At 48.9% G+C, this 144,179-nt stretch overlaps 1 protein-coding gene across 6 annotated transcripts; it reads right to left on the bottom strand.

Annotated features, from left to right (window-relative positions):
- Positions 1 to 39,960: 39,960 nt before the first annotated feature.
- ARHGEF10L (Rho guanine nucleotide exchange factor 10 like) lies at positions 39,961 to 131,704 on the bottom strand. Of its 6 annotated transcripts, none has more exons than XM_069741084.1 (27): positions 131,568 to 131,704; positions 94,282 to 94,341; positions 92,307 to 92,492; positions 90,230 to 90,257; positions 83,552 to 83,643; positions 82,593 to 82,676; positions 82,114 to 82,286; positions 70,344 to 70,452; positions 66,965 to 67,071; positions 66,814 to 66,891; positions 66,272 to 66,451; positions 66,046 to 66,162; positions 65,863 to 65,955; positions 65,618 to 65,791; positions 65,357 to 65,502; positions 65,091 to 65,287; positions 64,906 to 65,021; positions 64,683 to 64,816; positions 63,665 to 63,765; positions 62,196 to 62,317; positions 58,221 to 58,307; positions 57,826 to 58,040; positions 49,775 to 49,929; positions 48,155 to 48,297; positions 44,188 to 44,356; positions 42,197 to 42,319; positions 39,961 to 41,601 (listed from the first exon to the last, which is right to left on the bottom strand). In XM_069741084.1, the coding sequence occupies exons 2-27, from the start codon at positions 94,322 to 94,324 to the stop codon at positions 41,075 to 41,077; spliced, it is 3,699 nt and encodes a 1,232-aa protein (XP_069597185.1). In that variant the 5' UTR covers positions 94,325 to 94,341; positions 131,568 to 131,704; the 3' UTR covers positions 39,961 to 41,074. The 6 variants fall into 6 exon arrangements, with proteins under 6 accessions (XP_069597185.1, XP_069597189.1, XP_069597186.1 ...); XM_069741088.1 differs by lacking the exon at positions 131,568 to 131,704 and adding an exon at positions 125,738 to 125,922 and having other exon boundaries at positions 65,091 to 65,269; XM_069741085.1 differs by lacking the exon at positions 131,568 to 131,704 and adding an exon at positions 125,738 to 125,885.
- Positions 131,705 to 144,179: the final 12,475 nt, after the last annotated feature.

The following is a 144,179-nucleotide window of genomic DNA, read 5'->3' as shown; positions in this document are numbered from 1 at the left end:
GGAGTTTGGAGTCAGACTGTTTGAGGGTGTGCACAGGTGTCTTTTTATACTGATAACAAGTTTAAACAGGTGCCATTACTACAGGTAATGAGTGGAGGAAAGAGGAGACTCTTAAAGAAGAAGTTACAGGTCTGTGAGAGCCAGAAATCTTGATTGTTTGTTTCTGACCAAATACTTATTTTCCACCATAATATGCAAAAAAAAATGATAAAAAAACAGACAATGTGATTTTCTGGATTTTTTTTTCTCAGTTTGTCTCCCATAGTTGAGGTCTACCTATGATGTAAATTACAGACGCCTCTCATCTTTTTAAGTGGTGGAACTTGCACTATTGCTGACTGACTAAATACTTTTTTGCCCCACTGTATATATACCGTACAGAGAGGAGATACAATGTATCTATACCGTACAGAGAGGAGATACAATGTATCTATACCGTACAGAGAGGAGATACAATGTATCTATACCGTACAGAGAGGAGATACAATGTATATATACCGTACAGAGAGGAGATACAATGCATCTATACCGTACAGAGAGGAGATACAATGCATCTATACCGTACAGAGATTAGATACAATGCATCTATACCGTACAGAGATTAGATACAATGCATCTATACCGTACAGAGAGGAGATACAATGCATCTATACCGTACAGAGAGGAGATACAATGTATCTATACAGTACAGAGAGGAGATACAATGTATCTATACCGTACAGAGAGGAGATACAATGTATCTATACCGTACAGAGAGGAGATACAATGTATCTATACCGTACAGAGAGGAGATACAATGTATCTATACCGTACAGAGAGGAGATGCAATGTATCTATACCGTACAGAGAGGAGATACAATGTATATATACCGTACAGAGAGGAGATACAATGTATCTATACCGTACAGAGAGCAGATACAATGTATATATACCGTACAGAGAGGAGATACAATGTATATATACCGTACAGAGAGGAGATACAATGTATATATACCGTACAGAGAGGAGATACAATGTATCTATACCGTACAGAGAGCAGATACAATGTATATATACCGTACAGAGAGGAGATACAATGCATCTATACCGTACAGAGAGGAGATACAATGCATCTATACCGTACAGAGATTAGATACAATGCATCTATACCGTACAGAGATTAGATACAATGCATCTATACCGTACAGAGATTAGATACAATGCATCTATACCGTACAGAGATTAGATACAATGCATCTATACCCTACAGAGAGCAGATACAATGTATATATACCGTACAGAGAGGAGATACAATGCATCTATACCCTACAGAGAGGAGATACAATGTATCTATACCGTACAGAGAGGAGATACAATGTATCTATACCGTACAGAGACAGGAGATACAATGTATCTATACCGTACAGAGAGGAGATACAATGTATATATAACGTACAGAGATTAGATACAATGCATCTATACCGTACAGAGATTAGATACAATGTATATATACCGTACAGAGATTAGATACAATGTATATATACCGTACAGAGAGAGGAGATACAATGTATCTATACCGTACAGAGAGAGGAGATACAATGTATCTATACCGTACAGAGAGGAGATACAATGCATCTATACCGTACAGAGAGGAGATACAATGTATCTATACAGTACAGAGAGGAGATACAATGTATCTATACCGTACAGAGATTAGATACAATGTATCTATACCGTACAGAGAGGAGATACAATGCATCTATACCGTACAGAGAGGAGATACAATGTATCTATACAGTACAGAGAGGAGATACAATGTATCTATACCGTACAGAGAGGAGATACAATGTATCTATACCGTACAGAGAGGAGATACAATGTATCTATACCGTACAGAGAGGAGATACAATGTATCTATACCGTACAGAGACAGGAGATACAATGTATCTATACCGTACAGAGAGGAGATACAATGTATATATAACGTACAGAGATTAGATACAATGCATCTATACCGTACAGAGATTAGATACAATGTATATATACCGTACAGAGATTAGATACAATGTATATATACCGTACAGAGAGAGGAGATACAATGTATCTATACCGTACAGAGAGAGGAGATACAATGTATCTATACCGTACAGAGAGGAGATACAATGTATCTATACCGTACAGAGAGGAGATACAATGTATCTATACCGTACAGAGAGGAGATACAATGTATCTATACAGTACAGAGAGCAGATACAATGCATCTATACCGTACAGAGAGGAGATACAATGTATCTATACCGTACAGAGAGGAGATACAATGTATATATACCGCACAGAGAGGAGATACAATGTATCTATACCGTACAGAGAGGAGATACAATGTATCTATACCGTACAGAGAGGAGATACAATGTATCTATACCGTACAGAGAGGAGATACAATGTATATATACAGTACAGAGAGGAGATACAATGCATCTATACAGTACAGAGAGGAGATACAATGTATCTATACCGTACAGAGAGGAGATACAATGTATATATACCGTACAGAGAGGAGATACAATGTATCTATACAGTACAGAGAGGAGATACAATGTATCTATACCGTACAGAGAGGAGATACAATGCATCTATACCGTACAGAGAGGAGATACAATGTATCTATACCGTACAGAGAGGAGATACAATGTATCTATACCGTACAGAGAGGGGATACAATGTATATATACCGTACAGAGAGGAGATACAATGTATCTATACCGTACAGAGAGGAGATACAATGTATCTATACAGTACAGAGAGGAGATACAATGTATATATACCGTACAGAGAGGAGATACAATGTATATATACCGTACAGAGAGGAGATACAATGTATCTATACCGTACAGAGAGGAGATACAATGTATCTATACAGTACAGAGAGCAGATACAATGTATATATACCGCACAGAGAGGAGATACAATGTATCTATACCGTACAGAGAGGAGATACAATGTATCTATACAGTACAGAGAGGAGATACAATGCATCTATACCGTACAGAGAGGAGATACAATGTATATATACCGTACAGAGAGGAGATACAATGTATATATACCGTACAGAGAGGAGATACAATGTATATACCGTACAGAGAGGAGATACAATGTATCTATACCGTACAGAGAGGAGATACAATGTATATATACCGTACAGAGAGGAGATACAATGTATCTATACAGTACAGAGAGCAGATACAATGTATATATACCGCACAGAGAGGAGATACAATGTATCTATACCGTACAGAGAGGAGATACAATGTATCTATACAGTACAGAGAGGAGATACAATGCATCTATACCGTACAGAGAGGAGATACAATGTATATATACCGTACAGAGAGGAGATACAATGTATATATACCGTACAGAGAGGAGATACAATGTATATACCGTACAGAGAGGAGATACAATGTATATATACCGTACAGAGAAGAGATACAATGTATCTATACCGTACAGAGAGGAGATACAATGTATATATAACGTACAGAGAGGAGATACAATGTATATATACCGTACAGAGAGGAGATACAATGTATATATACCGTACAGAGAGGAGATACAATGTATATATACCGTACAGAGAGGAGATACAATGTATATATACCGTACAGAGAGGAGAAACAATGTATCTATACCGTACAGAGAGGAGATACAATGCATCTATACAGTACAGAGAGGAGATACAATGTATCTATACCGTACAGAGAGGAGATACAATGCATCTATACCGTACAGAGAGGAGATACAATGTATCTATACCGTACAGAGAGGAGATACAATGCATCTATACCGTACAGAGAGGAGATACAATGCATCTATACCGTACAGAGAGGAGATACAATGTATATATACCGTACAGAGAGGAGATACAATGTATCTATACCGTACAGAGAGGAGATACAATGCATCTATACAGTACAGAGAGGAGATACAATGTATCTATACCGTACAGAGAGGAGATACAATGCATCTATACCGTACAGAGAGGAGATACAATGTATCTATACCGTACAGAGAGGAGATACAATGCATCTATACCGTACAGAGAGGAGATACAATGCATCTATACCGTACAGAGAGGAGATACAATGTATATATACCGTACAGAGAGGAGATACAATGTATCTATACCGTACAGAGAGGAGATACAATGCATCTATACCGTACAGAGAGAGGAGATACAATGTATCTATACCGTACAGAGAGGAGATACAATGCATCTATACCGTACAGAGAGGAGATACAATGCATCTATACCGTACAGAGAGGAGATACAATGTATATATACCGTACAGAGAGGAGATACAATGTATATATACCGTACAGAGAGGAGATACAATGCATCTATACCGTACAGAGAGGAGATACAATGTATATATAACGTACAGAGATTAGATACAATGCATCTATACCGTACAGAGATTAGATACAATGCATCTATACCGTACAGAGATTAGATACAATGCATCTATACCGTACAGAGAGAGGAGATACAATGTATCTATACCGTACAGAGAGGAGATACAATGTATCTATACCGTACAGAGAGGAGATACAATGTATATATACCGTACAGAGAGGAGATACAATGCATCTATACAGTACAGAGAGGAGATACAATGTATATATACCGTACAGAGAGGAGATACAATGTATCTATACCGTACAGCGAGATGATACAATGTATATATACCGTACAGAGAGGAGATACAATGTATCTATACAGTACAGAGAGGAGATACAATGTATATATACCGTACAGAGAGGAGATAGAATGTATATATACCGTACAGAGAGGAGATACAATGTATCTATACCGTACAGAGAGGAGATACAATGTATATATACCGTACAGAGAGGAGATACAATGCATCTATACCGTACAGAGAGGAGATACAATGTATCTATACCGTACAGAGAGGAGATACAATGTATATATACCGTACAGAGAGGAGATACAATGTATATATACCGTACAGAGAGGAGATACAATGCATCTATACCGTACAGAGATTAGATACAATGCATCTATACCGTACAGAGATTAGATACAATGCATCTATACCGTACAGAGAGGAGATACAATGTATATATACCGTACAGAGAGGAGATACAATGTATATATAACGTACAGAGAGGAGATACAATGTATATATACCGTACAGAGAGGAGATACAATGCATCTATACCGTACAGAGAGGAGATACAATGCATCTATACAGTACAGAGAGGAGATACAATGTATCTATACCGTACAGAGAGGAGATACAATGCATCTATACCGTACAGAGAGGAGATACAATGCATCTATACCGTACAGAGAGGAGATACAATGCATCTATACCGTACAGAGAGAGGAGATACAATGTATATATACCGTACAGAGAGGAGATACAATGCATCTATACCGTACAGAGAGGAGATACAATGTATATATAACGTACAGAGATTAGATACAATGCATCTATACCGTACAGAGATTAGATACAATGCATCTATACCGTACAGAGATTAGATACAATGCATCTATACCGTACAGAGAGAGGAGATACAATGTATCTATACCGTACAGAGAGGAGATACAATGTATCTATACCGTACAGAGAGGAGATACAATGTATCTATACCGTACAGAGAGGAGATACAATGTATATATACCGTACAGAGAGGAGATACAATGTATATATACCGTACAGAGAGGAGATACAATGCATCTATACCGTACAGAGATTAGATACAATGCATCTATACCGTACAGAGATTAGATACAATGCATCTATACCGTACAGAGAGGAGATACAATGTATATATACCGTACAGAGAGGAGATACAATGTATATATACCGTACAGAGAGGAGATACAATGCATCTATACCGTACAGAGATTAGATACAATGCATCTATACCGTACAGAGATTAGATACAATGCATCTATACCGTACAGAGAGAGGAGATACAATGTATCTATACCGTACAGAGAGGAGATACAATGTATCTATACCGTACAGAGAGGAGATACAATGTATCTATACCGTACAGAGAGAGGAGATACAATGTATATATACCGTACAGAGAGCAGATACAATGTATATATACCGTACAGAGAGGAGATACAATGTATCTATACCGTACAGAGAGGAGATACAATGTATCTATACCGTACAGAGAGAGGAGATACAATGTATATATACCGTACAGAGAGGAGATACAATGTATCTATACCGTACAGAGAGGAGATACAATGTATATATACCGTACAGAGAGGAGATACAATGCATCTATACCGTACAGAGAGGAGATACAATGTATCTATACCGTACAGAGAGGAGATACAATGTATATATACCGTACAGAGAGGAGATACAATGTATCTATACCGTACAGAGAGGAGATACAATGTATATATACCGTACAGAGAGGAGATACAATGTATCTATACCGTACAGAGAGGAGATACAATGTATATATACCGTACAGAGAGGAGATACAATGCATCTATACCGTACAGAGAGGAGATACAATGTATCTATACCGTACAGAGAGGAGATAGAATGTATATATACCGTACAGAGAGGAGATACAATGTATATATACCGTACAGAGAGGAGATACAATGTATATATACCGTACAGAGAGGAGATACAATGTATATATACCGTACAGAGAGGATATACAATGCATCTATACCGTACAGAGATTAGATACAATGCATCTATACCGTACAGAGATTAGATACAATGCATCTATACCGTACAGAGAGAGGAGATACAATGTATCTATACCGTACAGAGAGGAGATACAATGTATATATACCGTACAGAGAGGAGATACAATGTATATATACCGTACAGAGAGGAGATACAATGCATCTATACCGTACAGAGATTAGATACAATGCATCTATACCGTACAGAGAGAGGAGATACAATGTATATATACCGTACAGAGAGGAGATACAATGTATCTATACCGTACAGAGAGGAGATACAATGTATCTATACCGTACAGAGATTAGATACAATGTATATATATCGTACAGAGAGGAGATACAATGCATCTATACCGTACAGAGAGGAGATACAATGTATCTATACCGTACAGAGAGAGGAGATACAATGTATCTATACCGTACAGAGAGGAGATACAATGTATCTATACCGTACAGAGAGGAGATACAATGTATCTATACCGTACAGAGAGGAGATACAATGTATCTATACCGTACAGAGAGGAGATACAATGTATATATACCGTACAGAGAGGAGATACAATGTATCTATACCGTACAGAGAGCAGATACAATGTATATATACCGTACAGAGAGGAGATACAATGTATATATACCGTACAGAGAGGAGATACAATGTATATATACCGTACAGAGAGGAGATACAATGCATCTATACCGTACAGAGAGGAGATACAATGCATCTATACCGTACAGAGATTAGATACAATGCATCTATACCGTACAGAGATTAGATACAATGCATCTATACCGTACAGAGATTAGATACAATGCATCTATACCGTACAGAGATTAGATACAATGCATCTATACCGTACAGAGAGCAGATACAATGTATATATACCGTACAGAGAGGAGATACAATGCATCTATACCCTACAGAGAGGAGATACAATGTATCTATACCGTACAGAGAGGAGATACAATGTATCTATACCGTACAGAGAGCAGATACAATGTATATATACCGTACAGAGAGGAGATACAATGCATCTATACCGTACAGAGAGGAGATACAATGCATCTATACCGTACAGAGATTAGATACAATGCATCTATACCGTACAGAGATTAGATACAATGCATCTATACCGTACAGAGATTAGATACAATGCATCTATACCGTACAGAGATTAGATACAATGCATCTATACCGTACAGAGAGCAGATACAATGTATATATACCGTACAGAGAGGAGATACAATGCATCTATACCCTACAGAGAGGAGATACAATGTATCTATACCGTACAGAGAGGAGATACAATGTATCTATACCGTACAGAGACAGGAGATACAATGTATCTATACCGTACAGAGAGGAGATACAATGTATATATAACGTACAGAGATTAGATACAATGCATCTATACCGTACAGAGATTAGATACAATGTATATATACCGTACAGAGATTAGATACAATGTATATATACCGTACAGAGAGAGGAGATACAATGTATCTATACCGTACAGAGAGAGGAGATACAATGTATCTATACCGTACAGAGAGGAGATACAATGCATCTATACCGTACAGAGAGGAGATACAATGTATCTATACAGTACAGAGAGGAGATACAATGTATCTATACCGTACAGAGATTAGATACAATGTATCTATACCGTACAGAGAGGAGATACAATGCATCTATACCGTACAGAGAGGAGATACAATGTATCTATACCGTACAGAGAGGAGATACAATGTATCTATACCGTACAGAGAGGAGATACAATGTATCTATACCGTACAGAGAGGAGATACAATGTATCTATACCGTACAGAGAGGAGATACAATGTATCTATACCGTACAGAGACAGGAGATACAATGTATCTATACCGTACAGAGAGGAGATACAATGTATATATAACGTACAGAGATTAGATACAATGCATCTATACCGTACAGAGATTAGATACAATGTATATATACCGTACAGAGATTAGATACAATGTATATATACCGTACAGAGAGAGGAGATACAATGTATCTATACCGTACAGAGAGAGGAGATACAATGTATCTATACCGTACAGAGAGGAGATACAATGTATCTATACCGTACAGAGAGGAGATACAATGTATCTATACCGTACAGAGAGGAGATACAATGTATCTATACAGTACAGAGAGCAGATACAATGCATCTATACCGTACAGAGAGGAGATACAATGTATCTATACCGTACAGAGAGGAGATACAATGTATATATACCGCACAGAGAGGAGATACAATGTATCTATACCGTACAGAGAGGAGATACAATGTATCTATACCGTACAGAGAGGAGATACAATGTATCTATACCGTACAGAGAGGAGATACAATGTATATATACAGTACAGAGAGGAGATACAATGCATCTATACAGTACAGAGAGGAGATACAATGTATCTATACCGTACAGAGAGGAGATACAATGTATATATACCGTACAGAGAGGAGATACAATGTATCTATACAGTACAGAGAGGAGATACAATGTATCTATACCGTACAGAGAGGAGATACAATGCATCTATACCGTACAGAGAGGAGATACAATGTATCTATACCGTACAGAGAGGAGATACAATGTATCTATACCGTACAGAGAGGAGATACAATGTATATATACCGTACAGAGAGGAGATACAATGTATCTATACCGTACAGAGAGGAGATACAATGTATCTATACAGTACAGAGAGGAGATACAATGTATATATACCGTACAGAGAGGAGATACAATGTATATATACCGTACAGAGAGGAGATACAATGTATCTATACCGTACAGAGAGGAGATACAATGTATCTATACAGTACAGAGAGCAGATACAATGTATATATACCGCACAGAGAGGAGATACAATGTATCTATACCGTACAGAGAGGAGATACAATGTATCTATACAGTACAGAGAGGAGATACAATGCATCTATACCGTACAGAGAGGAGATACAATGTATATATACCGTACAGAGAGGAGATACAATGTATATACCGTACAGAGAGGAGATACAATGTATCTATACCGTACAGAGAGGAGATACAATGTATATATACCGTACAGAGAGGAGATACAATGTATCTATACAGTACAGAGAGCAGATACAATGTATATATACCGCACAGAGAGGAGATACAATGTATCTATACCGTACAGAGAGGAGATACAATGTATCTATACAGTACAGAGAGGAGATACAATGCATCTATACCGTACAGAGAGGAGATACAATGTATATATACCGTACAGAGAGGAGATACAATGTATATATACCGTACAGAGAGGAGATACAATGTATATACCGTACAGAGAGGAGATACAATGTATATATACCGTACAGAGAAGAGATACAATGTATCTATACCGTACAGAGAGGAGATACAATGTATATATAACGTACAGAGAGGAGATACAATGTATATATACCGTACAGAGAGGAGATACAATGTATATATACCGTACAGAGAGGAGATACAATGTATATATACCGTACAGAGAGGAGATACAATGTATATATACCGTACAGAGAGGAGATACAATGTATCTATACCGTACAGAGAGGAGATACAATGCATCTATACAGTACAGAGAGGAGATACAATGTATCTATACCGTACAGAGAGGAGATACAATGCATCTATACCGTACAGAGAGGAGATACAATGTATCTATACCGTACAGAGAGGAGATACAATGCATCTATACCGTACAGAGAGGAGATACAATGCATCTATACCGTACAGAGAGGAGATACAATGTATATATACCGTACAGAGAGGAGATACAATGTATCTATACCGTACAGAGAGGAGATACAATGCATCTATACCGTACAGAGAGAGGAGATACAATGCATCTATACCGTACAGAGAGGAGATACAATGCATCTATACCGTACAGAGAGGAGATACAATGTATCTATACCGTACAGAGAGGAGATACAATGCATCTATACCGTACAGAGAGGAGATACAATGCATCTATACCGTACAGAGAGGAGATACAATGTATATATACCGTACAGAGAGGAGATACAATGTATATATACCGTACAGAGAGGAGATACAATGCATCTATACCGTACAGAGAGGAGATACAATGTATATATAACGTACAGAGATTAGATACAATGCATCTATACCGTACAGAGATTAGATACAATGCATCTATACCGTACAGAGATTAGATACAATGCATCTATACCGTACAGAGAGAGGAGATACAATGTATCTATACCGTACAGAGAGGAGATACAATGTATCTATACCGTACAGAGAGGAGATACAATGTATATATACCGTACAGAGAGGAGATACAATGCATCTATACAGTACAGAGAGGAGATACAATGTATCTATACCGTACAGAGAGGAGATACAATGTATATATACCGTACAGAGAGGAGATACAATGTATCTATACCGTACAGAGAGGAGATACAATGTATATATACCGTACAGAGAGGAGATACAATGCATCTATACAGTACAGAGAGGAGATACAATGTATATATACCGTACAGAGAGGAGATAGAATGTATATATACCGTACAGAGAGGAGATACAATGTATCTATACCGTACAGAGAGGAGATACAATGTATATATACCGTACAGAGAGGAGATACAATGCATCTATACCGTACAGAGAGGAGATACAATGTATCTATACCGTACAGAGAGGAGATACAATGTATATATACCGTACAGAGAGGAGATACAATGTATATATACCGTACAGAGAGGAGATACAATGCATCTATACCGTACAGAGATTAGATACAATGCATCTATACCGTACAGAGATTAGATACAATGCATCTATACCGTACAGAGAGGAGATACAATGTATATATACCGTACAGAGAGGAGATACAATGTATATATAACGTACAGAGAGGAGATACAATGTATATATACCGTACAGAGAGGAGATACAATGTATCTATACCGTACAGAGAGGAGATACAATGCATCTATACAGTACAGAGAGGAGATACAATGTATCTATACCGTACAGAGGAGATACAATGCATCTATACCGTACAGAGAGGAGATACAATGCATCTATACCGTACAGAGAGGAGATACAATGCATCTATACCGTACAGAGAGAGGAGATACAATGTATATATACCGTACAGAGAGGAGATACAATGCATCTATACCGTACAGAGAGGAGATACAATGTATATATAACGTACAGAGATTAGATACAATGCATCTATACCGTACAGAGATTAGATACAATGCATCTATACCGTACAGAGATTAGATACAATGCATCTATACCGTACAGAGAGAGGAGATACAATGTATCTATACCGTACAGAGAGGAGATACAATGTATCTATACCGTACAGAGAGAGGAGATACAATGTATCTATACCGTACAGAGAGGAGATACAATGCATCTATACCGTACAGAGAGGAGATACAATGTATCTATACCGTACAGAGAGGAGATACAATGTATCTATACAGTACAGAGAGGAGATACAATGTATCTATACCGTACAGAGAGGAGATACAATGTATCTATACCGTACAGAGAGGAGATACAATGTATATATACCGTACAGAGAGGAGATACAATGTATATATACCGTACAGAGAGGAGATACAATGCATCTATACCGTACAGAGATTAGATACAATGCATCTATACCGTACAGAGATTAGATACAATGCATCTATACCGTACAGAGAGGAGATACAATGTATCTATACCGTACAGAGAGGAGATACAATGTATATATACCGTACAGAGAGGAGATACAATGTATATATACCGTACAGAGAGGAGATACAATGCATCTATACCGTACAGAGATTAGATACAATGCATCTATACCGTACAGAGATTAGATACAATGCATCTATACCGTACAGAGAGAGGAGATACAATGTATCTATACCGTACAGAGAGGAGATACAATGTATCTATACCGTACAGAGAGGAGATACAATGTATCTATACCGTACAGAGAGAGGAGATACAATGTATATATACCGTACAGAGAGCAGATACAATGTATATATACCGTACAGAGAGGAGATACAATGTATCTATACCGTACAGAGAGGAGATACAATGTATCTATACCGTACAGAGAGAGGAGATACAATGTATATATACCGTACAGAGAGGAGATACAATGTATCTATACCGTACAGAGAGGAGATACAATGTATATATACCGTACAGAGAGGAGATACAATGCATCTATACCGTACAGAGAGGAGATACAATGTATCTATACCGTACAGAGAGGAGATACAATGTATATATACCGTACAGAGAGGAGATACAATGTATCTATACCGTACAGAGAGGAGATACAATGTATATATACCGTACAGAGAGGAGATACAATGTATCTATACCGTACAGAGAGGAGATACAATGTATATATACCGTACAGAGAGGAGATACAATGCATCTATACCGTACAGAGAGGAGATACAATGTATCTATACCGTACAGAGAGGAGATAGAATGTATATATACCGTACAGAGAGGAGATACAATGTATATATACCGTACAGAGAGGAGATACAATGTATATATACCGTACAGAGAGGAGATACAATGTATATATACCGTACAGAGAGGAGATACAATGCATCTATACCGTACAGAGATTAGATACAATGCATCTATACCGTACAGAGATTAGATACAATGCATCTATACCGTACAGAGAGAGGAGATACAATTTATCTATACCGTACAGAGAGGAGATACAATGTATATATACCGTACAGAGAGGAGATACAATGTATATATACCGTACAGAGAGGAGATACAATGCATCTATACCGTACAGAGATTAGATACAATGCATCTATACCGTACAGAGAGAGGAGATACAATGTATATATACCGTACAGAGAGGAGATACAATGTATCTATACCGTACAGAGAGGAGATACAATGTATCTATACCGTACAGAGATTAGATACAATGTATCTATACCGTACAGAGAGAGGAGATACAATGTATCTATACCGTACAGAGAGGAGATACAATGTATCTATACCGTACAGAGAGGAGATACAATGTATCTATACCGTACAGAGAGGAGATACAATGTATATATACCGTACAGAGAGGAGATACAATGTACAGTGGGGCAAAAAAGTATTTAGTCAGTCAGCAATAGTGCAAGTTCCACCACTTAAAAAGATGAGAGGCGTCTGTAATTTACATCATAGGTAGACCTCAACTATGGGAGACAAACTGAGAAAAAAAAATCCAGAAAATCACATTGTCTGTTTTTTTAACATTTTATTTGCATATTATGGTGGAAAATAAGTATTTGGTCAGAAACAAAATTTCATCTCAATACTTTGTAGTATATCCTTTGTTGGCAATGACAGAGGTCAAACGTTTTCTGTAAGTCTTCACAAGGTTGCCACACACTGTTGTTGGTATGTTGGCCCATTCCTCCATGCAGATCTCCTCTAGAGCAGTGATGTTTTTGGCTTTTCGCTTGGCAACACGGACTTTCAACTCCCTCCAAAGGTTTTCTATAGGGTTGAGATCTGGAGACTGGCTAGGCCACTCCAGGACCTTGAAATGCTTCTTACGAAGCCACTCCTTCGTTGCCCTGGCGGTGTGCTTTGGATCATTGTCATGTTGAAAGACCCAGCCACGTTTCATCTTCAATGCCCTTGCTGATGGAAGGAGGTTTGCACTCAAAATCTCACGATACATGGCCCCATTCATTCTTTCATGTACCCGGATCAGTCGTCCTGGCCCCTTTGCAGAGAAACAGCCCCAAAGCATGATGTTTCCACCACCATGCTTTCCAGTAGGTATGGTGTTTGATGGATGCAACTCAGTATTCTTTTTCCTCCAAACATGACAAGTTGTGTTTCTACCAAACAGTTCCAGTTTGGTTTCATCAGACCATAGGACATTCTCCCAAAACTCCTCTGGATCATCCAAATGCTCTCTAGCAAACTTCAGACGGGCCCGGACATGTACTGGCTTAAGCAGTGGGACACGTCTGGCACTGCAGGATCTGAGTCCATGGTGGCGTAGTGTGTTACTTATGGTAGGCCTTGTTACATTAGTCCCAACTCTCTGCAGTTCATTCACTAGGTCCCCCCGCGAGGTTCTGGGATTTTTGCTCATTGTTCTTGTGATCATTCTGACCCCACGGGGTGGGATTTTGCGTGGAGCCCCTGATCGGGGGAGATTATCAGTGGTCTTGTATGTCTTCCATTTTCTAATTATTGCTCCCACTGTTGATTTCTTCACTCCAAGCTGGTTGGCTATTGCAGATTCAGTCTTCCCAGCCTGGTGCAGGGCTACAATTTTGTTTCTGGTGTCCTTTGACAGCTCTTTGGTCTTCACCATAGTGGAGTTTGGAGTCAGACTGTTTGAGGGTGTGCACAGGTGTCTTTTTATACTGATAACAAGTTTAAACAGGTGCCATTACTACAGGTAATGAGTGGAGGAAAGAGGAGACTCTTAAAGAAGAAGTTACAGGTCTGTGAGAGCCAGAAATCTTGATTGTTTGTTTCTGACCAAATACTTATTTTCCACCATAATATGCAAAAAAAAATGATAAAAAAACAGACAATGTGATTTTCTGGATTTTTTTTTCTCAGTTTGTCTCCCATAGTTGAGGTCTACCTATGATGTAAATTACAGACGCCTCTCATCTTTTTAAGTGGTGGAACTTGCACTATTGCTGACTGACTAAATACTTTTTTGCCCCACTGTATATATACCGTACAGAGAGGAGATACAATGTATCTATACCGTACAGAGAGGAGATACAATGTATCTATACCGTACAGAGAGGAGATACAATGTATCTATACCGTACAGAGAGGAGATACAATGTATCTATACCGTACAGAGAGGAGATACAATGTATCTATACCGTACAGAGAGGAGATACAATGTATCTATACCGTACAGAGAGGAGATACAATGTATATATACCGTACAGAGAGGAGATACAATGCATCTATACCGTACAGAGAGGAGATACAATGCATCTATACCGTACAGAGATTAGATACAATGCATCTATACCGTACAGAGATTAGATACAATGCATCTATACCGTACAGAGAGGAGATACAATGCATCTATACCGTACAGAGAGGAGATACAATGTATCTATACAGTACAGAGAGGAGATACAATGTATATATACCGTACAGAGAGGAGATACAATGTATCTATACCGTACAGAGAGGAGATACAATGTATATATACCGTACAGAGAGGAGATACAATGTATCTATACCGTACAGAGAGGAGATACAATGTATATATACCGTACAGAGAGGAGATACAATGTATCTATACCGTACAGAGAGGAGATACAATGTATATATACCGTACAGAGAGGAGATACAATGTATATATACCGTACAGAGAGGAGATACAATGCATCTATACCGTACAGAGAGGAGATACAATGCATCTATACCGTACAGAGATTAGATACAATGCATCTATACCGTACAGAGATTAGATACAATGCATCTATACCGTACAGAGAGGAGATACAATGCATCTATACCGTACAGAGAGGAGATACAATGTATCTATACCGTACAGAGAGGAGATACAATGTATATATACCGTACAGAGAGGAGATACAATGTATCTATACAGTACAGAGATTAGATACAATGCATCTATACCGTACAGAGAGGAGATACAATGCATCTATACCGTACAGAGAGGAGATACAATGCATCTATACCGTACAGAGATTAGATACAATGCATCTATACCGTACAGAGATTAGATACAATGCATCTATACCGTACAGAGAGGAGATACAATGCATCTATACCGTACAGAGAGGAGATACAATGTATCTATACCGTACAGAGAGGAGATACAATGTATATATACCGTACAGAGAGGAGATACAATGTATCTATACCGTACAGAGATTAGATACAATGCATCTATACCGTACAGAGAGGAGATACAATGCATCTATACCGTACAGAGAGGAGATACAATGCATCTATACCGTACAGAGAGGAGATACAATGTATCTATACCGTACAGAGAGCAGATACAATGTATATATACCGCACAGAGAGGAGATACAATGTATCTATACCGTACAGAGAGGAGATACAATGTATCTATACCGTACAGAGAGGAGATACAATGTATCTATACCGTACAGAGAGGAGATACAATGCATCTATACCGTACAGAGAGGAGATACAATGTATCTATACCGTACAGAGAGGAGATACAATGTATCTATACCGTACAGAGAGGAGATACAATGTATCTATACCGTACAGAGAGGAGATACAATGTATCTATACCGTACAGAGAGGAGATACAATGCATCTATACCGTACAGAGAGGAGATACAATGCATCTATACCGTACAGAGAGGAGATACAATGTATCTATACAGTACAGAGAGGAGATACAATGTATATATACCGTACAGAGAGGAGATACAATGTATATACCGTACAGAGAGGAGATACAATGTATATATACCGTACAGAGAAGAGATACAATGTATCTATACCGTACAGAGAGGAGATACAATGTATATACCGTACAGAGAGGAGATACAATGTATATATACCGTACAGAGAAGAGATACAATGCATCTATACCGTACAGAGAGGAGATACAATGTATCTATACCGTACAGAGAGGAGATACAATGTATCTATACCGTACAGAGAGGAGATACAATGTATATATACCGTACAGAGAGGAGATACAATGTATATATACCGTACAGAGAGGAGATACAATGTATCTATACCGTACAGAGAGGAGATACAATGTATATATACCGTACAGAGAGGAGATACAATGTATATATACCGTACAGAGAGGAGATACAATGCATCTATACCGTACAGAGAGGAGATACAATGTATCTATACCGTACAGAGAGGAGATACAATGTATCTATACCGTACAGAGAGGAGATACAATGTATATACCGTACAGAGAGGAGATACAATGTATATATACCGTACAGAGAAGAGATACAATGTATCTATACCGTACAGAGAGGAGATACAATGTATCTATACCGTACAGAGTCGATACAATGTATCTATACCGTACAGAGTTGATACAATGCATCTATACCGTACAGAGATTAGATACAATGCATCTATACCGTACAGAGAGGAGATACAATGTATATATACCGTACAGAGATTAGATACAATGCATCTATACCGTACAGAGATTAGATACAATGCATCTATACCGTACAGAGAGGAGATACAATGTATATATACCGTACAGAGATTAGATACAATGCATCTATACCGTACAGAGATTAGATACAATGCATCTATACCGTACAGAGATTAGATACAATGCATCTATACCGTACAGAGTTGATACAATGTATCTATACCGTACAGATAAGATATACAATGCATCCATACTGCAGAGTTGATACTATGTATCTATATTGCACAAGGAGAGAGATACAATGTATCCATATTGACACTGTGTTATGACCACTAAAGGTACCGTCACACTCAGCGACGCTGCAGCGATATAGACAACGAGCCGATCGTCGCTGTTTAGGTCGCTGTAGAGACGTCAAACACAGCAGCTCCAGGACGATGCAGGAGCGATCCAGTGACGTAACGGCGACTCACTTATCGTTCTCGCTGGTCGTTAGCTCCATGTAAAACATTGCTGGCATCGTTGCTTTTGCTGTCAAACATGACGAATCACGCCAACCTGACGACGAAATAAAGTTCTGGACTTTCAGCTCCGACCAGCGATGTCACAGCGGGATCCAGATCGCTGCTGTGTGTCAAACACAACGAGATCGCTAGCGAGGACGCTGCAACGTCCCGGATCGTTGTCGTTCTCGTTGTAAAGTTGCTGAGTGTGACGGTACCTTAAGAGTCACACAACTATCACATAACCCAATGAGACATAACGAAAAAGATTAAAAAAAAAATACAAGAAAAAGCAACCCGTGCATGTGTGTAAAGGGGCAAGTGCTTACCCCGAACGTAAAGTCCCTGTGTACGACTGCAACCTTTGTGCACGTTTCGCCTGGGCTTCCTCAGAGGGCCGTGTCTGACTGATACATTGTAGCAGACCATCAGGGCCGGACAGGTTTAGTGCGGAGCGAATAGAATATTGTCTTGATAAATCAATGAATCCTATAAAAAGTAGTGTAATTAGTGGTAGAGATTTTTTAACCCCTTCACGCTGCAACTAATTACAATTTTTGGGTTTTTCCAATTTTTCCTCCCCTTCTTCCCAGAGCCATAACTTTATTTTTCTTTCCGCAGTGACATCTCAGGACTTGTGGTTTGCGGAACGAGTTACACTTTAGAAGGACACCATTCATTTTACTGTGTACTCAAAGACGGGGAAAAAATTCCAAGTGCGGTAAAATTGTGAAAAAAACCCCAAACAATTATGACATTGTTTTTTGGGCATAGTTTTGATTGCGAACATTTTATGGTAAAAATGACCTCGCACTAGGATTCTCCTCATCAATACGAATACGGCAATACCAGGCATGCCCAGTTTGTTTTATTATTATTTTAGTGGAGAAAATACGATACGGAACACCACATTTTTGGAGGTTGTGTCACCATATTCCAAGACCTGGAACATTTTTATTTTACCCGATAGTGAAAAATTAATTTTTTGATTACAATCTCAGTTGTCATGTTGTCCACTAGAGGGCAGTATTCGGGGCTCATAGCTGGAGGACTGTGGATCCCAAACTCGTCACCTCTCCATTTATCACAAGAAAAACCAAACACAAACATTCAGAATTGGAGTCTTAGATAACAAGTCTGCACTAATGAAACAGCTCCATCGAAATCGCTAGAAAAACGAGGCTGCCGGAGAATGCTTCTTTCTCAATAGTCGCCTGAAAGATCTTCTTCATAATTAAGATGCTATTCACTGCGCAGACGGAGGGGGAGGGGAGCGGAGGAGACGAGCGTCACCGGGACAAGAACGCCGATCACATATATCTGCTATGCTACCAATCTGCTGTGTGAGCCTACAAGCCCCTGTGTAAAAAGGAAAATGACCCAATGCAAAAGTTTGGGCACCCTTTGAGATTTGTGTGCTAAGATAACTTTGACCAAGGTTTCAGACCTTAATTATCCTGTTAGGGTTATGGCTCGTTCACTATCATCGTTAGGAAAGGCCGAGTGATGCAAACTCCCCAGCTTTATAAAAACCCAGCCTCCTCTAACCTTGTGCCAAAAAACAGCAGCCATGGGATCTTCTAAGCCGCTGCCGAGCACTCGGAGAATGGTGGAGGCCACAAAGCAGGAGAAGCTATAAGAAGAGGAAGCATTTTCAGTCCCCTTTCCTCAGTTCAATTTGTAATTAAGAAATGGCCGTTACCAAGAACAGTGGAGGTCAAGATAAGGTCTGGAAGACCAAGCAAAATGTCAGTGAGAGCTGCTTGTAGGATTGATAGAGAAGAAAATCACAACCCCTGCTTGACTGATAAATCTTTCTGAAGGTCTTTTGCAGACTCAGGAGTTGTGGTACATTGTTCTACTGTTCAGAGACACCTGCACAAATACGGCCTTCAAGGAAGCGTCATCAGAAGAAAACCTCTCCTGCATCCTTACCATAAAATCCAGCATCAGAAGTATGCAAAAGAACTTCTAAACAAGTCTGATGCATTTCTGTAACAAGTCCTGTGGATCGACAAGAGTAAAAAAAGAGATCTGGTCATGAGGATCACATGTATGTGTGAAGAAAAAAAGGGCACATAATTTCAGGAAAAGAACATCCCGCCGACCGTTAAGCATGGGGGAGGATCAATCATGCTTTGAGGGAAGAATGGATTCAATGAAACTTAAGCAAATTTTTGATGGAAACATGACACCATCTGTCAAAAAGCTGAAAGTGAAAAGAGGAAGAGGATGGCTGCTACACATGGATAATGACCCTAAACACACGTCACAATCCACAATAGACAACATCAAAAGGGGCAAGATGAAGGTTTTACAATGGCCCTCACAGTCCCCTGATCTGATCATCATTGATAATTGGTGGCGAGACCTCACAAAATAGCAGAGGATGGAAGACGCCCCAGGAATCTCACAGGACTGGAGGAATTCTGCAAGGAAGAACGGAGGAAAATCCCTCAAAGAAGAACTGAAAGACTCTTGTCTGGATACAAAAAGCATCTACAAGCTGTGATACTTGAAAAAAGGGGGCGCTACTGGGTACTAACCATGCAGGGTGCACAGACTTTAGCATAGGCACATTTTCCCTTTTGAAATATTTTAAAATGTAAAATATGAAAATATCTTTATTTCCTAAAATACAAAGGAAATGTGTAATCTGTAACTTTAGGCCTTTTAGATAATTTCATCTTCAACTTGCTGAACTGTTAACAATAACAGGAATTTTGACCAGTGGTGCCCAAACTTTCCATGTCTCTGTATCACTATTATAATACTTCCTCCTATGTGAAAGAATATAACTACTATAATACTGCCCCTATGTACAAGAATATAACTACTATAATACTGCCCCTATGTACAAGAATATAACTACTATAATACTGCCCCTATGTACAAGAATATAACTACTGTAATACTGCCCCTATGTACAAGAATATAACTACTATAATACTGCTCCTATGTACAAGAATATAACTACTATAATACTGCTCCTATATACAAGAATATAACTACTATAATACTGCCCCTATGTACAAGAATATAACTACTATAATACTGCTCCTATGTACAAGAATATAACTACTATAATACTGCCCCTATGTACAAGAATATAACTACTATAATACTGCCCCTATGTACAAGAATATAACTACTATAATACTGCTCCTATGTACAAGAATATAACTACTATAATACTGCCCCTATGTACAAGAATATAACTACTATAATACTGCCCCTATGTACAAGAATATAACTACTATAATACTGCTCCTATGTACAAGAATATAACTACTATAATACTGCTCCTATATACAAGAATATAACTACTATAATACTGCTCCTATATACAAGAATATAACTACTATAATACTGCTCCTATGTACAAGAAAATAACTACTATAATACTGCTCCTATATACAAGAATACAACTACTATAATACTGCTCCTATTTACAAGAATATAACTACTATAATACTGCTCCTATGTACAAGTATATAACTACTATAATACTGCTCCTATATACAAGAATATAACTACTATAATACTGCTCCTATGTACAAGAATATAACTACTATAATACTGCTCCTATATACAAGAATATAACTACTATAATACTGCTCCTATGTACAAGAAAATAACTACTATAATACTGCTCCTATATACAAGAATATAACTACTATAATACTGCTCCTATATACAAGAATATAACTACTATAATACTGCTCCTATGTACAAGAAAATAACTACTATAATACTGCTCCTATATACAAGAATATAACTACTATAATACTGCTCCTATATACAAGAATATAACTACTATAATACTGCTCCTATGTACAAGTATATAACTACTATAATACTGCTCCTATATACAAGAATATAACTACTATAATACTGCTCCTATATACAAGAATATAACTACTATAATACTGCTCCTATGTACAAGAAAATAACTACTATAATACTGCTCCTATATACAAGAATATAACTACTATAATACTGCTCCTATATACAAGAATATAACTACTATAATACTGCTCCTATGTACAAGAAAATAACTACTATAATACTGCTCCTATATACAAGAATATAACTACTATAATACTGCTCCTATATACAAGAATATAACTACTATAATACTGCTCCTATGTACAAGTATATAACTACTATAATACTGCTCCTATATACAAGAATATAACTACTATAATACTGCTCCTATATACAAGAATATAACTACTATAATACTGCTCCTATATACAAGAATATAACTACTATAATACTGCTCCTATGTACAAGAAAATAACTACTATAATACTGCTCCTATGTACAAGTATATAACTACCATAATACTGCTCCTATGTACAAGAATATAACTACTATAATACTGCTCCTATATACAAGAATATAACTACTATAATACTTCTCTTATGTACAAGAATATAACTACTATAATACTGCCCCTATGTACAAGAATATAACTACTATAATACTGCTCCTATACAAGAATATAACTACTATAATACTGCCCCTATGTACAAGAATATAACTACTATAATACTGCTCCTATGTACAAGAATATAACTACTATAATACTCCTCCTATGTACAAGAATATAACTACTATAATACTGCTCCTATATACAAGAATATAACTACTATAATACTGCTCCTATGTACAAGAATATAACTACTATAATACTGCTCCTATGTACAAGAATATAACTACTATAATACTGCCCTCTATGTACAAGAATATAACTACTATAATACTGCTCCTATGTACAAGAATATAACTACTATAATACTGCCCTCTATGTACAAGAATATAACTACTATAATACTGCTCCTATGTACAAGAGTATAACTACTATAATACTGCTCCTATGTACAAGAATATAACTACTATAATACTGCTCCTATGTACAAGAATATAACTGCTATAATACTGCCCTCTATGTACAAGAATATAACTACTATAATACTGCTCCTATGTACAAGAATATAACTACTATAATACTGCTCCTATGTACAAGAATATAACTACTATAATACTGCTCCTATGTACAGGAATATAACTACTATAATACTGCTCCTATATACATGAATATAACTACTATAATACTGCTCCAATGTACAAGAATATAACTACTATAATACTGCTCCTATGTACAAGAATATAACTACTATAATACTGCTCCTATGTACAAGAATACAGTATAACTATTTTGTCAGTTATTAGTTCTGCACTGGATCTGATTTTTCAGAGAAGTGATAACAATCTTATCTTTCCTTGATGGGTTGTGTGTTAGATATGGATGATGATTGTTCTGTTTGTTGGTTTTCTTGGTGGTGATATGACTATTGGGGTTATTATGATCTCCAGTTGCAGATCGGACACTTTCATTCCCAGTGTTTCTGGTTTTTAAATTTTGTAACATTGTAGCTGTCTGTATTATTTTTCTAGATTGGAGATAAACCAGTGAGTCTGTGACAACAGCGTCACCTGCAGCATGGACGGGGAACAGCAGGAGCAGCCTGAGACAGAAAATAGGAAAGCAACAATGTAATGCAAATCACAGGAGAAATGTTTATGTGACGCTTTCAATAAGGAACTGCCAGCAGTGGTGTAATAATCTGCAGGATATATCACTATGTATCTGTCAGGAGGTGGAGGAGCGATGCTCTGCAGAGAGGTCAGTGGTGTAATAATCTGCAGGATATATCACTGTGTATCTGTCAGGAGGTGGAGGAGCGATGCTCTGCAGAGAGGTCAGTGGTGTAATAATCTGCAGGATATATCACTATGTATCTGTCAGGAGGTGGAGGAGCGATGCTCTGCAGAGAGGTCAGTGGTGTAATAATCTGCAGGATATATCACTGTGTATCTGTCAGGAGGTGGAGGAGCGATGCTCTGCAGAGAGGTCAGTGGTGTAATAATCTGCAGGATATATCACTGTATCTGTCAGGAGGTGGAGGAGCGATGCTCTGCAGAGAGGTCAGTGGTGTAATAATCTGCAGGATATATCACTATGTATCTGTCAGGAGGTGGAGGAGCGATGCTCTGCAGAGAGGTCAGTGGTGTAATAATCTGCAGGATATATCACTATGTATCTGTCAGGAGGTGGAGGAGCGATGCTCTGCAGAGAGGTCAGTGGTGTAATAATCTGCAGGATATATCACTATCTGTCAGGAGGTGGAGGAGCGATGCTCTGCAGAGAGGTCAGTGGTGTAATCTGCAGGATATATCACTATGTATCTGTCAGGAGGTGGAGGAGCGATGCTCTGCAGAGAGGTCAGTGGTGTAATAATCTGCAGGATATATCACTATCTGTCAGGAGGTGGAGGAGCGATGCTCTGCAGAGAGGTCGGTGGTGTAATAATCTGCAGGATATATCACTATGTATCTGTCAGGAGGTGGAGGAGCGATGCTCTGCAGAGGTCAGTGGTGTAATAATCTGCAGGATATATCACTATCTGTCAGGAGGTGGAGGAGCGATGCTCTGCAGAGAGGTCAGTGGTGTAATCTGCAGGATATATCACTATGTATCTGTTAGGAGGTAGAGGAGCGATGCTCTGCAGAGAGGTCAGTGGTGTAATAATCTGCAGGATATATCACTATCTGTCAGGAGGTGGAGGAGCGATGCTCTGCAGAGAGGTCAGTGGTGTAATAATCTGCAGGATATATCACTATGTATCTGTTAGGAGGTAGAGGAGCGATGCTCTGCAGAGAGGTCAGTGGTGTAATAATCTGCAGGATATATCACTATGTATCTGTCAGGAGGTAGAGGAGCGATGCTCTGCAGAGAGGTCAGTGGTGTAATAATCTGCAGGATATATCACTGTGTACCTGTCAGGAGGTGTAGGAGCGATGCTCTGCAGAGAGGTCAGTGGTGTAATAATCTGCAGGATATATCACTATCTGTTAGGAGGTGGAGGAGCGATGCTCTGCAGAGAGGTCAGTGGTGTAATAATCTGCAGGATATATCACTATGTATCTGTTAGGAGGTAGAGGAGCGATGCTCTGCAGAGAGGTCAGTGGTGTAATAATCTGCAGGATATATCACTATGTATCTGTCAGGAGGTGGAGGAGCGATGCTCTGCAGAGAGGTCAGTGGTGTAATAATCTGCAGGATAGATCACTATCTGTCAGGAGGTGGAGGAGCGATGCTCTGCAGAGAGGTCAGTGGTGTAATAATCTGCAGGATATATCACTATGTATCTGTCAGTAGGTGGAGGAGCGATGCTCTGCAGAGAGGTCAGTGGTGTAATAATCTGCAGGATATATCACTGTATCTGTCAGTAGGTGGAGGAGCGATGCTCTGCAGAGAGGTCAGTGGTGTAATAATCTGCAGGATATATCACTATGTATCTGTCAGGAGGTGGAGGAGCGATGCTCTGCAGAGAGGTCAGTGGTGTAATAATCTGCAGGATATATCACTGTGTATCTGTCAGGAGGTGGAGGAGCGATGCTCTGCAGAGAGGTCAGTGGTGTAGTAATCTGCAGGATATATCACTATGTATCTGTCAGGAGGTGGAGGAGCGATGCTCTGCAGAGAGGTCAGGGGTGTAATAATCTGCAGGATAGATCACTGTATCTGTCAGGAGGTGGAGGAGCGATGCTCTGCATAGAGGTCAGTGGTGTAATAATCTGCAGGATATGTCACTATGTATCTGTCAGTAGGTGGAGGAGCGATGCTCTGCAGAGAGGTCAGTGGTGTAATAATCTGCAGGATATATCACTATGTATCTGTCAGGAGGTGGAGGAGCAATGCTCTGCAGAGAGGTCAGTGGTGTAATAATCTGCAGGATATATCACTGTATCTGTCAGGAGGTGGAGGAGCGATGCTCTGCAGAGGTCAGTGGTGTAATAATCTGCAGGATATATCACTATGTATCTGTCAGGAGGTGGAGGAGCGATGCTCTGCAGAGAGGTCAGTGGTGTAATAATCTGCAGGATATATCACTATGTATCTGTCAGGAGGTGGAGGAGCGATGCTCTGCAGAGAGGTCAGTGGTGTAATAATCTGCAGGATGTATCACTGTATCTGTCAGGAGGTGGAGGAGTGATGCTCTGCAGGGGTCAGTGGTGTAATAATCTGCAGAATATATCACTATGTATCTGTCAGGAGGTGGAGGAGCGATGCTCTGCAGAGAGGTCAGTGGTGTAATAATCTGCAGGATATATCACTATGTATCTGTCAGGAGGTGGAGGAGCGATGCTCTGCAGAGAGGTCAGTGGTGTAATAATCTGCAGAATATATCACTATGTATCTGTCAGGAGGTGGAGGAGCGATGCTCTGCAGAGAGGTCAGTGGTGTAATAATCTGCAGGATGTATCACTGTATCTGTCAGGAGGTGGAGGAGTGATGCTCTGCAGGGGTCAGTGGTGTAATAATCTGCAGAATATATCACTATGTATCTGTCAGGAGGTGGAGGAGCGATGCTCTGCAGAGAGGTCAGTGGTGTAATAATCTGCAGGATGTATCACTGTATCTGTCAGGAGGTGGAGGAGCGATGCTCTGCAGGGGTCAGTGGTGTAATAATCTGCAGAATATATCACTATGTTTCTCTCAGGAGCTGGAGGAGCGATGCTCTGCAGGGGTCAGTGGTGTAATAATCTGCAGAATATATCACTATGTGTCTCTCAGGAGCTGGAGGAGCGATGCTCTGCAGGTAATTTGCCGCATGCACCATCAGGTCTCGCACGGTATAGATTGCCGCTGGTGCCCCCGGGGTCTTGTTTGCCCGATGCCCCCCGCCGGCACACGTGGCAGTAGCAGAGGCTTGTGTGTCTGATGCCCGCGGGCTCCGGCCTATTTCTGGCCCCTCGGCAGGTGAACCGTTGGGGCGTTTGGGGCCCCAGGTGCTGCGCTCGTTTCCATCTGGCGCTCGCCGTTTTGGGTCGCGTGTTGCGCTGATCGCGTGTGAATATTTCATAAGGATAAACTCTCTCATCTCCAGGTTCCCGGGAGGAGCTTTGTCTCGCAGCCGACGTTCGCTCCTCGCCAGTTTATCCTGTTTTCAGGAACGTTATAAATCCGGATGGAGAATTTACCGCCAAATTATTTAGTAATCCGATTTATTAATGTAGGAAAAGGCGAACGCCGTCCCCGGACCCCCGCCCCTGTGATTGCCCTCATGTGAGCGGATCCATTTTTTTCTCATAGACTTGTATGATTGTATGAGACTTGTAGACACGTTTCATCAGTCGTTCGCCAGATCCATCGAAAATTGCTGATCCGGCGGCCGGAGACAACGGACAAAGTAACGTTTTTTGTCTCTGTCAGCGACTGAGCATGCTCCGTTTTTTTTTTAGGATCCAATTAGTTGGATCAGCTAGTCGGATCCGTTGCATCAGTTTTTCCACAATCTGCGACGGATCCGTCGAGCCAACGGATTGCTACTGGTGGCAAAAAACTGATGTGTGAAAGCGGCCTAACATTTTTTGCGTACATTGAAAAAACGGACAGCGACAGATCCGTCGCTTGCTAGAATGGAAGCCTATGCCGCCGGATCCATGAAAGGACGGAATCCAGCGACGGATTCCGTTTTTTTTAAACTGAGCATGCTCCAATCCAATTAGCCACATCGGCTAGTCGTATCCGTCCAAAAAATGGATCTGTCGCATCAGTTTTTCACAATCTGCGACAGATCCGTCGATCCAATGGATTGTGACTGACGGCAAAAAACTGATGTGTGAAAGGGGCGTCAGAAAGATGCACAGGCGCATGGGAGCTGCAGTCACTATTCTGCTGTTACATCTTATCCTCCAGTCACCTCCAGAGCTGCCGTCACTATTCTGTCACATCTAATCCTCCAGTCACCTCCAGAGCTGCGGTCACTATTCTGCTGTTACATCTAATCTAGTCACCTCCAGAGCTGCGGTCACTATTCTGCTGTTACATCTTATCCTCCAGTCACCTCCAGAGCTGCGGTCACTATTCTGCTGTCACATCTAATCCTCCAGTCACCTCCAGAGCTGCGGTCACTATTCTGCTGTTACATCTTATCCTCCAGTCATCTCCAGAGCTGCGGTCACTATTCTGCTGTTACATCTTATCCTCCAGTCATCTCCAGAGCTGCGGTCACTATTCTGCTGTTACATCTTATCCTCCAGTCACCTCCAGAGCTGCAGTCACTATTCTGTGTTTACATTTTATTTTATCCTCCAGAGCTGCACTCACTATTCTGCTGTTACATTGTCTTACCCTCCAGATCTGCAGTCACTATTCTGCTGTTACATCATGTCTTGACCTCCAGAGCTGCACTCACTATTCTGTGGTTACATTTTATTTCATCCTCCAAAGCTGCACTCACTATTCTGCTGTTACATTGTGTCTTATCCTCCAGAACTGCGGTCACTATTCTGCTGTTACATCGTGTTTTGTCCTCCAGAGCTGCACTCACTATTCTGTGGTTACATTTTATTTCATCCTTCAGAGCTGCACTCACTATTCTGCTGTTACATTGTGTCTTATCCTCCAGAGCTGCGGTCACTATTCTGCTGTTACATCATGTCTTATCCTCCAGTCACCTCCAGAGCTGCACTCACTATTCTGTGGTTACATTTTATTTCATCCTTCAGAGCTGCACTCACTATTCTGCTGTTACATCGTGTCTTATCCTCCAGCGCTGCGGTCACTATTCTGTTGTTACATCATGTCTTATCCTCCAGAGCTGCACTCACTATTCAGTTGTTACATCATGTCTTATCCTCCAGAGCTGCACTCACTATTCTGTGGTTACATTTTATTTCATCCTTCAGAGCTGCACTCACTATTCTGCTGTTACATCGTGTCTTATCCTCCAGCGCTGCGGTCACTATTCTGTTGTTACATCATGTCTTATCCTCCAGAGCTGCACTCACTATTCTGCTGTTACACCATGTCTTATCCAAGAGCGCGGCGGTCACTATTCTGTTGTTACATCACGTCTTATCCTCCAGTCGCCTTCAGAGCTGCACTCATACTGCTGGTTTGTTGTTGCTGCCCCCTGCAGGTTGTGTCTGCACTGATTTATCTACCAGATACTGATTAGAGGTGGCCAGCAGGCCTGTGACTTCAGCTTTGGATGTGACTGGAGTATAACATGGCTGCCTGGGCTCTCGGTGGCTGTGATTGACAGCCTCTAGTGCTGCAGACCGTTTCTCACCGGACGCCGACGTCTCGCATAGGTCTTATCGGTTGTCGGCTCGCGTTCTCCAGGCAGTAAAGCAGGTGTAAGAACATGGAGGGGGAGGGGAGCTGACAACACGCGGATCACTCACCGTCCATCCACTCAGAATAATTACCAGCGAGGAAAGTCTCTCAATTCATTTATCATTTTAATTGAGATTTAATGGCGGCGCGCGGAGCCGGGGATCATCCATCACTCGCACGAGACGAGGCGCCGCTGCTGCCGGGATTTACAGGTAATCGCATTGTCAGGTGCAGGGACAAGTGCTGCAATGGTGGGGGAGGGGAGTCGGCGTCAACCACCGCCGTAGCGTCCCTCACCCCACGGCGACACCCACCCTGCAGCGTATTCCATCCCGCGTCGTCCCCCATACGCAGCGTCGCCTTCCCCGCGGCATCCCTCACTCCGCGTTGTCCCCCACCCCACGGTGTCCTCTTGGATTTGTGGTGTACAGTGGCGGGCGTTACCGCTCTCTTCATGTCGCAGAGCGCTCGCCCTTTGATGCCTCCGCCGTCGCTCTCACATCTGAACTTATTCCAAGAGCGCAACCTCCAAAGGCCGACAGAAAGGCGCGCGCTCTCCCCGTACTGCATCGCTCAGCCGGGAGTCGCTTTGTTGTTTTTTTTTTTTTTAATGCCGGGTTTTGAATCTGTCTCTTGATCTGCCAAGAAATCCTCAGCGACGAATAAAACATTCAAGAGCGACGTGCCAGCTGTCTGCACGGAGCCGTGCCAGCGAGAGCAGCATGTGCCGGGAGATACAGGCGCGGGTGACATGCATTGCCCAAACGGCAGCGGCCAAGAGCACAGGTGCCATAGGGGCCGAGGAGAGCAGGGGCCGCTCCGATTCTGCCCATCGCCCCGAGTGGGAAAAGCCAGGAGCTCCTCATCCTTCCCAGGGGTGTAGGGGTCACGACATTAACCACCACCAGCCGAGGGTCCCCAGCCCAACATGCTCCACAGCCCCAATTCCGACATCCCACGCACTTTTTTTTCCAGTTAGATGCAACTTTTTTCACTCTACAACGTAGAATATTTTTTGTCTACATGGAAACCATCAGCAAGCTGCTGTTGACAGTATCTGTTCTTCATCCCGAGACGCACTGCAGAGGTTTGAATGTATTTATCAGACAAATAGGTTGTTGGGCCGAGCTCCTTTGGGTACTCACAGATCCTTCAGCAGCATCTGCCCTGCTTGTTGATTATTTCCAGCGTCTAAGGACATTGAGATCATGTTATTTTTTTTTTGCTTCCTCACATTTAGCTGACTTGTGTGGATTTGTCTTTTTGCTGCCTCCTCTCCTCGTCCCTTCGGCAGATGTTCTCTTTGAAGAAGCAGCCAGGCGCCCATGTTTCATCATAAATGTTTCACTCCTGTTTTCTATGAGAAGGAGCCCAAGATTGGCCCGAAGCCAAGAAGGAAGAGGAGAGATCCACGTCCACGAAGGATCCGGCTTCCAACCAGTGTCAGATATGTGAGGATCTGGTGGAAGCACAAGGCTATGAAGGACCCTCTCCACAGTGTTCTGGGCCTTGGGATCTGACTCATCTTGTCCTAAATAATCCCAGGTAAACATGATCTCTAAGAAAACCCTGTGATTTCTGACCACCAAAAAAATTGTGGTTTATGCAGGGTCTCTGACCGCCAAGAACTTGTGATCTCCGCTGTGTATCTGACCTCCTAGAACTTGTGGGCTCTGCAAGGTCTCCAGCCTCCGAGAATTTGTTATCTCCTCAGGGTCTCCAGCCTCCAAGAACTTGTGGGCCCTGACCTCCTAGAACTTGTGATCTCCGCTGTGTCTGTGACCTCCTAGAACTTGGAATCTCCGCTGTGTCTGTGACCTCCTAGAACTTGGAATCTCCGCAGGGTCTTAGGCCTCCTAGAACTTGTGATCTCCGCAGGGTCTTCGGCCTCCTAGAACTTGTGATCTCCGCTGTGTCTGTGACCTCCTAGAACTTGGGATCTCCGCTGTGTCTGTGACCTCCTAGAACTTGTGATCTCTGTAGGGTCTTCAGCTTCTTAGAACTTGTGATCTCCGCAGGGTCTTCTGCCTCTTAGAACTTGTGATCTCCGCAGGGTCTTCTGCCTCCTAGAACTTGTGATCTCCGCAGGGTCTTCAGCCTCTTAGAACTTGTGATCTCCGCAGGGTCTTCTGCCTCTTAGAACTTGTGATCTCCGCAGGGTCTTCTGCCTCCTAGAACTTGTGTTCTCTGCAGGATCTTCAGCCTCTTAGAACTTGTGATCTCCGCAGGGTCTCCAGCCTCCTAGAACTTGTGATCTCTGCAGGATCTTCAGCCTCTTAGAACTTGTGATCTCCGCAGGGTCTTCTGCCTCCTAGAACTTGTGATCTCTGCAGGGTCTTCTGCCTCCTAGAACTTGTGATCTCTGCAGGGTCTTCTGCCTCCTAGAACTTGTGATCTCCGCAGGGTCTCCAGCCTCCTAGAACTTGTGATCTCTGCAGGATCTTCAGCCTCTTAGAACTTGTGATCTCTGCAGGGTCTTCTGCCTCCTAGAACTTGTGATCTCTGCAGGGTCTTCTGCCTCCTAGAACTTGTGATCTCCGCAGGGTCTTCAGCCTCCTAGAACTTGTGATCTCTGCAGGGTCTTCTGCCTCCTAGAACTTGTGATCTCTGCAGGGTCTTCTGCCTCCTAGAACTTGTGATCTCTGCAGGGTCTTCTGCCTCCTAGAACTTGTGATCTCTGCAGGATCTTCAGCCTCTTAGAACTTGTGATCTCCGCAGGGTCTTCTGCCTCCTAGAACCTGTGATCTCCGCAGGGTCTTCAGCCTCCTAGAACTTGAGTGGAGAAGGAATTTGCAGTTGGTCTAGGAATAATTATTAATGAGCAGCCACTGAGGGCTCAGCCGGCGCACGTTGCAGATAGATGTGGTGTCGGTGCTGCAGACGAACGCAGTGAAGACGATGGAGATGCATAATTAAACGTAGGTGTCTGCATGTGATCACAATTTACCATGTTCACAGTGCGAAAAGCTTCCATAAAACTCCAATTCTCCATCATCACTTTCCTGAGGCAGGATGGGGACGATGGGCCCCGCACAATATTCCTGCAGACCCCCCATCATACATGGATTCTGGAGTGACTGCTTTCTCGTGGCCAGGACCTCGTGGTTTTTTAGAGGAGGTTTCCCTTTTATAACCGTTAATAAACTCCAATTGTTGCAGAGCTTATTTCTCTTGCGAGCAGAAAATCAGAAGCTATAACCGGGGTCAGCGCCACATGCCGCGGCGGCAGCATTGTTACACCGCCGCCGCCTTAATCGTGGAATGGGAGTTTAATCATTGCAGCGATATCTTGTTTAGATCAAACGCACAGCAGAAAACGCTACCTGAGGATTTATTTGCTGCTGAGCATAATGTAATACAATGAAGAGAAGATGAAAGTGGAACATTATACATAAGAGAAGGCGCTGAATGGGGGAGCCGCCAGGAGCCCGGATCTGAGAGGTTATTTATTGGGAATATTGAGGCTCGGAATGAGTCCCTGAAGAGTCCTCGCTATATCCACCACTGATTAGTGAATGTATTGCCATTTACCAGGAGGGTTGTTCCACTGCCACCAAATGCACACGCTCTACTGCTCCTTATACATAAAGGCTATGGTCACACGGTCAGTATTTTACATCCATATTTATAAGCCAAAATCAGGAGTGGGACAATCAGAGGAAAAGTGTAATAGCAACCAGTCACCACTTCTGTATTATCACCCACTCCTGGTTTTGGCTTACAGATACTTATGTGAAATACTGACCAAATACTGAAAGTGCAGTTGGCCTTAATAAAGTCCCTGGACAAAAATGAAGTCAATCGGCTGTGTGGAAATAAAAATTGGAATTCTGTACATGTGGAAAGACTGTGGAGGATGTCACAGATCGTCCCCGGGAGAGCAAAGTGTGAACATTATGATCCAAAGAACATGAGAGAAGGGAACATGGATAAAGCTCAGGATGGACAGAAAGGTGTCCAGAGATTAGGAGGGATGGAACGTCTTCACGAGCTAGGGGAGACAGGAAGAAGCTCAGAGACCTGGAGAGATGGGAACCGTTCCAGTGACAGCGGATCACGGGGAAATCAAAATCTAAACAAAGTGACCGAGAGACCAGAAGAAATGGGAATATGCCAAAAGTCTGAGAGCAATGGAAGCATCTCCAGAAATCAACAGTAACAGAAAGGTCTCCATAGGCCAAGAGTTACCGCATGATCTCCAAGATCTAGGAGTGACAGAAAGGTCTGTATAGGCTAAGAGTGACCGCAGCATCTCCAAGAACTAGAAGTGACAGAAAGGTCTGTATAGGCCAAGAGTGACCGCAGGATCTCCAAGATCTAGGAGTGACAGAAAGGTCTCCATAGGCCAAGAGTGACCGCATGATCTCCAAGATCTAGGAGTGACAGAAAGGTCTCCATAGGCCAAGAGTTACCGCATGATCTCCAAGATCTAGGAGTGACAGAAAGGTCTCCATAGGCCAAGAGTTACCGCATGATCTCCAAGATCTAGGAGTGACAGAAAGGTCTGTAAAAGCCAAGAGTTACCACATGATCTCCAAGATCTAGGAGTAACAGAAAGGTCTGTATAGGCCAAGAGTGACCGCAGGATCTCCAAGATCTAGGAGTAACAGAAAGGTCTGTATAGGCTAAGAGTGACCGCAGGATCTCCAAGATCTAGGAGTGACAGAAAGGTCTGTATAGGCTAAGAGTGACTGCAGGATCTCCAAGATCTAGGAGTAACAGAAAGGTCTGTATAGGCTAAGAGTGACCGCAGCATCTCCAAGATCTAGGAGTGACAGAAAGGTCTGGATAGGCTAAGAGTGACTGCAGCATCTCCAAGATCTAGGAGTGACAGAAAGGTCTGTATAGGCTAAGAGTGACCGCAGCATCTCCAAGAACTAAGCGTGACAGAAAGGTGTCCATAGGCCAAGAGTGACCGCATGATCTCCAAGATCTAGGAGTGACAGAAAGGTCTCCATAGGCCAAGAGTTACCGCATGATCTCCAAGATCTAGGAGTGACAGAAAGGTCTGTATAGGCTAAGAGTGACCGCAGCATCTCCAAGAACTAAGCGTGACAGAAAGGTGTCCATAGGCCAAGAGTGACCGCATGATCTCCAAGATCTAGGAGTGACAGAAAGGTCTCCATAGGCCAAGAGTTACCGCATGATCTCCAAGATCTAGGAGTGACAGAAAGGTCTGTATAGGCCAAGAGTGACCGCAGGATCTCCAAGAACTAGGAGTGACAGAAAGATCTCCATAGGCCAAGAGTGACCGCAGGATCTCCAAGATCTAGGAATGACAGAAAAGTCTCCATAGGCCAAGAGTCACCACAGCATCTCCAAGAACTAGGCGTGGCAGAAAGGTGTCCATAGGCCAAGAGTGACCGCAGCATCTCCAAGATCTAGGAGTCACAAAGGTCTCCATAGGCCAAGAGTGACCGCAGCATCTCCAAGAACTAGGAGTGACAGAAAGGTCTCCATAGGCCAAGAGTGACCGCAGCATCTCCAAGAACTAGGAGAGACAGAAATGTCACCAGAAAACAAGAATTACCTAAACATCTCCAGAGTCTGGAAGTGGCAGCAACGTTTCCAGAGAGCGGGATAGACAGAAATGTGCCCAGCCACCAATCGTAATGGAAACATCTCCGTAGACCAGAAACGTTCCCAGCACTTCTGTATTTGGAAACATTTCTGTCATCCTTGGTCTACAGAGAGGTTTTCACTTCTGTTGGTGTCTGGAATTGTAGCCGTCACTTTTGGTATAGAAACATTTTTGTCGCTCTAGTTTTTCTGGAGACATCTTCAGAGACCAGGAAAGACTGGAAAATCTCAAGAAGTCAAGAGTGACAGGAACAACTCCATCCATCGGGAGTGATGGGAATGTCTCAAAAGAAATGCAATATTTCAAGAGATTGGTAGTGGCTGGATTGTCTCCAAGGACGGGAACATCTGAAGTGACCAAAAGTGCTGGAAATGCCAACGTGGCGTTACGAGAAGCTCCCTGGTGGCATAGCTCTTCGTCTGATGCACAGCGCTGCAGAACGTCTTTTCAGATGTATTTGCACTTTTGAGATTTTCCATATTTTGTGGGGGGTGAAGAACATTAAACGTAAATCTACTGCACTAAGAGGAGATGAGCGGAGACAGGAGAGAACGATCGTCCCCAGAGCAGAGCGCGGGGGTCCTGGCTGCAGAACTGCCATGCTCGGAGCCCCCTGCTCATGCAGGCTTGTAGGTATCGCCCTCTGCGAGGTGGCGGTGGATGAGTGGGTGTCGAGTCCCTGCAGGGCGGTGGAGATGTCTTCAGTTCTCCAATACCCTGTAATTACTCATATTCCACAAATGCTACACAATAGAGCGCAGTCTGACAACCAGGCACCTGGGCGGCTCTCCCCCACTCCTCAATGTATGAACAACTGGGGGGAAAGGGGTTAAAAATCCAACAGCAGAGTATGAAGAGGAAAATATTGCGGCGGCGCTGCTGACAATGTGTTATTAGGGATTATTTATAACAAGTCAATGAGATGCTGGGGCTGCCACTTCTCTGCTCGGAGCGTGCAGCATGGTGGGGGTTATCCATCAGCACAGCGGGTACTGCAAAGTTCTTACCTGCAATATGTATATGAACCAGGGGGATCTGGATGAGCAGTCTAAGGGCTTCAGTTACCAGTGGCTACAATCAAGGTGTATGTGAACGGGATACAGAAAGTAGCAGTCGCTCCTGGATACCCATCGATGCTGGAGACCCCGTCTCATAGAAGACAACAGAACTATTAATCGTGGGTGAAGTTTTGCAAAAGAGCTCAAAAATTAAAGTTTTGCCTCTGGTTGCAATCTTCGGGCAACGGTAGTGGGAAATATTGAGCTGTTAACCATTAGAGGAATTAAGATGCCGAAATCCTGGACTTGTAGACCTCTGATCGCACGTGATCGATATCAGACTTGTAATAGAAAGTCTCCAGCGCCACCTGCTGAAGGGCACAGGTTACTACACGGAGTGCTGCCGAGGAAGCGGTGAAACGCGTTAGTGGGGCAGTTATGTTGGGATCCACTGTTATTCACCGCCTGAGTATAACCCTACCTGCGGTCAGAGCTGCATCCTCTGGCCAAGGTTTTATGGCTCTACAGACATAGGGATGGGCCGTCACACCCTACGTATGATGCGGGATACGGCTCTGATGCAGGTGATAGCACTGACGTACCAAGCACATAATGCAGCACGATGGATGCTCACCTTGGCCTCCAGGACACGTCCTCTCTCCTCCTGTACCAGTCCTGACTTGTATTGTTTAAGATTATTGTACTTGTTTTTATTATGTGTACCCCTCCTCACATGTAAAGCGCCATGGAATAAATGGCGCTATAATAATAATATATATATACATACATACACACACTGGGGGTATATAGACGACGTTCTCGGCACCTGTGCAAGGTATTTTCAGGCTGACATTCCTTTTGAGTAATTAATAGTTCCCGTCGTCCTGCAATTAAAGGCTGGAAAAGGTCGATGATTTGTGAGCAGGTGCGTGTGGAGGAGCGGTAATTACACGAGAGCGCGCTGGCACTTTACAAAATCAGCTTTCGCAAGCGGAGGAGCAGAACTTACCCCACATGTCGCACATGGTGCCTATACGTCGGCTAGCTCGGTGATGGCACTGCTACCTGGCAGTGCTGGTGCTTTTTCTGTTCTAGGCCAGATCAGTCATGGCACCAGATACTGCGCTGTATCTCCCCTTACTCCTGGCACCACAGGCGGGCATATAGATTAGTCATGGCACCAGATATTGCTCTGTATCTCCCCTTACTCCTGGCACCACAGGTGGCCATATAGATTAGCCTTGGCACCAGATATTGCTCTGTATCTCCCCTTACTCCTGGCACCACAGGCGGGCATATAGATTAGCCTTGGCACCAGATATTGCTCTGTATCTCCCCTTACTCCTGGCACCACAGGCGGGCATATAGATTAGCCTTGGCACCAGATACTGCTATGTATCTCCCCTTACTCCTGGCACCACAGGCGGGCATATAGATTAGCCTTGGCACCAGATATTGCTCTGTATCTCCCCTTACTCCTGGCACCACAGGCGGGCATATAGATTAGCCTTGGCACCAGATATTGCTCTGTATCTCCCCTTACTCCTGGCACCACAGGCGGGCATATAGATTAGCCTTGGCACCAGATACTGCGCTGTATCTCCCCTTACTCCTGGCACCACAGGCGGGCATATAGATTAGTCATGGCACCAGATACTGCTCTGTATCTCCCCTCACTCCTGGCACCACAGGCGGGCATACATATTAGTCTTGGCACCAGATACTGCGCTGTATCTCCCCTTACTCATGGCACCACAGACGGGCATATAGATTAGCCTTGGCACCAGATACTGCTCTGTATCTCCCCTTACTCCTGGCACCACAGGCGGGAATATAGATTAGCCTTGGCACCAGATACTGCTCTGTATCTCCCCTTACTCCTGGCACCACAGGCGGGCATATAGATTAGCCTTGGCACCAGATACTGCTCCGTATCTCCCCTCACTCCTGGCACCACAGGCGGGCATATAGATTAGCCTTGGCACCAGATACTGCTCTGTATCTCCCCTTACTCCTGGCACCACAGGCGGGAATATAGATTAGCCTTGGCACCAGATACTGCTCCGTATCTCCTCACTCCTGGCACCACAGGCGGGCATATAGATTATCCTTGGCACCAGATACTGCTCTGTATCTCCCCTTACTCCTGGCACCACAGGCGGGCATATAGATTAGCCTTGGCACCAGATACTGCTCCGTATCTCCTCACTCCTGGCACCACAGGCGGGCATATAGATTATCCTTGGCACCAGATACTGCTCCGTATCTCCCCTTACTCCTGGCACCACAGGCGGCCATATAGATTATCCTTGGCACCAGATACTGCTCTGTATCTCCCCTTACTCCTGGCACCACAGGTGGGCATGTAGATAAATCTTAGTAACAATGATTGGTGCCGTTTTTCTCGGATTAGTCCTGGCGTCAGCTGCTTTGCTCGTGACTTCTGGACTACGGGTATCTAGCGCATGTACCGGAGCGGCTCTGCACCATTGTCCTTGGTGTCGGACGTTGCTCTGCAGCCCGTTCTTCTCTCCGCCATGTTCAGCGCATACGTTTGTGCAGTGGATGTTGATTCTTCTCCATCTTTGTGTTAGTTTTGGTACCGGATGTTGATTCGTCTTGGCGCCAGCTCCATCTCTGCTCATCACATTAGGTCTAGCACCAGATATTGGCACGGATTTGGCACCAGCTCCATCTCTGCACATCACATTAGGTCTAGCACCAGATATTGGCACGGATTTGGCACCAGCTCCATCTCTGCTCATCACATTAGGTCTAGCACCAGATATTGGCACGGATTTGGCACCAGCTCCATCTCTGCACATCACATTAGGTCTAGCACCAGATGTTGGCACGGATTTGGTGCTAGCTCCATCTCTGCCCATCTCATTAGTTTGGTGCCAGTTGTTGGTCTGGAGATTACTCTTGGCGCAGCTTAATCCACAGCTTTCGTTCACGCGGAGGCCGGACCGACCCCGGACATTGGTGCACGTTCTCTTCCTTTCTTCTTTCGATTCTTTATGTCTCCCGCTATAAAACAGAACAATTCTCCGAAGCCGAGAGGGACGAGTGCGGCCGCGCAGACCCGGCTTATGCTACATCAAAGCCACAGAAACATCGATGCAAAAAGTAATTTGGCCGCTTTCCAGGTAATTCGCTGAGCAATTTACAGAGAGATTACACAGAACAACAGGAGGACCTACCTGACGCACATAACAATGGCGTCTAGCAAACAATATCCGCCTCTGCAGCCCCCACTCCCTGCACAATACAAAGAGGGTCCCCGCGGCGAAGGATCTAACGTATGAAGTGCGCAATAGACAGTCAATGGCGATGTGGCAGTAACGCCGCCGGCTGCACGTCATCACCCGGGACATCAGGCCTACGGAGAGGGTCCTGGGCATGGGGAGCGGACAAATCAACGGCAATAAACCATCCCTCTAACATTGTTAAGAAGAGCGGCGCATGTCGCATTTCACAGTTTTATTTCTGCAAATCCTCCTGGTGGTAAAGGGAGAAGGATGCAGAGATCCAGCCGCTCGGCGAGGGGGCAGGAGGGAGATGGAGCTGAAGCGCAGACTCCCGTGTGACTCGTCCATTGTATCTAGAATCCAGATCGGCAGCAGGAAGCTGAAGCCACGAGAGCCCCAGCGCCGTCCTGGAGCACAATGGTTAATGACAGGGAAAGCTGGGTAACAATATGGCCCAATATCTGCCCACACAGACTGATCAGTTTCAGGTTTATTGCAGTGATATTACACACAGCCCCCCGGGACGAGCAGCGGACCCCGGGATTGCAGCCTTGTGGGCGATATATACATCTGTACACGTAGAAATCTGTATATTTACACTCACATATGTACAGGGCTGGGGCACAGCTGCTCGGTACAATCACATCTGCACACGTCTCCGTCTCTTCCCTCCCGCTGGGTCACATGGCGCCGCTGCCGAACACACGACTAACCCTTCCGCCACCAGCCGGCGTATCCATAGGAGTCAGCGGTCCACGTGCCAGTCCTTAGTGCACTTACTGGATCAAGTCTTCAGGAAGGTTCTAGAACTTTACAGGCAACAACAACAACGTAACAGACGAGTCCCGTATTGCTCCCTATCCGCTTTCACGTGTCGCTGTGATGCACACGCTCCCGCCAGCTCATAGGATCTGTATACTCGTACACCGCTGCGCAGCTCTGCAGATATTCTACCGTATCTAGTACTGACCTTATCCTCCAGAGCTGCACTCACCATTCTGCTGGCTGCCACACTATTGCTCTGCAGTGTACAGACCCGGGCGGTATCCTGAGAGCTAACAGGAAAGCAGCCACAGCAAACTCTGGATCCAAAACTGTATGAAGAAATTCTACACAACTCTCGTAGTGTGAACAACACGCAGATCTATGGGTGTAGCAGCACAGGGGGCGTCCTCACGGTGGCGGATGGACACCGCGGGCATCTGCAAGGCGCAGCCACTTTATCTGTGGCATTAGTATACAGGGTCCGGACGCATGCCCAGCGTATACTATGACCTGGGGTGATGGGGTCCGGGCCTCATTCCTGCCGCTGCTGACCCCCATGCACATGTGCACATTCCTGCAGGAGTGTATCCTAGAACTGGTGCAGGGAATATAACACTATACTGTATATATACTCAATAAATATCAGCTGATGGGCCGACGGGTCACCTCCGGGGATGACGGACCCATCCACCTGCCTCCCTGCTCCACTGTGCCGTCTCCTTCAGCTGTGGCGCTCATCCTCAGAGGGGGTCCTGCAGCTAGAGGAGTGTAAACATGACCCCTGGTACCAGCATAGAGGGGGGCACTAGTGACGTCCCCCAGGGCTATAGGATGAGCGGCAGCTGCCACATGAGCAGAGAGCTGTCTGTGTCGCCCCCACACTGGGCACCCGCAGGGTTGAAGTTCCGATATCCCGGACCCCCTGATATGATGACCACAGAGGTGATCTCCTTACGATGAGCGTCCCTGGCACAAGGTCGGCTTCTGAACCACACGTCCGGATCATCCGTCATCTCGTAGATGGAACCGTCCTCCTCCGTGGTCTCAAGAGAAGTGTTGTCGGATCTGGAGCCTTCCCTGGCGGAGAGGTGGTGGCCGGGGAGGTGAGAGGTGCCGCGCAGCCGGTACTGGAGAAGGATCCCTTTAAGGCGTGATGGGGGGAGGTTCTCAGCAGGGGGGGCCTGCGATGGACCATTGGACGTGTCTTTAGCTTCTGCTGCCCCCTCGCTTTCCCGGACGTCTTCTGATGACCCCTGCTCTGTCCTCAGGGCTTCAGGAAACATCGTACTGCAGGCCACCGTGAGGAACTGCACCGGCCCACAATGCCCATTCAAAGAGACCATGCCCTTCCCTGGTGGAAAAGAGAAAGTAAGAGCAGCCAGAGGGTCCGCACCGCCGAGCAAATGTCAGGAGTGCTACATGGGTGGGATGCAGGCATTGTGAGGTGGGCCATGCAGTGGTGCATTGTGGGAGGGGGGCCATGCAGCCGAGCAATGTGGGTGATGGGACATGCGGCAGAGCATTGTGGGTGGTGGGCCATGCAGCCGAGCATTGTGGGTGGTGGGCCATGCCGCAGAGCATTGTGGGTGGTGGGCCATGCCGCAGAGCATTGTGGGTGGTGGGCCATGCCGCAGAGCATTGTGGGTGGCGGGCCATGCCGCAGAGCATCGTGGGTGACGGGCCATGCCGCAGAGCATCGTGGGTGACGGGCCATGCCGCAGAGCATCGTGGGTGACGGGCCATGCCGCAGAGCATCGTGGGTGACGGGCCATGCCGCAGAGCATCGTGGGTGGTGGGCCATGCCGCAGAGCATTGTGGGTGGTGGGCCATGCCGCAGAGCATTGTGGGTGGTGGGCCATGCCGCAGAGCATTGTGGGTGGTGGGCCATGCCGCAGAGCATTGTGGGTGGTGGGCCATGCAGCGGAGCACCCACTAGTCATCCGTACCTGTGATTTTGGGGATGCCCTCCAGCTTCGGCACAGGTAGGGTGATGAGGATGCCCAGGTGCGTGCCCACCCACAGCAGCCCCTGGCAGATCAGCAGGCTGGTGACCCGCGGATTCTTCTGTCCTGTGGGGACAGTCACACGATGGTTCAAAATCGAGACTTCACAAACACCAGACGACACGAGACGCTCGGCCGCATCAGGGAGCGACATGTGGACGGCGTCCGCTCGGATTAGACTCACCGGCCACTGAGGCGGGAGCCGGAATATGAGCCATAGATCATTAGTGGAGCCCCCTGTCCATGCAGCCTGCGGCCCACCCATCACAGTACCGCTCATCCCAGCTCTGACATCTCTGCTAATTACCACTCCTCATACACAGACACAAAACATCTGCCTCCTGTGCGGAGGTTACATAATACGGGGGGGACACGGACCACCACAGGGGAGGCAGCATCATTAACCCGACTGATGACATCTCTGCACTGACCAGTGAGCCACTGCGGGCGTTAAAGGGAACCCCACCTGTACTGAGCCGAAGCCGCATCTCTTCACCTCCAGAGCTGCACTCACTATTCTGCACTCACCTCCAGAGCTGCACTCACTATTCTGCTGTTATACATCGTGTCTTATCCTCCTGCTGTTACATCGTGTCTTATCCTCCAGTCACCTCCAGAGCTGCACTCACTATTCTGCACTCACCTCCAGAGCTGCACTCACTATTCTGCACTCACCTCCAGAGCTGCACTCACTATTCTGCTGTTACATCGTGCATTATCCTCCTGCTGTTACATCGTGTCTTATCCTCCAGTCACCTCCAGAGCTGCAGTCACTATTCTGCTGTTACATCGTGTCCTATCCTCCAGTCACCTCCAGAGCTGCAGTAACTATTCTGCTGTTACATCGTGTCTTATCCTCCAGTCACCTCTAGAGCTGCAGTCACTATTCTGCTGTTACATCGCGTCCTATCCTCCAGTCACCACCAGAGCTGCAGTCACTATTCTGCTGTTACATCATGTCTTATCCTCCAGTCACCTCTAGAGCTGCAGTCACTATTCTGCTGTTACATCGCGTCCTATCCTCCAGTCACCTCCAGAGCTGCAGTCACTATTCTGCTGTTACATCATGTCTTATCCTCCAGTCACCTCCAGAGCTGAAGTCACTATTCTGCTGTTACATCGTGTCCTATCCTCCAGTCACCTCCAGAGCGGCACTTACTATTCTGCTGTGACATCATGCCTTATCCTCCAGTCACCTCCAGAGCTGCAGTCACTATTCTGCTGTTACATCATGTCTTATCCTCCAGTCACCTCCAGAGCGGCACTCACTATTCTGCGGTGACATCATGTCCTATCCTCCAGTCACCTGCAGAGCTGCAGTCACTATTCTGCTGTTACATCATGTCTTATCGTCCAGTCACCTCCAGAGCGGCACTCACTATTCTGCGGTGACATCATGTCCTATCCTCCAGTCACCTCTAGAGCTGCAGTCACTATTCTGCTGCTACATCGCGTCCTATCCTCCAGTCACCTCCAGAGCTGCAGTCACTATTCTGCTGTTACATTGTGTCTTATCCTCCAGTCACATCCAGAGCTGCAGTAACTATTCTGCTGTTACATCGTGTCTTATCGTCCAGTCACCTCCAGAGCGGCACTCACTATTCTGCGGTGACATCATGTCCTATCCTCCAGTCACCTCCAGAGCTGCAGTCACTATTCTGCTGTTACATCGTGTCCTATCCTCCAGTCACCTCCAGAGCTGCAGTAACTATTCTGCTGTTACATCGTGTCTTATCCTCCAGTCACCTCTAGAGCTGCAGTCACTATTCTGCTGCTACATCGCGTCCTATCCTCCAGTCACCTCCAGAGCTGCAGTCACTATTCTGCTGTTACATTGTGTCTTATCCTCCAGTCACATCCAGAGCTGTTTCTTTGCAGCTGTTGTAAGTATAGAGAAGAGCCATTGTTCTGCTCGGGGGTCCGCAGGCCGGTACCTGGCAGTAGCAGGGTGCGGGTGGAAATATTAATTTCTTGCAGCAGTTCCAGGGTCTCCGTGTGGAAGAGACGAATAGACGAGCCCTCGGAGAACGCCATCCACACGCCCCCGCCGGCCCGGATCATGTGGGTGACGCTCACACCCTCGTCCTGAATGGCCTCAAAACTCTGCGGGAACAGAACGGATGAAAAAGTCAGAACGAGCCGAGAGCTCAGAGATGGAGAAGAAAATCCAAGAGAAAGTTGGAGAAACTGGAAGATTGCGCTCATTTACATACATGTGGCCCCCGATATTGTACAGATGTGACATCCCCGGCCCAGAGACACAGGGGCTCTTACTCCTCCATGTGAGATCATGTAAGCGCCGGGTTCTTCGTGCAGCCGCCCCCGGGAACCAGGGAAGCGACTGCGGGCGACAATAATTAATCCCCCCATCGTGCAGCTAATCAATACTTATAATTAAATCCTGCTTACAATTGTTACTGCGGTAAAGTGTGATCGCGTCATTAGCAGCAGAGGCATCAGAGCTGCACCCGTCCTAGAGCGGGCACTGAGCGCGCCGCAACCAATCGCCAAAAGGACGTAAGGGAGGCGGCGGCTGGAAAATCCAGAGTAGCGGAGACGAGCACGGGAGACCGAGGGTTAAAGGGGAACGTTCATTAAATTCAGGTTTACAGAATATTTCCACTTGTAATTGAAGACCTAATGGTACCACATGCAAATGGGCGACCACCAGACCTCAGCAGAGGGGCGAACACCCTCCCAGACCGCAGCCGAGGGGCGACCATCCACCCAGACCTCCGCAGAGGGGCGACCATCCACCCAGACCTCAGCAGAGGGGCGACCATCCACCCAGACCTCCGCAGAGGGGCGACCATCCACCCAGACCTCCACAGAGGGGCGACCATCCACCCAGACCGCAGCCGAGGGGCGACCATCCACCCAGACCTCAGCCGAGGGGCGACCATCCACCCAGACCTCAGCAGAGGGGAAACCCCACCAGACCACAGCCGAGGAGCGCCCACCCACCCAGACCTCAGCAGAGGGGCGACCATCCACCCAGACCTCAGCCGAGGGGCGACCATCCACCCAGACCTCCGCAGAGGGGCGACCATCCACCCAGACCTCCACAGAGGGGCGACATCCACCCAGACCTCAGCCGAGGGGCGACCATCCACCCAGACCTCAGCAGAGGGGAAACCCCACCAGACCACAGCCGAGGAGCGCCCACCCACCCAGACCTCAGCAGAGGGGCGACCATCCACCCAGACCTCAGCCGAGGGGCGACCATCCACCCAGACCTCCGCAGAGGGGCGACCATCCACCCAGACCTCCACAGAGGGGCGACAATCCACCCAGACCGCAGCCGAGGGGCGACCATCCACCCAGACCTCAGCCGAGGGGCGACCATCCACCCAGACCTCAGCAGAGGGGAAACCCCACCAGACCACAGCCGAGGAGCGCCCACCCACCCAGACCTCAGCAGAGGGGCGACCATCCACCCAGACCTCAGCAGAGGGGCGACCATCCACCCAGACCTCAGCAGAGGGGCGACCATCCACCCAGACTGCAGCCGAGGGGCGACCATCCACCCAGATCTCAGCCGAGGGGCGACCACCCTCCCAGACCACAGCCGAGGGGCGACCACCCACCCAGACCTCAGCAGAGGGGCGCCCACCCTCCCAGACCTCAGCCGAGGGGCGACCACCCTCCCAGACCTCAGCAGAGGGGCGACCATCCACACAGACCTCAGCAGAGGAATGACCATCCACCCAGACCTCAGCAGAGGGGCGCCCATCCACCCAGACCTCAGCAGAGGGGCGCCCCACACACCCAGACCTCAGCAGAGGGGCGCCCATCCACCCAGACCTCAGCAGAGGGGCGACCATCCACCCAGACCTCAGCAGAGGAATGACCATCCACCCAGACCTCAGCAGAGGGGCGCCCATCCACCCAGACCTCAGCAGAGGGGCGCCCCACACACCCAGACCTCAGCAGAGGGGCGCCCATCCACCCAGACCTCAGCAGAGGGGCGACCATCCACCCAGACCTCAGCAGAGGGGCGACCATCCACCCAGACCTCCACAGAGGGGCGACATCCACCCAGACCGCAGCCGAGGGGCGACCATCCACCCAGACCTCAGCCGAGGGGCGACCATCCACCCAGACCTCAGCAGAGGGGCGCCCCACACACCCAGACCTCAGCAGAGGGGCGACCACCCTCCCAGACCTCAGCAGAGGGGCGACCATCCACACAGACCTCAGCAGAGGAATGACCATCCACCCAGACCTCAGCAGAGGGGCGCCCATCCACCCAGACCTCAGCAGAGGGGCGCCCCACACACCCAGACCTCAGCAGAGGGGCGCCCATCCACCCAGACCTCAGCAGAGGGGCGACCATCCACCCAGACCTCAGCAGAGGGGCGACCATCCACCCAGACCTCCACAGAGGGGCGACATCCACCCAGACCGCAGCCGAGGGGCGACCATCCACCCAGACCTCAGCCGAGGGGCGACCATCCACCCAGACCTCAGCAGAGGGGAAACCCCACCAGACCACAGCCGAGGAGCGCCCACCCACCCAGACCTCAGCAGAGGGGCGACCATCCACCCAGACCTCCGCAGAGGGGCGACCATCCACCTAGACCTCCACAGAGGGGCGACCATCCACCCAGACCGCAGCCGAGGGGCGACCATCCACCCAGACCGCAGCCGAGGGGCGACCATCCACCCAGACCTCAGCCGAGGGGCGACCATCCACCCAGACCTCAGCAGAGGGGAAACCCCACCAGACCACAGCCGAGGAGCGCCCACCCACCCAGACCTCAGCAGAGGGGCGACCATCCACCCAGACCTCAGCAGAGGGGCGACCATCCACCCAGACTGCAGCCGAGGGGCGACCATCCACCCAGACTGCAGCCGAGGGGCGACCATCCACCCAGATCTCAGCCGAGGGGCGACCACCCTCCCAGACCACAGCCGAGGGGCGACCACCCACCCAGACCTCAGCAGAGGGGCGCCCACCCTCCCAGACCTCAGCCGAGGGGCGACCACCCTCCCAGACCTCAGCAGAGGGGCGACCATCCACACAGACCTCAGCAGAGGAATGACCATCCACCCAGACCTCAGCAGAGGGGCGCCCATCCACCCAGACCTCAGCAGAGGGGCGCCCCACACACCCAGACCTCAGCAGAGGGGCGCCCATCCACCCAGACCTCAGCAGAGGGGCGACCATCCACCCAGACCTCAGCAGAGGGGCGACCATCCACCCAGACCTCAGCAGAGGGGCGACCATCCACCCAGACCTCAGCAGAGGGGCGACCATCCACCCAGACCTCAGCAGAGGGGCGCCCCACACACCCAGACCTCAGCAGAGGGGCACCCACCCACCCACACCTCAGCAGAGGGGCGACCACACACGTAGACCTCAGCAGAGGGGCAACCACCCACGCAGACCTCAGCAGAGGGGCGACCACCCACCTAGGCCTCAGCAGAGGGGTGACTCCCCACAGACCGTAGCCCCCATCACCTGCTTTGCTAATTGCGGAGCTGCGGCGCTCTCCGGCCTCGCCATCTGTGCAGCTATGAGCACGGTTTCTTGCAGACAGGCCGAGCAGGTGACCGCTGCCAAATCTGCTCTTACCCGCCATGCCGTGCGCTCGCTGCATATTTTACGCAGCGGGCAGAGCCAGTGTGCGGCTCCGATAACACCGCCCGATGTAATATTCATCATGAAGCGCCGCGCTGACTTATGAGCGTTAATAGATGCAAACTTCGTTTGGACGGTAAAATATGCAAATGAGGGACGGAGGTAAATAATGGAGTGAGCGGCAGCGGAGGAGCGCCCGGGGGAGGGGGCCGCCGCCAGCACAATGTTAACTCACTGCTGGCCGCCTCAGTAAAATGGTCTCACTGACAGCAATGACCATCAGATACAGTGATGTGTCGGGGAAAGGCTGCGGTTACCTGGACTTTGAGGGGATCAGTCTCCAGCACAGTCACCCGATTCCTGCAGCTCGCCCACAAACAGTCATCTAGGGCCAACAGCGACCGCACAGGACTGGTGCCAACACGAACTGTGGAGGGGTTCTCAGGGTCCCAAAGACCACCTGGTGAGAGAACAAGATTCTTGTCAGTGCTATTATTCCATTCCCCAAGTGTCAGCATCAGCATCCCGCCCCCGAGCGTCAGCATCACCATCCCGTCCCCCGAGCGTCAGCATCACCATCCCGTCCCCCAAGCGTCAGCATCACCATCCCATCCCCCGAGCGTCAGCATCTACACACCGTCTCCCGAGCATCAGCATCACCACCCCGTCCCCGAGCGTCAGCATCTACACACCGTCTCCCGAGCATCAGCATCACCAACCCGTCCCCGAGCGTCAGCATCTACACACCGTCTCCCGAGCATCAGCATCACCACCCCGTCCCCGAGCGTCAGCATCTACACACCGTCTCCCGAGCATCAGCATCACCATCCCGTCCCTGAGCGTCAGCATCACCATCTCATCCCCCAAGTATCAGCGTAATTATCCAGTACTCCGAGTGTCAGCAACACCATCCCGTCCCCCGAACATCAGCATCACCCCCCGTCCCCGAGCGTCAGCATCACCATCCCGTCCCCCGAGCGTCAGCATCTACACCCCGTCCGAGCGTCCACATGATCACCCCGTCCCTCAAGCGTCCACATGACCACCCCGTCCCCCGAGCGTCCGCATCACCATCCTGTCCCCCGAGCGTCAGCATCACCATCCTGTCCCCGAGCGTCAGCATCACCCCCCCGTCCCCGAGCGTCAGCATCACCCCCCGTCCCCGAGCGTCAGCATCACCATCCCGTCCCCCGAGCGTCAGCATCTACACCCCGTCCGAGCGTCCACATGATCACCCCGTCCCTCAAGCGTCCACATGACCACCCCGTCCCCCGAGCGTCCGCATCACCATCCTGTCCCCCGAGCGTCAGCATCACCATCCTGTCCCCCGAACGTCAGCATCACCCCCCCGTCCCCGAGCGTCAGCATCACCATCCCGTCCCCCGAGCGTCAGCATCACCATCCCGTCCCCCGAGCGTCAGCAACATTATCCCATACCCCAAGTGTCAGCATCATTATACTGTGCCCTGACTGTCAGCGTCATTATACTGTTCCTTGAGGGTCAGCGTCATGATCATGTCATCATCCCTTCCCACGAGTGTCAGCGCCATTACCCCACACACCGAGCGTCAGTATCACCATCCCATCCGTCCGAGCATCAGCCTCATTATCTTGTACCTCAAGCGTCGTCCTCATTATTATGTCCTCTGAACATCAGCGTCATCATCCCGTACCCCATGTGTTAGTGACCCTATAGAGTACCCCAAGAGTCAGTGTCATCATCCCGTACCCAGTGTGCTATAGAGTACCCCAAGAGTCAGTGTCATCATCCCATACCCAGTGTGTTAGTGACACTATAGAGTACCCCAAGCATCAATGTCATCATCCCGTAACCCAAGAGTCAGTGTCATCATCCAGTCACCCAAGCGTCTGCGTCACTATACCATACCCTGAGTGTCATCATCCCGTCTCCCGAGTATCGTTATCCTGTGACTTACCTTTGTTTTGGGGGTACAGAGCTAAGGTGCCGTCTTGCAGACCTGCACACAGGTGACTGGGGCTGAGCCGGAGGCACAGGACGGGCTGCAGGTCTGGACTCCTCAAGGCCATGAGACAGGTGGAGCCGGTGTCCACGCTGCTGTACACCAAGATACTGTGCAGAGAAAGCGGTGACCCGAGGTCTTAGAGGAGGTGATCATGAAAGCGTGAGAAGCCCAGTAATGGTGGCCGCGGGAACATCAGACACTTCAGAGCGGCCATAATCATACATAATACAATCACACACTGAGCGGCGGAGGATGATGGTAACAATCACACTGAGCGGCGGAGGATGATGGTAACAATCACACACTGAGCGGCGGAGGATGATGGTAACAATCACACACTGAGCTGCGGAGGATGATGGTAACAATCACACACTGAGCTATGGAGGATGATGGTAACAATCACACACTGAGCTGCGGAGGATGATGGTAACAATCACACACTGAGCTGCAGAGGATGATGGTAACAATCACACACTGAGCTGCGGAGGATGATGGTAACAATCACACACTGAGCTGCGGAGGATGATGGTAACAATCACACACTGAGCTGCGGGGAAGATGTAACAATCACACACTGAGCTGCGGAGGATGATGGTAACAATCACACACTGAGCGGCGGAGGATGATGGTAACAATCACACACTGAGCTGCGGAGGATGATGGTAACAATCACACACTGAGCTGCCGAGGATGATGGTAACAATCACACACTGAGCTGCCGAGGATGATGGTAACAATCACACACTGAGCTGCGGAGGATGATGGTAACAATCACACACTGAGCTGCGGAGGATGATGTAACAATCACACACTGAGCTGCGGAGGATGATGGTAACAATCACACACTGAGCTGCGGAGGATGATGGTAACAATCACACACTGAGCTGCGGAGGATGATGGTAACAATCACACATTGAGCTGCGGAGGATGATGGTAACAATCACACACAGCTGCGGAGGATGATGGTAACAATCACACACTGAGCTGCGGGGAAGATGTAAGAATCACACTGAGCTGCGGGGAAGATGTAAATCACACACTGAGCTGCGGAGGATGATGGTAACAAACACACACTGAGCTGCGTAAGATGATGGTAACAATCACACACTGAGCTGCGTATAATGATGGTAACAATCACACACTGAGCTGCGGAGGATGATGGTAACAATCACACACTGAGCTGCGGAGGATGATGGTAACAATCACACACTGAGCTGCGGAGGATGATGGTAACAATCACACACTGAGCTGCGGGGAAGATGTAACAATCACACACTGAGCTGCGGAGGATGATGTAACAATCACACACTGAGCTGCGGAGGATGATGGTAACAATCACACACTGAGCTGCGGGGAAGATGTAACAATCAAACACTGAGCTGCAGAAGATGATGTAACAATCATACACTGAGCTGCGGAGGATGATGGTAACAATCACACACTGAGCGGCGGAGGATGATGGTAACAATCACACACTGAGCTGCGGAGGATGATGGTAACAATCACACACTGAGCTGCGGGGAAGATGTAACAATCACACACTGAGCTGATGAGGATGATGGTAACAATCACACTGAGCTGCGGAGGATGATGGTAACAATCACACTGAGCTGCGGAGGATGATGGTAACAATCACACTGAGCTGCGGAGGATGATGGTAACAATCACACACTGAGCTGCGGAGGATGATGGTAACAATCACACACTGAGCTGCGGAGGATGATGGTAACAATCACACACTGAGCTGCGGGGAAGATGTAAATCACACACAGCTGCGGAGGATGATGGTAACAATAACACACTGAGCTGCGGAGAATGATGGTAATCACACACTGAGCTGCGGAGGATGATGGTAACAATCACACACTGAGCTGCGGAGGATGATGTAACAATCACACACTGAGCTGCGGAGGATGATGTAACAATCACACACTGAGCTGCGGAGGATGCTGGTAACAATCACACACTGAGCTGCGGAGGATGATGTTAACAATCACACACTGAGCTGCGGAGAATGATGGTAATCACACACTGAGCTGCGGAGGATGATGGTAACAATCACACACTGAGCTGCGGGGAAGATGTAACAATCACACACTGAGCTGCTGAGGATGATGGTAACAATCACACTGAGCTGCGGAGGATGATGGTAACAATCACACTGAGCTGCGGAGGATGATGGTAACAATCACACACTGAGCTGCGGAGAATGATGGTAATCACACACTGAGCTGCGGAGGATGATGGTAACAATCACACACTGAGCTGCGGGGAAGATGTAACAACCACACACTGAGCTGCGGAGGATGATGGTAACAATCACACTGAGCTGCGGAGGATGATGGTAACAATCACACTGAGCTGCGGAGGATGATGTAACAATCACACACTGAGCTGCGGAGGATGATGGTAACAATCACACACTGAGCTGCGGGGAAGATGTAAGAATCACACTGAGCTGCGGGGAAGATGTAAATCACACACTGAGCTGCGGAGGATGATGGTAACAATCACACACTGAGCTGCGTATGATGATGGTAACAATCACACACTGAGCTGCGGAGGATGATGGTAACAATCACACACTGAGCTGCGGAGGATGATGGTAACAATCACACACTGAGCTGCCGAGGATGATGGTAACAATCACACACTGAGCTGCGTATGATGATGGTAACAATCACACACTGAGCTGCGGAGGATGATGGTAACAATCACACTGAGCTGCGGAGGATGATGGTAATCACACTGAGCTGCGGAGGATGATGGTAACAATCACACACTGATCTGCGGAGGATGATGGAAACAATCACACATTGAGCTGCGGAGGATGATGGTAACAATCACACACAGCTGCGGAGGATGATGGTAACAATCACACACTGAGCTGCGGGGAAGATGTAAGAATCACACTGAGCTGCGGGGAAGATGTAAATCACACACTGAGCTGCGGAGGATGATGGTAACAAACACACACTGAGCTGCGTAAGATGATGGTAACAATCACACACTGAGCTGCGTATAATGATGGTAACAATCACACACTGAGCTGCGGAGGATGATGGTAACAATCACACACTGAGCTGCGGAGGATGATGGTAACAATCACACACTGAGCTGCGGAGGATGATGGTAACAATCACACACTGAGCTGCGGGGAAGATGTAACAATCACACACTGAGCTGCGGAGGATGATGTAACAATCACACACTGAGCTGCGGAGGATGATGGTAACAATCACACACTGAGCTGCGGGGAAGATGTAACAATCAAACACTGAGCTGCAGAAGATGATGTAACAATCATACACTGAGCTGCGGAGGATGATGGTAACAATCACACACTGAGCTGCGGAGAATGATGGTAACAATCACACTGAGCTGCGGGGAAGATGTAACAATCACACACTGAGCTGCGGAGGATGATGGTAACAATCACACACTGAGCGGCGGAGGATGATGGTAACAATCACACACTGAGCTGCGGAGGATGATGGTAACAATCACACACTGAGCTGCGGAGGATGATGGTAACAATCACACACTGAGCTGCCGAGGATGATGGTAACAATCACACACTGAGCTGCGGAGGATGATGGTAACAATCACACACTGAGCTGCGGAGGATGATGTAACAATCACACACTGAGCTGCGGAGGATGATGGTAACAATCACACACTGAGCTGCGGAGGATGATGGTAACAATCACACACTGAGCGGCGGAGGATGATGGTAACAATCACACACTGAGCTGCGGAGGATGATGGTAACAATCACACACTGAGCTGCGGGGAAGATGTAACAATCACACACTGAGCTGATGAGGATGATGGTAACAATCACACTGAGCTGATGAGGATGATGGTAACAATCACACTGAGCTGCGGAGGATGATGGTAACAATCACACTGAGCTGCGGAGGATGATGGTAACAATCACACACTGAGCTGCGGAGGATGATGGTAACAATCACACACTGAGCTGCGGAGGATGATGGTAACAATCACACACTGAGCTGCGGGGAAGATGTAAATCACACACAGCTGCGGAGGATGATGGTAACAATAACACACTGAGCTGCGGAGAATGATGGTAATCACACACTGAGCTGCGGAGGATGATGGTAACAATCACACACTGAGCTGCGGAGGATGATGTAACAATCACACACTGAGCTGCGGAGGATGATGTAACAATCACACACTGAGCTGCGGAGGATGCTGGTAACAATCACACACTGAGCTGCGGAGGATGATATTAACAATCACACACTGAGCTGCGGAGAATGATGGTAATCACACACTGAGCTGCGGAGGATGATGGTAACAATCACACACTGAGCTGCGGAGGATGATGGTAACAATCACACACTGAGCTGCGGGGAAGATGTAACAATCACACACTGAGCTGCTGAGGATGATGGTAACAATCACACTGAGCTGCGGAGGATGATGGTAACAATCACACTGAGCTGCGGAGGATGATGGTAACAATCACACACTGAGCTGCGGAGGATGATGGTAACAATCACACACTGAGCTGCGGAGAATGATGGTAATCACACACTGAGCTGCGGAGGATGATGGTAACAATCACACACTGAGCTGCGGGAAGATGTAACAACCACACACTGAGCTGCGGAGGATGATGGTAACAATCACACTGAGCTGCGGAGGATGATGGTAACAATCACACTGAGCTGCGGAGGATGATGTAACAATCACACACTGAGCTGCGGAGGATGATGGTAACAATCACACACTGAGCTGCGGGGAAGATGTAAGAATCACACTGAGCTGCGGGGAAGATGTAAATCACACACTGAGCTGCGGAGGATGATGGTAACAATCACACACTGAGCTGCGTATGATGATGGTAACAATCACACACTGAGCTGCGGAGGATGATGGTAACAATCACACACTGAGCTGCGTATGATGATGGTAACAATCACACACTGAGCTGCGGAGGATGATGTAACAATCACACACTGAGCTGCGGAGGATGATGGTAACAATCACACACTGAGCTGCGGAGGATGATGGTAACAATCACACACTGATCTGCGGAGGATGATGGTAACAATCACACATTGAGCTGCGGAGGATGATGGTAACAATCACACACAGCTGCGGAGGATGATGGTAACAATCACACACTGAGCTGCGGGGAAGATGTAAGAATCACACTGAGCTGCGGGGAAGATGTAAATCACACACTGAGCTGCGGAGGATGATGGTAACAAACACACACTGAGCTGCGTAAGATGATGGTAACAATCACACACTGAGCTGCGTATAATGATGGTAACAATCACACACTGAGCTGCGGAGGATGATGGTAACAATCACACACTGAGCTGCGGAGGATGATGGTAACAATCACACACTGAGCTGCGGAGGATGATGGTAACAATCACACACTGAGCTGCGGGGAAGATGTAACAATCACACACTGAGCTGCGGAGGATGATGTAACAATCACTGAGCTGCGGAGGATGATGGTAACAATCACACACTGAGCTGCGGGGAAGATGTAACAATCAAACACTGAGCTGCAGAAGATGATGTAACAATCATACACTGAGCTGCGGAGGATGATGGTAACAATCACACACTGAGCTGCGGAGAATGATGGTAACAATCACACACTGAGCTGCCTGCGGAGGATGATGGTAATCACACACTGAGCTGCGTAGGATGATGGTAACAATCACACACTGAGCTGCGGAGAATGATGGTAACAATCACACACTGAGCTGCGGAGGATGATGGTAACAATCACACACTGAGCTGCGGGGAAGATGTAACAATCACACACTGAGCTGATGAGGATGATGGTAACAATCACACTGAGCTGCGGAGGATGATGGTAACAATCACACTGAGCTGCGGAGGATGATGGTAACAATCACACACTGAGCTGCGTAGGATGATGGTAACAATCACACACTGAGCTGCGTATGATGATGGTAATCACACACTGAGCTGCGGAGGATGATGGTAACAATCACACACTGAGCTGCGGAGGATGATGGTAACAATCACACACTGAGCTGCGTATGATGATGGTAACTGTGAAGGATTACCCCTTCCTCCCACGTCACCAATCCGTGACGTCACTACACAGGCCCAGCTCTCCGGCGCCCCCTTTGTCTCTCAGGTCAGTAAAGGAACTGCACCTAGAGCAAATGGCCGCCGGGGAGACTGCCCTGTTACCCACCCTGGGTATTCTAAGATTCGCAATCAGAGTAAAAGGATCAGCCCAAAATTAATTTATGATTTAATTGCCTTAAGGGCGACCTAGATAATTACAAGAAATATACAATCACAATATATCAAGAGTTACAGTCAGAGTACAATATAACAACAATAATACAAGGCTTAAAGGTATAAAGCTGGAGGTCAATTTACCAGGTCGAAGGTCGCTTGTGGAAGCCGGGGGGCATAGCATTCCGCAGGTCCAAAAACTTAGTTGCCGGGCAGCCCCCAGAAAGCATGTGCTTGCTCCCCTCTGGCTGGCATACCCTGTTCCTTAAGATGTCATCATCATCATCTTCTTCTGTGGAGTGAGACCCTCCCAGTGACCTCAGCTTCTTCTTATACCTGGCTGAGCCCCCCTGCCTGCAGCTGGGTGGGCTTAGCAATCTCCACCCCCTCTGTCTCCCTGCAAGATTTATTCCAATATCTAATAAATGGGATAACTTCTCTCAGGATGATCGGATCAGCACACGGGCAGTACCAGCGCCTGTGGTTTGTTCTGCCGGTCGTACTGGGATCAAACCTGGACCCATTCGGTCCCTGTGGGAGGCTGATCCCTATATCTCGGGTTTCAGACCTTCCACCGTCACGGGAGTCACACTGTTGGATGTACAATTTCTTTAGGGTAATGAGAATATTTTTTATGAGCCTGTACCTCGGACGATGCGTCCATAATTCACAATTCCATGTTGGAGACGGTTTGGCTGGGCTGCCATAATAGATGTGTATCCAGTGGCCACTTGGCATGCGTGTTTTAATTAAGCCCCCAAGCATTTCCAAGCCCCCTGGTGGCGTGGTTTCCTCATGGGGCTTTGAACTACCGTCTACAGTTTACACTGAGCTCAGCCCGTTAGCATACTAATAGGAACTCTATTCATTAGCAAAGGTGGGGGCCAGGAGCACTCCTGTGTCCAGGAGACAAAATGGAGTCACGCCAATCTGATAGCATGCCTGTTCCAAGATGGCGGCTGTTCCCTCATCACAGTAACAATCACACACTGAGCTGCGGAGGATGATGGTAATCACACACTGAGCTGCGTATGATGATGGTAACAATCACACACTGAGCTGCGGAGGATGATGGTAACAATCACACACTGAGCTGCGTATGATGATGGTAACAATCACACAGAGATGCGGAGGATGCTGGTAATCACACACTGAGCTGCGGAGGATGCTGGTAATCACACACTGAGCTGCGGAGGATGCTGGTAACAATCACACACTGAGCTGCGGAGGATGATGGTAACAATAACACACACAGCTGTGTAGGATGATGGTAACAATCACACACACAGCTGTGTAGGATGATGGTAACAATCACACACTGAGCTGCGTATGATGACGGTAACAATCACACAGAGATGCGGAGGATGCTGGTAATCACACACACAGCTGTGTAGGATGATGGTAACAATCACACACTGAGCTGCGGAGGATGATGGCAACAATCACACACTGAGCGGCGGAGGATGATGGTAACAATAACACACACAGCTGTGTAGGATGATGGTAACAATCACACACTGAGCTGCGGAGGATGATGGCAACAATCACACACTGAGCGGTGGAGGATGATGGTAACAATCACACACAGCTGTGGAGGATGATGGTAACAGGACAGGGCGAGTACAGTACCACGGCACCTGGTAGAATCAGGACGTCATAGGACAATCCCTCTCATTCTCCGCAGGATTCTGAGTATTATCCACCCAAACCCTAATGGTGTCGGTGCCCCTCACCTGCCGTCATGGAGCCCCACGCACACGGCGGGCTGCACCGGGGCGGATGTGCAGTCCTCCTGGTTGTCGTCGTCCTCGGCACTCGCTTTACTGCACACGTTTTCCACACACAGCACACAGGACGGCAACGGGAACGCCTTCAGCATCCGAGGAGTCGTGTGGTTCAAAGAGAAGATCTGGATCTGACCTGCGCCGTCCTCCTGACCCCCGCCAACCTGAAGAGAGACAATGTCAACATGTGAGCGGAATCCTTATTACTCCAGTCACAACCAGAGCTGCATTCACAAGTCCAATGGCTGTCATGGAATTTTGCACATCTGGATGTGACTGGAGCAGAAGACATGAGAGATAATGAGACTAAAGATATTACAAACCACAGAAGGAAGGAGACCTACCCATAAGTATCCCTGAGGAAGCGAGGTGCTGACAGAAGAGAAGCCCAGGAGCGAGCTCTGCACTGGGGTGTGAACAGCGCCACCTAGCTGCAAAAACAGAGGAAAAACCGCCAGTGAAATCAGTCACATATGTAATGTCTGAAGGTTATATCAGTGCTGGAGCGTTATAAGAGGGGCTGATATCAGTCACATATGGTGTAATATCTGGGGGTTATATCAGTGCTGGAGCGTTATAAGAGGGGCTGATATCAGTCACATATGGTGTAATATCTGGGGGTTATATCAGTACTGGAGCGTTATAAGAGGGGCTGATATCAGTCACATATGGTGTAATGTCTGGGGGTTATATCAGTACTGGAGCGTTATAAGAGGGGCTGATATCAGTCACATATGGTGTAATGTCTGGGGGTTATATCAGTACTGGAGCGTTATAAGAGGCTGATATCAGTCACATATGATGTAATGTCTGGGGGTTATATCAGTACTGGAGCGTTATAAGAGGGCTGATATCAGTCACATATGGTGTAATGTCTGGAGGTTATATCACTACTGGAGCATTATAAGAGGGGCTGATATCAGTCACATATGGTGTAATGTCTGGAGGTTATATCAGTACTGGAGCGTTATAAGAGGGCTGATATCAGTCACATATGGTGTAATGTCTGGAGGTTATATCAGTACTGGAGCGTTATAAGAGGCTGATATCAGTCACATATGATGTAATGTCGGGGTTATATCAGTACTGGAGCGTTATAAGAGGGGCTGATATCAGTCACATATGGTGTAATGTCTGGGGGTTATATCAGTACTGGAGCGTTATAAGAGGCTGATATCAGTCACATATGGTGTAATGTCTGGAGGTTATATCAGTACTGGAGCGTTATAAGAGGCTGATATCAGTCACATATGGTGTAATGTCTGGGGGTTATATCAGTACAGGAGCGTTATAAGAGGGGCTGATATCAGTCACATATGGTGTAATGTCTGGAGGTTATATCAGTACTGGAGCGTTATAAGAGGGGCTGATATCAGTCACATATGGTGTAATGTCTGGGGGTTATATCAGTACAGGAGCGTTATAAGAGGGGCTGATATCAGTCACATATGGTGTAATGTCTGGAGGTTATATCACTACTGGAGCGTTATAAGAGGGGCTGATATCAGTCACATATGGTGCAATGTCTGGAGGTTATATCAGTACTGGAGCGTTATAAGAGGCTGATATCAGTCACATATGATGTAATGTCGGGGTTATATCAGTACTGGAGCGTTATAAGAGGGGCTGATATCAGTCACATATGGTGTAATGTCTGGGGGTTATATCAGTACTGGAGCGTTATAAGAGGCTGATATCAGTCACATATGGTGTAATGTCTGGGGGATATATCAGTACTGGAGCGTTATAAGAGGCTGATATTATTATACACTCGGGTTTCAACACTGGATCTTGGAGGGTAAGGAGGCTTCTCTCACCAGTCTGAAATGGCTGATAATAGGGAGTAAACGATTTGCTCTGCCGCTCAGGATCAGAGCCTCCCCGCAGACCTTTGCCCTCATCTGCGGACCTGCGCCAAATGACCCGTCACATCCCAGCTGTTACCAGACACGGCGGTCTGAGGAGCAATGCCTCCCCGCAGCATGGGGAGAAACCCTTCTGTGTGTGCACAGGATGCATCAGGTCCAGGTATAGCAGCCGGTGCAGAAGGTCTTGCTGGAAGTGCAAGGGTGTAGCAGGAGGCGCAGGGAGTGTACACGGAGGCGCGGGGGTGTACACGGAGGTGCGTGGGGTGTACACGGAGGCGCGGGGGGGGGGGTGTACATGGAGGCGCAGGGGGTGTACACAGAGGTGCGGGGGGTGTACACGGAGGTGCGGGGGTGTACACGGAGGTGCGTGGGGTGTACACGGAGGCGCGGGGGGGGGGTGTACATGGAGGCGCAGGGGGTGTACACAGAGGTGCGGGGGGTGTACACGGAGGTGCGGGGGTGTACACGGAGGTGCGGGGGTGTACACTACACGGAGGCGCGGGGGTGTACACGGAGGCGCGGGGGGGTGTACATGGAGGCGCAGGGGGTGTACACAGAGGTGCGTGGGGTGTACACGGAGGCGCGGGGGGTGTACACGGAGGCACGCGGGTGTACACGGAGGTGCGGGGGGTGTACACGGAGGCGCGGGGGTGTACACGGAGGCACGGGGTGTACACGGAGGCACGGGGGTGTACGCGGAGGCACGGGGGTGTACACAGAAGTGCGTGGGGTGTACATGGAGGCGTGGGGGGTGTACACGGAGGTGCGTGGGGTGTACACGGAGGCACGGGGGTGTACACGGAGGCTCGGGGGTGTACACGGAGGCACGGGGGTGTACACGGAGGTGCGGGGGGTGTACACGGAGGTGCAGGGGGTGTACGCGGAGGGGTGTGTACGGAGGCGCGGGGGGTGTACACAGAGGCGCGGGGGGTGTACACGGAGGCACGGGGGTGTACACAGAGGCACGGGGGTGTACACAGAGGCACGGGGGTGTACACAGAGGCACGGGGGTGTACACAGAGGCACGGGGGTGTACACAGAGGCACGGGGGTGTACACAGAGGCACGGGGGTGTACACAGAGGCACGGGGGTGTACACAGAGGCACGGGGGTGTACACAGAGGCACGGGGGTGTACACAGAGGCACGGGGGTGTACACGGAGGCGTAGCGGGATGAGCTGAATGTCCATTTGAGAATAATGGATAATACTGCTCCTCTCCTTCCTCCATCGCGGCCCCCCGGGGATTACACCGCTCTGGATCTGCGGCCGCACGTTTCCTCCTTCCATCTCATTTACTGCACATTACAGCAGATTGGCCGCTGTCAGGTAATTACAATTTGCATTCATTTTTCCCCTCTTAAGAAGATGAGACGGATTTAACCTTGTCAGGATGTGATCCTGGAAACCCTGGAACGTGATGGAGGCCCAGTCCTCAGCCAATGTCACCGCAGCACGACACGACCTGCAGGACCCCGAGAATTCAGAGAAGGAGCTCATGTGATGTACATCAGATAGACAAGTACTGAGAAGTCTGCAAATATGGAGGGAACCTGCCTGGAATGAGGGGGATCTGCCGGGCCAGGATGACCAGGCCATGCTAGGAGAGACCTCCCGAGATATAAAGGACCAAGCGAACAAAGACAGGAGGAACCTGCCTAGATAAGTGGACAGGACGAAGTATGGAGGATCTACCGAGATAAGGAACCATGCCAAAATATGGAGGGACCACCCATGAGAGGAGAACCGGCCACACTGGGGATATTGCAAGTTAGGGGGGTCCGGCCTAGAGAAGGAGGATCTGCAGAAAGATAAGATATGGGGGAGCTGCTGACATATGGGGAATCAGGGAATGGATGGATGCTCCTTGCTAAGTGGAACCTGCTGATACATGGTGACCCTTGCGGAGATAGGAGGGACCTTCTGGGGTAGAGGGGGACATACTGAGGTACGCGATGGTGTCACACAAGACCTGCTATTAAGTAGGAACACGCGGTTATAGCGACTAAAAAAAAAAATGACGAAAAAGAGCATGGCCCGCACCTCCAAAAATTCATGCGTTGATCTAATACCGCTAGGCAAAACATATATAACTGAGCATGAGGTTCTTAGCTTAACATTCTGATCAGACTGTATGAAGCGCACTGCCACGTCACGGCGAACCTCTCAGTGGGTCCTTATCGCCATAAAGGAGCGGCGGCGGTGTGCGCTAACCACCGCTGCAGTGACAATGTAGTGGTCAGCGCACGATGCCGCTCTTTTAAGAGGTTCGCCGTGAAGTGGCAGTGCGCTTCATACAGTCTGGTCAGAATGTTAAACCAAGAACCTCATGCTCAGTTCTATATTTTGCCTGGCGGCATTGGATCACTGTGTGGTTCTCGGAGGTGTGGGCCATGCTCTTTATCAGCACATTGCATGAGCGCTTATAGTTGTCTGCACCCTCTATTACTGACCTGTAAGTCGGAGGCCTTCGTGGAGAAAGCGGGGAGGCGACACACCAGGGTGGGAGACCAGAATGGGATTTTGGTTTTCCTCTCCTCCTCGGGGCACAGCCAGCCCGGCTGGTTCTCGTCTCCTGGGAACAGGGAAGAGTCCGACAATCAGCAGGGAATGGTGTGCGCGGTAAACCCTGCTCCTCCAGCCAATCGCAGCCCTTACTGGTGTCACATGACCGCGGTGCGCTTCCCGCCTGCACTTTTGACTGCAGTGCGAGAACTTCTGGGCCAATCAGATTATAAGCTACGGCCGGTGCGGCCCCGGTGCCGAGATCTCATTGATATTCCTCCTGCGTTTGTGCAGGGCCGGCTGTCTATGCGGCGGCTGCTAATGTCCGCTGCGGAGCCCTGACAGCGGCGGCATCGCGAGACTCCTCTCCTTCTGGGGGGACGTTCATTAACTAGCCGCTTTGTGAGTCATTTATTCTTAAAAAAAAATTATAATTGAAACCAAAACTTGATCTTTAGAAAACGTCCGGAGGTCAGTAACATAGTATGGACAGGTAGGAGAGGCGACGCAGACGGCGTTAACCCATGCAGGGCCGGGGCGGGGGGAAGGAGCGTCACAGCGGAGCCTCGAATGTGCGGAGTTACCAATCAAGCAGAAAAAAGCAATTTCTCCCCATTAGAGCTGAATGGGCTTTTTAACGAGTCGCTCTTCTCTTCCCTCTGGCTTTACAGATAAAAAAAAAAAAGAAAGAGGAGTTAAGACCACGGCGCGCAATCATCCGGCGCTGAGACATCGGGGCATTAAGAAGTGCGTCTTCGGGATGATTTCAAACAAATTTCCTGCCATTTAGCTTCTCAGCGGCGTCTGCGGGAGCCGAGAGGAAGATAACGACGAGCCGTACGGGGCCAGAATCTTCTAGAAAGCCCTGATGAGGCAGCGGAGCGCAGGAGGCGCCCATTCACAGCGCCGACGCCTCGCTCGTTATTGTGGAGGTGCGCGCTCGCTAGACGCTAAAACGCTTTCACAGTTGAAAACCTCTTTGTCCTTGCAATTTTCCGCAGAAGCCTCCGACTCCTCTCTGCTTTCTGAAGGGTCTTTTAAAGAGAGAACAAGCCGCCTACTTGAGATTACGCCAGCAAAAGAGAAAAAAAAATCATAATTACTTTCCCAGGAGCGAGTTATTTAAAGGGGAGATCACACTCCGGAGATGTCCTGACCCTCCCCCAGCGACAGAGTGTAGCTGCGAATATCCGCCAGCGTCACTGCCCTGAAGACCCCAGAACATGTAGGATGGATGGATTATTAAAGGCTAGAATCGTGGTGTGTGGTCTGCGGGGGCGAGGGGCCTGGAGACGAGAAGCATTGCAGCCCCCACAGGATGGGCCTGAGGGGAGGATGAGGGCACTTGTGTCACTTTTCTGCCCCCTTACGTGCAGTAACCCCCTATTTATAAGAGATTCATGGAGTCTCCACTTACTGAGAGCGATCTTGGCCAAGTGCATGCGGTTCACCCAGGAAATCTTACTCAAGGGATTTGGTGTGAGGAAAAGGACCATGAAACTCATCGGGCGTCCAGACCTGGGGGAAACAAAATACGAGTCAGGCGGCAGCGGCTAAACTGAGCGTTAATAATAGAGGCTACACTAGTGCACAAGCCTGGAGGACTGACGGCGTGGAGGACGGACGGCGTGGAGGATGCAACCAGAGGGGCACAGAATGAAAAAGAAGGGTGGACAGCGCCACCTAGAGGCAGGATCAAGAGAGGCTGCGACTGCTGCGCGCTGATAGCAGGACAGCCACCGACAGCCCCACACTGCGCTCCCCCATGTAACCCCGACACCAGCTGCCAGGGCCACATTGTCATATTGAAGGACCACATAAAAAAAAAAATAAAGATATCATCATCAGAGACAATAATAGCAAATTAATTGTGCATTCATATGTATCTGACAGCTGCAGGTTCCACTACCAGGACCCCCACATTGTGGGAAGAAGACTACACATGTGGCTCCCTCCATTTCACAACTCGCATACACTGCAATGGAGAGTGATGGGTGTATAGATGGCCGCCGCTAGGTTATATACTGCTTTCTGCAGGACCACGCATTCTCCCGCTACATGGGGGACCACAGAGGTCTACACAGTGCCCCATGAGAACTTACCTCCGTCCGCTCACGGGCAGATCCTCTTTTCACACACAGAAGTATTTCTGTGCCCAGACGGTCGTGGGCCGCACACACACACACACTGGCATTGCCAGCCACATGTGGTCCCCGGTGGGGAGTTCTGCACCCGTCTTATGGGTCTCCTCTAGATGACACTTTGCGGTGCGCCCTCACATACTGACCCCGGAGGTCCCTTCCATCTCTGCCATTATAGGATTCTATGATGTATGTTCTGTATGTGGACTTCACCTTGAATCTTACCAGACACTATCCTTACTAAACCCACCGGATCAGTGGCCACGTGGCCGCCATCACTTGCCCCAGACTCACTTGTCGGATTTCCTCGGCATCTGCAGCTGGAGACGGAGGTGACATTTATTTGCAGACTGGATTTCCTCTTCTTTCAGTCGGATGAGTCTCTGTAAACCCAAACACCAATCCTGAGCCACCGTCATGTTCAGATTCTAGGCGAGGGAAGGAGACGACACCGTGAGACGCAGAGTAAAGATTGTAGGGAAACTGTCAGCAGGGAGATCGGTAACATGATGATCACCTGATAGGTGCCGTGCAGGGTGCTGATGAGCTGAGTGATCTGCTCCACAACGTCTAGGTCTTTCTTTACATCCTGCAGCTCCTGGTAGAGGCGCGGGGACCCCAGAGACACTTTATCTAGGGGGCGGACAGGATTACAAAGACGCATCTTCATATATAGACCCCCCCATGATTGACAGCACTCACTTTGTCCTGCAGAGGGCGACTGTTTCTTGCTGGCGGACTGTGGCCCCCCGGCTGCTTCCTTCTCATACACATTTCCTTCCTGTCCAAACTCAGCCACTTGGAGCTGGGGTAAGGCAGCGTTCCACTTTAGCACATAGCGAGGCCCGAGAGGAACAAGGTTCCCAATATCCGGCTGCCCCCTGGTAAAAGGATAGTTCCTGAGACATTAGTGGTCACAATGTGCTTGTAGCCCCCTATTCTAGCGCAGACCCCGCAGAGACACTCACTTGAAGTTGATGTTGGCGCACACGAGCACGTCATTGAGCAGGAAGAGCTTGCGCTCCTTGGATTTCAGCAGCTGCCCCTTCTCCCCGTACACCATCTCTGTAAGGGTCTCACACATGAGGAGCTGGTGCAGACCGGAGCTCAGATTCTGCAAGAAGAAGGAGAACAATCACATCCTGACGTCACCCATCTTCAGTATCTCCTGGCCCCCGGACGGGGTGGTGGCACGAGCTCCCGTTTGTACACCTCTTTGCTGTACCCACCTTGTACAGCGTGCTGCGGTCATTGATGCTCTTGCACAGCTGCTGGATCTCGGCCATTTGGTCGGCGAGTCGCTTCTGCTCGTTCAGCTTCTCGGCCAGGGTCTCCAGTTCTGTGAGCGCCAGCTGGAGAGACAAGCGGTCCTGGTGTCCCCGAGGCGTGTTCTTCAACATGTCCTGGGGCACACAAGGGTCAGTGATGGGTGTAGGGATGGAGAAGATATCGGGGCAGGAGGGGCGACACTTACCTGTAATAGAAGAATGAACTGGGGAAAACGCTGGATCGGCTTCACCATCAGCCCGTAGAGCGTCACCCGGTCCGGACTGGCCGCCTGCTTCTTCTGCAAGACAGGGAGGATTCTCCAGAGGTTGGGAAACTACAACTCCCAGCATCCTCCAGTTATCAGGACACAATCAGTTGCAGCTCTCACCTTCAGGAACTCCAAGAAGGCCGGCTTGGTGAGACACGCTTTCTTGATTAGCGTCATGGCGTTGGTGAAGTTATTCACGTAGTCGCTGTAGACATCGAGCACCATGGACTTCGAGAACTGGAGGAGAAAGGCGGGGAATCAATGTGTATCCAATCCCATCCTGTGTGATACTGTCTGCTGAGCCGTGTAGCTAAGCCCCCAGCACAGGCTGCCCCCCATCACTCACTGAGGCCACAAACAGGTCTCCGATCTTCTCGGTGGAGTCCCACTCTGCGACGCGGGAGGACAGTGCGATCTGGAAGATGGAGTGGCAGTGCAGGATCTCCTTCACCCGGGAGAACACCAGCTGACACTTCCGAGCGCTCAGGAGTTTGGGCTCCATCTCCAGCAGGGGGTTGCGGTAATCCTAGAAGATGAGGAGGATGATGATGATGACGAGGATGACTAGATCAGTCCTTGCAGCGTCCGCCGTACAAGCAGGAATCAAAACTCAGAAATGTGCCGACGCCGACATTCTCACTTCTGTTTTTTCGTGTCTCATATTCTCCACCCGTCTCACTTCATTCTCTCCACCACCAATTGCTGCCATTAGATGGGGGCCCAGCCAGCGACCCCCGGGGCAGGACACAAAGTCCCATCCTCTCTGACCCTTCTCTCCCTCTGTCCTTACCCTGGATTTTAGAACCAGGAGGATCAGGCTGAGCAGCGCCCCCTATAGACAGGTTGGAGCTAGAGTCCAGGACATCACTAATAGTGAAGAGGACTCACCTGCAAAACCCGCTGTAAGGACTCCACGTAGCTGCACTCGCTCTGTACGATGGAGGACAGGATGTGACGCCGCAGGACCTGCGAGATACACAAAGCTGCAATATCTGACCCGGCTCACAGCGCACCACGTCCGCCATAACATAGCTCGTACCTGCTGGGCACTCAGCCCCTCTGGCATCGGCCCCAGCTCTGACGGTGGAGGGGTCATATCCAGATCACTCACTTCCAGGAAGCCCATCTCCTCTTCCTCCGAGTCTCCTAAAAGACGACAGATTGTGTGAAGCAGGAGGAGGCCGAGAGGGGCAACGAAACAGGAACAAGAGGGGGGGGGGGAAAGGCCGAGGGGGAGAAAGTGGAACAGAAGAGGCCGAAGGGGGCAGCGGAGCAGAAGAGGCCAAGGAGGGCAGTGGAACAGAAGAGGCCGAGGGGGAGAAAGTGGAACAGAAGAGGCCGAAGGGGGCAGCGGAGCAGAACAGGACCAGGGGGAAAGCGAAACAGAGGAGGCCGAGGGGAAGAAAGTGGAACAGGAGAGGCCGAGGGGGGCAGCGGAAGAGAAGAGGCCAAGAGGGGCAGCGGAACAGAAGAGGCCGAGGGGTGCAGCAGAACAGAAGAGGCCGAGGGGGAGAAAGTGGAACAGGAGAGGCCGAGGGGGGCAGCGGAAGAGAAGAGGCCAAGGGGGCAGCGGAACAGAAGAGGCCAAGGGGGCAGCGGAACAGAAGAGGCCAAGGGGGAGAAAGTGGAACAGGAGAGGCCGAGGGGGGCAGCGGAAGAGAAGAGGCCAAGAGGGCAGCGGAACAGAAGAGGCCAAGGGGGCAGCGAAACAGAAGAGGCCGAGGGGGAGAAAGTGGAACAGGAGAGGCCGAAGGGGGCAGTGGAACAGGAGAGGCCGAAGGGGGCAGCGGAACAGAAGAGGCCAAGGGGGAAAGCGAAACAGAAGAGGCCGAGGGGAAGAAAGTGGAACAGGAGAGGCCGAGGGGGGCAGCGGAACAGAAGAGGCCAAGGGGGGAAGCGGAACAGAAGAGGACCAGGGGTAGAGCAGAAAAGGACAAGGGGGGGAGCGACCAGGGGGAAAGCGGAACAGAAAAGGCGGAGGGGGGCACTGGAACAGAAGAGGCCAAGGGGGCAAACGGAACAGAAGAGGCCAAGGGGGAAAGCGAAACAGAACAGGACTGAGGGGAAAGCGGTCAAGACCAGGGGGAAAGCAAAACAGAAGAGGCCTAGGGGGGTAGTGGAACAGAAGAGGCCTAGGGGGGTAGTGGAACAAAAGAGGCCGAGGGGGGAAGTGGAACAGAAGAGGCTGAGCGGGGCAGCGGAACAGAAGAGGCCGAGGGGGCGGCAGAACAGAAGAGGCCGAGAAAGAAAATTTAACAGGATCAGGGGGCGAGCGGAAGAGACCGAGGGAACGAGCGGAAGAGGCCGAGTGGAAGAGGCCAAGGGGGCGAGCAGAAGATTCCGAGGGGGAAAGCGGAACAGGAACGGGGAGAACAGAAGAGGCCAGAGAAAGACGGAAAGGAAGGTTAATGGGGAAGCAGAGGAGGATGATGGAGGAGAGCAGACAAGCAGCGGGGGTAGGTCCTAGGGGGAAGATGGCGAGGGATGACAGTTACCCGAGGAGATGCTCTCGTCCGTACTGGTGTCGCTCTCTGACATGAGCTTTTTAGAGCGTGACCTCTGGAACCATGTTGTGGGTCTGACCATCCTGTGTCCCAGACTGAGCCTCAGGGCCATATTACTAGTGTGGGTCTTGGCGTCCATGGCCGGGTTTGACTACGGCACTGACTGAGGACACAGGGTTGGGTGTCAGTGTCTGGGGAGGGGAAGAGGAGGAGGAGGCGTCCTGGATGCTGACAGCCGAGGTTTACAACACTGTGACTCACACATCACTTCCCTGTCCATAGAGAGATGTGGCAGATAATACCCGGCGTGTGCCAGCTGATGCACTGATGCCCACAGCCACCTGGTATTAATCTAGAGTCCAAGGGTGTCTCCAGGATTAGAAAACCATTGATGCTTTATTCCATAAACAGCGCCACCCGTTGCTGCAGGTTGTGTCTGCTATTCCAGATCAGCTTCACTACAATGAGTGGAGCAAGCAGCAATACCCGACATAACCTGCAGGCAGGGGTGGTGCTGTTTTCAGAAGAAAGCTTCCATGCTAAAAGAAAAAAAAACTTTAAATCTTATACTCAAGCTACAAGCGGAGCTGCAGTAAGAGTTTGGTCGTGTGACACCGTGTACTTAAGTTCTTAGGGAAAATGTGGCTCTGGATGATGGTGACACAGGGGCCTAGAATTCACTGTGAGGCACAGGGGCCCAGATTTGGTGAAAGGGGACACAGGGACCCAATAGGGGAACATGGGGACCCTGTAGGGAGAGGAGGACCCTGGGACCCGGTAAAGAGAGAAAGACCTCTGGACCCGGTAGAGAGAGGAGGACCCCTGGACCTGGTAGAGAGACGAGGACCCCGGGACCCCATAGTGAGGAGAGGAGGACCTCGGGACCCAGTAGAGAGAGGAGGACCCCGGGACCCGGTAGAGAGAGGAGGACCCCGGTAGGGAGAGGAGGACCCTGGTACCCGGTAAAGAGAGAAGGACCTCTGGACCCGGTAGAGAGAGGAGGACCCCTGGACCTGGTAGAGAGACGAGGACCCCGGGACCCCATAGGGAGGAGAGGAGGACCTCGGGACCCGGTAGAGAGAGGAGGACACGGGACCCAGTAAAGAGAGGAGGAGCCCGGTAGGGAGAGGATGACCCCTGGACCTTGTAGAGAAGAGAGGACCCCGGGACCCCATAGGGAGGAGAGGAGGACCCGGTAGGGAGAGAAGGACCTCTGGACCCGCTAGAGAGAGGAGGATCCTTGGACCCGGTAGGGAGAGGAGGACCCCTAGAACTGGTAGAGAGAGGAGGACCCTGGTAGGGAGAGGAGAAACCCTGGAACTGGTAGAGAGAGGACCTCGGTAGGGAGAGGAGGACCCCAGGACTCGGTAGGGAGTGGAGGACCCCGGGACCCGGTAGGGAGAGGAGGACCCCGGGACCCGGTAGGGAGAGGAGGACCCCGGGACCCGGTAGGGAGAGGAGGACCCCGGGACCCGGTAGGGAGAGGAGGACCCCGGGACCCGGTAGGGAGAGGAGGACCCCGGGACCAGGTAGGGAGAGAAGGACCCCGGGACCCGGTAGGGAGAGAAGGACCCCGGGACTCGGTAGGGAGAGGAGGACCCCGGGACCCGGTAGGGAGAGGAGGACCCCGGGACCCGGTAGGGAGAGGAGGACCCCGGGACCAGGTAGGGAGAGGAGGACCCCGGGACCCGGTAGGGAGAGAAGGACCCCGGGACTCGGTAGGGAGAGGAGGACCCCGGGACCCGGTAGGGAGAGGAGGACCCCGGGACCCGGTAGGGAGAGGAGGACCCCGGGACCCGGTAGGGAGAGGAGGACCCCGGGACCCGGTAGGGAGAGGAGGACCCCGGGACTCGGTAGGGAGAGGAGGACCCCGGGACCCGGTAGGGAGAGCTTGGCCTGGAATCAGTCTTGTACCCGTGGTTTCTTTACGCTGCAGGAAGGTCACTTTCCGCATGACGGCGATCCGCGTCTTCTCGAGTCCGTCCTTTGTGCCGCTACGAGCCGCCTTCATCAGCTGCGTCATCTGAAAAACACAGAGAAAACTCCATATACAGATCAGTGTTGTGTAGGGGTGAGAACACGACAAGATGGTGAATAATGGGACACAATCCATGGGTATGAGACGGCACACGGGACATAATGTATGTGTACAGATGGAGGGGCAGCACACGCACCGCCGGGGGACACAGATCTCCCAGGTCCGCAATTAACGATCATGTAATTATTAAATTAGGTTTCACTTGTCAGACCCAACACCGAGGGAATGCGCCACCCGGCACCGGAGCGGACGCTGCACCCGGCACAGAGTGGTAACAAGACGAGCACTGGAGGGTGGCAGAACACAGCACTGCACCCGGCCCCCAATAACTGTGCACCCCCATAATCACCCACTGTAAAAGAACGATTCCACCTGAATATAAATCTTCCTGTCCTACATATATCATTATATACAGACGATGCCCAGGTTATACCAGCTGTACATATACCATCATACACTCCCTGACAGAAGTTATGTCGCTCATCCATGTTATGTAAATAAAAGCTTATAACCTGACGTTAAATTCATCCATTGTTGTATAAATTATTATAAAATCCTCCGAAATGTGGTTTAGGTTAAGAAAATAAATTGGCATCAATGCAGAAATATTGGTCAGTTAATGGACACAGAAAGGTCAGATTTTGGCAAGACAAAAGTTTTGTCGCCTGGTCATTAGTGTGTGTGTATAAAAAGAAACCCAGCACCCCAGACCTTCACTTCAACTGCAGCTTGAGCTCTGACAACATGCCAAAAATCCACCCTGCCAGCTGTACATATATAATTATATACAGGAGATGCCCAGGTTATACCAGCTGTACATGTATAATTATATACAGGAGATGCCCAGGTTATACCGGCTGTACATATATAATTATATACAGGAGATGCCCAGGTTATAGCAGCTGTACATATATAATTATATACAGGAGATGCCCAGGTTATACCGGCTGTACATATATAATTATATACAGGAGATGCCCAGGTTATACCAGCTGTACATATATCATTATATACAGGAGATGCCCAGGTTATACCAGCTGTACATATATAATTATATACAGGAGATGTCCAGGTTATACCGGCTGTACATATATAATTATATACAGGAGATGCCCAGGTTATACCAGCTGTACATATATAATTATATACAGGAGATGCCCAGGTTATACCGGCTGTACATATATAATCATATACAGGAGATGCCCAGGTTATACCGGCTGTACATATATAATTATATACAGGAGATGTCCAGGTTATACCGGCTGTACATATATCATTATATACAGGAGATGTCCAGGTTATACCGGCTGTACATATATAATTATATACAGGAGATGTCCAGGTTATACCGGCTGTACATATATCATTATATACAGGAGATGCCCAGGTTATACCGGCTGTACATATATCATTATATACAGGAGATGCCCAGGTTATACCGGCTGTACATATATCATTATATACAGGAGATGTCCAGGTTATACCGGCTGTACATATATAATTATATACAGGAGATGCCCAGGTTATACCGGCTGTACATATATAACCACCGTATATACAGGAGATGCCCAGGTTATACCGGCTGTACATATATCATTATATACAGGAGATATCCAGGTTATACCGGCTGTACATATATAATTATATACAGGAGATGCCCAGGTTATACCAGCTGTACATATATAATTATATACAGGAGATGCCCAGGTTATACCGGCTGTACATATATAATTATATACAGGAGATGCCCAGGTTATACCGGCTGTACATATATAACCACCGTATATACAGGAGATGCCCAGGTTATACTGGCTGTACATATATAATCATATACAGGAGATGCTCAGGTTATACTGGCTGTACATATATGATTATATACAGGAGATGCCCGGGTTGTACCAGCTGTACATATATAATTATATACAGGAGATGCCCAGGTTATACTGGCTGTACATATATCATTATATACAGGAGATGTCCAGGTTATACTAGCTGTACATATATCATTATATACAGGAGATGTCCAGGTTATACCGGCTGTACATATATAATTATATACAGGAGATGTCCAGGTTATACCGGCTGTACATATATAATTATATACAGGAGATGCCCAGGTTATACCGGCTGTACATATATAATTATATACAGGAGATGCCCAGGTTATAGCAGCTGTACATATATAATTATATACAGGAGATGCCCAGGTTATACCGGCTGTACATATATAATTATATACAGGAGATGCCCAGGTTATACCAGCTGTACATATATCATTATATACAGGAGATGCCCAGGTTATACCAGCTGTACATATATCATTATATACAGGAGATGCCCAGGTTATACCAGCTGTACATATATAATTATATACAGGAGATGCCCAGGTTATACCGGCTGTACATATATCATTATATACAGGAGATGCCCAGGTTATACCGGCTGTACATATATAATTATATACAGGAGATGTCCAGGTTATACCGGCTGTACATATATAATTATATACAGGAGATGCCCAGGTTATACCGGCTGTACATATATAATTATATACAGGAGATGCCCAGGTTATACCGGCTGTAAATATATCATTATATACAGGAGATGCCCAGGTTATAACGGTTGTACATATATCACTATATACAGGAGATGCCCAGGTTATACCAGCTGTACATATAAAATTATATACAGGAGATGCCCAGGTTATACCGGCTGTACATATATAATTATATACTGATGATGCCCAGGTTATAACAACGGTACATATATCATTATATACAGGAGATGCCCAGGTTATACCGGCTGTACATATAGAATTATATACAGGAGATGCCCAGGTTATACCAGCTGTACATATATCATTATATACAGGAGATGCCCAGGTTATACCAGCTGTACATATATAATTATATACAGGAGATGTCCAGGTTATACCGGCTGTACATATATAATTATATACAGGAGATGCCCAGGTTATACCAGCTGTACATATATAATTATATACAGGAGATGCCCAGGTTATACCGGCTGTACATATATAATCATATACAGGAGATGCCCAGGTTATACCGGCTGTACATATATAATTATATACAGGAGATGTCCAGGTTATACCGGCTGTACATATATCATTATATACAGGAGATGTCCAGGTTATACCGGCTGTACATATATAATTATATACAGGAGATGCCCAGGTTATACCGGCTGTACATATATCATTATATACAGGAGATGCCCAGGTTATACCGGCTGTACATATATCATTATATACAGGAGATGTCCAGGTTATACCGGCTGTACATATATAATTATATACAGGAGATGCCCAGGTTATACCGGCTGTAAATATATCATTATATACAGGAGATGCCCAGGTTATAACGGCTGTACATATATCACTATATACAGGAGATGCCCAGGTTATACCAGCTGTACATATAGAATTATATACAGGAGATGCCCAGGTTATACCGGCTGTACATATAAAATTATATACAGGAGATGCCCAGGTTATACCGGCTGTACATATATAATTATATACTGATGATGCCCAGGTTATAACAACGGTACATATATCATTATATACAGGAGATGCCCAGGTTATACCGGCTGTACATATATAATTATATACTGATGATGCCCAGGTTATATCAGCTGTACATACAGCATTATATACAGACAATGCCCAGGTTATACCAGCTATACATACAGCTTTATATTCAGGTGATGCCCAGGTTATACCAGCCTTGCATACAGCATTATATTCGGGGTGAGGAGTCGGTGTTTCAGACCTTCCCAGGTGTATCTCTTGGCTCATGTTGTTGCGGACATGGATTATGATTTATGGTCTTTTGGTTATTTAATTCCCTTTCACTGATGATCACTTTCTGGGGCAGTTTTTATGGAATAGTATCATTGGTGCCACCGCTACGCTATCGGAGCAATAAACGGAGACATGTATATACTGGGCATACAGTATATACGAGACTAGGACACTATAGTAATATACTGGATTTAGGGCACTTTTTTTTTCCTTTCTTTAAACTGACAATTTGATTATTTCTATTATTATTTGTGTTAAATTGCTTCTTACTGATATTCCTCTTTATTATGTGGTGTCTGTATTTCGTAGGTCCTACTTTTGATATATTTACATTTTGGGGATTTATTTCTGGTCTGGACCGTCCTCTATGTTCGGCATTCTGCTGCTTTTATATTCATTCAATTTGTTTTAAATTATTAATAAAAGTTAATTTTTATTGAAATGGATCTCTTTGTTTACCCATATATATATTTTCATCTATGGAACTAGCGGTGATTATACAGCATTATATGCAGACGATGCCCAGGTTATACCTGCTGTACATACAGCATTATATACAGGAAATGCTCAGGTTATACCAGCCATATACATATCTATACCATTATTTACCCAGGTTATACCAGCCATACATACAGCATTATATACAGGAGATTCCCAGGTGACACTGGCCATACATATACCATTATACACAGATGATGCCCAGGTTATACCAGCTGTACATACAGCATTTTATGCCCAGGTTATACCAGTTGTACATGCAGCACTTTATGCCCAGGTTATACCAGCTGTACATATATCATCATATACTGATGATGCCCAGGTTTTACCAGCTGTACATGCAGCATTTTATGCCCAGGTTATACCAGCCAAACATACAGTATTTTATGCCCAGGGTATACCAGCCGCACATGCAGTATTTATGCCCAGGTTATACCAGCTGTACATGCATTATTTTATGCCCAGGTTATACCAGCCGCACATGCAGTATTTTATGCCCAGGTTATACCAGCAGAACATGCAGTATTTTATGCCCAGGTTATACCAGCTGTACATGCCGCATTTTATGCCCAGGTTATACCAGCCGCACATGCAGTATTTTATGCCCAGGTTATACCAGCAGAACATGCATTATTTTATGCCCAGGTTATACCAGCAGAACATGCAGCATTTTATGCCCAGGTTATACCAGCAGAACATGCAGTATTTTATGCCCAGGTTATACCAGCTGTACATGCCGCATTTTATGCTCAGGTTATACCAGCCGCACATGCAGTATTTTATGCCCAGGTTATACCAGCAGAACATGCATTATTTTATGCCCAGGTTATACCAGCAGAACATGCATTATTTTATGCCCAGGTTATACCAGCCACACATGCAGCATTTTATGCCCAGGTTATACCAGCTGCACATGCAGTATTTTATGCCCAGGTTATACCAGCAGAACATGCATTATTTTATGCCCAGGTTATACCAGCAGAACATGCAGTATTTTATGCCCAGGTTATACCAGCCGCACATGCAGCATTTTATGCCCAGGTTATACCAGCCACACATGCAGCATTTTATGCCCAGGTTATACCAGCCGCACATGCAGCATTTTATGCCCAGGTTATACAAGCAGAACATGCATTATTTTATGCCCAGGTTATACCAGCCACACATGCAGCATTTTATGCCCAGGTTATACCAGCGTGCCCCATATCACTACAGGGTGTATTAGTTTTCGGGTGCCTCTGGCGGGTGATGGCTGCAGGATGGAGGATGGACACAGAGCGTTGTACCTTGCTGTCGTATCTGTGTTTCAGTTCGCGGACGTCTCTTTTCCTGACCCTCAGAGCCAGGAGGTCTCGCTTAGTTTGGCTGTACCTCTCCTTTAGTCTATTAAGATCTGGCGAAAGCTGCAGGTGGAAGCAAGACAAGCAGGGAGAGGGCAGCGTAAGCCGAGCACACAGCGACAGAGCGCCCCCATGGGTAGCAAAGAGTTAACCCAGCGACACCAAAACAACACGTAACATGCAGAGAACATAGACATGTAGGTGCCCCTGCACCAGTATCTGGGGACCAAACTGCACCGGCTGAGAGGGCCGACGGTGTCTGGGGCGCCGTCTCTTGCCATTTTCAGGTCATGTATGGATTATATTTAGAGCAGTGTTTCTCAACTCCAGTCCTCAAGACCCCACAACAAGTCATGTTTTCAGGATTTCCTTAGTTTTGCACAGGCGATGGAATGAACGCATTATCATCTGTGCACTACTAAGGAAACCCTGAAAACATGACCTGTTGTGGGGTCTTGAGGGCTGGAGTTGAGAAACACTGATTTAGAGGGAAACGGTCAGCTGCCCTGGTTCCCAAAACGTCCCCCGTGGCTCTACCCCCACTGTCCCGGCTTTGTAACGACTCCCTACTCATGGCTCTGATCTCTATATACCGTCAACATCAAGTTCTATTCTATGTTTACAAGTGAGTGGTCGGGCAGGGGGCCGACACCGCTGGATGAGGCTTATCTCACACTTCCATCACCAGTGTCCCGTCCTAATGCGTCGGGAAGACGTGCCGACGGATGTCGATAAAATAGTGATACAACGGAGGGAACACATCCAAGGTTATGGCGGATGCATCGGCTGAGCTCTCCCAGTGTAGATATGGGACTTAGTATGAGAGAGACGACGAGGGACAGCGCAGGATGCGTCGCTGACCGATTTACTTCTGAACGTTTTCTCCGCACGACGGACCGCTATTTTCCAACGGATCCAGTGCACGACGGATGAAACTGATGGCCATCCGTCACTATCTGTCGCTAATACAGGTCTTTGGAAAAATGCAGGATCCTGCATTGTCAAAAATCGACTGATTTTGACGTGAGACTAAAGACGGAAGTGTGAAAGAGGCCTTAGTCCTTCCTCCCATATTGGCGGTGATTTCCCCAGGACTAGTCCTTCCTTCCATAGCAGCGGTGATTTCCTAGGACTAGCCTGCCTCCCATATTGGCGGTGATTTCCCAGGACTAGTCCCGCCTCCCATATTGGTGGTGATTTCCCAGGACTAGTCCCGCCTCCCATATTGGCGGTGATTTCCCAGGACTAGTCCCGCCTCCCATATTGGTGGTGATTTCCCCAGGACTAGTCCGCCTCCCATATTGGTGGTGATTTCCCCAGGACTAGTCCTGCCTCCCATATTGGTGGTGATTTCCCTGGACTAGTCCTGCCTCCGATATTGGCACAAATTTCTCTGGACTAGTCCCGCCTCCCATATTGGCGGTGATTTCCCAGGACTAGTCCCGCCTCCCATATTGGTGGTGATTTCCCCAGGACTAGTCCGCCTCCCATATTGGTGGTGATTTCCCCAGGGCTAGTCCCGCCTCCCATATTGGTGGTGATTTCCCTGGACTAGTCCTGCCTCCGATATTGGCACAAATTTCTCTGGACTAGTCCCGACTCCCATATTGGCGGTGATATCCCCAGGACTAGTCCTGCCTCCCATATTGGCACGAATTTCTCTGGACTAGTCCCGCCTCCCATATTGGCAGTGATTTCCCTGGACTAGTCCCGCCTCCCATATTGGCAGTGATTTTTCTGGACTAGTCCTGCCTCCCATATTGGCACCGATTCCCCAGGACTAGTCCCGTCTCTCATATTGGCAGTGATTTTTCTGGACTAGTCCTGTCTCCCATATTGGTAGTGATTTCCCAGGGCTAGTCCCGTCTCCCATATTGGCAGTGATTTCCCTGGACTAGTCCCGCCTCCCATATTGGCACCGATTCCCCAGGACTAGTCCCGTCTCTCATATTGGCAGTGATTTTTCTGGACTAGTCCTGTCTCCCATATTGGTAGTAATTTCCCAGGGCTAGTCCCGTCTCCCATATTGGTAGTGATTTTTCTGGACTAGTCCCGCCTCCCATATTGGCAGTGATTTCCCAGGGCTAGTCCCGCCTCCCATATTGGCATAAATTTCTCTGGACTAGTCCTGTCTCCCATATTGGTAGAGATTTCCCAGGACTAGTCCCGCCTCCCATATTGGTAGAGATTTCCCAGGGCTAGTCCCGTCTCCCATATTGGCAGTGATTTTTCTGGACTAGTCCCGCCTCCCATATTGGCAGTGATTTCCCAGGGCTAGTCCCGCCTCCCGTATTGGCAGTGATTTTTCTGGACTAGTCCTGCCTCACATAATATGAAAACACCCGCCGCTCTATGTGCGACTTATATAATTTTCAATATTTACATCACTGTCGTCTCCCTGCAAATGGGACGCATGGGTGCAGTGTTCTGCCCCCTAGTATTGTGCAGCGGAGCCGGGTGTATGCAGATGGGGGTTGTTAGAAAGCAGAAAAAGCGTGGAGCACAGCCAGGGTGGCGGTTTAGGGAATGTATTATATGTATGTATTGCTGGAAAGGTGCATGTCAGGCAAATGTGCAGCACCACCAGTCACCACTAGGGGGCACACATGTTATACACTCATAAAGCCATAATCTCCATTCACCCAAATGTTCCTTCCATACAAACCACTGAGCTGAGTGGAGGAGTCTGCATTAATAATAACACCCAGGCCACCAACCTAAATCGTCACTCCACCAGCAGAGGTACAGATTTCAGCACTCTCCATCCAAATGAAAGTGACAGTCACAGAAAATTCTGCAAGAAATCTTCCGTGTGTGAACATATCCTTGGTTCCTGTCCACTAGTGATCTATGGGGATCATCTACGAGTACAGAGGAAGAAGGACATGGCGGCGGCACATTCACACTAACGTTAGAGGTCGCTGTGCCCGGGATCCACAGAGCGTCTGCCGTCCTCATAGGATATGACAGGAGATTGCTCAGCGACTGCCAATGTGTCCTGTGCGGAATTCCCACCTCTTCTGTGGGGTGGCAACCAATATGGCGGCCTCCAGGGTTGTCACCGAACAGGCCTGAACTCTCAATGGCCAACCTGCCCGACTGCGCAGAGATGAAGCAGCAGTGGATCGGACCAGGGCTGGAATCGCTCACAGCACTTTGCAGTTTTGTTTATGGCGGGGGGTTTTTTTGTGTGCATACACTACATGCGGTGCTTGCTGGTCTGTGGCGGTTTTTCTTGCACATGTCCCATAGGCATTAACAAACTTGAAAGAAAGTGGGGTGTTTGTAAATGCAGAAGAATAGCGTAAAGGAGGTCGCTGGGTGGTGTGCATGACGGACGGCGGGGAGCCAACGGCCGCACTGTAAAGCCGCACACATTATTGCCCACCGTCCTGGTTTCACAGCTTCTTCCACCATTTAACCTGTAGTTGTGCCAAAAAACGCAGCAACTCAGGGGAAAACAAGGACAAAATTCAGGGATTCAAAAAAAGAGCAAAAACTGAAAAACGACATACATCCTTTACACACATACGGTGCCTTGAAGTCTTCATACCCTGTGAACTTTTCCAATCTGATAATTGTGAGGTGCATTAGTATTCAGCCTCCCTGTAGTATAATGCCCCTAAATAAAATTCTGTGTGGCCCCCATAAGTCACATCATTAGTACATGGTATCCCCCTGGGTGTGATTTCTTCTCAGTATAACTACAGATGTTCTGTGAAGGCCTCAGAGGATTGTGTGAGAACATTAGGATCAAACAGCATCATGAAAACCAAGGAGCTCACCAGACAGGTCAGGGATAAAGTTGTGGAGAAAAAAGGAAAGCCGGGATTTGTTATAAAAAAATAGCCCAAGCTCTGAACATCTCATAGAGCTCTGATCAATGCATCATACAAAAATGGAAGGATTATGGCACAACTGCAAACCTACCGAGACATGGCCGTCCACCTAACCTGACCTCTCAAGACATGGCCGTCCACCTAACCTGACCTCTCAAGACATGGCCGTCCACCTAACCTGACCTCCCAAGACATGGCCGTCCACCTAACCTGACCTCTCAAAACATGGCCGTCCACCTAACCTGACCTCCCAAGACATGGCCGTCCACCTAACCTGACCTCTCAAGACATGGCCATCCACCTAACCTGACCTCCCAAGACATGGCCGTCCACCTAACCTGACATCCCAAGACATGGCCGTCCACCTAACCTGACCTCCCAAGACATGGCCGTCCACCTAACCTGACATCCCAAGACATGGCCGTCCACCTAACCTGACATCCCAAGACATGGCCGTCCACTTAACCTGACCTCTCAAGACATGGCCGTCCACCTAACCTGACCTCCCAAGACATGGCCGTCCACCTAACCTGACCTCCCAAGACATGGCCGTCCACTTAACCTGACCTCTCAAGACATGGCCGTCCACCTAACCTGACCTCTCAAGACATGGCCGTCCACCTAACCTGACCTCCCAAGACATGGCCGTCCTCCTAACTTGACTTTCCAAGCAAGGAGAGCACTAATTAGAGAAGCAGCCAAGAGGCACATGGTCACTGGAGGAGCCTCAGATCCACAGCTCAGGGGTCAAATCTGTCCACAGGACAACTATTAGTCGTGTACTCCACAAATCTGCCCTTTATGGAAAAGCAGAAAGAAAGTCATAAGAAGTCCCATGTAGGGGGGCAAAGCGAGGATATGGAAGAAGGGGCTCTGGTCAGATGAGAGCAAAGGAGAACTTTGCGGGCCAAATGCAAAATGCTATATGTGGCAGAAAACTAACCCTGCACATCACCTTGAAACACCATCCCCACTGTCACACATGGTGGTGGCAGCATCCTGCTGTGGGAAGGCTTTTCAGGGGATGGCAAACTGGTCAGAGTTGATGGGATGATGAATGGAGCTAAATACAGGGTAATCCTGGAAGATAATCTATCAGAGGCTGCAGAAGACTTGACCCTGGGGCCTAGATTCACTTTCCAGCAGGACAACGACCCTCAACATCCTGGCGAGCTACAATGGAGGGTGTAGATCAGAGCATATTCCTGTGTGTGAACAGCGCAGTCACCGTCCAGACCCAAATTCCAGAGAATCTGTGACAAGACGTGAAAATTACTGATCACAGAGGTCTCCATACAATGTCACGGAGTGAGAGGGCAAAAACGTCACCTCTAGATGTGCAAGAGACAGACCCCACAGACTGCAGCAGTAACTGCAGAGAAAGGTGGTCCTACAAAGTTCTGACTCATGGGAATGAACACTAATGCACCTTACAAATTAACAGATTTATATTTTTACAATAATTAGTACACCCCTGTATCATTTGCTTTCCACGTCACAAATACTTGTTACTTAGTGTTTGCAGCACAGAAAATTCCAATAAAATACATTTATGTTTGTGGGTGTAACGTGAAAAGGCTAATTAGGTATGAAGACGCTCTCAAGTCACGTACACTTTTGCAATCTTTTATAGCCGTTTTTATGTCCTGTAGAGAAGCCTCCAGAAAAAGACGCCGGACCCAGAAGAGGCCGCACGCTGGAAGAAAAACACCACTAACAAACACTGTAGAACAATCAGTCCCCATAGACTTTGGGGTACTACTGTCCCAGTCTCCAAAAATGCTGCAAAAAGCTGTGTGAATCCAGGCTAAAGGCTCAGACCGTGGGACACGTAGAGACTGCAGTAAGGGACCGATTACACCGGCCGATTATATACCAGGTGATCGGCGCCCAATTAATGATCACACAGGACGATGCACCCAGTAGGGGAGCAGGACGATCGCTAATACCAGGGGACTGTCACCTTCAGCGTCTTCTCGGCAGCACATCCTGATTACAGCGGGTGATGTGCTGCCGACAATAAGCGTTTAATAGCTGTATTTACAACTCATTCGCCAGCTGATCGGTGACAGGTTTACCCCGGCTGGCGATCACGGATGAGCTGCCCAATTATCACTGCCTGTAGCGGCCGATATTCAGGTACCTTGGGCTGGAAAGCCACAAATGGTTTTGCGGGTTTCGTTTTCCTCGCCGCCGTCTCGGCCTCGGAGTCTTCACTGTAGCTCTCAAACTCACTGGAGCTCCAGCCGGTGTCCTCGAAATCGCCAGCGCAGCCGTCACGCTCTATGTTCTCATAGATCAGGTGGTGTCCCAGCCCTGCAAAATAATGAGCCTGTATGAGCCCCAGGGGAGATAGAGGGGCTGCTAGAGATGCCCCCACAGCAGCATTATCTGAGCCGTGCCGTATGATGGTCAGATATACGGAAATTCCAATAATCCAGAAACCATGGGTTTAGTCCGGCACGGTCTCATCAGGGCTGCGCTCCCCCGGGGGGTTCCTCTGTGCGTCTTCCTGATAACCCTGCACCTCCTGCCCGGTCGCTGTACATCCCACACCCCCCAGATCTAGGCCCAGTGTCCGTCCGTCTGTTTGTGCTGACATTACCACATCCGGGCTCTCACCATCCTTGGCGGCGGCGTCGTGTTCGCAGGGAACGTCGTCGTAAATAACGCCGTCTTCAGCGCTGTGCGAACCGAAGGAGAAACCTGCAATAAAGGAAATATACAGGAAAATGGGGACCGGCCTGATACATACACTCATCCCGAGAGGGGGGCGTCCGCCTGCACTCCCGAGCGGGGGCGTCCGCCTGCACTCCCGAGCGGGGGCGTCCGCCTGCACTCCCGAGCGGGGGCGTCCGCCTGCACTCCCGAGCGGGGGCGTCCGCCTGCACTCCCGAGCGGGGGCGTCCGCCTGCACTCCCGAGCGGGGGCGTCCGCCTGCACTCCCGAGCGGGGGCGTCCGCCTGCACTCCCGAGCGGGGGCGTCCGCCTGCACTCCCGAGCGGGGGCGTCCGCCTGCACTCCCGAGCGGGGGCGTCCGCCTGCACTCCCGAGCGGGGGCGTCCGCCTGCACTCCCGAGCGGGGGCGTCCGCCTGCACTCCCGAGCGGGGGCGTCCGCCTGCACTCCCGAGCGGGGGCGTCCGCCTGCACTCCCGAGCGGGGGCGTCCGCCTGCACTCCCGAGCGGGGGCGTCCGCCTGCACTCCCGAGCGGGGGCGTCCGCCTGCACTCCCGAGCGGGGGCGTCCGCCTGCACTCCCGAGCGGGGGCGTCCGCCTGCACTCCCGAGCGGGGGCGTCCGCCTGCACTCCCGAGCGGGGGCGTCCGCCTGCACTCCCGAGCGGGGGCGTCCGCCTGCACTCCCGAGCGGGGGCGTCCGCCTGCACTCCCGAGCGGGGGCGTCCGCCTGCACTCCCGAGCGGGGGCGTCCGCCTGCACTCCCGAGCGGGGGCGTCCGCCTGCACTCCCGAGCGGGGGCGTCCGCCTGCACTCCCGAGCGGGGGCGTCCGCCTGCACTCCCGAGCGGGGGCGTCCGCCTGCACTCCCGGGAGGGGGGGGTCTGGGGAATCAGTCTGTACTCACGTTTGTGGCTCAGGCTTTTCTTGATGCTGTATTTATGGACCTCCAGCCCCCTCGGACCACCGCGCACTTCATTACCGGCACTGGACACGGACCTGGGATGATAGAGAGGACGAGTGACCATTACTGAAGCGTCTCCTTGAACAGCGACCAGCGGGGGCCCTGGGGCCCGTAATGTCCTGACACACCAGATTCAGAGACGGTCAGCTCCGTACAGTCATCCTGTCTGAATATACATATAAACCCCCCCCCCCCCCCCCCGTATACACGTGACCCTCATCTGCAGCCCCCAGGGAGACCTCCCCACTTCTCCGAATGACCCCAATACTTTGGGGGGATTCACAAATGCCACACAATGGGGGCTCTGTCTGCAGTCTGAGTACTCTGGGGTTTGGCGGTCTCTGCACAGCGGTGATCATCACTCTCATCATTCATTCCTGGGGGGGGTTACATGCAGACTGTAGTGATTCTGCAGGGTGACTCGTTACACTGTAGCAGCGCAGGAGGATGTACAGATGGTTACAATGTAACAATGTGGTAACAATCCCACCGCCCACAATTACCTGCGCTTAACCCCTGACAGACCACAGCCCAGCCAATCCCTCGGCTGCTGCCATAGATGTGTCCAGCAGGAAGTGCTCAGCCTCCAGCAGTGGTCCCGGCCTCGCTCTCACTGCCCCCTCCCTCCTCTCCGCGGCCCCCTCCCATGTCTGCCTCTCCCAGAACTGGGCTACAGGGTGACAACAATCTGCATGTGAATGGTCCGAGCTGGAGGCCCCCAAATATCCCAGAACCTGCACTCAGAGGCCGCAAGGAAACGTCCCATCGAGCGTCCCGGAGCGAAGCGGATCCGTGTGATGGACCCCAAATATCTCCCCAGAGCCCTCCTGTGGATCCACGTCAGGTGTGAACACGATCCACCCAAAAGCCAAACCCCGTCCTGACCGCACAGTGGAGGCTTGTAACATCCAGACTGGTCTCTAGCAGAGAGGACACTGACACACTGTAACAGACTGCCAGGACTGCAGCGGGATATTAGCGGTGGTCCAGGGGCCACATCTGCACGGACTGGATGCTGCGGACCCCCCGCATCTTCTGATTGGTAGGCGGGAGTGACGTCATGCTTGTGTCATACCACAAAGATGATGTCACGCTGGGCCTACCAATCAGAAGAGGCGCCGGGGGGTCCGCAGGGCTCTGGTTGGGTCGCCACAGATCCCTGACCACCTGCCCGCTTCTCCGGGATCCTGTGAATCTTTTTGCTCAATTCTACTGATGACTGGAAAGAAGTCTGATGGACTGGCTGAGCTGCAGAACATCGCACCTATCTGCAGATTATTACACCCCTGACCTCCCTGCAGAGCATCGCACCTATCTGCAGATTATTACACCACTGACCTCCCTGCAGAGCATCGCTCCTCCACCTCCTGACACATACACAGTGATATATCCTGCAGATTATTACACCACTGACCTCCCTGCAGAGCATCGCACCTATCTGCAGATTATTACACCCCTGACCTCCCTGCAGAGCATCACTCCTCCACCTCCTGACAGAGTGATACATCCTGCAGATTATTACACCACTGACCTCTCTGCAGAGCATCGCTCCTCCACCTCCTGACAGATACATAGTGATATATCCTGCAGATTATTACACCACTGACCTCCCTGCAGAGCATCGCTCCTCCACCTCCTGACAGATACACAGTGATATATCCTGCAGATTATTACACCACTGACCTCTCTGCAGAGCATCGCTCCTCCACCCCCTGACAGATACACAGTGATATATCCTGCAGATTATTACACCGACCTCTCTGCAGAGCATCGCTCCTCCTCCTCCTGACAGATACACAGTGATATATCCTGCAGATTATTACACCACTGACCTCTCTGCAGAGCATCGCTCCTCCTCCTCCTGACAGATACATAGTGATATATTCTGCAGATTATTACACCACTGACCTCTCTGCAGAGCATCGCTCCTCCACCTCCTGACAGATAGTGATATATCCTGCAGATTATTACACCACTGACCTCCCTGCAGAGCATCGCTCCTCCACCTCCTGACAGATACAGTGATATATCCTGCAGATTATTACACCACTGACCTCTCTGCAGAACATCGCTCCTCCACCTCCTGACAGATACATAGTGATAAATCCTGCAGATTATTACACCACTGACCTCTCTGCAGAGCATCGCTCCTCCACCTCCTGACAGATACACAGTGATATATCCTGCAGATTATTACACCACTGACCTCTCTGCAGAGCATCGCTCCTCCACCTCCTGACAGATACATAGTGATATATCCTGCAGATTATTACACCACTGACCTCTCTGCAGAGCATCGCTCCTCCTCCTCCTGACAGATAGTGATATATCCTGCAGATTATTACACCACTGACCTCCCTGCAGAGCATCGCTCCTCCACCTCCTGACAGATACAGTGATATATCCTGCAGATTATTACACCACTGACCTCTCTGCAGAACATCGCTCCTCCACCTCCTGACAGATACATAGTGATAAATCCTGCAGATTATTACACCACTGACCTCTCTGCAGAGCATCGCTCCTCCACCTCCTGACAGATACACAGTGATATATCCTGCAGATTATTACACCACTGACCTCTCTGCAGAGCATCGCTCCTCCACCTCCTGACAGATACATAGTGATATATCCTGCAGATTATTCCACCACTGACCTCTCTGCAGAGCATCGCTCCTCCACCTCCTGACAGATACATAGTGATATATCCTGCAGATTATTACACCACTGACCTCTGCAGAGCATCGCTCCTCCACCTCCTGAGAGATACACAGTGATATATCCTGCAGATTATTACACCACTGACCTCTCTGCAGAGCATCGCTCCTCCACCTCCTGAGAGATAAACAGTGATATATCCTGCAGATTATTACACTGCTGACCTCTCTGCAGAGCATCGCTCCTCCTCCTCCTGACAGATGCACAGTGATATATCCTGCAGATTATTACACCACTGACCCCTGCAGAGCATCGCTCCTCCTCCTCCTGACAGATGCAGTGATATATCCTGCAGATTATTACACCACTGACCTCTCTGCAGAGCATCGCTCCTCCACCTCCTGACAGATAGTGATATATCCTGCAGATTATTACACCACTGACCTCTCTGCAGAGCATCGCTCCTCCACCTCCTGACAGACACAGTGATATATCCTGCAGATTATTACACCACTGACCTCTGCAGAGCATCGCTCCTCCACCTCCTGACAGATAGTGATATATCCTGCAGATTATTACACCACTGACCTCTCTGCAGAGCATCGCTCCTCCACCTCCTGACAGATACATAGTGATATATCCTGCAGATTATTACACCACTGATCTCTCTGCAGAGCATCGCTCCTCCACCTCCTGACAGATACATAGTGATATATCCTGCAGATTATTACACCACTGATCTCTCTGCAGAGCATCGCTCCTCCACCTCCTGACAGATACATAGTGATATATCCTGCAGATTATTCCACCACTGACCTCTCTGCAGAGTATCGCTCCTCAACCCCCTGACAGATACATAGTGATATATCCTGCAGATTATTACACCACTGACATCTCTGCAGAGCATCGCTCCTCCACCTCCTGACAGATACCCAGTGATATATCCTGCAGATTATTACACCACTGACCTCTCTGCAGAGCATCGCTCCCCCACCTCCTGACAGATACATAGTGATATATTCTGCAGATTATTACATCACTGACCTCTCTGCAGAGCATCGCTCCTCCACCTCCTGACAGACACAGTGATATATCCTGCAGATTATTACACCACTGACCTCTCTGCAGAGCATCGCTCCTCCACCTCCTGACAGATAGTGATATATCCTGCAGATTATTACACCACTGACCTCTCTGCAGAGCATCGCTCCTCCACCTCCTGACAGATACACAGTGATATATCCTGCAGATTATTACACCACTGACCTCTCTGCAGAGCATCGCTCCTCCACCTCCTGACAGATACATAGTGATATATCCTGCAGATTATTACACCACTGACCTCTGCAGAGCATCGCTCCTCCACCTCCTGACAGATACAGTGATATATCCTGCAGATTATTACACCACTGACCTCTCTGCAGAGCATCGCTCCTCAACCCCCTGACAGATACACAGTGATATATCCTGCAGATTATTACACCACTGACCTCTCTGCAGAGCATCGCTCCTCCACCTCCTGACAGATACCCAGTGATATATCCTGCAGATTATTACACCACTGACCTCTCTGCAGAGCATCGCTCCCCCACCTCCTGACAGATACATAGTGATATATTCTGCAGATTATTACACCACTGACATCTCTGCAGAGCATCGCTCCTCCACCCCCTGACAGATACAGTGATATATCCTGCAGATTATTACACCACTGACCTCTCTGCAGAGCATCGCTCCTCCACCTCCTGACAGATACATAGTGATATATCCTGCAGATTATTACACCACTGACCTCTCTGCAGAGCATCGCTCCTCCACCTCCTGACAGATACATAGTGATATATCCTGCAGATTATTACACCACTGACCTCTCTGCAGAGCATCGCTCCTCCACCTCCTGACAGATACATAGCGATATATCCTGCAGATTATTACACCACTGACCTCTCTGCAGAGCATCAGTCCTCCACCTCCTGACAGATACATAGTGATATATCCTGCAGATTATTACACCACTGACCTCTCTGCAGAGCATCGCTCCTCCACCTCCTGACAGATACATAGTGATATATCCTGCAGATTATTACACCTCTGACCTCTCTGCAGAGCATCGCTCCTCCACCTCCTGACAGATACATAGTGATATATCCTGAAGATTATTACACCTCTGACCTCTCTGCAGAGCATCGCTCCTCCACCTCCTGACAGATACACAGTGAAATATCCTGCAGATTATTACACCACTGACCTCTCTGCAGAGCATCGCTCCTCCACCTCCTGACATATACATAGTGATATATCCTGCAGATTATTACACCACTGACCTCTCTGCAGAGCATCGCTCCTCCACCTCCTGACAGATACATAGTGATATATCCTGCAGATTATTGCACCACTGACCTCTCTGCAGAGCATCGCTCCTCCACCTCGTGACAGATACACAGTGATATATCCTGCAGATTATTACACCACTGACCTCTCTGCAGAGCATCACTCCTCCACCTCCTGACAGATACATAGTGATATATCCTGCAGATCATTGCACCACTGACCTCTCTGCAGAGCATCGCTCCTCCACCTCCTGACAGATACATAGTGATATATCCTGCAGATTATTGCACCACTGACCTCTCTGCAGAGCATCGCTCCTTCACCTCCTGATACACAGTGATATATCCTGCAGATTATTACACCACTGACCTCTCTGCAGAGCATCGCTCCTTCACCTCCTGACAGATACACAGTGATATATCCTGCAGATTATTACACCACTGACCTCTCTGCAGAGCATCGCTCCTCCACCTCCTGACAGATACATAGTGATATATCCTGCAGATTATTGCACCACTGACCTCTCTGCAGAGCATCGCTCCTCCACCTCCTGACAGATACATAGTGATATATCCTGCAGATTATTGCACCACTGACCTCTCTGCAGAGCATCGCTCCTCCACCTCCTGACAGATACATACTGATATATCCTGCAGATTACACCGCTGACCTCTCTGCAGAGCATCGCTCCTCCACCTCCTGACAGATACACAGTGATATATCCTGCAGATTATTACACCACCGACCTCTCTGCAGAGCATCGCTCCTCCACCTCCTGACAGATACATACTGATATATCCTGCAGATTATTACACCGCTGACCTCTTTGCGGAGCATCGCTCCTCCACCCCCTGACATATACACAGTGATATATCCTGCAGATTATTGCACCACTGACCTCTCTGCAGAGCATCGCTCCTCCACCTCCTGATACACAGTGATATATCCTGCAGATTATTACACCACTGACCTCTCTGCAGAGCATCGCTCCTCCACCTCCTGACAGATACAGTGATATATCCTGCAGATTATTACACCTCTGACCTCTACAGGTCTGCAGCTCATTGCGCTCTGTGCTACCTTCTGCAGAGCGTCTCAGTATTGGAATAACTGCGCCTTCACCTGTCTCCAGCAGACCCCATAGGCCCAGGTGACATTTAGCATTTGCCCCCCACTCTCCTCTGATATTGGAGCAGATATTTCTTTTCTCCGTCTTTCCGGATAATTCCTTATAAGACCACGCTGCGGCAGCGGGACCCTTGGGGATGATGACACAAATATCTGGAACATCTCTGTTATTTTAATCTGTGGCTCCCGGGATTGTCTCCTGCTCTCGGCCTCCAGAAGGTTCATGGATGGAGGAGCGAGCTGAGTATGAGGCAATAGGACAAGTGCGGGGTCCAGGAGCGAGCAGCCTGTGCCCCCCGACATCTGCCCACAGGTGAATAGTGGGGCGCTGCAGCGCCACGTCTGTCTGCAGGACGTCTGATATTCACCTGCAATACCAGACACCACCACAGGCCAGGGAGGCGCTGCTCAAGGAAAATAAATCCTATATATTTTATTTTACTGATTGCAGAGACCCCGTTTACCCCAGCATGCAGGAGATACCGATCTATGGTCTTCACTTACTTTGATGGCCGCGCGGGAGGAGTTGGTTCTGTGAAAAGAAGAAAGGCGGAATTAAAAAGAAAATCCTGCAATTTATTTACAGCAGGAAATTTCTGCAATCTGCGACCTATCAACACACAGTTCAGGGTACAGCGGGGTACACGAGGGTCCACAGAGAGTGGGGTCACAATGTCACACACAGCAGCAGGGGCTCCGCTCATCAATACCACCATTGTGTATGGGTCACTCCCCGGGGGTCATGTGACCATGAGATCATGGATTGATGGCTGAATAGTAATCTAGAGCAATATTTCCCGGCACAGTGTGGGGCTTGTCCTGTATCGGAGGCCTCGCTGCGTGACGAGCGGTCTGGCGGAGACCTGCAGAAATGCGCATCCGTCCCGTCTGGTAAGAAGAGAGACTGGCACAGACAGAATGAGCAGCGCCCCCAGTGCCAGTCCTCCAATCCAACGTCTCCACGTATTCCACATAACTTTCCTCCCCATGAGTCTCGCAGCTTTTCATCTCTAGCTCGTGGCTCTGGGGCGCCCTTACTTCCCATCCCGTGGCTCTGGGGCGCCCTTACTTCCCATCCCGTGGCTCTGGGGCGCCCTTACTTCCCATCCCGTGGCTCTGGGGCGCCCTTACTTCCCATCCCGTGGCTCTGGGGCGCCCTTACTTCCCATCCCGTGGCTCTAGGGCACCCTTACTCTGCTCCCCGTGGCTCTAGGGCACCCTTACTCTGCTCCCCGTGGCTCTAGGGCACCCTTACTCTGCTCCCCGTGGCTCTGGGGCACCCTTAGGGTAAGTTGGCAGGAAAGAAGCTGCGTCAAAAACGCAGTTTTAGGTGCGTTTTTTTGTTGCATTTTTTTTTCTTTTTGTCAATGCTAATGTCCTTGGATTTTCAGCAGCAAATAATGATACCTGCGTTTTTGCTGCGTTTTTTTCAACACCCATTCAAGTCAATGGGTGAAAAAACGTAGCAAAAACGCTGACAGAAGTGACATGCTCTATGTCCAAAAAACGCAGCAAAGCACAAAATACTGATCATACAACAACCAATGTGTGCATGCTATTTCTGAAATCTCATAGGCTTTGCTGGTACTGTAAAAAGCAGCTGAAAATTAGCACAAAAAATGCAGCAAAAAAAAAAAATACAGCAAAAACGTCCCTTACTCTGCTCCCCGCGGCTCTGGGGCGCCTTTACTCTGCTCCCCGCGGCTCTGGGGCGCCCTTACTCTGCTCCCCGCGGCTCTGGGGCGCCCTTACTCTGCTCCCCGCGGCTCTGGGGCGCCCTTACTCTGCTCCCCGCGGCTCTGGGGCGCCCTTACTCTGCTCCCCGCGGCTCTGGGGCGCCCTTACTCTGCTCCCCGCGGCTCTGGGGCGCCCTTACTCTGCTCCCCGCGGCTCTGGGGCGCCCTTACTCTGCTCCCCGCGGCTCTGGGGCGCCCTTACTTTGCTCCCCGTGGCTCTGGGGTGCCCTTATTCTGCTCCCCGTGGCTCTGGGGCGCCCTTATTCTGCTCCCAGTGGCTCTGGGGTGCCCTTATTCTGCTCCCCGTGGCTTTGGGGTGCCCTTATTCTGCTCCCCGCGGCTCTGGGGTGCCCTTATTCTGCTCCCCGTGGCTTTGGGGCGCCCTTATTCTGCTCCCCGCGGCTCTGGGGAACCCTTACTTTGCTCCCCGTGGCTCTGGGGTGCCCTTATTCTGCTCTCCGTGGCTCTGGGGCACCCATACTCTGCTCCCTGTGGCGCCCTTACTTTTCTCCCTGTGGCTCTGGGGCGCCCTTATTCTGCTCCCCGTGGCTTTGGGGTACCCTTATTCTGCTCTCCATAACTCTGAGGCACCCTTACTTTTCTCCCTGTGGCTCTCAGGCACCCTTACTTTTCTCCCTGTGGCTCTGAGGCACCCTTACTCTGCTCCCCGGGGCTCTGAGGCACCCTTACTTTTCTCCCTGTGGCTCTGAGGCACCCTTACTTTTCTCCCTGTGGCTCTGAGGCACCCTTACTCTGCTCCCCGGGGCTCTGGACCAGTGATACAGTGAAGCAATATCAGAACTATGTGCGGCACTGATGTGTGGGAGGATACGAGTAGCAGTTACCTATGTTGGGATTGCTGTGTTCCCGTATATCCGAGAGGCTGTTGGAAGACAACTGCAGGTCATTTAACCCTTTAGAGGTGCCAGGATCCTCGGTTTCCCCATCACTGTCAAAATCAAAGAATTCCCCCTCATCATCAGCGTCGTCCTGTTGGTGGCGGCCACCGCTGTTCTCCGAGGGGTCATTATCTGACAAAACAGCAGATCACATATATGTAACATTACTGATACACACACTCGGGGGGTCAGAGGCGTCACACACTGAGGGGGGGTCAGGAATATCACATCACACACTGAGGGGGGGTCAGAGATATTACATATCACACACTGAAGGGGGGGGTGTCAGAGATATTACAGTACATATACCACCATATCACACACTGAGGGGGGTTCAGAGATATCACATATCACATACAGAGGGGGGGGGGGACAGAGATATTACAGTACATATACCATCATATCACACACTGAGGGGGGTTCAGAGATATTACATATCACATACTGAAGGGGGGTCAGAGATATTACAGTACATATACCATCATATCACACACTGAGGGGGGTCAGATATATCACATATCACATACAGAGGAGGGGTGGTCAGAGATATTACAGTACATATACCATCATATCACACACTGAGGGGGGTCAGAGATATTACATATCACATACTGAGGGGGGTTCAGAGATATCACATCACATACAGAGGGGGGGGGGACAGAGGTATTACAGTACATATACCACCATATCACACACTGAGGGGGGTCAGAGATATTACATATCACATACTGAGGGGAGGGGTCAGAGATATTACATATCACATACTGAGGGGGGGGTCAGAGATATTACAGTACATATACCATCATATCACACACTGAGGGGGGTCAGAGATATTACATATCACATACTGAGGGGAGGGGTCAGAGATATTACATATCACATACTGAGGGGGGGGGTCAGAGATATTACAGTACATATACCATCATATCACACACTGAGGGGGGTCAGAGATATTACATATCACATACTGAGGGGAGGGGTCAGAGATATTACATATCACATACTGAGGGGGGGGTCAGAGATATTACAGTACATATACCATCATATCACACACTGAGGGGGGTCAGAGATATTACATATCACATACTGAGGGGAGGGGTCAGAGATATTACATATCACATACTGAGGGGAGGGGTCAGAGATATTACATATCACATACTGAGGGGGGGGTCAGAGATATTACAGTACATATACCATCATATCACACACTGAGGGGGGTCAGAGATATTACATATCACATACTGAGGGGGGGGTCAGAGATATTACAGTACATATACCATCATATCACACACTGAGGGGGGTCAGAGATATTACATATCACATACTGAGGGGGGGGGTCAGAGATATTACAGTACATATACCATCATATCACACACTGAGGGGGGTCAGATATATCACATATCACATACAGAGGGGGGGTGGTCAGAGATATTACAGTACATATACCACCATATCACACACTGACACACCGAGGGGGGTCAGATATTACATATCACATACAGGGGGGGGGGGGTCAGAGATATCACATATCACATACAGGGGGGGGTCAGAGATATTACAGTACATATACCACCATATCACACACTGACACACTGAGGGGGGTCAGATATTACATATCACATACAGGGGGGGGGGGGTCAGAGATATCACATATCACATACAGGGGGGGGGGTCAGAGATATTACAGTACATATACCACCATATCACACACTGAGGGGGGGTTAGAGATATCACATAACACATACAGGGGGGGGAACAGAGATATTACAGTACATATACCATCATATCACACACTGAGGGGGGTCTGAGATATTACATATCACACACTGTGGGGGGTGGGGGGGCAGGCTGTGTTTGATATTAGCGAGCAGCATCCAGGGCGTTAGTGAAGGGGCAGGGAGAGGTTGTGGAGGTACTATACCTAGTGAGTGGAAGTGAACCCGGGAACTCTCTGCAGAATCCATGTTTCCTGGGGTTGGACCTGAAATACATGGACAGACTAAGCACCTTCCCCCGACAGGTCAGAAGTCTCACCCCTGGGAAATGTCCTGGACCTGCTGTAAGCACAAAACTCACAAGTCCTGAGCCAAGAACAATTGTATAACAACATAACACCCAACACACCTCACCCTGCACCGCAACACAACCGGTCCTCCCAGAGCACCTACCACCGCTCAGCTCCACCCCGCCATACTGGGCGTTATTCCCTCTACACACCGCACAGTACCACTCCTCCTGTATATATACACCGCACAGTACCACTCCTCCTGTATATATACACTGCACAGTACCGCTCCTCCTGTATATATACACTGCACAGCACCGCTCCTCCTGTATATATACACTGCACAGTACCACTCCTCCTGTATATATACACTGCACAGTATCACTCCTCCTGTATATATACACTGCACAGTACCGCTCCTCCTGTATATATACACTGCACAGCACCGCTCCTCCTGTATATATACACTGCACAGTACCACTCCTCCTGTATATATACACTGCACAGTACCACTCCTCCTGTCCTGTATATATACACTGCACAGTACCGCTCCTCCTGTCCTGTATATATACACTGCACAGTACCACTCCTCCTGTCCTGTATATATACATTGCACAGTACCACTCCTCCTGTCCTGTATATATACACTGCACAGTACCACTCCTCCTGTATATATACACTGCACAGTACCGCTCCTCCTGTATATATACACTGCACAGTACCCCTCCTCCTGTATATATACACTGTACAGTACCACTCCTCCTGTATATATATACTGCACAGTACCACTCCTCCTGTATATATACACTGCACAGTACCCCTCCTCCTGTATATATACACTGTACAGTACCGCTCCTCCTGTATATATACACTGCACAGTACCGCTCCTCCTGTATATATACACTGCACAGCACCGCTCCTCCTGTATATATACACTGCACAGTACCACTCCTCCTGTATATATACACTGCACAGTACCACTCCTCCTGTCCTGTATATATACACTGCACAGTACCGCTCCTCCTGTCCTGTATATATACACTGCACAGTACCACTCCTCCTGTCCTGTATATATACATTGCACAGTACCACTCCTCCTGTCCTGTATATATACACTGCACAGTACCACTCCTCCTGTATATATACACTGCACAGTACCACCCCTCCTGTCCTGTATATATACACTGCACAGTACCACTCCTCCTGTATATATACCCTGCACAGTACCACTCCTCCTGTATATATACACTGCACAGTACCGCTCCTCCTGTATATATACACTGCACAGCACCGCTCCTCCTGTATATATACACTGCACAGTACCACTCCTCCTGTATATATACACTGCACAGTATCACTCCTCCTGTATATATACACTGCACAGTACCGCTCCTCCTGTATATATACACTGCACAGCACCGCTCCTCCTGTATATATACACTGCACAGTACCACTCCTCCTGTATATATACACTGCACAGTACCGCTCCTCCTGTATATATACACTGCACAGCACCGCTCCTCCTGTATATATACACTGCACAGTACCACTCCTCCTGTATATATACACTGCACAGTACCCCTCCTCCTGTATATATACACTGCACAGCACCGCTCCTCCTGTATATATACACTGCACAGTACCACTCCTCCTGTCCTGTATATATACACTGCACAGTACCGCTCCTCCTGTATATATACACTGCACAGTACCACTCCTCCTGTCCTGTATATATACACTGCACAGTACCCCTCCTCCTGTATATATACACTGTACAGTACCACTCCTCCTGTATATATACACTGCACAGTACCACTCCTCCTGTATATATACACTGTACAGTACCACTCCTCCTGTATATATACACTGCACAGTACCCCTCCTCCTGTATATATACACTGTACAGTACCCCTCCTCCTGTATATATACACTGTACAGTACCACTCCTCCTGTATATATACACTGCACAGTACCGCTCCTCCTGTATATATACACTGCACAGTACCGCTCCTCCTGTATATATACACTGCACAGTACCACTCCTCCTGTCCTGTATATATACACTGCACAGTACCACTCCTCCTGTCCTGTATATATACACCGCACAGTACCTCTCCTCCTGTCCTGTATATATACACTGCACAGTACCGCTCCTCCTGTCCTGTATATATACACTGTACAGTACCGCTCCTCCTGTATATACACTGCACAGTACCACTCCTCCTGTATATATACACTGCACAGTACCACTCCTCCTGTATATATACACTGCACAGTACCACTCCTCCTGTCCTGTATATATACACTGCACAGTACCACTCCTCCTGTATATATACACTGCACAGCACCGCTCCTCCTGTCCTGTATATATACACTGCACAGTACCACTCCTCCTGTATATATACACTGTACAGTACCTCTCCTCCTGTATATATACACTGCACAGTACCACTCCTCCTGTATATATACACTGCACAGCACCGCTCCTCCTGTATATATAGATTGCACAGTATCACTCCTCCTGTATATATACACTGCACAGTACCACTCCTCCTGTATATATACACTGCACAGTACCACTCCTCCTGTATATATACACTGCACAGTACCACTCCTCCTGTATATATACACTGCACAGTACCACTCCTCCTGTATATATACACTGCACAGTACCACTCCTCCTGTATATATACACTGCACAGCACCGCTCCTCCTGTATATATACACTGCACAGTACCACTCCTCCTGTATATATACACTGCACAGTACCACTCCTCCTGTATATATACACTGCACAGTACCGCTCCTGTATATATACACTGCACAGTACCACTCCTCCTGTATATATACACTGCACAGCACCGCTCCTCCTGTATATATACACTGCACAGTACCACTCCTCCTGTATATATACACTGCACAGTACCACTCTTCCTGTATATATACACTGCACAGTACCGCTCCTGTATGTATACACTGCACAGTACCACTCCTCCTGTATATATACACTGCACAGTACCGCTCCTGTATATATACACTGCACAGTACCACTCCTCCTGTATATATACACTGCACAGCACCGCTCCTCCTGTATATATACACTGCACAGTACCACTCCTCCTGTATATATACACTGCACAGTACCACTCTTCCTGTATATATACACTGCACAGTACCGCTCCTGTATATATACACTGCACAGTACCACTCCTCCTGTATATATACACTGCACAGCACCGCTCCTCCTGTATATATACACTGCACAGTACCACTCCTCCTGTATATATACACTGCACAGCACCACTCCTCCTGTATATATACACTGCACAGTACCGGTCCTCCTGTATATATACACTGCACAGTACCACTCTCCTATATATATATATATACACTGCACAGTACCACTCCTCCTGTATATATACACTGCACAGTACCTCTCCTCCTGTCCTGTATATATACCCCGCACAGTACCACTCCTCCTGTATATATACACTGCACAGTACCACTCCTCCTGTATATATACACTGCACAGTACCACTCCTCCTGTCCTGTATATATACCCCGCACAGTACCACTCCTCCTGTATATATACACTGCACAGTACCGGTCCTCCTGTATATATACACTGCACAGTACCACTCTCCTATATATATATATATACACTGCACAGTACCACTCCTCCTGTATATATACACTGCACAGTACCTCTCCTCCTGTCCTGTATATATACCCCGCACAGTACCACTCCTCCTGTATATATACACTGCACAGTACCACTCCTCCTGTATATATACACTGCACAGTACCACTCCTCCTGTATATATACACTGCACAGCACCACTCCTCCTGTATATATAAACTGCACAGTACCACTCCTCCTGTATATATACACTGCACAGTACCACTCCTCCTGTCCTGTATATATACACTGCACAGTACCCTCCTCCTGTCCTGTATATATACTCTGCACAGTACCTCTCCTCCTGTCCTGTATATATACACAGCACAGTACCACTCCTCCTGTATATATACACTGCAAAGTACCGCTCCTCCTGTCCTGTATATATACACTGCACAGTACCACTCCTCCTGTATATATACACTGCACAGTACCACTCCTCCTGTATATATACACTGCACAGTACCACTCCTCCTGTACTGTATATATACACTGCACAGTACCGCTCCTCCTGTATATATACACTGCACAGTACCACTCCTCCTGTATATATACACTGCACAGTACCGCTCCTCCTGTATATATACACTGCACAGTACCACTCCTCCTGTCCTGTATATATACACTGCACAGTACCACTCCTCCTGTATATATACACTGCACAGTACCACTCCTCCTGTCCTGTATATACTGCACAGTACCACTCCTCCTGTCCTGTATATATACACTGCACAGTACCACTCCTCCTGTATATATACACTGCACAGTACCACTCCTCCTGTATATATACACTGCACAGTACCGCTCCTCCTGTATATATACACTGCACAGTACCACTCCTCCTGTATATATACACTGCACAGTACCACTCCTCCTGTATATATACACTGCACAGTACCACTCCTCCTGTCCTGTATATATACACTGCACAGTACCACTCCTCCTGTCCTGTATATATATATATACACTGCACAGTACCACTCCTCCTGTATATATACACTGCACAGTACCGCTCCTCCTGTATATATACACTGCACAGTACCACTCCTCCTGTATATATACACTGCACAGTACCACTCCTCCTGTCCTGTATATATACACTGCACAGTACCACTCCTCCTGTATATATACACTGCACAGTACCACTCCTCCTGTATATATACACTGCACAGTACCACTCCTCCTGTATATATACACTGCACAGTACCACTCCTCCTGTATATATACACTGCACAGTACCACTCCTCCTGTCCTGTATATATACACTGCACAGTACCACTCCTCCTGTCCTGTATATATACACTGCACAGTACCACTCCTCCAGTATATATACACTGCACAGTACCACTCCTCCTGTATATATACACTGCACAGTACCACTCCTCCTGTCCTGTATATATACACTGCACAGTACCACTCCTCCTGTCCTGTATATATACACTGCACAGTACCACTCCTCCTGTCCTGTATATATACACTGCACAGTACCACTCCTCCTGTCCTGTATATATACACTGCACAGTACCACTCCTCCTGTATATATACACTGCACAGCACCACTCCTGTATATATACACTGCACAGTACCGCTCCTCCTGTCCTGTATATATACACTGCACAGTACCACTCCTCCTGTCCTGTATATATACACTGCACAGTACCACTCCTCCTGTCCTGTATATATACACTGCACAGTACCACTCCTCCTGTATATATACACTGCACAGTACCGCTCCTCCTGTATATATACACTGCACAGTACCACTCCTCCTGTACTGTATATATACACTGCACAGTACCACTCCTCCAGTCCTGTATATATACACTGCACAGTACCACTCCTCCTGTCCTGTATATATACACTGCACAGTACTGCTCCTCCAGTCCTGTATATATACACCGCACAGTACCACTCATCCTGTCCTGTATATATACACTGCACAGTACCACTCCTCCTTTCCTGTATATATACACTGCACAGTACCACTCCTCCAGTATATATACACTGCACAGTACCACTCCTCCTGTATATATACACTGCACAGTACCGCTCCTCCTGTCCTGTATATATACACTGCACAGTACCGCTCCTCCTGTATATATACACTGCACAGTACCACTCCTCCTGTATATATATATACACTGCACAGTACCACTCCTCCTGTCCTGTATATATACACTGCACAGCACCGCTCCTCCTGTCCTGTATATATACACTGCACAGTACCACTCCTCCAGTATATATACACTGCACAGTACCGCTCCTCCTGTCCTCTATATATACACTGCACAGTACCACTCCTCCTGTATATATACACTGCACAGTACCGCTCCTCCTGTCCTGTATATATACACTGCACAGTACCGCTCCTCCTGTATATATACAATGCACAGTACCACTCCTCCTGTATATATATACACTGCACAGTACCACTCCTCCTGTCCTGTATATATACACTGCACAGCACCGCTCCTCCTGTCCTGTATATATACACTGCACAGTACCACTCCTCCTGTATATATACACTGCACAGTACCACTCCTCCTGTATATATACACTGCACAGTACCGCTCCTCCTGTATATATATACACTGCACAGTACCACTCCTCCTGTATATATACACTGCACAGCACCGCTCCTCCTGTATATATACACTGCACAGTACCACTCCTCCTGTATATATACACTGCACAGTACCACTCCTCCTGTCCTGTATATATACACTGCACTGTATCGCTCCTCCTGTATATATACACTGCACAGTACCACTCCTCCTGTCCTGTATATATACACTGCACACTACCGCTCCTCCAATCCTGTATATATACACTGCACAGTACCACTCCTCCTGTATATATACACTGCACAGTACCACTCCTCCTGTATATATACACTGCACAGTACCGCTCCTCCTGTCCTGTATATATACACTGCACAGTACCACTCCTCCTGTATATATACACTGCACAGTACCACTCCTCCTGTCCTGTATATATACACTGCACAGTACCACTCCTCCTGTCCTGTATATATACACTGCACAGTACCGCTCCTCCTGTATATATACACTGCACAGTACCACTCCTCCTGTCCTGTATATATACACTGCACAGTACCACTCCTCCTGTCCTGTATATATACACTGCACAGTACCGCTCCTCCTGTCCTGTATATATACACTGCACACTACCGCTCCTCCTGTCCTGTATATATACACTGCACAGTACCACTCCTCCTGTATATATACACTGCACAGTACCACTCCTCCTGTATATATACACTGTACAGTACCACTCCTCCTGTCCTGTATATATACACTGCACAGTACCGCTCCTCCTGTCCTGTATATATACACTGCACAGTACCACTCCTCCTGTCCTGTATATATATATATATATATACACTGCACAGTACCACTCCTCCTGTCCTGTATATATACACTGCACAGTACCACTCCTCCTGTCCTGTATATATACACTGCACAGTACCACTCCTCCTGTATATATACACTGCACACTACCGCTCCTCCTGTCCTGTATATATACACTGCACAGTACCACTCCTCCTGTCCTGTATATATACACTGCACAGTACCACTCCTCCTGTCCTGTATATATACACTGCACAGTACCGCTCCTCCTGTCCTGTATATATACACTGCACAGTACCACTCCTCCTGTCCTGTATATATATATATATATACACTGCACAGTACCACTCCTCCTGTCCTGTATATATACACTGCACAGTACAACTCCTCCTGTCCTGTATATATACACTGCACTGTACCACTCCTCCTGTATATATACACTGCACAGTACCACTCCTCCTGTCCTGTATATATGCACTGCACAGTACCACTCCTCCTGTCCTGTATATATACACTGCACAGTACCGCTCCTCCTGTCCTCTATATATACACTGCACAGTACCACTCCTCCTGTATATATACACTGCACAGTACCGCTCCTCCTGTCCTGTATATATACACTGCACAGTACCGCTCCTCCTGTCCTGTATATATACACTGCACAGTACCACTCCTCCTGTATATATACACTGCACAGTACCACTCCTCCTGTATATATACACTGCACAATACCACTCCTCCTGTATATATACACTGCACAGTACCACTCCTCCTGTATATATACACTGCACAGTACCGCTCCTCCTGTCCTGTATATATACACTGCACAGTACCGCTCCTCCAGTATATATACACTGCACAGTACCACTCCTCCTGTATATATACACTGCACAGTACCCCTCCTCCTGTCCTGTATATATACACTGCACAGTACCGCTCCTCCTGTCCTATATATATATACACTGCACAGTACCACTCATCCTGTCCTGTATATATACACTGCACAGTACCACTCATCCTGTCCTGTATATATACACTGCACAGTACCACTCCTCCAGTATATATACACTGCACAGTACCACTCCTCCTGTCCTGTATATATACACTGCACAGTACCACTCATCCTGTCCTGTATATATACACTGCACAGTACCACTCATCCTGTCCTGTATATATACACTGCACAGTACCACTCCTCCAGTATATATACACTGCACAGTACCACTCCTCCTGTCCTGTATATATACACTGCACAGTACCACTCCTCCAGTCCTGTATATATACACTGCACAGTACCACTCATCCTGTCCTGTATATATACACTGCACAGTACCACTCCTCCAGGATATATACACTGCACAGTACCACTCCTCCTGTCCTGTATATATACACTGCACAGTACCGCTCCTCCAGTATATATACACTGCACAGTACCACTCCTCCTGTCCTGTATATATACACTGCACAGCACCGCTCCTCCTCTCCTGTATATATACACTGCACAGTACCGCTCCTCCTGTATATATACACTGCACAGTACCACTCCTCCTGTATATATACACTGCACAGTACCGCTCCTCCTGTCCTGTATATATACACTGCACAGTACCGCTCCTCCTGTCCTGTATATATACACTGCACAGTACCGCTCCTCCTGTATATATACACTGCACAGTACCACTCCTCCTGTATATATACACTGCACAGTACCACTCCTCCTGTCCTGTATATATACACTGCACTGTATCGCTCCTCCTGTACATATACACTGCACAGTACCACTCCTCCTGTCCTGTATATATACAGTGCACAGTACCTCTCCTCCTGTATATATACACTGCACAGTACCACTCCTCCTGTATATATACACTGCACAGTACCACTCCTCCTGTATATATACACTGCACACTACCGCTCCTCCAATCCTGTATATATACACTGCACAGTACCTCTCATCCTGTCCTGTATATATACACTGCACAGTACCACTCCTCCTGTATATATACACTGCACAGTACCACTCCTCCTGTCCAGTATATATATACACTGCACTGTATCGCTCCTCCTGTCCTGTATATATACACTACACAGTACCGCTCCTCCTGTCCTGTATATATACACTGCACAGTACCACTCCTCCTGTATATATACACTGCACAGTACCACTCCTCCTGTATATATACACTGCACACTACCGCTCCTCCTGTCCTGTATATATACACTGCACAGTACCACTCCTCCTGTCCTGTATATATACACTGCACAGTACCACTCCTCCTGTCCTGTATATATACACTGCACAGTACCCCTCCTCCTGTATATATACACTGCACAGTACCGCTCCTCCTGTCCTGTATATATACACTGCACAGTACCCCTCCTCCTGTCCTGTATATATACACTGCACAGTACCACTCCTCCTGTCCTGTATATATACACTGCACAGTACCACTCCTCCTGTCCTGTATATATACACTGCACAGTACCACTCCTCCTGTCCTGTATATATACACTGCACTGTATCGCTCCTCCTGTATATATACACTGCACAGTACCACTCCTCCTGTCCTGTATATATACACTGCACAGTACCTCTCATCCTGTCCTGTATATATACACTGCACTGTACCACTCCTCCTGTCCTGTATATATACACTGCACAGTACCACTCCTCCTGTATATATACACAGCACAGTACCGCTCCTCCTGTATATATATACTGCACAGTACCACTCCTCCTGTCCTGTATATATACACATATATAATATAATAGATAGATAGATAGATCTTCCTTACCTGACCTATCACTATTAATGACATCATGCTTTCCCCGTACCGGAAGTCCGCTGCCTCGGAGTAACCCTTGACTCTCCCCTGTCCTTCAATCCGCACATCCAAGCTCTTTCCACCTCCTGTCGCCTCCAGCTCAACAATATCTCCAGAATCCGTCCTTTCCTCAACAGTCAATCTACTAAAATGCTTGTGCACGCCCTCATCATCTCCCGCCTCGACTACTGCAACATCCTCCTCTGCGGCCTCCCTGCTAACACCCTTGCACCTCTCCAGTCCATCCTTAACTCTGCTGCCCGACTAATTCATCTCTCTTCTCGCTACTCCTCCGCTTCCCCCTTCTGCAAATCTCTTCACTGGCTCCCATTCCCTCAGCGTATCCAGTTCACACTACTAATACTGGCCTACAAAGCCATCCACAACCTGTCTCCTCCATATATCTCTGAACTAATCTCTCGATATCTTCCCTCACGTGATCTCCGGTCCTCCCAAGATCTCCTTCTCTCCTCCACACTTATCCGCTCCACACCCAACTGCCTCCAAGACTTCTCCCAAATATCCCCCATCATCTGGAATTCTCTGCCCCAACAAGTCCGACTATCAACCACATTCGGATCCTTCAGACGGAACCTGAAAACCCAACTCTTCAGGAAAGCCTACAGCCTGCACTGACCCCGCTGCCGCCTCATCACCAACGAAGCTACCGCCTCACCAACACCGGAGCTACCGCCTCACCAACACCGGAGCTACCGCCTCACCAACACCGGAGCTACCGCCTCACCAACACCGGAGCTACCGCCTCACCAACACCGGAGCTACCGCCTCACCAACACCGGAGCTACCGCCTCACCAACACCGGAGCTACCGCCTCACCAACACCGGAGCTACCGCCTCACCAACACCGGAGCTACCGCCTCATCACTACCGGAGCTACCGCCTCATCACTACCGGAGCTACCGCCTCACCAACACCGGAGCTACCGCCTCACCACTACTGGAGCTACCGCCTCATCACTACCGGAGCTACCGCCTCATCACTACCGGAGCTACCGCCTCACCAACACCGGAGCTACCGCCTCACCAACACCGGAGCTACCGCCTCACCAACACCGGAGCTACCGCCTCACCAACACCGGAGCTACCGCCTCACCAACACCGGAGCTCCTGCAACCTATTGGCTCCTTTCCCCACCATCCTGTAGAATGTAAGCCCGCCATGTAGAGAATTTCAGCAGTCAACTCTTTGTATCCACTGACAAGAAAATACAGCACAGAGGATTTTTGTGTATATTTTATTGCAGAGCAGCTCCATAGCGCACCCCATAAGAGGGCGAGAGGGTCAGGGCGAGACGGTCAGGGCGAGAGGGTCAGGGCGAGAGGGTCAGGGCGAGAGGGTCAGGGCGAGAGGGTCAGGGCGAGAGGGTCAGGGCGAGGCTCGGACATTCCACAAATGTTCACATCAGTTTAGTAAGTAAAAAGTCCTGAACAGACACTGCTCCATGAAATCCCAGTCACTGTCACACGTTCATCAATGGTCCCATCTTCCAGAATGGCATGACAAATTTTCCTAAGTTTTGCATTAGTTCGAATGGTCGATTGTATTATAAATAAAAATATTCTAAATATATTAACAAAATAGACGATAACTGAACAAAAGTCGAATGCGACCTTCCTCCCACATCAGCCGGTAGAGATCTGCCCCAAAACACTGCAGGAGCCGCTAAGTTCAGTGATTAGCGGCAGCGCTGTAGACGTGATATCAGATACTTAAAGCAGTGGAGACTTATGCTGGACCCGGGGAGGGTGAGTAAAATACACTTTTAGGTTTATTTTTAAACAAACTGCGCCTGGGACCGGGGTTTTCTGAAGGACTCCATAACGCTACTGGCCACACGCAGGCGCAGGGGGGAGCGCAGTCTTGAGTTGAGCAGCTAATAAATGACCAATACTGTAATGCCAAGGCCAGGACATGCCACAGACAGGATTTATCACATCCCAGAACAAATGTATCTCACCGGATACCGAGTGCAATTCTCCAGCCACATCCAGTGTCAGAGGTTGGGGGCCCATACCGTGAGGTTGGGGGCCCATACCGTGAGGTTGGGGGCCCATACCGTGAGGTTGGGGGCCCATACCGTGAGGTTGGGGGCCCATACCGTGAGGTTGGGGGCCCATACCGTGAGGTTGGGGGCCCATACCGTGAGGTTGGGGGCCCATACCGTGAGGATGGGGGCCCATACCGTGAGGATGGGGGCCCATACGGTGAGGATGGGGGCCCATACGGTGAGGATGGGGGCCCATACGGTGAGGATGGGGGCCCATACGGTGAGGATGGGGGCCCATACGGTGAGGATGGGGGCCCATACGGTGAGGATGGGGGCCCATACGGTGAGGATGGGGGCCCATACGGTGAGGATGGGGGCCCATACGGTGAGGATGGGGGCCCATACGGTGAGGATGGGGGCCCATACGGTGAGGATGGGGGCCCATACGGTGAGGATGGGGGCCCATACGGTGAGGATGGGGGCCCATACGGTGAGGATGGGGGCCCATACGGTGAGGATGGGGGCCCATACGGTGAGGATGGGGGCCCATACGGTGAGGATGGGGGCCCATACAGTGAGGATGGGGGCCCATACAGTGAGGTTGGGGGCCCATACAGTGAGGTTGGGGGCCCATACAGTGAGGTTGGGGGCCCATACAGTGAGGTTGGGGGCCCATACAGTGAGGTTGGGGGCCCATACAGAGAGGTTGGGGGCCCATACGGTGAGGATGGGGGCCCGTACGGTGAGGATGGGGGCCCGTACGGTGAGGATGGGGGCCCGTACGGTGAGGATGGGGGCCCGTACGGTGAGGATGGGGGCCCGTACGGTGAGGATGGGGGCCCGTACGGTGAGGTTGGGGGCCCGTACGGTGAGGTTGGGGGCCCGTACGGTGAGGTTGGGGGCCCGTACGGTGAGGTTGGGGGCCCGTACGGTGAGGTTGGGGGCCCGTACGGTGAGGTTGGGGGCCCCTACGGTGAGGATGGGGGCCCATACGGTGAGGTTGGGGGCCCATACGGTGAGGATGGGGGCCCATACAGTGAGGATGGGGGCCCATACAGTGAGGTTGGGGGCCCATACAGTGAGGTTGGGGGCCCATACAGTGAGGTTGGGGGCCCATACAGTGAGGTTGGGGGCCCATACAGTGAGGTTGGGGGCCCATACAGTGAGGTTGGGGGCCCATACAGTGAGGTTGGGGGCCCATACAGTGAGGTTGGGGGCCCATACAGTGAGGTTGGGGGCCCATACAGAGAGGTTGGGGGCCCATACGGTGAGGATGGGGGCCCATACGGTGAGGATGGGGGCCCGTACGGTGAGGATGGGGGCCCGTACGGTGAGGATGGGGGCCCGTACGGTGAGGATGGGGGCCCGTACGGTGAGGTTGGGGGCCCGTACGGTGAGGTTGGGGGCCCGTACGGTGAGGTTGGGGGCCCGTACGGTGAGGATGGGGGCCCATACAGTGAGGATGGGGGCCCATACAGTGAGGATGGGGGCCCATACAGTGAGGATGGGGGCCCATACAGTGAGGATGGGGGCCCATACAGTGAGGATGGGGGCCCATACAGTGAGGTTGGGGGCCCATACAGTGAGGATGGGGGCCCATACAGTGAGGTTGGGGGCCCATACAGTGAGGTTGGGGGCCCATACAGTGAGGATGGGGGCCCATACAGTGAGGATGGGGGCCCATACAGTGAGGATGGGGGCCCATACAGTGAGGATGGGGGCCCATACAGTGAGGATGGGGGCCCATGCAGTGAGGATGGGGGCCCATGCAGTGAGGATGGGGGCCCATACAGTGAGGATGGGGGCCCATACAGTGAGGATGGGGGCCCATACAGTGAGGTTGGGGGCCCATACAGTGAGGTTGGGGGCCCATACAGTGAGGTTGGGGGCCCATACAGTGAGGTTGGGGGCCCATACAGTGAGGTTGGGGGCCCATACAGTGAGGTTGGGGGCCCATACAGTGAGGTTGGGGGCCCATACAGTGAGGTTGGGGGCCCATACAGTGAGGTTGGGGGCCCATACAGTGAGGTTGGGGGCCCATACAGAGAGGTTGGGGGCCCATACAGTGAGGATGGGGGCCCATACAGTGAGGTTGGGGGCCCATACAGTGAGGATGGGGGCCCATACAGTGAGGATGGGGGCCCATACAGTGAGGATGGGGGCCCATACAGTGAGGTTGGGGGCCCATACAGTGAGGTTGGGGGCCCATACAGTGAGGATGGGGGCCCATACAGTGAGGATGGGGGCCCATACAGTGAGGATGGGGGCCCATACAGTGAGGATGGGGGCCCATACAGTGAGGATGGGGGCCCATACAGTGAGGATGGGGGCCCATACAGTGAGGATGGGGGCCCATACAGTGAGGATGGGGGCCCATACAGTGAGGATGGGGGCCCATACAGTGAGGTTGGGGGCCCATACAGTGAGGATGGGGGCCCATACAGTGAGGATGGGGGCCCATACAGTGAGGATGGGGGCCCATACAGTGAGGATGGGGGCCCATACAGTGAGGATGGGGGCCCATACAGTGAGGATGGGGGCCCATACAGTGAGGATGGGGGCCCATACAGTGAGGATGGGGGCCCATACAGTGAGGTTGGGGGCCCATACAGTGAGGTTGGGGGCCCATACAGTGAGGTTGGGGGCCCATACAGTGAGGTTGGGGGCCCATACGGTGAGGTTGGGGGCCCATACGGTGAGGTTGGGGGCCCATACGGTGAGGATGGGGGCCCATACGGTGAGGATGGGGGCCCGTACGGTGAGGATGGGGGCCCGTACGGTGAGGATGGGGGCCCGTACGGTGAGGATGGGGGCCCGTACGGTGAGGTTGGGGGCCCGTACGGTGAGGTTGGGGGCCCGTACGGTGAGGTTGGGGGCCCGTACGGTGAGGTTGGGGGCCCGTACGGTGAGGTTGGGGGCCCGTACGGTGAGGTTGGGGGCCCGTACGGTGAGGTTGGGGGCCCTTACGGTGAGGTTGGGGGCCCATTCGGTGAGGTTGGGGGCCCATTCGGTGAGGTTGGGGGCCCATACGGTGAGGTTGGGGGCCCATACAGTGAGGATGGGGGCCCATACAGTGAGGATGGGGGCCCATACAGTGAGGATGGGGGCCCATACAGTGAGGATGGGGGCCCATACAGTGAGGTTGGGGGCCCATACAGTGAGGATGGGGGCCCATACAGTGAGGTTGGGGGCCCATACAGTGAGGTTGGGGGCCCATACAGTGAGGATGGGGGCCCATACAGTGAGGATGGGGGCCCATACAGTGAGGATGGGGGCCCATACAGTGAGGATGGGGGCCCATACAGTGAGGATGGGGGCCCATGCAGTGAGGATGGGGGCCCATGCAGTGAGGATGGGGGCCCATGCAGTGAGGATGGGGGCCCATACAGTGAGGATGGGGGCCCATACAGTGAGGTTGGGGGCCCATACAGTGAGGTTGGGGGCCCATACAGTGAGGTTGGGGGCCCATACAGTGAGGTTGGGGGCCCATACAGTGAGGTTGGGGGCCCATACAGTGAGGTTGGGGGCCCATACAGTGAGGTTGGGGGCCCATACAGTGAGGTTGGGGGCCCATACAGTGAGGTTGGGGGCCCATACAGTGAGGTTGGGGGCCCATACAGTGAGGTTGGGGGCCCATACAGAGAGGTTGGGGGCCCATACAGTGAGGATGGGGGCCCATACAGTGAGGTTGGGGGCCCATACAGTGAGGATGGGGGCCCATACAGTGAGGATGGGGGCCCATACAGTGAGGATGGGGGCCCATACAGTGAGGTTGGGGGCCCATACAGTGAGGTTGGGGGCCCATACAGTGAGGATGGGGGCCCATACAGTGAGGATGGGGGCCCATACAGTGAGGATGGGGGCCCATACAGTGAGGATGGGGGCCCATACAGTGAGGATGGGGGCCCATACAGTGAGGATGGGGGCCCATACAGTGAGGATGGGGGCCCATACAGTGAGGATGGGGGCCCATACAGTGAGGATGGGGGCCCATACAGTGAGGTTGGGGGCCCATACAGTGAGGATGGGGGCCCATACAGTGAGGATGGGGGCCCATACAGTGAGGATGGGGGCCCATACAGTGAGGATGGGGGCCCATACAGTGAGGATGGGGGCCCATACAGTGAGGATGGGGGCCCATACAGTGAGGATGGGGGCCCATACAGTGAGGATGGGGGCCCATACAGTGAGGTTGGGGGCCCATACAGTGAGGTTGGGGGCCCATACAGTGAGGTTGGGGGCCCATACAGTGAGGTTGGGGGCCCATACAGTGAGGTTGGGGGCCCATACAGAGAGGTTGGGGGCCCATACGGTGAGGATGGGGGCCCATACGGTGAGGATGGGGGCCCGTACGGTGAGGATGGGGGCCCGTACGGTGAGGATGGGGGCCCGTACGGTGAGGATGGGGGCCCGTACGGTGAGGATGGGGGCCCGTACGGTGAGGATGGGGGCCCGTACGGTGAGGTTGGGGGCCCGTACGGTGAGGTTGGGGGCCCGTACGGTGAGGTTGGGGGCCCGTACGGTGAGGTTGGGGGCCCGTACGGTGAGGTTGGGGGCCCGTACGGTGAGGTTGGGGGCCCTTACGGTGAGGTTGGGGGCCCATTCGGTGAGGTTGGGGGCCCATTCGGTGAGGTTGGGGGCCCATACGGTGAGGTTGGGGGCCCATACGGTGAGGTCGGGGGCCCATACGGTGAGGTCGGGGGCCCATACGGTGAGGTCGGGGGCCCATACGGTGAGGTCGGGGGCCCTTACGGTGAGGTTGGGGGCCCATTCGGTGAGGTTGGGGGCCCATTCGGTGAGGTTGGGGGCCCATTCGGTGAGGTTGGGGGCCCATTCGGTGAGGTTGGGGGCCCATACGGTGAGGTTGGGGGCCCATACGGTGAGGTTGGGGGCCCATACGGTGAGGTTGGGGGCCCATACGGTGAGGTTGGGGGCCCATACGGTGAGGTTGGGGGCCCATACGGTGAGGTTGGGGGCCCATACCGTGAGGTTGGGGGCCCATTCGGTGAGGTTGGGGGCCCATTCGGTGAGGTTGGGGGCCCATTCGGTGAGGTTGGGGGCCCATACGGTGAGGTTGGGGGCCCATACGGTGAGGTTGGGGGCCCATACGGTGAGGTTGGGGGCCCATTCGGTGAGGTTGGGGGCCCATTCGGTGAGGTTGGGGGCCCATACGGTGAGGTTGGGGGCCCATACGGTGAGGTTGGGGGCCCATACGGTGAGGTTGGGGGCCCATACGGTGAGGTTGGGGGCCCATACGGTGAGGTTGGGGGCCCATACAGTGAGGATAGGGGCCCATACAGTGAGGTTGGGGGCCCATTCAGTGAGGTTGGGGGCCCATATGGTGAGGATAGGGGCCCATACTGTGAGGTTGGGGGCCCATCGGTTAATGATTCCTCTGTTCCTCTTTGGGCCAGTCCGAGCCCGGTCCACAACCTTCCTAGCTCTTTATTAGGGGTATTCACAGGCCTCAGACATGGCAGCCATCACCATCGAGCAGCTTGAGACCCCCGAACACGCAGGTCTCTTAACAAAAGACGATGGTCTACCAGAACCAAACCCTGGTGACCCACGTCTGTCCCCAGAGCTTCAGATAACACGGCAGTACACGGAGATAGGCTTTCAGCAGCTCTGGATGTGACTGGAGTAGATGTTCCTCAGCACTAGAGAAGGCAGCGGGGGTCACAGGTACCGGCGCCATCTGCAGAGTGACCCGGAATGATGGTTTCTATGCGCCATAAGGACCAGGCCGGGGAATGTCAGAGATCGCAGGATTCCCGGGGTTATGGATATCCGTGTCCTGACTCGTTTCTCTACCGTCACGAGCAGCCGCAGGTGAAATAACGAGAATATCTGCTGACGGCTCATCAACCTTCGAGCTCTGCAGGAATCCTGACAACCAGGAAACACGAGTGCAGGTGATGCGTCACGGTCCGGCTGGGTGACATAGCTTTCAATGGGCAATTACTAATTAGTGATGTCATTAGCAGGGGGCGGGGCTGACAACCTCTCTGACAGGATGGACAGGCTGGTTGTCAGCTGGTAGACGTCTTACACTACGTAACGCACAGGTGACTGCCGTGGGTGAGGAGTTTTGGGTGGAGATACCCTCTGATGATAAAACACGGCCGTGAGTCAGGTATACGCTTGTGTCCAGCCTGTGTGATATGGATCCCATAGGGGTAGTAGTCCCCAGCTTTTCCGGAATCTGGACATCTCTATATACAGCCCCCGTGGGCGACGTAGAGGCGCCATGTACCGTAGAGCGTCATCCAGGCAGTCCTCCGCAGTGTTATGGTCCCCTCCCCCATTAAACCAGCGTCTGCCCTAATTTTAGTTTTCCATTTGGGACAATATCTCCTCAGTATAAACACGACCTGTATAATTAGAAAGTGATAATTATAGAAAATTACTAATTGCATCAGAATGACAGCTCCCCACCCCAGACGGGCACAACATGTCCCAGATCACCGGGGTTACTCCGCCGCCATGTATGAGACCAGCAGAAAGGATTCTGATGGGAATTCTGGCTCCAGAATTATCATCTGCACAATAACAGGACACAGCGTACGGGGATATACAGTCATGGCAATAAGCATTGGCACCCTAGAAATTGTTCCAGAAAATTAAGTATTTCTCCCCAAAAAAATTATTGCGATTACACGTTTTATTATACACATGTTGGTTTCCTTTGTGTATTGGAACAATACAAACAAAACTAAGAAAAAAAAGGCAAATTGGACATAAGGTCACACAAACTTCAGCGTAATATTTGGCTGCACCCTTTGGAATGAATCCCTGCAATCCATCGCCTCCTGTAACCATCCGCAGGCTTCTTGCGCCTCTCAGCTGGAGTTTTGGACTCGTCCCTTTTTTTTTGTAAACTGCCCCCGGTCTCTCGTATATGAAGGCGCCTTCTCCCAACAGTAATTGTAAGATCTCTCCACAGGGGATCAATAGGATTTAGACCATTGCTGTCACTTAAGAACTCTCCAGCATTTTGTTTCCATCCATTTCTGGGGTCATTGTCCTGCTGGAACACCCATGACCTAGAACGTAACCCCAGCATTCTGACACTGGGCACTACAGGGCCACACAAAATTCTGTGGGAATCTTCAGATTTCATGATGCCTCGCACACAATCAAGACACCAACACATCTCTGACCCTCCACTATGTCTGACTGTAGGTACTGTGTTCTTTTCTTTGTAGGCCTCATTCCGTTTTCAATTAACAGCAGAATGATGTGCTTTACCAAAAAGCTTTATCTTGGGCTCATGTGTCCACAAGATGCTTTCCCAGAAGGATTTTGGCTTTCTCCCGTACATTTTGGCAAACTGCAGTCTCGCTTTTTTATGCCTCTGTGTCAACAGTGAGGTCCTCCTAGGTCTCCAGCCATAGCACTTAGCTTCACTCACATGTGGACAGCCTGCAGGGCAGCTTGAATTTCTTTGGAACTTGATTGAGGCTGCTTATCCACCATCCGGATTATCCTGCGTTGCAATCCTTCAGCATTTTTCTCTGCCGTCGAACATCCAAGGAGATTAGCTCCAGTGCCATGGGTTGCAAACTTCTTGATTATGTTGAGAACGGTGGACAAATTACTATCAAGATCTCTGGAGATGGACTTGTAACCTGAAGATTATTGATATTTTTCAACAAGTTTGGTTCTCAAGTCCTCAGACAGTTCACTTCTCTTTCTGTTCCCCGTGCTTAGTTTGTCACAAACAGACACACAATACGTAGATTGAGGCGACTTCTCCCCTTTTGATGTGGCTTCAGGTGTGATTTTCATATTGCTCTCACCTGTTACTTGCCACAGGTGAGTGTGAACGAGCATCACATGCTTGAAACAAAGTTGACTTCCAATAATTTTGGAAAGGTACCAACAATTTTGTTGGGCCCTTTCGGGGGATTTTAGGTGAAATTAAATCTAATTTGACATTTTTTCTTTTTGTGCGTTGTTCGAATACACACAAAGGGAAATTCTCCTCGTCCCCTTACTATCGGGGTTCCACAGGGCTCAGTCCTAGGCCCCCTCCTCTTCTCTTTGTATACTGCCCCTATTGGACAAACAATCAGCAGATTTGGGTTCCAGTATCATCTCTATGCTGACGACACCCAAATATACACCTCTTCCCCTGACATCACCCCCACCCTAATTCAAAATATCAAGGATTGTCTGTCTGCTGTCTCTAACATCATGTCCTCCCTCTATCTGAAACAAAATCTCTCCAAAACGGAACTTCTTGTGTTTCTCCCTTCTACTAACCTCACTCTACCCAACATCGAAATTACCCTGGAGGGTTCAACCATAACTCCCAAGCAGCCGCTGTCTTGGGGTCATATTTGACACCGAACTTTCCTTTACTCACTCGCTCGTCACCTAAACATCTCCAGAATGCGACCTTTTCTCACCGTTGACACTGCTAAGACTCTTACTGTCGCTCTCATTCATTCCCGTCTGGACTACTGCAACTCTCTTCTGATCGGTCTCCCTCTTCCCAAACTTTCTCCTCTCCAATCCATCTTGAATGCGGCAGCCAGGGTCATATTTCTGTCCAGCCGCTTCACTGATGCCTCCATCTTGTGCCAGTCATTACACTGGCTACCCAATCGCTACAGGGTCCAGTATAAACTCATCTCTCTCACCCACAAAGCTCTCCACAGTTCTGCACCGCCCTATATCTCCTCTCTCATCTCCGTCTATCGCCCTACACGTGCCCTCCATTCTACAAATGACCTAAGACTAACATCCCCCGTAATCCGAACCTCGCACCTCCGTCTCCAAGACTTCCCTCGTGCTGCGCCAGCTCTCTGGAATGCACTTCCCCAGACGATCAGACTGATACCTAGCCCCGACCTATTCAAAAACCCATCTCTTCAAACAAGCCTACCACATCAACTACTCAGTAAACTAACTTTATCCTGTTCCCTCCTTCCAAATATTACTTTGAATCTGCCCCTACTATTCATTTGTCTCCACACCCTCCATCCACACGATAACTGCACTTGATACTTGACTATTGCACTTACACATACGGGCTATTGTCCCCGCTTAATTGTAAAGTGCTGCGGAATATGTTGGCGCCATATAAATAAAAATTATTATTAAATGAAATAATCATGTGTATAACAAAACATGTGTAATTGCAATAATTTACTTTGAGAAATACTTCATTTACTGGAACAATTTCAATGGTGACAACGCTTTCGTCCATGGCAATATATCCACTCCTCAACCATTAACCCCAAGAAGAAGTGGGTGATTGAAATCACCGGACAGAGACGTCACTGATCTGCAAACAATGCAAAATGAGAACAAAATATTCACGTCCAGATTTATTCAGAATGGCGTATGAGCCTCGTACAGAAATCCCGGCACCTTCAGCCTCGGCTGCTGTCACTGAGGCTATTAATAGTCATCTGAGGAAGGCTCTGCAATTTAAGGCACTTTTATAAATCATCAAGATCCCCTGCTGGCAGCTCCTGTGTAACCATTAATGTGATTGTGAAAGAAATGATGGATTCGGCCATTGTTCCACCTTCCGTTCTATTCTGATTTTTAAACTAATAACAACGAACACAATTTTACAAAATACAGTTTACATTATACCTGCAACATCATGCTAGGGTTTGCAGAAAGAACTCTCTTATACATATACAAGTAAATACTGAAGAAAGAGCCCAGAGACCTAAAGAGCCGCACCCCACCACGGTGTCTTGTACCCAAGAGATAACAGACGTCTGAAACCATACAGTCAGTGTCTAATACATAATGCCCGCTGATTAGTTTCCATATATCACTTGGCAGATTCCCTTAAAACATTAAATTATCTTTTAATTTAGAATAGCCATCACATTGATTTTTATTCCACAAAATTTGGTGCCGAAACCCGGGTCTTTGAAAGCGATGATAAACAGAATCAGAATGTCCGTTGAAGACCGAAGACCAGAAATGGGCCCATTAATATGGTGAGAAGGTTATTTAACTCATTGGATCTACTTCCTCTGACCTCTGTACTGTTGTAAGTACAAGTCTTAAGAACCTAATACAGCTGCTATTTGTCACTAACGTCTTCGGATATCCTTGTGTGAGTGAATGTGGATCTTGGTATAATAACCACATCAGAGTAAAAGAGATCCTTCATAATGGAGTGAGTGAACTGCCTCAATACGCTCAGTCTATGGAGAGAGCATGGTGGGAGCAGTGATGCGCTAAGTAACAGGACTCTACTGTCAAGTATCAGGACAACATGAAACAGACAACAGAAGTGAAAGGTTCTGTGTAATTGAGTGCAGCGTCCCAACTCTGTCACCTTGGTTTGTAGGTATTGATCCATGGGTATCCCCTATCCCTTGCCTTTGGACAACGTTGGTTAAGTTCAGCTTTAGTCCATAGTGTCTATTCATTGGATGATATACTTGGATTGTATTAGAGGACAGATCGTTTTGGGGATTCTCGTATTCCTGTCTGTCGTTTCAAAATTTGGATTAAAAGTGGGACTATGTAATGTGGGATTTTCCTTGACATACGCAAAAGATTAGTGCCATGAACAAAGAGAGAGAGAGAGAATAGTCCGCTGCATCATAAGCTAGGCTTACAGGAAAGAGTCACAGCAGGATTCGATGTGGCTGATCACCAGATCACTGTTATTCACTCCTCATCCAACCGCTTCCAAGACTTCTCCCGAATATCCCCCATCCTCTGGAATTCTTTGCCCCAACACGTCCAACTATCAACCACATTCGGATCCTTCAGACGGAACCTGAAAACCCAACGCCGGAGCTACCGCCTCACCAACACCGGAGCTACCGCCTCACCAACACCGGAGCTACCGCCTCACCAACACCGGAGCTACCGCCTCACCAACGCCGAAGCAACCGCCTCACCAACGCCGGAGCAACCGCCTCACCACCGCCGGAGCTACCGCCTCACCACCGCCGGAGCAACCGCCTCACCACCGCCGGAGCAACCGCCTCACCAACGCCGGAGCTACCGCCTCACCAACGCCGGAGCTACCGCCTCACCAACGCCGGAGCTACCGCCTCACCAACGCCGGAGCTACCGCCTCACCAACGCCGGAGCTACCGCCTCACCAACGCCGGAGCTACCGCCTCACCAACGCCGGAGCTACCGCCTCACCAACGCCGGAGCTACCGCCTCACCAACGCCGGAGCTACCGCCTCACCAACGCCGGAGCTACCGCCTCACCAACGCCGGAGCTACCGCCTCACCAACGCCGGAGCTACCGCCTCACCAACGCCGGAGCTACCGCCTCACCAACGCCGGAGCAACCGCCTCACCAACGCCGGAGCTACCGCCTCACCAACGCCGGAGCTACCGCCTCACCAACGCCGGAGCTACCGCCTCACCAACGCCGGAGCTACCGCCTCACCAACGCCGGAGCTACCGCCTCACCAACGCCGGAGCAACCGCCTCACCAACGCCGGAGCTACCGCCTCACCAACGCCGGAGCAACCGCCTCACCAACGCCGGAGCTACCGCCTCACCAACGCCGGAGCTACCGCCTCACCAACGCCGGAGCAACCGCCTCACCAACGCCGGAGCTACCGCCTCACCAACGCCGGAGCTACCGCCTCACCAACGCCGGAGCTACCGCCTCACCAACGCCGGAGCTACCGCCTCACCAACGCCGGAGCTACCGCCTCACCAACGCCGGAGCTACCGCCTCACCAACGCCGGAGCTACCGCCTCACCAACGCCGGAGCTACCGCCTCACCAACGCCGGAGCTACCGCCTCACCAACGCCGGAGCTACCGCCTCACCAACGCCGGAGCTACCGCCTCACCAACGCCGGAGCTACCGCCTCACCAACGCCGGAGCTACCGCCTCACCAACGCCGGAGCTACCGCCTCACCAACGCCGGAGCTACCGCCTCACCAACTCCGGAGCTACCGCCTCACCAACGCCGGAGCTACCGCCTCACCAACGCCGGAGCTACCGCCTCACCAACGCCGGAGCTACCGCCTCACCAACGCCGGAGCTACCGCCTCACCAACGCCGGAGCTACCGCCTCACCAACGCCGGAGCTACCGCCTCACCAACGCCGGAGCTACCGCCTCACCAACGCCGGAGCTACCGCCTCACCAACGCCGGAGCTACCGCCTCACCAACGCCGGAGCTACCGCCTCACCAACCCCGGAGCTACCGCCTCACCAACACCGGAGCTACCGCCTCACCAACACCGGAGCAACCGCCTCACCAACACCGGAGCTACCGCCTCACCAACACCGGAGCTACCGCCTCACCAACACCGGAGCTACCGCCTCACCAACACCGGAGCAACCGCCTCACCAACACCGGAGCTACCGCCTCACCAACACCGGAGCTACCGCCTCACCAACACCGGAGCTACCGCCTCACCAACGCCGGAGCTACCGCCTCACCAACGCCGGAGCTACCGCCTCACCAACGCCGGAGCTACCGCCTCACCAACGCCGGAGCTACCGCCTCACCAACGCCGGAGCTACCGCCTCACCAACGCCGGAGCTACCGCCTCACCAACGCCGGAGCTACCGCCTCACCAACGCCGGAGCTACCGCCTCACCAACGCCGGAGCTACCGCCTCACCAACGCCGGAGCTACCGCCTCACCAACTCCGGAGCTACCGCCTCACCAACACCGGAGCTACCGCCTCACCAACGCCGGAGCTACCGCCTCACCAACGCCGGAGCTACCGCCTCACCAACGCCGGAGCTACCGCCTCACCAACGCCGGAGCTACCGCCTCACCAACACCGGAGCTACCGCCTCACCAACACCGGAGCTACCGCCTCACCAACACCGGAGCTACCGCCTCACCAACACCGGAGCTACCGCCTCACCAACACCGGAGCAACCGCCTCACCAACACCGGAGCTACCGCCTCACCAACACCGGAGCTACCGCCTCACCAACACCGGAGCTACCGCCTCACCAACACCGGAGCAACCGCCTCACCAACACCGGAGCTACCGCCTCACCAACACCGGAGCTACCGCCTCACCAACACCGGAGCTACCGCCTCACCAACGCCGGAGCTACCGCCTCACCAACGCCGGAGCTTCCGCCTCACCAACGCCGGAGCTACCGCCTCACCAACACCGGAGCTACCGCCTCACCAACACCGGAGCTACCGCCTCACCAACACCGGAGCTACCGCCTCACCAACACCGGAGCTACCGCCTCACCAACACCGGAGCTACCGCCTCACCAACACCGGAGCTCCTGCAACCCTCAACCTAATGTCTCCTCCCCCTTAATCCTGTAGAATATAAGCCCCCCAGGGCCGGGTCCTCGCCCCTCTGTACCAGTCTGTCATTGTTAGTTTACTGTAAGTGATATCTGTAGTTTGTATGTAACCCATTCTCATGTACAGCACCATGGAACCAATGGTGCTATAGAAATAAATAATAATAATAATAATAATAATAGGAATCCAGATCTCCTTTTGTCCCGACAAGAAGGGATGAATTTAGAGGTAAACACTTGGGTCTGAAGACATTTACTGAAATGGTGTAACCTCACTAGGGGAATGGGTTTGGGTATTCCCAAAATTGTAAACTTAGATATGGCAGGAAAGAAGCTGTGGTTTAGGTGCATTGTTTGTTGCGTATTTGGTGTGTTTTTATTTTCTCTTTGTCCAGGCTTATATCCTTGAATTTTCAGCAGGAAATAATGATACCTGCGTTTTTGCAGCGTTTTTTTCAACACTCATTCAAATCAATGGGTGAAAAATGCTGAAAAAAACGCAGCAAAAACGCTGAAAGTGACATGCTCTATGTCCAAAAACGCAGCAAAGCACAAAATACTGATAACAATAAAAAAAACGTGTGTGCATGAGATTTCTGAAATCTCATAGGCTTTGCTGGTGTTGTAAAAAGCAGCTGAAAATTAGCATAAACAATGCAGCAAAAACGCCCAGTGTGAACTTACCCTAATAGTTTGGAAAGTTTGTATTATAGATTGAGAGTAGAGTTTCTACAGATCTCTGTGTTGTCACTTGTCAGTGTTATGTGGCTGCAATGGGAAAAAACCAGCTTGTTTAATCTCTATATATTTTAATAAAAACCAAACTAAACAAGGTTTTAATGTAACACTGAGAATTACACCCAGTATACAGGACAGGAGGAGGGTACTGTGCAGTGTATATATACAGGACAGGAGGAGGGTACTGTGCAGTGTATATATACAGGACAGGAGGAGGGTACTGTGCAGTGTATATATACAGGACAGGAGGAGTGGTACTGTGCAGTGTATATATACAGGACAGGAGGAGGGTACTGTGCAGTGTATATATATACAGGAGGAACGGTACTGTGCAGTGTATATATATACAGGAGGAGTGGTACTGTGCAGTGTATATATATACAGGAGGAGCGGTACTGTGCAGTGTATATATACAGGAGGAACGGTACTGTGCAGTATATATATACAGGAGGAGCGGTACTGTGCAGTGTATATATACAGGAGGAACGGTACTGTGCAGTGTATATATACAGGAGGAGTGGTACTGTGCAGTGTATATATACAGGAGGAACGGTACTGTGCAGTGTATATATACAGGAGGAGTGGTACTGTGCAGTGTATATATACAGGACAGGAGGAGTGGTACTGTGCAGTATATATACAGGACAGGAGGAGTGGTACTGTGCAGTGTATATATACAGGAGGAGTGGTACTGTGCAGTGTATATATACAGGACAGGAGGAGTGGTACTGTGCAGTATATATACAGGACAGGAGGAGGGTACTGTGCAGTGTATATATATACAGGAGGAACGGTACTGTGCAGTGTATATATATACAGGAGGAGTGGTACTGTGCAGTGTATATATATACAGGAGGAGCGGTACTGTGCAGTGTATATATACAGGAGGAACGGTACTGTGCAGTATATATATACAGGAGGAGCGGTACTGTGCAGTGTATATATACAGGAGGAACGGTACTGTGCAGTGTATATATACAGGAGGAGTGGTACTGTGCAGTGTATATATACAGGAGGAGCGGTACTGTGCAGTGTATATATACAGGAGGAGCGGTACTGTGCAGTGTATATATACAGGAGGAGCGGTACTGTGCAGTGTATATATACAGGACAGGAGGAGGGTACTGTGCAGTGTATATATACAGGACAGGAGGAGTGGTACTGTGCAGTGTATATATACAGGACAGGAGGAGGGTACTGTGCAGTGTATATATATACAGGAGGAACGGTACTGTGCAGTGTATATATATACAGGAGGAACGGTACTGTGCAGTGTATATATATACAGGAGGAGCGGTACTGTGCAGTGTATATATACAGGAGGAACGGTACTGTGCAGTGTATATATATACAGGAGGAGCGGTACTGTGCAGTGTATATATACAGGAGGAACGGTACTGTGCAGTGTATATATACAGGACAGGAGGAGTGGTACTGTGCAGTGTATATATACAGGAGGAGTGGTACTGTGCAGTGTATATATACAGGAGGAGTGGTACTGTGCAGTGTATATATACAGGAGGAGTGGTAGTGTGCAGTGTATATATACAGGAGGAGTGGTACTGTGCAGTGTATATATACAGGAGGAGTGGTACTGTGCAGTGTATATATATACAGGAGGAGTGGTACTGTGCAGTGTATATATACAGGAGGAGTGGTACTGTGCAGTGTATATATACAGGAGGAGTGGTACTGTGCAGTGTATATATACACAGGAGGAGTGGTACTGTGCAGTGTATATATACAGGAGGAGTGGTACTGTGCAGTGTATATATACACAGGAGAAGTGGTACTGTGCAGTGTATATATACAGGAGGAGTGGTACTGTGCAGTGTATATATACACAGGAGGAGTGGTACTGTGCAGTGTATATATACAGGACAGGAGGAGTGGTACTGTGCAGTGTATATATACAGGACAGGAGGAGGGGTACTGTGCAGTATATATATACAGGACAGGAGGAGTGGTACTGTGCAATGTATATATACAGGAGGAGCGGTACTGTGCAGTGTATATATACAGGAGGAGCGGTACTGTGCAGTGTATATATACAGGACAGGAGGAGTGGTACTGTGCAGTGTATATATACAGGACAGGAGGAGTGGTACTGTGCAGTGTATATATACAGGACAGGAGGAGTGGTACTGTGCAGTGTATATATACAGGAGGAGTGGTACTGTGCAGTGTATATATACAGGACAGGAGGAGTGGTACTGTGCAGTGTATATATACAGGAGGAGAGGTACTGTGCAGTGTATATATACAGGAGGAGTGGTACTGTGCAGTGTATATATACAGGAGGAGTGGTACTGTGCAGTGTATATATACAGGAGGAGTGGTACTGTGCAGTGTATATATACAGGAGGAGTGGTACTGTGCAGTGTATATATACAGGAGGAGTGGTACTGTGCAGTGTATATATACAGGAGGAGTGGTACTGTGCAGTGTATATATACAGGACAGGAGGAGTGGTACTGTGCAGTGTATATATACAGGACAGGAGGAGTGGTACTGTGCAGTGTATATATACAGGACAGGAGGAGTGGTACTGTGCAGTGTATATATACAGGACAGGAGGAGTGGTACTGTGCAGTGTATATATACAGGACAGGAGGAGCGGTACTGTGCAGTGTATATATACAGGAGGAGGGGTACTGTGCAGTGTATATATACAGGAGGAGGGGTACTGTGCAGTGTATATATACAGGAGGAGGGGTACTGTGCAGTGTATATATACAGGAGGAGGGGTACTGTGCAGTGTATATATACAGGAGGAGGGGTACTGTGCAGTGTATATATACAGGAGGAGGGGTACTGTGCAGTGTATATATACAGGAGGAGGGGTACTGTGCAGTGTATATATACAGGACAGGAGGAGTGGTACTGTGCAGTGTATATATACAGGAGGAGTGGTACTGTGCAGTGTATATATACAGGAGGAGTGGTACTGTGCAATGTATATATACAGGAGGAGGGGTACTGTGCAGTGTATATATACAGGAGGAGGGGTACTGTGCAGTGTATATATACAGGAGGAGTGGTACTGTGCAGTGTATATATACAGGAGGAGTGGTACTGTGCAGTGTATATATACAGGAGGAGTGGTACTGTGCAGTGTATATATACAGGACAGGAGGAGCGGTACTGTGCAGTGTATATATACAGGACAGGAGGAGTGGTACTGTGCAGTGTATATATACAGGAGGAGTGGTACAGTACAGTGTATATATACAGGACAGGAGGAGTGGTACTGTGCAGTGTATATATACAGGAGGAGCGGTACTGTGCAGTGTATATATACAGGAGGAGTGGTACTGTGCAGTGTATATATACAGGAGGAGTGGTACTGTGCAGTGTATATATATACAGGAGGAGTGGTACTGTGCAGTGTATATATATACAGGAGGAGTGGTACTGTGCAGTATATATACAGGACAGGAGGAGTGGTACTGTGCAGTGTATATATATACAGGAGGAGTGGTACTGTGCAGTGTATATATACAGGAGGAGTGGTACTGTGCAGTGTATATATACAGGACAGGAGGAGTGGTACTGTGCAGTATATATACAGGACAGGAGGAGTGGTACTGTGCAGTGTATATATACAGGAGGAGTGGTACTGTGCAGTGTATATATACAGGAGGAGTGGTACTGTGCAGTGTATATATACAGGACAGGAGGAGCGGTACTGTGCAGTATATATACAGGACAGGAGGAGTGGTACTGTGCAGTGTATATATACAGGAGGAGTGGTACTGTGCAGTGTATATATACAGGACAGGAGGAGTGGTACTGTGCAGTATATATACAGGACAGGAGGAGTGGTACTGTGCAGTGTATATATACAGGACAGGAGGAGTGGTACTGTGCAGTATATATACAGGACAGGAGGAGTGGTACTGTGCAGTGTATATATACAGGAGGAGTGGTACTGTGCAGTGTATATATACAGGACAGGAGGAGCGGTACTGTGCAGTATATATACAGGACAGGAGGAGTGGTACTGTGCAGTAGAACCCGTTGAGGACTAGGCAGGGCAGGCAGTGATTGCCGGCGTCCATAACTATTCCTATCCAGTTCCATCACTCAGCCCGGCGCTCCTGCTGTGTCATGGATGACGTCACATAGAACATGTATGATGCTCCCGGCCTCCTCCTGACTCAGGGCCGCTCTCAGGGTGTAACAGAGACTATTACGCCCGTCGCTCGCCCGCCAGTTACTGACTAACTTTCTATATTGGGAAACACCTCGTGTACAGACTGGTGCTGTTGAGGACGGGGAGATCAGGAGTATAACCCCCAGCCTGCACATTCGGGGTGGCACAATTCTTACTAATACGATCGTCAATAACTGCATGGCTCTCGGATCTATAGATCTCTGCTTGCTGTCACTTGCAGTGCATCCAGTCTGTCCTGGTCGTGTGATGGACACACAGGCGCACAGATCGCATCCACTGCAATGTAAGAACTGAAGGCTCCATTCATTTGCAGCAAGCGGAGGTCCTGACACTGCTGCAGAATTAACATATAAAGTCCATTACACAAATGTCATTTATTTGCCCACAATGGGAGCCCTTTAAGATGTTCTGCAGCTGCGTGGTCATTATGAAGGCCGGGATGTAACTAGAAAGCTTAGAAAGCAAATACGGCCAATTACAAAAATGGCGCAATGAGTTATCTGCCGTCATGGCGCGGTGATGTGCGCCCACCGCCCCCATCTCTCAGCTGACGCCACTTATTTGGCAGAAAATAAATGTGAAAAAGTTGCAAGTTGCGCAAAGTTTATCAAAAGTTGTAAAAGTGGCCGTGGATTGTGGGAAGCGGTGCGACCAATGAACCTGTGGCCAGAGGACGGCGCAGAAACCGATTTCATTCTCTGCATTTAACTGCGCGGCTTTGAATAAATTTGCGCCACGGAGCAAACAAACAGCGTGGCCCCTGAGATCAAAGTCACAAGGGAGCCCATACAACCAATCAGATTGCTGCTTTCATTTTCTACTCTAGCTGAATGTTGATTGGCTGACATGGGACTGAGCATGTGATCTGTATTTCCTGTGCTCTCTTCAATAAGCTTTATTTACACACAGCTGGAGAACAACGCACAAAACTGAACTTTGTGAATGAGTTTTGGCTTAAAAAGAAAATACGAAACAAACCTGAGAAATGAAATATGATCAGAGCTTTCTGACGGCAGCGCCTTAATATCCCTCCGTAGTTGGGTTTTATATACTGGCAGCATCGCTGTATGTACACCCCTATATGACGGTATAGCAGAGCCGGGCATGTGCAAGCAACGCACAACAAAGGGGCAGAACAATACTGTGCAGGGCTTCATCTGCCCCCTGAGCTGACTATTGTGCAGTCAGACCCCCGTTACCAGGATACGAAGCCCCCTCTACTATGGCATGGGATGGGATTAATGGGGTAGGGGGGAGGAGAAGCTTATTGAAGGGCAAGTCTGGCAGCAGCAGCAGCGGGCGCTCCGAGCGGCCACGTACCCACCTCAGCCTCCGCTCTCCCCGGCTCTGCTGCCGTCCATTCTGCTCCGTCCCGGCGTCGTGTGGACGACGCACCTGCCAGTGTCAGGCACCGAGACTGCCCGCCCCGAGCCGCCCTCCTGCCCGATCAATGGCACCGAGACTGCCCGCCCCGAGCCGCCCTCCAGCCCGATCAATGGCACCGAGACTGCCCGCCCCGAGCCGCCCTCCTGCCCGATCAATGGCACCGAGACTGCCCTCTTCTATTCTCAGCATGCAGGGCGACCAATCACACACCCAGGGTCTGCCCGCAAATACCCGCAGCTCAGGTTCCCCCGCCAGACGTCAGCAGCGCCACACAGCCAGCTGTCCCCCATCTCAGGGGACCGGCCGCACTCCGGGACAGTACCACTCATGATGGGATTAGATACGCGGCTCAGCAGTCAGTATCACACAGGATAGGATTAGATACACGGCTCAGCAGTCAGTATCACACAGGATAGGATTAGATACACAGCTCAGCAGTCAGTATCACACAGGAGAGGATTAGATACACGGCTCAGCAGTCAGTATCACACAGGAGAGGATTAGATACACGGCTCAGCAGTCAGTATCACACAGGATAGGATTAGATACACGGCTCAGCAGTCAGTATCACACAGGATAGGATGAGATACACGGCTCAGCAGACAGTATCACACAGGAGAGGATTAGATACACAGCTCAGCAGTCAGTATCACACAGGAGAGGATTAGATACACAGCTCAGCAGTCAGTATCACACAGGAGAGGATTAGATACACGGCTCAGCAGTCAGTATCACACAGGATAGGATTAGATACACAGCTCAGCAGTCAGTATCACACAGGAGAGGATTAGATACACGGCTCAGCAGTCAGTATCACACAGGAGAGGATTAGATACACGGCTCAGCAGTCAGTATCACACAGGATAGGATTAGATACACGGCTCAGCAGTCAGTATCACACAGGATAGGATGAGATACACGGCTCAGCAGACAGTATCACACAGGAGAGGATTAGATACACAGCTCAGCAGTCAGTATCACACAGGAGAGGATTAGATACACGGCTCAGCAGTCAGTATCACACAGGAGAGGATTAGATACACGGCTCAGCAGTCAGTATCACAGGATAGGATTAGATACATGGCTCAGCAGTCAGTATCACACAGGAGAGGATTAGATACACGGCTCAGCAGACAGTATCACACAGGAGAGGATTAGATACACAGCTCAGCAGACAGTATCACACAGGAGAGGATTAGATACACAGCTCCGCAGTCAGTATCACACAGGAGAGGATTAGATACACGGCTCAGCAGACGGTATCACAGGAGAGGATTAGATACACGGCTCAGCAGTCAGTATCACACAGGAGAGGATTAGATACACGGCTCAGCAGTCAGTATCACACAGGATAGGATTAGATACACGGCTCAGCAGTCAGTATCACACAGGAGAGGATTAGATGCACGGCTCAGCAGTCAGTATCACACAGGAGAGGATTAGATACACGGCTCAGCAGACGGTATCACAGGAGAGGATTAGATACACGGCTCAGCAGTCAGTATCACACAGGAGAGGATTAGATGCACGGCTCAGCAGTCAGTATCACACAGGATAGGATTAGATACACGGCTCAGCAGTCAGTATCACACAGGAGAGGATTAGAAACACGGCTCAGCAGTCAGTATCACACAGGATAGGATTAGATACACGGCTCAGCAGTCAGTATCACACAGGATAGGATTAGATACACGGCTCAGCAGTCAGTATCACACAGGAGAGGATTAGATACACGGCTCAGCATTCAGTATCACACAGGATAGGATTAGATACACGGCTCAGCAGTCAGTATCACACAGGAGAGGATTAGATACACGGCTCAGCATTCAGTATCACACAGGATAGGATTAGATACACGGCTCAGCAGTCAGTATCACACAGGAGAGGATTAGATACACGGCTCAGCAGTCAGTATCACACAGGATAGGATTAGATACACGGCTCAGCAGTCAGTATCACACAGGAGAGGATTAGATACACGGCTCAGCAGTCAGTATCACCGGAGAGGTTTAGATACACGGTTCAGCAGACAGTATCACACAGGAGAGGATTAGATACACGGCTCAGCAGTCAGTATCACAGGATAGGATTAGATACATGGCTCAGCAGTCAGTATCACACAGGAGAGGATTAGATACACGGCTCAGCAGACAATATCACACAGGATAGGATTAGATACACGGCTCAGCAGTCAGTATCACACAGGAGAGGATTAGATACACGGCTCAGCAGTCAGTATCACAGGATAGGATTAGATACATGGCTCAGCAGTCAGTATCACACAGGATAGGATTAGATACACGGCTCAGCAGACGGTATCACACAGGAGAGGATTAGATACACGGCTCAGCAGACAGTATCACACAGGATAGGATTAGGTACACGGCTCAGCAGACAGTATCACACAGGAGAGGATTAGATACACGGCTCAGCAGTCAGTATCACACAGGAGAGTATTAGGCTACGTTCACATTAGCGTTCCGCTAATGTGCGTCGCTGTTGCGTCGGCGACGCAGCGGCGACGCGCCCCTATGTTTAACATGGGGGACGCGTGCGTTTTTTTTGTTGCGTTTTCCGACACGTGTGTCGTTTCTGACGCTAGCGTCGGACGCAAGAAAATGCAACAAGTTGCATTTTTCGTGCGTCCGATTTTCGTCAAAAAACGACGCACGCGTCGCAAAACGCAGCGTTTTTGCGTGCGTTTGCGTGCGTTTTTTTGTGCGTCGTGCGTTGCGTTGCCGACGCAGCGGCGCGCAACGCTAATGTGAACGTAGCCTTAGATACACGGCTCAGCAGTCAGTATCACACAGGAGAGGATTAGATACACGGCTCAGCAGTCAGTATCACACAGGAGAGGATTAGATACACGGCTCAGCAGACAGTATCACATAGTAGAGGATTAGATACACGGCTCAGCAGTCAGTATCACACAGGAGAGGATTAGATACACAGATCAGCAGTCAGTATCACACAGGAGAGGATTAGATACACAGCTCAGCAGTCAGTATCACACAGGAGAGGATTAGATACACGGCTCAGCAGACAGTATCACATAGGAGAGGATTAGATACACGGCTCAGCAGTCAGTATCACACAGGAGAGGATTAGATACACAGCTCAGCAGTCAGTATCACACAGGAGAGGGTTAGATACACGGCTCAGCAGACAGTATCACATAGGAGAGGATTAGATACACGGCTCAGCAGTCAGTATCACACAGGATAGGATTAGATACACGGCTCAGCAGACAGTATCACACAGGAGAGGATTAGATACACGGCTCAGCAGTCAGTATCACACAGGAGAGGATTAGATACACGGCTCAGCAGTCAGTATCACACAGGAGAGGATTAGATACACGGCTCAGCAGACAGTATCACACAGGAGAGGGTTAGATACACGGCTCAGCAGTCAGTATCACACAGGAGAGGATTAGATACACGGCTCAGCAGTCAGTATCACACAGGATAGGATTAGATACACGGTTCAGCAGTCAGTATCACACAGGAGAGGATTAGATACACGGTTCAGCAGACAGTATCACACAGGAGAGGGTTAGATACACAGCTCAGCAGTCAGTATCACACAGGATAGGATTAGATACACGGTTCAGCAGTCAGTATCACACAGGAGAGGATTAGATACACGGCTCAGCAGTCAGTATCACACAGGATAGGATTAGATACACGGTTCAGCAGTCAGTATCACACAGGAGAGGATTAGATACACGGTTCAGCAGACAATATCACACAGGATAGGATTAGATACACGGCTCAGCAGTCAGTATCACACAGGAGAGGATTAGATACACGGCTCAGCAGACAGTATCACACAGGAGAGGGTTAGATACACGGCTCAGCAGTCAGTATCACACAGGAGAGGATTAGATACACGGTTCAGCAGACAGTATCACACAGGAGAGGATTAGATACACGGCTCAGCAGTCAGTATCACACAGGAGAGGATTAGATACACGGCTCAGCAGTCAGTATCACACAGGAGAGGATTAGATACACGGCTCAGCAGACAGTATCACACAGGAGAGGGTTAGATACACGGCTCAGCAGTCAGTATCACACAGGAGAGGATTAGATACACGGCTCAGCAGTCAGTATCACACAGGATAGGATTAGATACACGGTTCAGCAGTCAGTATCACACAGGAGAGGATTAGATACACGGTTCAGCAGACAGTATCACACAGGAGAGGGTTAGATACACGGCTCAGCAGTCAGTATCACACAGGATAGGATTAGATACACGGTTCAGCAGTCAGTATCACACAGGAGAGGATTAGATACACGGTTCAGCAGACAATATCACACAGGAGAGGATTAGATACACGGCTCAGCAGTCAGTATCACACAGGATAGGATTAGATACACGGTTCAGCAGTCAGTATCACACAGGAGAGGATTAGATACACGGTTCAGCAGACAATATCACACAGGATAGGATTAGATACACGGCTCAGCAGTCAGTATCACACAGGAGAGGATTAGATACACGGCTCAGCAGACAGTATCACACAGGAGAGGGTTAGATACACGGCTCAGCAGTCAGTATCACACAGGAGAGGATTAGATACACGGTTCAGCAGACAGTATCACACAGGAGAGGATTAGATACACGACTCAGCAGTCAGTATCACACAGGAGAGGATTAGATACACGGCTCAGCAGTCAGTATCACACAGGAGAGGATTAGATACATGGTTCAGCAGTCAGTATCACACAGGAGAGGATTAGATACACGGCTCAGCAGTCAGTATCACACAGGAGAGGATTAGATACACGGTTCAGCAGTCAGTATCACACAGGAGAGGATTAGATACACGGCTCAGCAGAGATTTTTACACAGGATAGGATTAGATACACGGCTCAGCAGACAGCATCTCACAGGAGAGGGTTAGATACGGTAAATGTTTTTTGTTAAACATAGCGAGGCAAAAATCCCTGGTTGGTTCTAGGTAATTGTGTGACTGTAAATGCTTTTGTTTTCGGTCTTGGGATGTTTCACAAATATATATTTTTATTAGCGATTGTCACTAAGGCCTCGTTCACACGTTCAGTATTTATAAGCCAAAATCAGGAGTGGAAGAATCAGAGGACAAGTAGAATAGAAACAAGTCACGTCGTCTGCATTTATCACACACTCCTGGTTTTGGCTTATGTAAAATACTGGCCGAATACTGAACGTGTGAACGTGGCCTTAGTGAACTGCTTTTCCTTGATTTTTCTACGCTTTCTTCGTGTGCGCAGGGTTTTGATTCCATTTATCCATTTGTTTTATTATTCTGGTGCTGGCCCTTAGTGTTTTGTATTTGTCTAATGGAGCAAACACAGCAGAGCGCAAAACATAAGATCCATGAAATCTCACCTACTCGTTCTTTATATTTCCACAGCGGCCTGCGGATCAGGTTTTAAAATTGAGATTTTACCCAAAGACTTCAAACAAATGATCTCCTCCACCCGATTCCGGCCTACACTATAATACTCGGCTCCGACCCAGATTTCCTGCAATGAACGATCACTTCCTTGGTCTTTGATAGTTTTCCCCAGATCACATCTCATCTGTAATCAGACCTGGTGTCCCCCTAACAAGTCGCCGAGGTGTAAACCAGAACTGTATCTAATCCTACCCTGTGTGATACCGTGTCAGCTCAGACACAAAGAATGAAAACAATATCTGTGCAAGCAATGATACATGTCAGTGATGGCCCAGAAGATCGCGGTCCCATAAAAACCAGGCAACATCCCCCTACTCACCGCAGCGGGGGATCCCAATGTGGTCCAGAGCCGCCACACAATGGAGAAATGGAGAGAAGAAAAGCTCCTAATCACAGAACTACTGCCGGACTGTAACCAGGACAAGATCAGACAGGAACCGACAGCCCCAGCGCCTGTCACCAACCTGGGCGGCTGCAGCTGGCGAGGAGCATTCACTCAGCCGGGCAACGACAACGATAGGAAGCCCTGAAAAAGAACAGAACGAGCAAGAATGAAGGGCAAATATCAACACAAAGGACGAGTAACACTGACATAGGGGCGGTATTATATTCCTGTATATAGGAGCAGTATTATAGTAGTTCTATATTGTATATAGGGGGCAGTATTACAGTAGTTATATTCCTGTACATAGGAGCAGTATTATAGTAGTTATATTATTGTACATAGGAGCAGTATTATAGTAGTTATATATTGTATATAGGGGGCAGTATTATAGTAGTTATATTCTTGTACATAGGAGCAGTATTATAGTAGTTATATTCTTGTACATAGGGAGCAGTATTATAGTAGTTATATTCTTGTACATAGGAGCAGTATTATAGTAGTTATATTCTTGTACATAGGGGCAGTATTATAGTAGTTATATATTGTATATAGGAGCAGTATTATAGTAGTTATATTCTTGTACATAGGGGCAGTATTATAGTAGTTATATTCTTGTACATAGGGGCAGTATTATAGTAGTTATATTCTTGTACATAGGAGCAGTATTATAGTAGTTATATTCTTGTACATAGGGGCAGTATTATAGTAGTTATATTCTTGTACATAGGAGCAGTATTATAGCAGTTATATTCCTGTACATAGGAGCAGTATTATAGTAGTTATATTCTTGTATATAGGGGCAGTATTATAGTAGTTATATTCCTGTACATAGGAGCAGTATTATAGTAGTTATATTCCTGTACATAGGGGGCAGTATTATAGTAGTTATATTCTTGTACATAGGAGCAGTATTATAGTAGTTATATTCTTGTACATAGGAGCAGTATTATAGTAGTTATATTCCTGTACATAGGGGAAGTATTATAGTAGTTATATATTGTATATAGGGGGCAGTATTACAGTAGTTATATTCTTGTACATAGGGGGCGGTATTATAGTAGTTATATTCTTGTACATAGGAGCAGTATTATAGTAGTTATATTCTTGTACATAGGAGCAGTATTATAGCAGTTATATTCCTGTACATAGGAGCAGTATTATAGTAGTTATATTCCTGTACATAGGGGGCAGTATTATAGTAGTTATATTCTTGTACATAGGAGCAGTATTATAGTAGTTATATTCTTGTACATAGGAGCAGTATTATAGTAGTTATATTCCTGTACATAGGGGAAGTATTATAGTAGTTATATATTGTATATAGGGGGCAGTATTACAGTAGTTATATTCTTGTACATAGGGGGCGGTATTATAGTAGTTATATTCTTGTACATAGGGGCAGTATTATAGTAGTTATATTCTTGTACATAGGGGCAGTATTATAGCAGTTATATTCTTGTACATAGGAGCAGTATTATAGTAGTTATATTCTTGTACATAGGAGCAGTATTATAGTAGTTATATTCCTGTACATAGGGGCAGTATTATAGTAGTTATATTCTTGTACATAGGAGCAGTATTATAGTAGTTATATTCCTGTACATAGGGAGCAGTATTATAGTAGTTATATTCTTGTATATAGGGGCAGTATTATAGTAGTTATATTCTTGTAAATAGGGGCAGTATTATAGTAGTTATATTCTTGTACATAGGAGCAGTATTATAGTAGTTATATTCTTGTACATAGGGGCAGTATTATAGTAGTTATATATTGTATATAGGAGCAGTATTATAGTAGTTATATTCTTGTACATAGGAGCAGTATTATAGTAGTTATATTCTTGTACATAGGAGCAGTATTATAGTAGTTATATTCTTGTACATAGGAGCAGTATTATAGTAGTTATATTCTTGTACATAGGAGCAGTATTATAGTAGTTATATTCTTGTACATAGGAGCAGTATTATAGTAGTTATATTCTTGTACATAGGGGGCGGTATTATAGTAGTTATATTCTTGTACATAGGGGCAGTATTATAGCAGTTATATTCTTGTACATAGGAGCAGTATTATAGTAGTTATATTCTTGTACATAGGAGCAGTATTATAGTAGTTATATTCCTGTACATAGGGGCAGTATTATAGTAGTTATATTCTTGTACATAGGAGCAGTATTATAGTAGTTATATTCTTGTACATAGGAGCAGTATTATAGTAGTTATATTCTTGTACATAGGAGCAGTATTATAGTAGTTATATTCTTGTACATAGGAGCAGTATTATAGTAGTTATATTCTTGTACATAGGAGCAGTATTATAGTAGTTATATTCTTGTACATAGGGGGCGGTATTATAGTAGTTATATTCTTGTACATAGGGGCAGTATTATAGCAGTTATATTCTTGTACATAGGAGCAGTATTATAGTAGTTATATTCTTGTACATAGGAGTAGTATTATAGTAGTTATATTCTTGTACATAGGAGCAGTATTATAGTAGTTATATTCCTGTACATAGGGAGCAGTATTATAGTAGTTATATTCTTGTATATAGGGGCAGTATTATAGTAGTTATATTCCTGTACATAGGAGCAGTATTATAGTAGTTATATTTCTGTACATAGGGGAAGTATTATAGTAGTTATATATTGTATATAGGGGCAGTATTATAGTAGTTATATTCCTGTACATAGGGGCAGTATTATAGTAGTTATATATTGTATATAGGGGCCAGTATTACAGTAGTTATATTCTTGTACATAGGGGGCGGTATTATAGTAGTTACATTCCTGTACATAGGGGCAGTATTATAGTAGTTATATTCTTGTACATAGGGGCAGTATTATAGTAGATATATTCTTGTATATAGGAGCAGTATTATAGTAGTTATAGTCTGTACATAGGGGCAGTATTATAGTAGTTATATATTGTATATAGGGGCCAGTATTACAGTAGTTATATTCTTGTACATAGGGGGCGGTATTATAGTAGTTATATTCTTGTACATAGGAGCAGTATTATAGTAGTTATATTCTTGTACATAGGGGCAGTATTATAGTAGATATATTCTTGTATATAGGAGCAGTATTATAGTAGTTATAGTCTGTACATAGGGGCAGTATTATAGTAGTTATATTCTTGTACATAGGAGCAGTATTATAGTAGTTATATTCTTGTACATAGGGGCAGTATTATAGTAGTTATATTCTTGTACATAGGGGCAGTATTATAGTAGTTATATTCTTGTACATATGAGCAGTATTATAGTAGTTATATTCTTGTACATAGGAGCAGTATTATAGTAGTTATATTCTTGTACATAGGAGCAGTATTATAGTAGTTATATTCTTGTACATAGGAGCAGTATTATAGTAGTTATATTCCTGTACATAGGGACAGTATTATAGTAGTTATATTCTTGTACATAGGAGCAGTATTATAGCAGTTATATTCTTGTATATAGGAGCAGTATTATAGTAGTTATATTCTTGTACATAGGAGCAGTATTATAGTAGTTATATTCTTGTACATAGGGACAGTGTTATAGTAGTTATATTCTTGTACATAGGAGCAGTATTATAGTAGTTATATTCTTGTACATAGGGACAGTATTATAGTAGTTATATTCTTGTACATAGGAGTAGTATTATAGTAGTTATATTCCTGTACATAGGAGCAGTATTATAGCAGTTATATTCTTGTACATAGGAGCAGTATTATAGCAGTTATATTCTTGTACATAGGAGCAGTATTATAGCAGTTATATTCCTGTACATAGGGGGCAGTATTATAGTAGTTATATTCTTGTACATAGGAGCAGTATTATAGTAGTTATATTCTTGTACATAGGAGCAGTATTATAGTAGTTATATTCTTGTACATAGGAGCAGTATTATAGTAGTTATATTCTTGTACATAGGAGCAGTATTATAGCAGTTATATTCCTGTACATAGGGGGCAGTATTATAGCAGTTATATTCTTGTGCATAGGAGCAGTATTATAGTAGTTATATTCTTGTACATAGGAGCAGTATTATAGTAGTTATATTCTTGTACATAGGGGCAGTATTATAGTAGTTATATTCCTGTACATAGGAGCAGTATTATAGTAGTTATATTCTTGTACATAGGAGCAGTATTATAGTAGTTATATTCTTGTACATAGGAGCAGTATTATAGTAGTTATATTCCTGTACATAGGGGCAGTATTATAGTAGTTATATTCTTGTACATAGGAGCAGTATTATAGTAGTTATATTCTTGTACATAGGAGCAGTATTATAGTAGTTATATTCTTGTACATAGGAGCAGTATTATAGTAGTTATATTCCTGTACATAGGGGCAGTATTATAGTAGTTATATTCTTGTACATAGGAGCAGTATTATAGTAGTTATATTCTTGTACATAGGAGCAGTATTATAGTAGTTATATTCTTGTACATAGGAGCAGTATTATAGTAGTTATATTCTTGTACATAGGAGCAGTATTATAGCAGTTATATTCTTGTGCATAGGAGCAGTATTATAGTAGTTATATTCTTGTACATAGGGGCAGTATTATAGTAGTTATATTCTTGTACATAGGGGCAGTATTATAGTAGTTATATTCCTGTACATAGGAGCAGTATTATAGTAGTTATATTCTTGTACATAGGAGCAGTATTATAGTAGTTATATTCTTGTACATAGGAGCAGTATTATAGTAGTTATATTCCTGTACATAGGGGCAGTATTATAGTAGTTATATTCTTGTACGTAGCGGCAGTATTATAGTAGTTATATTCTTGTACATAGGGGCAGTATTATAGTAGTTATATTCTTGTACGTAGCGGCAGTATTATAGTAGTTATATTCTTGTACATAGGAGCAGTATTATAGTAGTTATATTCTTGTACATAGGAGCAGTATTATAGCAGTTATATTCTTGTACATAGGAGCAGTATTATAGTAGTTATATTCCTGTACATAGGGGCAATATTATAGTAGTTATATTCTTGTACATAGGGGCAGTATTATAGTAGTTATATTCTTGTACATAGGGGCAGTATTATAGTAGTTATATTCTTGTACATAGGAGCAGTATTATAGTAGTTATATTCTTGTACATAGGAGCAGTATTATAGTAGTTATATTCCTGTACATAGGGGGCAGTATTATAGTAGTTATATTCTTGTACATAGGGGCAGTATTATAGTAGTTATATTCTTGTACATAGGGGCAGTATTATAGTAGTTATATTCTTGTACATAGGGGTCAGTATTATAGTAGTTATATTCTTGTACATAGGGGCAGTATTATAGTAGTTATATTCTTGTGTATAGGGGGCAGTAATATAGTAGTTATATTCTTGTGTATAGGGGGCAGTAATATAGTAGTCATATTTTGTACATAGGGACTGATGATTGAAATAAAAGAAAACCTCTATAATGCAGCTCAGGGAAACTTCCGTGGCACTTCCGGAACTCCCTGCCGCGGGAAAAACGCATGCGGAATTGGCATGCGTTTTCCCTCTAAACACTAGCGTTTTCCAAGCGATCTGTAGCAGGGAACACTGCCGGGGACCCCGGAAGGTGAGAATATCACAAATTATTATTTTAATTAACAATTATATGGATCCCAGGTCCTGGGGGAGAGTCTCCTCTCCTCCACCCTGGGTACCAACCGCACATGATCCGCTTACTTCATGCATGGTGGGCATAGCCACATGCGGAAAGTAAGCGGATCAATGCATTCCTATGTGTGCGGAAACCCCGCGATTCCGCACAAAGAATGAACATGCTGCGTTTTTTTTTCCGGAATGCGATTCCGCTGCGGAAAAAAACGCAACATGCACACAAAAATTGCGGATTGCATTCTAATAGGATACTTAATGTACGCGTTTTTATAGCGAAAAATCCTGAAAGTGTGCACAGAACCTTATGGGTATAAGGGCTCATACTCACCTGCCAGAAACTTGGATGAGTCTCGCACGTCAATACCCGGCGCTGCTGCCGGCACTCAGGAGCGGAGCGCGCGGCTGCATGTACTCCTATGCGGCTGCACGCTCCGATCTGAGCGCCGGGTATTAACATGCGAGACTCATCCGAGTTTCTCGCAGGTGAGTATGAGGCTGCAGTCACACTAGCAGTACTTGGTCAGTACTTTACATCAGTATTTGTAAGCCAAAACTAGGAGTGGAACAATTGGAGGAAAAGTATGATAGATAGATAGATAGATAGATAGATAGATAGATAGATAGATAGATAGATAGATAGATAGATAGATAGATAGAACATATGCAGGACTTCTGCCAGTGTGACGGCAGCCTGAGCCCTAAGCCTGAAGCCAGGTATACTGAGGCCATCTGCTGGACTGTTACTGTAACTACACTTGTGGACACTGGCTGTAACACTACACTTAAAGACTGCAGAGGATCCTGTTCTTAAAGTGAACTAGATGCTTTTTTTTTTTTTTTTACCTTAAACGGGTAAGAAAATAAAATAAAGAAATGTGCATATATAATTGATGATAAAAGTAAAAGCTTGAGCTCTGCGGATTTTATATGGCACATTCAATTTAAAATCTATAACTCTGTCAGACATCACAGAAATGAGTAATTACACGTATGATAACTACTTACGGTAATTTGTATGCTCAAACCATGACAGTAAACATAGAAATACATGGAACCTCCTTCCTTATCTTCCTAAATATCAAAACAATTTTTTTCTGAGAAAATTGAACTGCTTTTTAATATAATCCACCCCTTGACAATGGCGGTGTGGAGGGGGGGGGGGGACAATGGCCGTGCGGAGGAGGGGACGATGGCAGTGCGGAGGATGATGGATACGAGAAGAGGACAATGGCAGTGTGGAGGAGGGGACGATGGCAGTGAGAAGGGGACGATTGCAGTGCGGAGGATGATGGATGTGAGGAGGGGATGAGGGCAGTGCGGAGGATGATGGATGTGAGGAGGGGACGATGGCAGTGCGGAGGATGATGGATGTGAGGAGGGGACGATGGCAGTGCGGAGGATGATGGATGTGAGGAGGGGATGAGGGCAGTGCGGAGGATGATGGATGTGAGGAGGGGATGAGGGCAGTGCGGAGGATGATGGATGTGAGGAGGGGATGAGGGCAGTGCGGAGGATGATGGATGTGAGGAGGGGATGAGGGCAGTGCGGAGGATGATGGATGTGAGGAGGGGATGAGGGCAGTGCGGAGGATGATGGATGTGAGGAGGGGATGAGGGCAGTGCGGAGGATGATGGATGTGAGGAGGGGATGATGGTGGTATGACGGAGAGAAATGGACAATGGCGGTACGGAGAAGGATGATGGTGCTGTAGAGGAGGGGACGTTGGTGGTACAAAAAGGATGAGGCCGTGTAGAGGGCATAATGGCGGTACATAGGGGACGATGACGGTGTAGAGGAGGGGACGATGACGGTGTAGAGGAGGGGACGATGACGGTACAGAGGGGATAAGGTGGTGTAGAGGAGGGGACACTGGCGGTACAGAGGGGATGAGGCGGCGTAGAGGAGGGGACACTGGCGGTACAGAGGGGGTGAGGCGGTGTAGAGGAGGGGACACTGGCGGTACAGAGGGGACGAGGCGGGGTAGAAGGGACGATGGCGGTACAGAGGGGAGGACACTGGCTGTACAGAGGGGAGGGGGCGGTGTGCAGAGGGGACACTGGGTGTGCAGAGGGGACACTGGGTGTGCAGAGGGGACACTGGGTGTGCAGAGGGGACACTGGGTGTGCAGAGGGGACACTGGGTGTGCAGAGGGGACACTGGGTGTGCAGAGGGGACACTGGGTGTGCAGAGGGGACACTGGGTGTGCAGAGGGGACACTGGGTGTGCAGAGGGGACACTGGGTGTGCAGAGGGGACACTGGGTGTGCAGAGGGGACACTGGGTGTGCAGAGGGGACACTGGGTGTGCAGAGGGGACAAGGCGGTGTAGAGGAGGGGACACTGGGTGTACGGAGGGGACAAGGCGGTGTAGAGGGGACGAGGCGGTGTAGAGGAGGGGACACTGGCGGTACAGAGGGGACGAGGCGGTGTAGAAGAGGGGACACTGGCGGTGTAGAGGGGGTGAGGCAGTGTAGAGGAGGGGAGACTGGCGGTACAGAGGGGATGAGGCGGTGTAGAGGAGGGGACAATGGTGGTGTTGACGGGGTGAGGCGGTGTAGAGGGGACACTGGCGGTGTAGAGGGGATGAGGCGGTGTAGAGGGGATGAGGCGGTGTAGAGGGGATGAGGCGGTGTAGAGGGGACACTGGCGGTGTAGAGGCGGTGTAGAGGGGGTGAGGCGGTGTAGAGGGGGTGTAGTGGAGGGGACACTGGCGGTGTAGAGGGGATGAGGCGGTGTAGAGGGGGTGAGGCGGTGTAGAGGGGATGAGGCGGTGTAGAGGGGGTGAGGCGGTGTAGAGGGGGTGAGGCGGTGTAGAGGAGGGGACACTGGCGGTGTAGAGGGGGTGAGGCGGTGTAGAGGGGGTGAGGCGGTGTAGAGGAGGGGACACTGGCGGTGTAGAGGGGATGAGGCGGTGTAGAGGAGGGGAGACTGGCGGTACAGAGGGGATGAGGCGGTGTAGAGGAGGGGACAATGGTGGTGTTGACGGGGTGAGGCGGTGTAGAGGGGACACTGGCGGTGTAGAGGGGATGAGGCGGTGTAGAGGGGATGAGGCGGTGTAGAGGGGATGAGGCGGTGTAGAGGGGACACTGGCGGTGTAGAGGCGGTGTAGAGGGGGTGAGGCGGTGTAGAGGGGGTGTAGTGGAGGGGACACTGGCGGTGTAGAGGGGATGAGGCGGTGTAGAGGGGGTGAGGCGGTGTAGAGGGGATGAAGCGGTGTAGAGGGGGTGAGGCGGTGTAGAGGGGGTGAGGCGGTGTAGAGGAGGGGACACTGGCGGTGTAGAGGGGGTGAGGCGGTGTAGAGGGGGTGAGGCGGTGTAGAGGAGGGGACACTGGCGGTGTAGAGGGGGTGAGGCGGTGTAGAGGGGGTGAGGCGGTGTAGAGGGGTTGAGGCGGTGTAGTGGAGGGGACACTGGCGGTGTAGAGGGGTGAGGCGGTGTAGAGGGGTGAGGCGGTGTAGAGGGGGGGACACTGGCGGTGTAGAGGGGTGAGGCGGTGTAGTGGAGGGGACACTGGCGCTGTAGAGGGGACACTGGCGGTGTAGAGGGGACGAGGCGGTGTAGAGGGGGTGAGGGGGTGAGGCGGTGTAGAGGCGGTGTAGAGGGGGTGAGGCGGTACAGAGGGGGTGAGGCGGTGTAGAGGGGGTGAGGCGGTGTAGAGGGGGTGAGGCGGTGTAGAGGGGGTGAGGCGGTACAGAGGGGGTGAGGCGGTACAGAGGGGGTGAGGCGGTACAGAGGGGGTGAGGCGGTGTAGAGGGGGTGAGGCGGTGTAGAGGAGGGGACACTGGCGGTGTAGAGGGGGTGAGGCGGTGTAGAGGGGGTGAGGCGGTGTAGAGGAGGGGACACTGGCGGTGTAGAGGGGACACTGGCGGTGTAGAGGGGGTGAGGCGGTGTAGAGGGGGTGAGGCGGTGTAGAGGGGGTGAGGCGGTGTAGAGGGGGTGAGGCGGTACAGAGGGGGTGAGGCGGTACAGAGGGGGTGAGGCGGTACAGAGGGGGTGAGGCGGTACAGAGGGGGTGAGGCGGTGTAGAGGGGGTGAGGCGGTACAGAGGGGGTGAGGCGGTACAGAGGGGGTGAGGCGGTGTAGAGGGGGTGAGGCGGTGTAGAGGCGGTGTAGAGGGGGTGAGGCGGTGTAGAGGCGGTGTAGAGGGGGTGAGGCGGTACAGAGGGGGTGAGGCGGTGTAGAGGGGGTGAGGCGGTACAGAGGGGGTGAGGCGGTACAGAGGGGGTGAGGCGGTACAGAGGCGGTGTAGAGGGGGTGAGGCGGTGTAGAGGGGGTGAGGCGGTGTAGAGGGGATGAGGCGGTACAGAGGGGGTGAGGCGGTACAGAGGGGGTGAGGCGGTGTAGAGGGGGTGAGGCGGTGTAGAGGGGGTGAGGCGGTGTAGAGGGGGTGAGGCGGTGTAGAGGCGGTGTAGAGGGGGTGAGGCGGTACAGAGAGGGTGAGGCGGTGTAGAGGGGGTGAGGCGGTACAGAGGGGGTGAGGCGGTACAGAGGGGGTGAGGCGGTACAGAGGGGGTGAGGCGGTACAGAGGGGGTGAGGCGGTACAGAGGCGGTGTAGAGGGGGTGAGGCGGTGTAGAGGGGGTGAGGCGGTGTAGAGGGGGTGAGGCGGTACAGAGGGGGTGAGGCGGTACAGAGGGGGTGAGGCGGTACAGAGGGGGTGAGGCGGTGTAGAGGGGGTGAGGCGGTACAGAGGGGGTGAGGCGGTACAGAGGGGGTGAGGCGGTGTAGAGGGGGTGAGGCGGTGTAGAGGCGGTGTAGAGGGGGTGAGGCGGTGTAGAGGCGGTGTAGAGGGGGTGAGGCGGTGTAGAGGCGGTGTAGAGGGGGTGAGGCGGTACAGAGGGGGTGAGGCGGTGTAGAGGGGGTGAGGCGGTGTAGAGGGGGTGAGGCGGTACAGAGGGGGTGAGGCGGTACAGAGGGGGTGAGGCGGTACAGAGGGGGTGAGGCGGTGTAGAGGGGATGAGGCGGTGTAGTGGAGGGGACACTGGCGGTGTAGAGGGGTGAGGCGGTGTAGAGGCGGTGTAGAGGGGGTGAGGCGGTACAGAGGGGGTGAGGCGGTGTAGAGGCGGTGTAGAGGGGGTGAGGCGGTGTAGAGGCGGTACAGAGGGGGTGAGGCGGTGTAGAGGGGGTGAGGCGGTGTAGAGGCGGTGTAGAGGGGGTGAGGCGGTACAGAGGGGGTGAGGCGGTACAGAGGGGGTGAGGCGGTACAGAGGGGGTGAGGCGGTGTAGAGGGGGTGAGGCGGTGTAGAGGCGGTGTAGAGGGGGTGAGGCGGTGTAGAGGGGGTGAGGCGGTGTAGAGGCGGTGTAGAGGGGGTGAGGCGGTGTAGAGGGGGTGAGGCGGTACAGAGGGGGTGAGGCGGTGTAGAGGGGGTGAGGCGGTACAGAGGGGGTGAGGCGGTGTAGAGGGGGTGACGCGGTGTAGAGGGGGTGAGGCGGTGTAGAGGGGGTGAGGCGGTGTAGAGGGGGTGAGGCGGTGTAGAGGGGGTGAGGCGGTGTAGAGGGGGTGAGGCGGTGTAGAGGGGGTGTAGAGGGGGTGAGGCGGTGTAGAGGCGGTGTAGAGGGGGTGAGGCGGTACAGAGGGGGTGAGGCGGTACAGAGGGGGTGAGGCGGTGTAGAGGGGGTGAGGCGGTGTAGAGGGGGTGAGGCGGTGTAGAGGGGGTGAGGCGGTGTAGAGGGGGTGAGGCGGTGTAGAGGGGGTGAGGCGGTACAGAGGGGGTGAGGCGGTACAGAGGGGGTGAGGCGGTACAGAGGGGGTGAGGCGGTGTAGAGGGGGTGAGGCGGTGTAGAGGGGGTGAGGCGGTGTAGAGGGGGTGAGGCGGTGTAGAGGGGGTGAGGCGGTGTAGAGGGGGTGAGGCGGTACAGAGGGGGTGAGGCGGTGTAGAGGGGGTGAGGCGGTGTAGAGGCGGTGTAGAGGGGGTGAGGCGGTGTAGAGGCGGTGTAGAGGGGGTGAGGCGGTACAGAGGGGGTGAGGCGGTGTAGAGGGGGTGAGGCGGTACAGAGGGGGTGAGGCGGTGTAGAGGGGGTGAGGCGGTGTAGAGGGGGTGAGGCGGTGTAGAGGGGGTGAGGCGGTGTAGAGAGGGTGAGGCGGTGTAGAGGGGGTGAGGCGGTACAGAGGGGGTGAGGCGGTGTAGAGGGGGTGAGGCGGTGTAGAGGGGGTGAGGCGGTGTAGAGGGGGTGAGTCGGTGTAGAGGGGGTGAGGCGGTGTAGAGGGGGTGAGGCGGTGTAGAGGGGGTGAGGCGGTACAGAGGGGGTGAGGCGGTACAGAGGGGGTGAGGCGGTGAAGAGGGGGTGAGGCGGTACAGAGGGGGTGAGGCGGTGTAGAGGGGGTGACGCGGTGTAGAGGGGGTGAGGCGGTGTAGAGGGGGTGAGGCGGTGTAGAGGGGGTGAGGCGGTACAGAGGGGGTGAGGCGGTGTAGAGGGGGTGACGCGGTGTAGAGGGGGTGAGGCGGTGTAGAGGGGGTGAGGCGGTGTAGAGGCGGTGTAGAGGGGGTGAGGCGGTGTAGAGGGGGTGAGGCGGTGTAGAGGGGGTGAGGCGGTACAGAGGGGGTGAGGCGGTACAGAGGGGGTGAGGCGGTGTAGAGGGGGTGAGGCGGTGTAGAGGGGGTGAGGCGGTGTAGAGGGGGTGAGGCGGTGTAGAGGGGGTGAGGCGGTGTAGAGGGGGTGAGGCGGTGTAGAGGGGGTGAGGCGGTACAGAGGGGGTGAGGCGGTGTAGAGGGGGTGAGGCGGTACAGAGGGGGTGAGGCGGTGTAGAGGGGGTGAGGCGGTGTAGAGGGGGTGAGGCGGTGTAGAGGGGGTGAGGCGGTACAGAGGGGGTGAGGCGGTGTAGAGGGGGTGAGGCGGTGTAGAGGGGGTGAGGCGGTGTAGAGGGGTGAGGCGGTGTAGAGGGGGTGAGGCGGTGTAGAGGCGGTGTAGAGGGGGTGAGGCGGTGTAGAGGGGGT

The sequence above is a fragment of the Ranitomeya imitator genome, chromosome 10 (assembly GCF_032444005.1).
Source record: "Ranitomeya imitator isolate aRanImi1 chromosome 10, aRanImi1.pri, whole genome shotgun sequence".
Classification (NCBI taxonomy): Eukaryota; Metazoa; Chordata; class Amphibia; order Anura; family Dendrobatidae; genus Ranitomeya; species Ranitomeya imitator.
Note: the sequence above shows the minus strand (reverse complement) of the source record. Positions and strands in the feature narration are given on the sequence as shown.

Excerpts from the sequence above, each read along its gene's own strand:
- ARHGEF10L (XM_069741090.1), bottom strand. The coding sequence starts at position 94,324 with ATGGATTCTGCAGAGAGTTCCCGGGTTCACTTCCACTCACTAG. Across the intron at positions 66,163-66,271 it reads GAGACCTGTTTGTGGCCTCA|TTCTCGAAGTCCATGGTGCT; the intron begins GTGAGTGATGGG and ends TTTCTCCTCCAG. Across the intron at positions 65,270-65,356 it reads TGCGCCAACATCAACTTCAA|GGGGCAGCCGGATATTGGGA; the intron begins GTGAGTGTCTCT and ends TCCTTTTACCAG.